Source organism: Phaenicophaeus curvirostris, chromosome 5 (assembly GCF_032191515.1).
Source record: "Phaenicophaeus curvirostris isolate KB17595 chromosome 5, BPBGC_Pcur_1.0, whole genome shotgun sequence".
Taxonomy (NCBI): Eukaryota; Metazoa; Chordata; class Aves; order Cuculiformes; family Cuculidae; genus Phaenicophaeus; species Phaenicophaeus curvirostris.
In genome coordinates, this window is record NC_091396.1 from 25775873 (window position 1) to 25920051 (window position 144179).

A 144179-nucleotide genomic window follows, 5' to 3' on the forward strand; every position below is an offset into this window, starting at 1 on the left:
CCAATGACCCTTTCTGTGAATTTTTTTTCCTAAAGTTCAGCCTAAACCTCCCCCGGCAGAGCTTGAGGCCATTTCCTCTCATCCTGTCCCCTGTCACTTGGGAGAAGAGGCCAGCACCCTCCTCTCCACAACCTCCTTTCAGGTAGTTGTAGAGAGCAATGAGGTCTCCCCTCAGCCTCCTCTTCTCCAGGCTAAACAACCCCAGCTCTCTCAGCCGCTCCTCATAAGGCCTGTTCTCCAACCCCTCCACCAGCTTCTTTTCTCTTCTCTGGACTCGCTCCAGAGCCTCAACATCCTTCTTGTGGTGAGGGGCCCAGAAATGAACACAGTATTCGAGGAGCAGTCTCACCAGCACCGAGTACAGAGGGAGAATAACCTCCCTGGACCTGCTGGCCACACCGTTTCTGATACAAGCCAAGATGCCATTGCCCTTCTTGGCCATCTGGGCACACTGCTGGCTCATGTTCAGTTGGCTGCCAACCAACACCCCCAGGTCCTTCTCCTCCAGGCAGCTTTCTAGACAGACTTCTCCTAGTCTGTAGCACTGCATAGGGTTGTTGTGCCCCAAGTGCAGGACCCAGCATTTGGCCTTGTTAAACCTCATGCCATTGGTCTCAGCCCAGCGGTCCAGCCTGTTCAGATCCCTTTGCAGAGCCTCCCTACCCTCCAGCAGATCGACACTTCCACCCAGCTTAGTGTCATCCGCAAACTTGCTAAGGGTGCACTCAATGCCTTCATCCAGGTCATTGATAAAGACATTGAACAGGGCTGGACCCCGCACTGAGCCCTGGGGAACCCCACTTGTAACTGGCCTCCAGCTGGATTTAACACCATTTAGCATCACCCTCTGGGCCCGGCCATCCAACCAGTTTTCCACATGTACAGGCAGGTTTTCCATATCACTTCCTTTTTAAAATATGCTTAAAACCCACAAAGATTTAACACAACTCAACAAAGTGAATGCAAAAGAAGTTGGAAGAAGCTTCATGTAAGAGGCTATAAAACTGAAATGACTAAGACTTCATGAGACAGGGGACATCCTCGTTTGTCAACAGTATTAAAACATTGACTTTATTCAGGAATATAGAATACATTTTTGAAAATTTCCAGTTTACAAAAATTTAAGACATGGTTGGGTTTCAACATACAACTTCCCTTAAAGCTCTTAGGAAACATCTCAATTTCAAGTTGACAAAACCCCTTAAATCAGAAAAAATGGAAAAATGAAGGCCACAGTCCTGTACTAGAATGCATTCAAGTAGAATCCAGCACAGTATTGAAATTCTTTCTGCAGTCACATATGTCAGTCCACAGGTGGAACACAGTCTTGTGTTAAAAAAATTATTTCATATCTAGTATGAACTGCAAGAAGAGCACTTGTCTTACCATTTCAGTTCCAGGCATTATATGCAAAGTAGCTTCCAGTGAGCATCAGCTAAGAACAGTACTTGCCATCTGATCATCACATTCAAAATACAGCGTTAAAGTCTTCCTTCACTCATACAATATTAAATATTTGTTAAAAATTAAATTCTGAATCAGTGTCCCTCTATCCTTTTCATTGCTAATGTTTCTTTTTATTTGCTATAACTATTTTTTCTTTCTTAAGATGTCTAAAAAGTAAATCACACAAGATTAACAAGCTGCAGCACTAATTAAAATGAGTCATCACCTCTTTCCTCCAACAATCTTCTAAAGGACCCTATTAGCTGTATCAAAGTGAAGCAGTGTAAATAGAACTGATCTGAAGAGGAATGAATAGTTATTTAAAGCTCACAATGCAGTCAGTGTTGTCTTGTATGTCGCTGTAAACAAGAGCCAAGAAAATTATTCACAGGCTCTTTTTTAAAAACATTACTGCCAATTTTCCATTAGCACAATACCAGAGAGGTAAAGTGCAATTTGCCTTACGAGGAACTTCATATTATTATCAAATGGACTCACTAATGGCCTAATTTTAAATACACAGCACTGACTTCAGGTGAGCTTTCAGACTGTAAAAATCACCTGAAATTTATTTGTTTATTTTTAACTAACTGAAATCTTATTTTCCAACCGGCTAATCCACATGCCTTCACTTACCTCAGGTAGTCATTTCTTCAAATTGTTTTGCTGGAATCAAATATATTAATACCTGCATTGAGGAGAACTACTCATTACAGTGGTCACCATTTCAATACAGATATGGAAACAGAATTTGGCTCTGGAAGGAAACTAACTGGTGTTACTTTTGTAAGAATAGGTCTTTGAAATAACATACAATTGTTTAAACATTAAGGATAAAGAAAAGCTTCCAGAGGAATAACCTTAAACTAAAAAGTTAAAAGTAATTGCAAACAACAGAACGATTAATTCCAACTACTGGCTACTGAAAAGAAATCCTACCAAATGGTATTTCACGAGCATTTAATTTCAGCCTTACAAGCTGCAGGATTTTCAATGAAATACTCAATTTCATCAGCGTGGTTGCTGCTACCATGCTTTTCCAAAGATTCCACTGAATTATGCAGTATAATGCTACATTAACACTACTAGAAGCGATATGTTATAAGCAATTTTGTGTGACACTACAGCAATTTCCAAAGAAATCAGCTAGCAAATCTGTTCTACAAACCAGAAAAGTGGAGTAAGATGAAACCGCCCCTTAAAATTTTACCCTGTCTTTTTGGAACAAGATACTGAACTTTGGTACTCCTCAAAGTTCAGTGGTGCCCATAAGAAACAAGAAAGAGGAAGACAGGACATCTTTCTTTTTTTTGGATCTCTAGAGAATGATATGTAACAACACCCTGAAATATAGTTAACAGCCTCCCAAATCAATATTCAATCAAAAAGGCACAATCTCCTTTTGTAATCTGTGATAGAATGTTTTGGTTTTTCCTTCTTTTTTTTTAAAAAAAAAGTCCAATGGATTATCTCAATGCAAAAGTTCCAAGAATATATACAACCTGAAAAGTATCTCTTTTAATATATGTATATGTACACATATGACTGTGACTGACAAAAGGCAGAAGAAGTGGGCTATGCCCACTTTTTTCCTACTTCTTAGCAATGCAAGACAATGCTTTTCAGATGGCATAGGCAAATAGTATTTGGGTTGTACAAACCCTAGTTACATGAGACACGATGATTTATTTTCACTAATACAGCCTTAGGCAACTTTGAAATTAAAAAGATGTCTAATTCTAACGAAACTACTGCAAACTCTTCAATAGTATATTATAAAGTCCAATATAATGTTTTAAAAACTGTAACAGAAAAACATTAAGGCTAATTCTGATATAGCATTACATAGCTCTCTTACAGAGGCTGAGCAGAACCTTAACAAAAGGCAAGAGAGACAGCACGTCCCAGTACTCACAGGAGACACCCCCACACCCACTTTTACTATTACCTCGGCTATGTATCAGAGTTTAAACTACCTGCAAAATAAAGAATAACTGTCTGATATGTGACAACAGACTATCAGATGGAGTCATTAATTAGGCAAGCCCTGCTTTGTGAAGGACAGCATAATTACATTGCTTGAGCTCCCAGCAAGGACAAAATTTTAACCAATCACATACACTGTTTTACAAGGACCTAGGAGCAACTTCACTAATGCACTTCTAGATAGGCTGCCGAAGCCTTTAATGAATTCATCTGCTTAAAAGGCAGTCAAGCCCATAAGCATTATATTTCTCCAGTGCTCTCCACTGTGTCCTCTCAGTCCTGGAATGACCTCTGCTTGTAAATCCATCTGGCCTCTGCCTTTTACATACCATAACAGTAGACTCCAGAGCTGGAAATGACAAAAAAAATATCAACATATAACTTTTGAGCAAAAGAAGTTACCTTAGAAGGATGAGAAGGAAGAAAGCAGAACATGTGGGCAGGCAGCTTCCTTCATTTCCATTAAACAACAAAGTCTGTTTATTGACAGTGTTCATTACACAGAAGAAGGTGCGTGCGATGGGTCCAATAAGACAAAAGCAAATAATTGTTGAAGTTCAATTTCCTTCTGGACAAAAGGAAGACACTGCATTGCCTTCTGTATACTGAGCACAAGCACAGCACTGCAGTGGCATTTAAATTCACAGTTTATCTTCCTTCTTGCCACTCTGAATACTTTTACCTCTGAGATGCTTTCACACAGGTGATTCAATGCTGTGCACTGAAACACACTTCACAGGAGACCACTTCAAGATTTAAGACAAAACAGACACAAATAATTCTGTTTTTCTGTAGAAGCTAGAATGTCAACCAGATGAACACAAATAATGGCAAACTCTGTAAAAACCAATGAGAATTTCATTAGTGAAACTTTGACATTTTAGAATTCTACTGCTGCAGTAGAACTAAACCTATGCAATACACTACTTATATACATACACATAGTATTAAATGTGAATCCATGCATGTACATATACACATAGTGAGGGCCAACAAGCCCAACAACGTTCACTTCATGAACTGCTTTCAGTTGTTTTACAAATGTATCAAACTAGTCATTCAGGCTAAAGCTTTCCATAATGTATTTGCCTCCAGCTGGTTTTGGTGTTCAAAATGTAACTGAAAACAGTTTGGTGGGGGGGGTTGAGGTTGTTTTCTGTTTGGCTTTGTTGTTTGGGTTTTTTTTAGAATAAACACATCAAGTAATGTTGTTTTTCCACACTTGAAAAGAAGTCTTGTGCTGGTTTGTTGAGAAGCTTCAGTGCCTCTGTACTCAGCCTTGAAGTCTGACAGATAAGTCAACCTTTTCAATGTTCCTAAGAAAACTCACGCAAATTTGGCCTAGATATTAGCACCTGGGAACCATACCCTCACTTGCTCAGTTAGAGAGTTGTTGCATCCTCAACAAGCTCGAACTTTGAAGGGTCAAGTAGGACATTTTCTGCAATTTGAGCACTGCCAGTGGGCTAGCACTGGGCAGTAAGACTGCCTCTTATGTGCTTCAGTGACCAGCAGTTGGCATGAGGCAGTAAGAAGAAACAGCTCAACATGTCATCAGGATGGGAGGCAGTCTGAAAAGACAAGAGTCCTTCTGGCACAGTTTCTGTATCTAACGTCTCTATTGTATACACACATAAATACACTCATATACAGTAAATAGTCCAAGAAACACATCATATCAGATCTTTGACATAGCACTGATGTTCCTTTAACTAGTCTGAAGCAGAAGTTGCCCACAGAAATGTTGTGAAGAGCTGATGTGACTCCAGGTTTAGCTCTCACAGCTGTCTTTTATTAGCCCAAAATGCTAAATTCAAATATTAACTTAGTGCAGATTCAAATCCAGTCATCATTCAGGCATATTGCTCCTGAAACCTATTAGCCAGAGCAGATTAACCCATACAGACTTGAAAAAGCAAATGCCTTCCTACCCATCCCAAATACTGGAGCAGCTACACGTCTCTTTCAGCAATACAGTTGACTGGAGAACAGCTTTGATCTGATGTCCTCTCAAAAAGATTTCTGTGGCCCTCCACGCTGTCATGGATGTCTCTTGGCCAACTGCTGGCTGTGCCCAGATGGTTTCCTGCCACGAGGGCATCTGTGCTCACCAAGCTTCCCATTCGAGATCGGTATGGAGGAAGATCAGGCTGATTAGAGGATTCAGATTCAGAACGATAAGGTGGTGGAGGAAGGTCAAACCAAGGTGGTCTGCTGTAAGGTACACAAGATAGCAAAAGTTATTAAAAATGGTGGTGTGGAAGAAAGCACATAGTTTTCCAATTATGAAAAAAACAAACACCACTATTTCTTTGCTTTTCCATGATGACACCTATCAGGAGTTCTCAAACAGATCTGCCTACATTATTCAGATCATTCCAAAATGTCCACACCACCACTGGGTAACAAGGCTCCTGACCATGATGCAACACAGCTAACTATATCCTGCTTTAACACTCTACACACTGATTTTTGTGGGTATGCACTTTCAACAGATCTCTAATTACTCTTGAAGACAGCTGCAAGAGGTAAGAATTTTTCCTATGCAACATTTACACAACCTAAGAAAGCAGTTTATAAGAAATAAGGTAAGTAGTGGATTTACACCTATAGATAATGATGTGAACACAAGAAAGCTCTGAGGAAACCTCCATTAAGTGACAGAGATTAATGGCTTACAGTCTACAAATAAATTATGAACTGAATTCTCCACAAGACAAATTAATTCTGCTGTCATGATATCACATGCAGAGCAAGTGCTAAGTAGGCACAGACAAAATAAATACTGGACTCAGGAAAACTTTTTCTTTGGTTCTGATAGTAAACAAGTAAAGGGACTGAAGGGTTTAGCAGATCGATAACAGGTCCTGGCAGCAATTAGCTCTGAAATTTCTGGGATTTTTTTATTGGCCCAGGTGAAAAGTGATTACAATCTGGACAGCTGCTCATTTAGTTGTACTTACTATTGAAAAGATATCATTATTATGAATGTCAACATTACGACAAGGGAACTGCTGCCAAATACAGCAGAGAATAGGAATGTAAGTGATTATACTTTCATTCTTAGATCCTAGAGTGCATACTAAAAATTATCAACAGGATGACAGTGAACAATCTGGATCATTAAAGTTCATACCATGCCCTTTTTATGTACAGAGGATGCCAGTCTAGGAGTTTTATTTGGAAAAACTTCGCAGACAGAGGTTAAAACAAAGGTTAATTAACCACAAATAAAACCAATATCGTAACTACAAAAACATCATAACCCAAATCACACTCAACCCAAAAACTTCAAAGCACTTTCACTTATTTAAAATGAGAACAGCACTTCCCATTTCAGAGTCCTGTTCTTTAATTCTATTGGTAAAAGGAAAATAGTGCAGAGCAGAGGGACCATACCATTTCTTTACACAAGAAATGAAGACACATTACCTTTATATACTGATCACACATAAGCAGGGTAATTTTTTTTAAGTAGCATGACCTACAACCTAGCGGGTTTTTTTGGCAAAACTCCACATTCAGTTTTCATGTTTTGATTCCACAGTCACAGGGCACCACTACTAGATAAGTGACACATTTCCTTGCATTTTCCTGCCATTCTCAAAATCTTTACTACCAACAACAAATGCTGAGAAAGCATAACTTAAGTTTGTCTTTAATCCTTTTAATATCAGTAACAGTAAAGGGACTCAAGTACCGTGAATTTATCATATGCAGGAGGAGCTCAAATACGCCCAAATTTGGCCCTATATATATGGCAGAAATGCAATGCTGTACTTCTATCAAAAGCAGTACTAAGGATAAATGGGGAGCAGGAGCAGAGATTAACAGAACTGCAACCAGTAGAGTGAAGATTTGGTGAGCACAGAATTAGCTCCTGTACATACCGTTGGTCAAGCACAGCCTCTGAATAGGATGGCGGAGAGTCCAGGTCCACTGGCCTCTGGTAGGCCTGGTTGGACATGTACTGGATCCCATTGTTGATGTTGTAGGTGATGCTGCAGTGGTGCGGGTGATCAAGGACCACCAGCCGGGACAGCAGGACTGGGTGCTGCAGTCGATGCACTGGCAGGGTCATGAGATTGTTGCGTTTCCGCTGGTGATGCAGAACTAAGGCAAGAAAGGCCACCACAAGTACAAAAATGACAGAGCTGCCAATGATAGCATAGGTAATACTAGGGTAGTAAAGCAGCTGATTTTCCGAGGTCACATAATCTTGGCCGCTGCCTGCATCTGCAAGATAAATGGAAAAGGAAGCTTAAGATTTGTTTCAATACAAAACCACTCTTAACGTATGCTGTGTTTTCCACTAATGCACTGTGTGTTAAAAGAAAATTTTCTGTTTTCCTTTGGACTGTGGAAAATTAGCTTATTAAAGACATATTCATATAAATCAGATTGGCTAACTTATTACTCAGTCCATCTTTATGTGCAACAAATGCCAGCAGGTAAACTGCTAGGGAGAGACAAACCGAAAAAGAGGAAAATACACACCATAGCAGGAAGCATGTGCACTATCATTAATGGACATCTCTACCTATCAGTCATTACTTCTTGTTTCCAGAGATGAGACACCCAGTTCTGAGGTGTAAGCACAGTACTTCAACTGTACTCGGCAAAGCACACTAGAATCAGAGATGTAAAAGTCCCAATCTTCACTTTTAATGATAACTTGCAGTGCAGTCAAAGTTTACACATTTATAAAGAAAGGCAGGAATTACAACCTGTGCTCCACAAATCTAACAGTTCAAATAATACGTAGAAATTAATAATAATACGTAGGAGAAAATATAGATAGCTGCTCAGTGAAGGGTGGTTATTTGGATGTTTGTGATCAGACCTACTGCAGAAAAAAATTTTGAAGAATAAAATGGTGATGGAACAGCAAAGACAGCAATGTAAGTCTGGCAGATGTGATACCAGTAAGAGATGTGAAAGTCTAACAGCAAATTGCGCAGTGAAAAGAAGTGAATGGTAAAACCAAACCAAACCAAAATCCACAAGCCAAACAAATAAACAGGTTAGGATAGACAAGATGAGGAAAACAAAAACATGAGCTGGGGTAAGGCCATGCAAGGTCACACAAGTGAGCTTCAAATTGAGATGGAAATGGTGAATAGAATGGTTGGAAATGGCAATTCAGTGCCAGGGAGCAGAAGCAGAAGCATGACCCTAAACAGCAGTCTTATAGGGGTGATGAGAAGAGATGAGAAGACTAGATCAGAAGTAGCACTTCAGAGAGCATATACTATATGTTTTATTTGCAGGAGACACTGAGGAACTGACAAAATTACCAAGACTCATAAGAGGAGTTACAGTCGGATTTTTTCAGAGTCATGATAAAGGAGAAGTAATTCCTATCTAGTTTCTGTTTCCAGAGAAACAAAAGGTAATGCGATAATGACTTTAGACAACATCTAAATGGAACTTGAACTGCATGCAAATCTTATGAGGAAACACACCAAAAGGTAACAAAATGCAAAGGAGAAAAGAGGTTCAGAGAAGCAAAATAGAATAAACACACTGGTGCAACTCCGCCACACTGGAGGCCAGTGCCACCATCACAGAACTGCTCTCCCCTGACTCCATTTCAGCCCTCTGTTCACAAGGTCATACAACCTCTGAGTACTGTTTTCTTTTTGGGGGAGAATTTTATTTCTGTGCAGGCTGTAATTCCTCACAGTATCAAAAAGAAAAATACTATTTTGATGAGAGGCTGAGAAAAAAAACAAAGAAAGCATTAGATCTCCAAAATCCACACAGTTATATCCATCCAAATTCTTAATTTCCTACTGCAGAAGGCAGGAACAGTAAATCTTAAAGATTTTCCTTTCTTTTGCCTATCAACTAAAACTGTTTTTTGATCACTCGAGTTGCCACTTACAAATTTCTCTAGGAACGAAATAATGAAATATTTACTATGTCCAGCATAATAGAAGAGCCTTCCTCATGCACCAACTGCTCTGCATCAATATGCTTTGAGTATTTTTCTAAATATTTGATTTTGGTAGTTCAGCTCCACGTTTAAGCATCAAACCACAGTTTGTGCACACTGTAATAGGGAAAAGATGAGATAAGAACACCTGAAAAATCTCAGCCGGACATGCACGACTTCTTTAGAAAGAAAAACCCACCACTTCTAAGCTCTGCTCTAGTGATCTTCAGCAAATGTTTACAGATCATAGAAGTCACTGAACTGAATTTCCTGGTAATTCAGCCATCTTCTCCCAAAAGAAGCAGATATTACCCAGGCAGGTTTCAAAAGTTCTATCCGCTCTGCTACTAAACACAAATTCACAAAAAAAAGCGAGTGGGTCAGCTAATTTAAATTCAGTTCATGGTGTAGTTATTCTTTCGTGCTTCCCCCCCCTAAAGATCAATGTTTTCTAATCATGCCACATATAAACACTTTATCAATGGCACTTATGCCTATTAAGACTTATTATTAGGGAAATGCAGGGAAATTTGTAGATTAGAGTTTTTTGGAGAGTAAAAAGCTTTGTGAATAATTCAGGAAAAGACTGGTAAAGGAAACATAATGGATTGTGCTCAGAGGACTATCTTAAAGACTGTGGACAAATTTGCTGTCTCAAAGTTTTAAAAATATCTGAGAGAAAATGTATTAAGTCTGCCGGACACAGGGATGAGAGGCTATTATTTTATCTTTTGTGATACTCTGCTTAAGCCTGGCTTTTCACAGTTTATCAGAGAAAAAGCTTCTGAAATACCTAATCTGAGCCTTAATGAGCACAAGTCACGGTCCACCTCCAACAAAGACATTACCGTAACAATACATCTAAATACCAACTGTTTATAAAGAACAGAGCTGCATCTTGTAAGGTTAAAGACAATTAAAAAAATCAAATACAGACAGGCAGAACTTTTGCATATTATGTACTTTTTTGCTAGGAGTTCCTAGGGCATCCTGCTACGTCTCCAAAAGCTCTTAAACTTCTCATCCTTGAGAATTTTATGTCCCATTAGTCTTATGTAGATTTTGTACACTGGACTTTGAGAATATTCTTTATTCTAGCAATTTCCTTTCTAACTCAAGTCTTTCTTCCCTACTGCCCTTCTCCAAGCTACAAATAAGATACGGCCCAGACAGCACAGCCCCTTGCCTTTGTGGAGTTTCATGCCCTGTTAGCATTTGTTCCCCTCCTTAAGTAGCTTAATATTTCCCTTAGATTCCCAAGACAAAGATTTGTTTTCAATTGCATTCAAAGCTTTGGCTTACTCCATTTCAGGTACAAAAGAGAGATTTGTTAATAGAGGTGTTACACATACTAAACAGACCTCATCTATGGGAATTGGCCAAATACAGTATGATTACATCTTTGCTTACCAGGTACCTGGATAAGATTTCTGGGAAAGAGCAAAATGAACCCCCAAGCTCCTTCCAGATATGTCTACAAGAGTGATGGCTTCACATCCAGACAACACTGGTGCACACAGATGACCTGGCTTGAAACAGCACCAGGTTATTCTATGTTTCACCCTGTGCTAATCACAACTGTCCCTAATACCCACAGACCTGAACCACAGCAACCAGCACAGCCCTAGAGCTAATAAGTTGGAGGAGAGAGTGGCTCTATTCCCATCTCTTGAAGTGGCCCATCAAATAATTTTCTCCATCTCTCTTTGGTTCCCTGCCCTGCTATTTCCCACCTGAAAACTTGATAATGATGTTCCTGAGACCTAAGGACATTCTACCAAGCTCCTATGTACTGGCAACCCTCTGCTGGGTAGAAAACTTAAATCCAGTTGGAGGCCAGTCACAAGTTGTGTCCCTCAGGGCTCAGTACTGGGTCCAGTTCTGTTCAATATCTTTATCAATGACCTGGATGAGGGGACTGAAACTTCCCTTAGTAAGTTTGCAGATGACACTAAGCTGGGAGGAATTGTTGATCTCCCTGAGGGTAGGAGGGCTTTGAACAGGCTGGATCAATGGGCTGAGACCAACAGGATGAGATTTAACAAGGCCAAGTGCCAAGTCCTGCACTTGGGACATAACACCCATGCAGCACTACAGCCTTGGGGATGGGTGGCTGGAAAGCTGCCTGGCAGAGAAGAACTTGGAGGTATTGGTTTACAGCTGGCCGAATATGAGTCAGCAGTGGCCCAGATGGCCAAGAAGTCCAATAGTATCTTGGCTTGTATCAGAAACAGCATGGCCAGAAGGATCAGGGAAGTGACTCTGGCCCTGTCCTCAGCATTGGTGAGGCCACATCTTCAATACTTTGTTCCGTTTTGGGCTCCTCATTACAAGAAAGACATTGAGGTCCCAGAGCATGTCCGAGAAAGGCAACAAAGCTGGTGAAGAGGCTAGAGAACAAGTCTTACGAGGAGCAGCTGAGGGAACTGGGGTTGTTTAGCTTGGAGAGGAGGAGGCTGAGAGGAAACCTTATCACTGTCTACAACTACCTGAAAGAAGGTTGTAACAAGGTGGGTATTAGTCTCTTCTCCCAAATGAGAGTTTAGTAGTGGACAGGTACAGTTATCTCAAAAGTCTTTTCCAACCAAGTGATTCTATGTCTCTACGACAAGAACTACCTTTTTCTCAAAAGCGTATATGTTTCAAATGTTAATCAGAAGTCTAAATACCATTGGGTGCTCTGTCTGTTCTTTCAGATGACTGAAAAGACATTCATGACCTTGCCTGCATACACAAAGCAGGACATCTTGATAGGGAAAACTTTTTATTCATACATGCATTTAATTTTTTTTAATCACTATTGGTATTAGTGCAGCATCTTGGAGCCCCAGCTACAAAATACGATTTTGCTGTATAATACGCTGTAAAAGCTCTGAGCAAGACAATATCTAATGTTCCAAAGAGATTAAAGCTAAGCGTAAGACTGGGGACTATATATAGTTTTAAGTCTATACAACTAGCCCACAAGTCACAGATAAACCTCAAGACAGTATTAGTCGGCAGAATTTGCAGCAGTCAGCACATCTCATTTAGGGCATCAGAATGCATCCATTACCCATGCCTTCCTCCTCAAGACTTAAATCCCTCATTGTGTCCACACATTAAAGAGCAGTGCTTTCAAGTCTTGGCAGCTGCTGAAAGAGCATCTGAGTCATCAGACTGAAGATCAAGAGCCTCACCTCTTGCATGCCCTCCTTTTTATCTTTTACAGCACAGAATAATTATTCCACGCACTTCACACATGGCAGTTTAAATGTGGACCAAGCTTCTAAAATAAAGCAAGAACATGCTTCAAAGAAAGAAAAACTCTACTGTCTTCATAGCATAAATGTGCTTTTGCAAAGACCTACAACAACTAGCAACATCCTAGGCTCTATCCTAAGTGCAAGTACTGTGCCTAAGTTGGAGCTAACAGCTGCTAATATTATACCATGTCCTGCTCCTTCCCCCTAATCTCCTAAGAGGTATTCCAGTCTCACCTTGTTAAAGTCACATACAGCTCTGTTATTCCAATTAACCTTTGCAGAAGACAGGATGGTGCACTTGTGTGTACATTTGCCAGCGTTCCCAAGAGTATTTGGTAGAAAGTAGGCTTTTTATGGCACCTCAACTGCAGGAAAAGTCCAGATTTTGGGTCTCTGATGTATGATCCATTGTGTACAATTAATGAGTAGCATTGTATCGTCTTGAAAGTGAAAACAAAAGCATGTTTTAATGGAAAAGTTAACAGAACAGTGAAATTCAACCGGCAAGACAAAAGAGGACTCTCAGTCTCCAGCACCAGCTTTATTTTCACTTCTTTAACTAGTGCCATAAAAAGCCTACTTTCTCCTAAATACTCTTGGGAACGCTGGCAAATTTACACACAAGTGCACCATCCTGTCTTCTGCAAAGGTTAATTGGAATAACAGAGCTCTGAGTTCAGCAATAACATGCATGCTGTATCAGCTCCCTGTTCTCTGCCAGCACAGAAGCATGCTCTACCTTAATCAACTTTGAAAGGTCTTAAGCAGTTTCAAGTCAAAAGTATGAAGGAAAACAGATTTGTCAAAGGCCATGGATGGCTTTGCCTTCCCTATTCCAGCCTGACCCCAAGAGTTTAGAATTCAAGTCTGCATGACATGCTCCATGAACATTTCTTGGAATCATCTGAATATCTAGCAGGAAAGAAACTAACTCAAAACAAAAAGTAAACTAATTAAAATGAAATTCAGTGTATGAAATGCTCGTGTTTTTATCATCTATCAATCCTGAAACTAAATTACACCACATTGCAAAACTGTTGCCAAGTTATTCTGGGTGATATACATGCCTCCAAAAAAGCATGTTATATCAATAGAATGTCTGAGAAAAGCTGAACATGGGATGCTGTACAGGAGAAAAAGATGAATTGCATTTTTACAGCACTTATTCTGGAGAGGTATATACCATTCAGCTAGAATGTGCACATTAACTTTTTCCTAGATGCTGCATTAGTGGTACAGACAGCTGGTGCATAAGAAGTATAATAAGGCTAAAAGAGATGTGGTGCAGGGTTTACGGAACCTGCAAAGTCAGCAATACTTCACAAAAAATGCTTCTTAAATGTTATTTAGATACACTGTAGAGTAAGTTTTTAATCAGCTTTAAATTTTAGTCTTATCATTCAACGACTGTATTTCAATGGCTCTGCTTTTTGAAAAGGTTTTAGCACAAATTCCATGTCCTGTCTTACATATTATTATCAATCCTATTTTTTTTCTAGAATTGTGAGGAAGAGATGCTGTCAGACACACAAGCCACATTGCTCTACTTGAACAAGATAGCATCCTAATGATTTAGAAACCATTAGCAGGTTACGATCTTGAGTAAAGAAATAATCAAACCAGAAAGCAGAGGCAAGATCTGCTAGGTCACTAATTCCTTTCTCAGGGTCACATTTCACATCATTCATCCATACCTACTCAATGCCCCTTCACCAACTGCTTCTGGGATGCATTACAAGAAACAGGTGAGCCCTGCAGGCTGCCCTGGCTGCCTCTAGGAAGCAGAAGGAGACTGGAGGAAAGCAAGATGATGATGACAGACTGGGTTTGGGTAGATGCACAGTTCAAACCTAGTTACTTTGCTTCTTAATGTTGTCCTGATTTTGCATTACAATTATCTGACATACAAACTAATGTTTCATTCCAGCTACAAGCTCTGTAAACTCCGTGTAAACAGCAAGAAAGTCTTGACAAACAGTGGCCTCAGTAACTTTACTGTGTTCAGATCATACCTTCAGGATGGTCTTAACAAACATCATAAGTGGTTGCAAAACAAACTCTAAATATTTTCTTTAATATTAAAAAAAAAAAGAAATGAAGCATAAAACAATAGCAAGATGACAACAAAAACTTGTGAAAGAAGCTATTGCAGAGCCTTGTTTGGTCCTCCTGATCACAAGACAGACTATCAAATGCCAAAATGAGAGAGGAAGGGAGGGGGGAAAAAAAGCAAAGCAAGCAAAGGATGAAAAGAAAAGAGATGCAAGTGAAATAAAGAGGGAGGAAAAAAGGAAAATAGCTGCATTTGAAAGCTAGAACACAAATGGGACGTCAAGCATCTGGAAGGCACTAACACCAGGAAGAAGATAAACTTGTGGTTTTTATCCTCTGCTAACAATTTCACTTGACCAGAAAATACAACATTGAAAGCAGGGAGTGGGAGGAAACCACTCAAAGTCTGTGGCAGCCAGGGCTCTGCTCTGAATCTGATACTATTCAATAACTACCTAAATGGCAAAGCAGAGAGAATATGCTTGTTCAGCTTGCTGTTAGGCAATCCAAGCACCCTGCTAGACAAGAATAAAATTGTAATGATCAGAAAACAGCAGAAATGGTTAGGATCACATGTAGTTAGGTGCCAGCAGAGAACAGGGCATCAACTGGCAGTGAAAAAAGCAACCCCAACCGTAACCAGTCCTGGCAAGGTGTCTACTTATCCAGTTGAGGACATCATACTTACAACCAAAGACAAATCAGAGCTTGGTGACAAACAACATGAATTATCCAATGTCCATAAGACACTACCAAGAAAGGTTGTAAGACTTAGGTTTGTTTAGGCTGAAGAAAATATTGCAAGGAAACTTTTAATATTTTTAAATAGGTAAGTTTGAAATGAAAGAGAACCAAAACAATGCCTGCTCCAACTAAAAAAATTAACTGAGAGCTTTCAAAAGCTGCAGAAAACTGTCCAAATGACTAAAATGAGAGACCACAGCTTTATTTCATACGTCTAATTGATTAGAGTGGCTGCCTTTGTGAGTGAATGGTAGTAGCACCTCATGCCTCCATGCCTTTAGATTTCCAGTTACCCTGATTGCTGTGGTGGTTTTATTGTGAGGACTATCATCCCTTTAAGTCCTCAGAAGAGTTTCCCAAAGGTTTTCTGTAGAATATAAAAAATTATACAATTTTAAAGAAACTACAAGCCAGGTTGAATCGGAAACACTCCCAAAGGCAAAGCACCACAACAACTTACTATCAACTTCCTAAGTCACATAGTAGCTCTTGTGTCAGACACAACTTGCTAAGTGGCAAGCACAATGAAACACCAGAAACAAGGTATGAGCCAACAATGGTCTAGATGCCACTTTGGAGGTAACCTGAGATCTTGGATAGTTCTGAATGTATATCCTGGCCTACCCTCCACCTCTGCCAATCAAATAACCCAGAACACATGATAAATCCCATATTTGAATTATTTCTCCAAGTGAGCTGACAAACCTGCATTACTTTCACCAAGCCTGTCTTCAGATTAACGGAAAAAAGTCTGAAAACACTCTCTTAACAATGAAGATGGATGTACTCTTCTAGAGAGTTTTAACTCACTTATTGAATGAGCCCATCCTGCCAAGTTCAGCAGAAGTTTCTACTTCATTGACAAATCTATAAATTCTAAAAGCCTTAGATACTAAGCATGCATTCATAAAGGAAGAAGGACCTCATCTCTTACTTTAAGGTGTGAAAGGTACTTGTATAGCTTTCCACTGTGGATGGACTCAGCATAACATTTCAGACAGTAAGTCAAGATACTATAGTGCCTGGGACTTTATCTAGAACCTTCATTCCTCTTTTTGAAATATGTATTATAAAAATTTTGGTCTCACTTCAGCAAATTTTTGTATAAACAAATGAAGCAAAAAATAGCTTTCATTACAGAAGGAAGAAAATTACTGCACTTGATGAAAGGGTGTTTATTCAGCACTGACAAATCTAACGAATGTGAGAGTGCCATATTTTATTTTCATTGAAGATGTTGTCTTGCTTTTCATTTCCACAGAGGTTGTGGAAGCATTTATTTTCCTCTTTGACTTTGGCTGACTGACTGAACTAGTCATATTGAATTGTGCAATTCTTGATATGGAAGGCATGTGTACAACACAAGAAACAAAAATGTAGTTTAAAATTTGTATTAAGAGGCAGGAATCACAATTATTAATCACTATGTCAAGATAATTATCATATGCAAAGACAAATGAAGAGATTTTTGATAGCACACTTACAGTTCACATTCTGCACAGAAAGACTGGAGTCAAATAATAATGATTGGTACAGCTAAGTATAGTTTAAAAGGCAGTGAATTAACTAGTGTGTCACATGACAACGAACCTTTATTGACAGAATCTTGGTCTAATACCATAGCAGTGGTAAAGAAGGTTAATAATAAAATGGATTATCACAAGTGATATTAAACATATTGGTTTATGATTCTACAAACACCTAGTGAAGCCACATTTGAATGCTGGCATCCTATTTTGGCCAGCTTATTTGAAGACAGAATTAGATCAGTTAAAGTGCAGCATGTGAAACAAAGATGATGAATGGGGAAACAGGGCTTAAATATCAAGGAAAAAAAGGTAAGATTTATTTAGTCTTGAAAAAAAGAGGAGACGTGATTGAAGCATATCATATATATAAATGAGTTACAAAAATTAAGCCCAGTGAGTAATTTTTAGTTTGCAGGGCATACCAGAACTAAAAGCAACAAGGGTGAAAGGAATAGATGCAAGACAAATTTGATGACACACATCAGAGAAAATAGAGAAAATATGTGAAATGATGTTCTCTGGCTATTTAAACAAACGCTGGGTGATTGTACAGAATATGTGCTGGAGAATAACCACATAAAGTGGGAAAAGCTTCTAGGGAGCATCGCTTATAATAGCTGAGACACGTTTCCCTACATATACACACATTAAGAACATCTGCAGCATTTTTTTTAAAAAAAATCATTCTTAAAACAGAAAAGAGTTTGCCTAATTTCAAACAGGAAGAACCAAAGACATTTACTATTACTCTTCTATAGTACTGATGCAAATAAACTAACTATACTATTTCTTTTATAGTACTTTTCCTTCACTTATTTACAGACAAATCATAGAAATTTTAGAATAATCCAACAAAGTCAGGTAAACACATTCCTTAACTAGAAAACAAGGCTTCAATTAATAAAATCTTTCATCTAAAGTTGCAAAGCTAAAAACAGTCATCAAGAATCAGAAACTGGAGTTCTTGGCATCCATCAGCCACACCCTGCTCTACACACAAACACATATACACTTTACTGGATTATTTTATTTATTCTTTGCTATCATGAAGGAGGTAACTTTATTGCTTTACTCGTAAGGTGCACTTAATTATTCTTGAGCAACTCAGTACCGTCCTCCCCAGCACTCTATTGTATTTTAACAAGCTATCTACGGATTCTTCTTTCCCTGTCCAACGGGCTCACTGTCCTGGGCCTGCTGCTATTGAGCGGGGAGGATGTTCAGCAGCAGGCACCTGACTGTCTGGGAGCCCCCAGACCTTCTGGAAAGAGGTTCTGCGCGTGCACGGCAAGACCACCCCTCACATGCTAATGGAGCATGGATTTGCCTTATAAATAGAACTTGCAATACCACCCTGGAAGAACTAGCAGACCACATGGCCCTGAAGAATTGCTGCTGGAGTTGGTGCTGGATGGACCACGCGTCCCAGAGAAACTGCTGTGGCCCACTTGAGTGATGAACCTTTTTTCTTCTTTGCTGGCATTGTGGTGTGTCTGATCAGATTGGAATTGTGTTTTGTGACCTTGGCTGCGTTCAAGGTATCGGATTGTAATCTGACCAGATTGACATCTATTTTTGCAACTTTCAGAAGTCGCCTCTTGGAGTTGAAGAAAGAGATTATTTGTTATAAGTTACTATCCTACTATAGGTTTGAATATTATGTATAGTTTTTTGTGATTTCAGAACTAAAATACGGCATTAGCATGGACAATAACTTTTAGCTAGCCTGCGCCTGGATACTTCTGCTCACATAAGGAATTTTAACAAGGCTGCAGTTAGAACAAATGGGAAAGAACATGACTGTATCTAATTAAGCCAGATAACAAGGACTAGTGCAATGATAAGAGGAAGAAAAATCAGCTAGGACCAGATGCAACCTTGAAGAGTCTAAGAGCATGCACAAGAAGGAAAGTTGAAAAGTTCACTGTGAAGAAGACTGTGAGCCTTCCTCCAGAAGCCCCCAGCGCAAGACCCCCAACAGAGCAAAGCACGTTTGCCAAGGGGAGGAAATTCCAGGAACCGATTATAATAGACACATCTGTTCCAGGAAAAGTGATAAATATGTATGCTTTGACTGCATATAGCCTTTGTAAATTGTGCTAGAAGCTGCACGCACATTAGGTGGAGCTATCCCCTGCATGCCAGACATCACATAAAAGGATACCTTACTTAATAATCAAATTGGCATTGATTATCGAGTTTGGATTTTCACAGCATCAGAGTGCACCTGAGTATCTGGTTTGTTATTTTGGGTGCATTTTATTTTACCCCGAGAGACTTGTGGGTCTCTGAGTTGCCATGCAGATATCAAACATCTTTGACCGTGCAGGTCAGAGTACGCCTGAACACCTCTGTTGTCTTGGGAGCAGGTCCTGACACCTACATATTATCAGCTTAAAAACCTGAGTAAACACAAACTGGGAAAGAAAATTTAAAAAGTAACAAAATCACACTGGATTCAATACTAAGTGGAACATACCAAATATCTTGAAAATACTGAATAAAATCCCAAAACAAATCACATACACTTGTTCCTTATGACCCCTTGCTCCATTTACAACTTATTTTTCTTTACTTTTTCAGCTAGTTTCTGTTGATAAGGACCCCATAAAAAAGGCCTCTAGAAACTAAGAGCCTGACTCTCATCTTAACACCACTATGTACAGGATTCACTCATGCTCACCTGTTCAACACTACGTCCTTCTCTACGAATGTTTTAAATGCACAAACAATAAAAGGTGCAATTAACTTTCACTGGGCTGTTCACAAAATTTTGAAGAGCTGAAAAATCAGAACTTAATAGTTACCTACAAGTCATGAAGTGATAGATGAGCTGGGAGACCTCTACATAAGAAAAATTGATCCTAAAATGTAATTTTCACACTCTGGGTTGTAACTACCCTGTCCTGGGAGTTACACAGCATTTCTGAAGAGATTAAAACAAAGAACAGCCTTCATAACTAAGTCAGCAAAAAGTTTAATTAAATATAATTGCTTCCTGTGCTTCTCTTTCCCAAACAGCCTCATGAATATTCATCACTAATTACAGCAGTAAAAAACTTCACAACTAATTATGTCAAACTTGTCTCGTATATGCCTTGATTTATTTTTACATAATTACTACTGAAACTAATTGCAAGTTAGTTAATTTTGCACTTTGTCCTTTCAAGCTTAATTGAAAATTAAAATTTTTCAAACCCAAGTCATTCTTGTAAGGCTGGTGCTTTTACCTAAGATAGTGCCATATGCCAAAATGTTCCTTTTAGTTGCTTTTAGTAATGTAGCATAGAAGAACATTGTAAATTTTATCATTTAAAATGAGAGACCTGCCCTAATGCATATTTACTATATGCTTGTTAGTTCTACACTCTTCAAAGAACATTCAGCCTGCCCACTGCCACTTGGCATTTCATGAAGCACATTAGCACATCACCCCGAGACACTGGCTACTCCATCAATGCCAGAGTTAGCTTTAGCCAACATCAAACCTGGAATTTTCTTCAACTGGGGTTCAAACATCGTGCCTAATATTTCAAGGGTGATTAACGATTTTGGATGTCCAGCTCTATAATGGATTTTGAAAAAAGTAACAATTCTTCCCTTGAGAGGAGCTGGAAGGAGAAGAATCAAATAGGAAAGCCAATTTTTGACTCTGCCTATAAAAGAAATTGTCTGAAAAATTCAGACTTAGCCCGTAAAATAATTGCCCAGGAGTACATGCTGTGCCATGCAAACTTTTAAATCAACAGGCCAAACTCTTTTAAAGCTATAAGCATTTAATAGGGTCTTCTCATTTGCTGGGGTAGTATCACGTTTAATAGGTATGGCTCCAGCCAGTGACTGAGGGATGCTCTGCTGCCTAGTCATGGGGCTCAAGATGGACTCCTTTGCTTTCTAAGCTTCCCCTCAGAGAGAAGCCTAGTTGCAGCTAGATCTGTCTCTAGTTCCAGACTTGGTCAACAATTTATGACTAGAGGATAATGTGATATGTATATATGTGCTGGCCACCAGTCAGAATTAATGTAAACAGTAGGTAATTTATTTTAAGCAACAGATAAAAACAAGCTCAGGATTGTCATTCATTTGCAGTGTTAGCGCTAGGTGATTATAACCAGCAGTTAACAAGGAGATGTATGATATTTATAATGAAGTAACAATTTAAACTTGAGTTAATAGCTATTTTCCTAGGGGAACATCTAACAAAGTCAGGAGGTGTGTGATTATTACAAAAAACGTGTACCTTCTTGGGGGTGAGGGGGCACAAAAGAAGAGAGGCGATCCGTCTGTTGGGTAAGGTTGTTATTTTTCCTCCCCCCACAAAAGAGTCTTCAGGTGCCAACTTTATACTTTTTGACAACTCTTTGGTACCTGATGGCAACGTCGGTCTAAGTCAATTATTATGTGCTGATTAGCTCTTGGCTAGGCTGGTTGTGTTGTCAGAAACTGGGACTGAGATTTGCCATGCCTTTGAGGTAGAGATAAGTACCTGCTTTAAGGGGTTTTTCTGTTCTTAACTGAACCAACATGAGGCTGCGAGGCCTCTGCCTCTCCTCAGGCATCATTCAGCTGATTTGAGATACCACCACTCAATCTATCTGTCTTGCAAGAAAAAATTGTTCATTGTTCAAGCAGAACCACTCCCTCTGGCAAAGTTTGGTACTTGCAATCAACAAGGCCTAGCAAGTCTGTTAGACCACAGGCAGTTCACTTCAATTGTACATGCCGGTTTTTTATTGATTTGGGATATGTCTTTTGTGAAGGATAGTACAATGTAAAATCTTGCTGTCTGAAGCACCTGAAATCCATGCAGTGACAGCAGACACAAAATGCAGAAGCCCAGGCGAGAGGCCTCAGTGATTTCCACAATACAACTGGTACTCAAACAGGAACAGTAACATGTCTCAGCAAACCAGAGGACATTTCAGAGGCCCATACCACACATTTAAATCAATCAATTAAGTGTTTAAATCAATCAATTAAGGGTATTTTCACTTGAATGCATGACCTTAGTACCTTATAATAATGACTATATAACTTCTTGGTCCATGAAAATAATTTGTTACTGTGCAAACAAAAAAAAAAGCAAAGTAAACTCATCTATATTTCAAACACCTTTTCAATCTTAACTCCAAACCTTCAATCTTGCTGGGTTTAATCAAATTTCAGTTTTTTAATCTGTTAACAAATCTTGCAAATGTCTGAGCAGCTAGCAGATTTTCAGAAAGACAAGAGAATTTTGCGAAGAGTATACTTATTCCTTACCCCTCTACAGCCATCTTACCTAACTTAATGGTTAAACCTTATAATCTTTTCAAGGCTTCACTACAAGAACTACAGTGAGTGAGCTGCATCAGAGTTAAAGCTGTCTTGGACTGCATCTACTGTAAGAGATGGAAGGGGACTTTCATCAGGTCAGGAGGAGGTGTACATCCTAATCACCAGAGTAGCTATTACAAGGCAGGTAGAAACTTAACAGTCAAGAGTAATTCCTCATTTCAAAACTCCCGAGTGAAAAGCCAATAGAGAATTCTTGGGGTAGATGAGTAGGGATAAAAAGGTAATTAAAAAGAAAAAGCATTGGAAGTCCAGAACCAAAGAATACAAAAAAGCACTTTTAGTAAGTGTTGTAAAGACCTATGATTACTGATCCCTTACCAGTAAAGGAAATTAATACAGTATTTTTCTCTGTCTCAGAGCTCAGTCTAAGAGCTGTTGAACCTGTGAACCACAAGTGTATTATTAACTAGGAGGTTCTGAACAAACTAGACTGGTACACTGTCAGAAAGTAAGGATTTCTGTTTTACAGTTAAACTGCAATTCAATGGAGGAATATCCCCACTTGTTTACTGTCTCCAATTTAAAAAGTGAAGCAAAACAAATTCAGCTGCATGCATTAATAGACTGACTATAGTAAATACTTATAGTCATGCAAAATTGCAAAGCTCATTGTAAACACGTCTAAAATTTTCTCAACCAAAGAATATTTTTTTCTTCTTTCTGCTAATGGCTAGCAATAGTATTACACAACTACATACACAAAAATACAATAAATAGTTTCTTGTGAAATTCTTTGAGTTTTTATGTACTCTGCATCTTTCATCTGATTCAAAACTTAGAAAATACCTGCCAGGAACATTCCAGCCTAGTAAATATTTCCTAAGGATTTCTCCATGCATACTACATACTATACTACAAAACACTATTAAAACCTAAAAAGAAAAAAAACCCCAAACCTGATTATATCAGTCTTGCAAATGCTGACTGTAATTTATCTCAACTACCCCACTGCAATACTTCTGCTTTAATTAAATATCATATTCATCACATAAGCATGCAGATTTAATCTGCAGTTTAAAATGAGTTATTTCCCCTTGAAACCAGAGAAGGTTATCGGGATGACCTCGGTCTAAAGGAAAATCCTCAGACTGGCAAGACACCAGGCACAGGAACTTGTCCCTTTTTAAAATACCCTTCTCAGTAGTACAATGCAAACAAAGAAGTACTGTTTTAATACGATTAATCTAAACATACCTGGGGTCTATGGCAGTCAAATATTTGATAGAAATAAATTAAATGAAGCACTATAGGGAATGGCCTATTCTGACAATATTGTCAGGTCAGTAAAAGTGAACTCGATATCAGATGTCCCTAAAGATCTCCAGTTTTGGTTGATATTTCTTTCCTCTGACTCATTCTCACTGACCATTTCATCCAGCCACCTTGGTACAGGAGCCAAGGGTCAGGTCACTTTAAATTAAATGATCAGAGCTCTCAGAGTGGGTGGTGTAGGAAAGGGAGATAGAAAAGAGGAAACTCAGGAAACAACTTTAAGCCAGCAGTGAGAATGGAGTTGACTGAGGGGGGCCAGAAGAGTTTTTTAGGCCAGACAGCATCAGTACAAAGGCTTAATAATCAAATAGTGAGAATGAAAATTGTCACCTTGAACAGTGTCTCTCCCTGTTCACATCAAGAGTTTGGAAGAGACTAAGAACACGCAACATGATGACAGTAAAATTTCTGTTCTCTCCTGAGGTATGTCCTAAAGAGACTATTGCAAAAGAGTGTGCACTGCTCTGAATACCCTGATAGTAATCAGTAAAAGACTAACATTAGTTTTTATTAAACAGAATAGTAGAACTTGTACTAAGTAAAAGATCAAAGTACTCAATCTGATGTAAGGAATGTCTTGGACATCTGGATCAAAGGAGGATGTATTAAATCAGGCCTTATTCTCTGCCAATTCTCTGGCAATAAAGGGAAAATGTCCTTAGACAAACTATCATTATACACTCACGTACATACAAAACCAAGAAAAGACTACCCATCTTCAAGAGCAGATCCCGACTCACTGAATATGTGCAGTAGAAAACTCTTATGTTCCAACCATGTATGACTTTATTATAATCATATGCGAATCACTAGCCAATCATTTATAGAGGAAAGTACTTGGCATGTACTCACTTTTCTAATAAATTGAGCATAGAAGCTCCGTTTGAGCGTGCTTGATTTGTGGAAAGCCACTGAGCACTCAGACTTGCACAACTCTGAAATAAAATCAAGGTCTCAACTTTGTGTGTGAGATTAGCTATTTGTGCGCTGGGTAACACATCCAACTTTTTGGGCAACAGGACTTCAAGACTTCTAGGCTAGTTGTTGGCAACCTGAAATGCACCTCACCAATGTCTCTGTGAAAAAAACCCTAGTTATGTCTCCATTCTTTTCCTGCTCTAAGATTTTGGACCAAGAATCTCAAAAGGCTACATGTCAGAGGGGGACAGTGACTCTGGTTCTGTGCAAAACCCGAGCAATGAAAGCAATTACTTGCTTAATGATGCCAGAGCAGCTGATCAGAGCTCAAAGCTGTTTAGTAAGAAGAAACTGCAGGCACTTGGCTGAGAGAGCCTGAGTTGTTTAGCCTGGAGAAGAGGAGGCTGAGGGGAGACCTCATTGCTCTCTTCGACTACCTAAAAGGAAGTTGTGGAGAGGAGGGTGCTGGCCTCTTCTCCCAAGTGACAGGGGACAGGACAAGAGGGAATGGCCTCAAACTTCACCAGGGGAGGTTTAGGCTGAACATTAGGAAAAAATTTTTCACAGAGAGGGTCATTGGGCATTGGAACAGGCTGCCCAGGGAGGTAGTTGAGTCACCTTCCCTGGAGGTGTTTAAGGGACAGGTGGACGAGGTGCTGAGGGGCATGGCTTAGTATTTGATAGGAATGGTTGGACTCGATGATCCAATGGCTCTTTGCCAACCCGGTGATTCTATGATTCTATGATTCTATTCCAAGAATATAAGTATTCGGTAAAAGCATCTGGCAGTTGAGAAGGTACTGAGTAATACAGTCCAATTGCACTTTAAAACTGCAGGTGTTTCTGAGTATCTTTGTAACCCTACTCTAATACTCTATCAAGACAAAAACCTCATAGAACATATAACATACGACACTTTCTACATTGTGTGAGGATTAATCAACAGATCAGTTTTGTAGATTCAGAAAAATTGCATCCTTTTGAAAGTTACTTGCCAAATTTCACTACAGGAAAGGTCTTCTACCCTTAGTAATAAAACTATGATGCTTTAAGGATGAGTAACAAGAGCCCATACCAACAAAAATAATTAAACCAGTATTGAAGTAATAGAATTTGTAGATATAGGATAAAACAATGACAATTTATGCGCTGCACACCCTCTTTTCAATGCTGCATCTTACACAAAGACTCCAAACTTGACACTCATTGCACAGAATATGTATGTTCTTCATTGCATACTAATTCCATAACAGAACTGCAGCATTATGACATTTAACGCTAAAGCAATATTCTTCCATTCTTCTCCTTCACTAGCATCTGATAGCAAAGGAAATTTGGGTTGTGTGAACCTACTTGGTCAAGGGAGTTCAAATCCACGTTCTTTTTTTCTCCTCAAAGTTACTGAATCTACCTAGGCTGCAGGTTGTGGTCTAACAATTACAGTTCACATGGGAAACAGGAGATGGCAATTCTGATCTCTTGTTCAAGGAATTCCATTCTCATCCTTAAGTATGGCTTATGTATTTGTATGTTGCACTTTATAGAAAAGTAGGAGGAGAATGGAATACAGACCTGCCTCCTCCAATGCCATTTTTGCAGCATCCTTCCTCTTTCTCCCCCTTACCAGCTCAAGGACTCAAATCCTCTCCTGCAAAGGAAAAAACAGAAGAAAAAGCGTGTTTCCACCCAAATAGCTTGAAGATGTATAGTTTAAGGCTCTCTTTTAAGCTTTTTTGTTCTTAAAAAACTTAGGATGAGGGCAGCAAGGTGTTCCACACCCCTGGACAAAGATTTAACTATGATAGTGGATGAAAGGGAAAAGCAGCTTATCCCAGGTCCTTCTGAGCTAAGTGCTAGAGTTCTAGTAGAATTAGATCCTGTCTGTGCATGTGAGACACCTTGGGAGTCTTTGGTGAATGAACGTGTGTTGGGATCAGATACCAATGTGAAAACTGATCAGATACCAATGTGAAAACCAAAGCCAAACTGCACTGCCTTGCCCAAGTGGAAGCAAAGACAGAACACTTCAACTGCATTAGTCTAGGGTCTACATTTTTTACCAACTGCTTGCCACACCACAAAAGCATAGATCTTTCAAATATACATCCTTCTTATTCTGTGGTCTCCACCATTGCCATCAGTGTAGCTCTAAATTATGGGGGGCAAATAATGGAGACAAATAAGGGGGACATTTTCTTTCCGATTTTGTCTTTGGCATAGTTCCTTTGCTGAAACTCTATAATTACTAATTTGACTACTGGCTGCTCGCTGTTTCACTGCTAACTGGATATAAAGCATTTTAGTTAATGCAGTATGTATCCTTATGTAACAATTCTTTATATTGCACTGCACTTTAATAATGGGATGATTGAAAAAAATACACTGCATTACATCACCCAAGGCCAATACTTCCTTAAATAAGAGAAATTTCCCTTAATCAGATAAACGTAATCTATTCTACTTACTTATATTCAGTGAATGCATGCCACAAAGCACAGGCATTTGCTTAGGCAATACATTCAGTGCTAGGGCTTCTGGTGCATGACAAATATTTTAAATACTATATGAAAATTCCTTCTTTTCTAGCATGCATCCATTGTATACTATGCATTTTTAACATTCCAATGGGTCACTTCAATAAACCCTAACTCAGACTGAACTGTATACAAACACACCAAGGCTCTGACTCTCTCCTGTAACTAAAGACACTTTCTCCAAAACCACAGAGAACGTGTTCCTTACTGTTGTTCTCAGTATCTTACAGCAAAAGAGATACCTTAGAATTCTCCTTTCACCTCTTCCTGCTTCACGGAGAAATTAATTAATTTCTTTGTACTGGATCAGAAGCTTCTCACCCTCTAAGTGTAACTCCTCATCATTAGAACATCCTAAAAAGATGCAAGCAAATGCTTTTACATGTCTAGAAAAATATTCTGACGTAGGTTGAAATGCAGGAAATAGAAGATACAGACCTATACTTTTCAACCCGCAACTTGTCCATGGATGAAGCCTGCTGTTCATTACTGAAAGCATTTTGGCAGGAAGAAAACATGCCAGGTAACCTATTATTCAAAGAAAAATAAATGCAATTCCCCCTCATCTGTCAGCCAGCTGGACTGCAACCTGAATGCAAGGAACACAGAACAATAAAGCAAGAAAATCAGACAGAATCAGACTTCACAAAGAACAATAAAAATGCAAGCCAATTGCACCAATACTAGGCAGGAAGATTTGAGATTTTTAACATCTACTTCTTAACAAATACAGAGTTTTACCATGTACTCTGGTTTCAGGTTTATCTTTCCAAGTAGGTATTAGCAGACAATTTTTAAATACTCTCCCTAAAGGGAAGCTCTTCAAGTGTACTATACAGTGCTCTTGATTATGAGAGCTTGCACATCAAGGCACACAGAAAAATCATGTTAGCAAATGTGGGAAAGAACAAATTTAAAAGTTTGCATAGCAGGACTGGCCATAGCAATTTCTCCCCAGCCCCTGATGACACAGCCACATCAGAGGCCTCCAATTAGCCGCTAATCTGGTATTGATTTTAATCTCATTTACACTAGATTAATTATTACAATACTAGATTACTTACTACCCATTAACAATGGAGTGTGTCATACTGAGATCAGGTCATTAACATTTTGAAAATCCTAATATTGATTCCTCTAGGGATACTAATCTTGCAGAGTTCACTACAGTAACATGTACAAAGCAATTTAAATTACTTAGGCATTCTTTTTTTTTTTTTAAACAACAAGAAAAATCTCAAGACTGGTAGACAAGTTCTCTTGACAAATACTGTCACACTGATCAGTACTTGGTAACAGTCTGATGCCCAAGATTAGCATTGAACTTCAAGCACTTGCCAAAGCTTGAAATGACAGCAGCATTTCAGAGACATTTTCAGACAGATGCAAAGGTAAGTTTATTCATATATCAAAATAAAACAGCTTTCATCTGAATATGAAGCCAATCTTGTACACTAGAGACTAGCTATTACTTTCCAGTTAGGATGTGGTGATGAGAATAGAGTCTTTTGGCAGAAATCAATCTAGATAATGGAAGAGAAGCAGCCTCTTCCCCTCCTGCTGAGATCAAGTGACCCAAGAGCTGTCAAGTGAATATTTAAGTTGAGTATACGTGTATGGCTGAGTCAAACTTAGCATGTCAGTAGCAATGCATTATTGAGCATGTCTTCACACACGCTAGCCTACATAACTCCATTTTCCTTCACCTCTGTGTTCCATTTGCAACACTCAATACTTATGTCTATCTTAAGATGAACAGTATTTGATTTCAGAAAAATAAGGAAAAAACCCAGCCAGTTCTTCCCTACACTATATATAAAGTTCACCTGGCTCATGAGAGGAGTGATTGCAAGAGGAGTAACATCAAGAACCTTCCTCTTAGCACATTTCCTCTCAAAACACAGGGACTGCTACCATGAGTTTCTTGTAATTGGGTTAAAAGGAAATGAAAATCAGTGGGTAATGACATGCATTGCAGATCTACTTAGAAAGAAGATGATGCAAGACCTGGCATTTGTGAAATTTTTAATAAATTATTTTTTGCACTGTTTCTTCTTCTTCCCTCCCACCCACACTTCCACAGACATGAAATAAAACTAATTTATGCAAATCTCAACATTTCTCTTGGTAAAGAACTTTTAATAATGCACTATCTTTTAAGGAAAAGGGCAATTCTGAGAGCACACAACACAGAGGAGCTCACGATGGCATCCACCAGCAACCCATCCAGGTAAGTAAAAAACAGCAACAGATCTTCTCCTTGGAGTTGATTACTGCATTGCTCCAATTTTTGCTTAGCTTAGTATTGCAGAACTATATATTGAAACTCTGTGGTAAATCATATTCATTTGAAAGTGTGTCCACCAAGAGGAAATGCAGTAATAGATAACTGCTTTATTGTTCACTGACTACTATAAATTTTAATCATTGTTCCAGCCTCTATTCTTCTGACTTGGCCTTTTATATATAAAAAAATCATACTCTTCATTGATGTTTTTACCTAACACAATGTCCTGAACTAATTCGCTGTATTTTCAACTTGACTGGTCTTTTCTCTGAACAGATAATTTAAAGTAGTAGAGACTTTATTTCCACCACACCTACCCATGAAATAATTACTGGTGCCCCAAACAAGCATAAATTCTGAAGAACACCACTGTGAAAACACTCCTAACTAATTGTGTTGGTTTGTCTAACAGGTATTTTTCTCTTTCAAACGAGTAGCAGATTTTTTTAATAAAGGCAGTTTTTCAAAGAACTAAAATCTGCCTAATACAAACCAAGCTTAATTTAAAAACAAACAAAAAACAATAATAAAATCAGAAAGACTTCATTTGAAGCATAAAGTAACATAACTAGATTCATACGAAGTATATGCCAAGACTAGAAAAACAGCCTAAGCCCTTTATCCTCTCAGACAATGAATTCTTTAACTGTGAAAGCAAAAACGAACCAAACAAACAAATAAAAAAACCCATACAAACAGAAAAAAGACAACTGAGACAACTGATAAGCTTATTATTTACTTGTGCAGCAGAAGCAAAAAAATGATTATATTCTGATATGCTGTGAAATGGTGATTTGTAAATGGTGGGATGGAATATCAACTATAATGTGTTAGAAACAAGATAACCACTAAGATAACTATAACAACCCTTATCTTCTTGTCACCCAGAGTCGTTGAGATTGACCACTCAGATATGGCCACACCTTAACGACTCTGAGCTGCTTTGATTTCGTTCCCCCTGGATATGCAATGAGATTCCAGGAATAAAGTATGCTTGTCATTTCAGGAAAAAATACAAATTTGAAAACAATCTTGTGTATAAATTTTCTGTGAAATCACTGCTTGGCAGAAGCATTCTGAAGACAAATCCCGAGTCTGCTCCAGAGCTGAATAAAGCGCATCTGTCTTAATGGTCGCATTAAACTGTTAAGGGTAAGTTTCTTTGTTTCAGCTGATAATTACATTTACCAGTTGCTGGACTTGATTTAAAATGAAAATTTGTACATATGAAAAGGGATAAGTAAGCGTATGCTCTCATATTTTGCCAAATAAGAATACAAGAAACGTTTGATAGAGAGCTTCAGAGGTCAGAGGAAGTATTTTGAGATCAGAACGTAAATGCTTATTTTGCAAGTATTCTCTTGTCACCACATTATTTTTTCTCATACAATTCTGAAGTGCTAGCCTCCAGGAGTTCAGAGGTGAAATTGGTCTTCTGTATTAAACTGTCTTCTTACTGCCCAAGAGGATTAATGAGGGATAAGAGCATCATGCTAAAAAAACAAAGATAAAAAGTCTAAACTCAGACTGTTTATTGATCAGAAGGGGAACTACATTTTTTTTGTTATACTTTAAATTGCTGAGTGGTACAAGCATTTTCCACACACAGAAAGATGCCCATTTTACCCATGCACAGGTCAGATTGCAGTTCTGCTAGCAATCTGGGTCATGAAGTTTTGATTTCTTTCAGGAAATTCCACGTATACAAACTCCATGTTCCTAGTAAAATAATCTACTAGGAGAAACACAATTTTAATCAAACCACAAAACATTCAGGATCACCTTAAGTGCCCTGGGGAAGTGCATGAATTAACTCTTAACCTTTCCAAGGCTACATCCAAATGAGAAATGGATTCCAATCTCCTGCATTTGTACAGTGTTTTCAAGTGGACTTATAACAGTATGTCTCTGCCCTGTTGGATATTCAGACGGTTAATCCAATAAATTCCTCTGAAGACTACCAACACAAACAAATTCATATCTCCCCAGTACTACTCCATTCACCTAAAAAAATAAATTAAATGTATTTTTTTGCATTTCCTAGAAGTCTTTCCCTGTCTAGTTAATAATTTTGTGCTTTGCTGCTCTTGTGGGTAGTATAACACATCCTGTTCAGAGCAGACAGAGATATAACCTTTCAGCAAATGGGTAACCTACTGCAAGTTCTGAATACCACATTAAGAACCCATGATCAGATGATTATGGTGTGTGTTTATCACCTAAAATTCTCTGACAATTTGGACAGTAGTGAAAGTAGTCCCCAAACTTGGCCCCGCTTCTTTAGAGCACGCAGATGTTACATACATGTAAAACATCACCACGGCCATAGTCTTCTGAAGATCAAGTATGCTGAAAACAAGCATTACATAAAATCTGTCAACCTTGAGAGCAAAGCTCTCCTAAAGAAAGAGAGAACAAACCACCAGAATGCTGTAGTGGTAATGGCTGATTTTTCTAGTGATGTAAACCATAAGTGCTTATGTTCCTGCAGCAGCACAAGGGCTTCCCACAGCAGAACATAAATGAGCATTAGTACAGATTGCAGTTTGTGTCATACTTGCATGCTTTACCATTTAAGAGCTACGAACGCACAAGACACTTTCAGAAACACAACTCTCCTTTGCCTCTTCAGACTTTTCTTAGAAAAGGCTCTGGTTGATTGGCAGGTCTGTGCTTTGCCTCTATCTCTCTGGGGACAAGGAAAGGCTGTCCTTTGTTTTTGCTGACTTCCATCACTGGATAAATACTGAACAAGCATGGTGGCACAAGGACTAAAAGACACTAATTAAATCTGGTGCATGTAGACTAACCTTTCTCCAACAAACAGAGAAAAAAAAAAAAAAGAGAAAAAGCAAACATGAGTGAACCTCAGGACATACTCTTATCAGTGTTTTAGCTTAATGTTAAAAAAAATCTTGTTTTTTCAACTTTTGTGACTTTCATCAGCTAAGACAGTCTTAAGAAAGCTTAGGAGATAAGTAAGAACTAATGCTATTCTGAAAACTGGAGGAAAAAATCATCAAGGCAGCAACTTGCTGTAAGTCACGTAGTTGGGTCACAGATGATCAAGGAACTGCATTCAATCTCCCAGTTCTTTCATTAGGATCACCCAAGTGGCAAGGACATTTTCTTTGATCTTTACCTTTATGATCTATTGTGACAATTAAGAGTATGTCAGGAAGACTACAGACAGATCATCACCATATTTATATTCTATCTACAATAGAAGAAAAGTATTTTTAAAAATATAAAAGACATCATCTTTGACTTGCAAAATCACACAGATCTTAGCAACACTGAGAAATTCAACAGAAAGGAACACCCCTACAGGCTGCCCATGGAGGTTGTGGAGTTTCCTTCTCTGGAGATATTCAAAACCTGCATGGACACACACCAGTGCAACCTGCTCTAGGTGAATCTGCTTTAGCAGAGGGGTTGGACTAGAAGATTTCCAAAGGCCACTCCCAACATCTAATGTTCGGTGATGTTCAGGAAGTAAGTACTCCCAGTCACTCTGTCAAATGCCTGACTAAACTTGAAACTCCCTCTAGCAGGCTCTCTTCCTTCTTTGTAGGATGCATTCATAAAGCTAAGCTCCACAAACACTCCTAGAGCAAATGCTCATTCCCTAGTAAGAGGCTCTATTATAGAGGAATCATCAGAATAATTATAATAACAATACACTAGCAGATGAAGAACACAAGATCGATACCCTGCCCCCAAGTTTGTCAATGGGCCATGCTTGTAGAACCAGATGGGATGTTATAATTTACTTTGCAATTGGCCTATACCACAAACCACCCATAATGGACTGGAGAATTCAGGATAAAGAAATTACATTTTACAAAAAATCCTTCTTTACATCTTTGAAGAAAATAGAGCTCTTGCTCTTGGTTGAAAAGGTATTTCAGCTCAGGATAGTAGTAAATGAAGCATACAATGAGTATCTTCTCACCTATTGGGCTTCAGCACACCTCCTAGATTAGGAGCATCCTGTTGAACCACAGCATCCCTAGCAGAAGTCCTGGGACCACAGAGTGCAATCTGGAATCAAAAATACCTGGGCCATATTATGCAAAGTGCTAGTTTGTGATAAAAAGATTATTATAACAAGTGAATATGCCTCAAGACTTCGTGCTGGATAGGTATCACCTGTCCTCCTTCAGCTGACCTAAACAGTGTTGCAGTTAACAACAAAAATATTGGTCAAATCTGTACTGCTGGCTGATAGAACAGCACTCATCTCCAGAATGAATGACTTTGGAATTACAGTCTCAAACTGATTCTGTACTCTGACAAGGCAGTTTGAAGGAAGACAGTATTGATCATCCATGCCTTATCTGTGGGCATACAATTTTATTCTTTGGGGTTGAAAAACAGGAGGTTTGTTTGTATGGGTGTTTTAGGGTTTTTTTTTTACAGCTACTGACTACTTTCAGAAACTCTACTACAGCTGAGACGCAATATCCCCTTCCATCAGGGAACAAAAGAAACAGAGGGTATAGAAGTAATCAGAGCCACATGATTTGCACAGTTATCTCGAAATATGCAAAAAAATCATAGTGTCAAAGGAAGCAGACATAATCAATGTTAACCTGATGTGATGCCAAAAAAAAAAAAAAATAAACTGAGAAGAAAATATTTGACAGTACATTCTTTGGATCATTAACAATGTATAAAAATGTTCTTGGTCAGCAGCTTTCCTTGATACAAGTGATTAATTCAGAAAGGCAAACCTAAGTGTCAATTTATGATTTACCTTAAACACTTGTATTTGGCGTGCTGGCCTCCCCCAACATGCCTGCAGCTGGGCTGACAGGGCTCCTTGGGCTGACAGTGCTGGACCAACCCAAGGATTTGTGCCTTGTGTATAGACAAAAAGTGCTGAATCACTCACACAAAGGGTTCAAGCAGCAGCTGTTCTGGCTAGGGCAACTGATCCTTAAAACCCTCAGGCCCCCTTCTGGAACCTTTCACGAGAGACTACTACACATGCTCCACTTTGAGAACTTTCTGAGCAGAAATACTGCACAAGTTTGGCAAGACCTCTAATCTGCACACTTGTATGCTAACAGGAGCAGAACTCTGTCTATAAATAACCCATGCCAAAAAGCCCACCCACACCCTCTGCCTCATGGACCACATTTTCTGCTGAGTTGTTTACTGAATCCTTTGGGGTGAAGATTAATTTTCTGTTATATTCCCCCTTTTCTAATACTTTTCTTCTTTTTCTTTCTTTGCCTTTAGTCCCTCCCCAAACCTACCTCCTCTCAGCACTTGTGAGTGACTCTACTTGGGCTGCTGCTATTTGTACAAACCAGCCTGTTGCATTGTCTGTTCCTGTTTTATGAGGACTGACCTTTTCCCAAGCTGCATTGTCTATGAGTACTTTTGAACTGTCGCTGTTTCATAAGGGACTGACCTTTTGCTAAGTTCTTGTTGTGAATTGTGACTTTGATGGAGCTCAAAGTTAAGATTGGAATTTTGAGTCAACCCCTAGAGTGATTGTCCTCTCTTTTGTACATGTGCACAAACAATTAAAAGATCACCTCCCCCAAATCTCCTGCTGAGCAAGATTGGGGCATGAGAGCAAGTCAACACCCCAAAATCTTGATCAATAAAAAAATCCACAATACAGAAACATCTTCCGTATCATGTGGCAAGTTCAACAGCCAGTGCTTTGAACACCTGACTAAGCATCGTAGTAAGGTAATCAACAATTAAAGTAGTAGAAAGTTATGGAGAGACATGAAGGCGAAGCACAGAAGACAGAAGTTTGAAAGACTAGCACTCAAGCTTCAGGTTACAGGGCCTCTCATAAGCAGCTGATTCATACAGCTGTCCTGAAAACTCATGGAAAATACCTACTTCCTTTGGAAGAAGGCATGCAAGAATCAATCACATAATTACAAGTTAATAGAAGCAGAATGCTGAGTGCATCTAATTACATTAATGGGAACCAGAAGGGAAAACACTATCTTCTGGAGGCGATAAGTTATTCTCATAGCAAATCAAACATATTATTCCAGAGCTTTCTAAAGGATGCTCTAATAATTTTAAACACAAACCAAACTCAGCATTTACATGATACCATTAAAAGCAAAATAGAAATTATGAATGTAACTAGCATAACCCTGACATGGCACAAATATATGAAAGGCTGATAATTCCCAAAGAGTGACTGTAACGCATCAGAAAAGCTTGGCCACAACACTACCCAGAGCTGACTTCGTTATCTATAACACAGGAGCAAAGAAGCTCAAGAACTTCCTGGAGACATTTCACTCTCCCGTGACAGAGGGCATGTGGTTGTCATCACAGCAAATTATACACAACTCTGACACTCACGTGTGAAGTTTCTAATTTTTTACGGTTCATCTTGAGAAAGATATAACTTAATTTTATACAGGAAAGTATATGAAGTGGCTCATTTTCAAGTCATAAAAATATGATGAAACAGGTACATCTGCAGTTCTAGGGCAAAATAAAAGAAGTACCTGAAACACTAGTTCAACTTGCAAAGCAATTTCTGTATTAGACCAGGAGGAAAAAACATTTTGAATGTTAAAACCCACACCAGTGAGTTCCATGATCAAGAGGAGGCGGTTAGAGACTTACTTGCCCAGCTAGACACCCACAAGTCTATGGGGCCAGATGGGATCCACCCAACGGTATTGAAGGAGCTGGGGGATGTGCTGGCCAAACCCCTTTCCATCATCTTCCAACAGTCCTGGAAGACTGGGGAAGTTCCACTGGACTGGAGGCTGGCTGATGTTGTGCCCATCTACAAGAAGGGTCGCAGGGAAGATCCAGGGAACTACAAGCCTGTCAGTCTGACCTCAGTGCCAGGGAAAGTCATGGAAAGCTGATCTTGAGTGCTATCATGAAGCACATGCAAGAGAACCAGGTGATCAGGCCCAGTCAACATGTGTTCACAAAAGGCAGGTCTTGCCAAACAAACTTGATCGCCTTCTATGATAAAGTGACTTGACTACTGGATGAGGGAAAGGCTGTGGATGTGGTCTTCCTGGACTTCAGTAAAGCCTTTGACACAGTTTCTCACAGCATTCTGCTTGAGAACCTATCAGCCTCTGGCCTGGACAGGTGTGCACTCTCCTGAGTGGAAAACTGGTTGGATGGCCGGGCCCAGAGAGTGGTGGGAAATGGCATTAAATCCAGCTGGAGGCCAGTGACAAGTGGGGTTCCCCAGGGCTCAGTGTGGGGTCCAGCCCTGTTCAATGTCTTCATCAATGACCTGGATGAAGGCATTGAGTGCACCCTTAGCAAGTTTGCAGATGACACTAAGCTGGGTGGAAGTGTCGATCTGCTGGAGGGTCGGGAGGCTCTGCAAAGGGATCTGAACAGGCTGGACTGCTGGGCTGAGACCAATGACAAAAGATGTAACAAGGCCAAATGCCGGGTCCTGCACTTGGGGCACAACCCTGCGCAGTGCTACAGACTAGAAGTCTGGCTGGAGAGCTGCCTGGAGGAGAGGGACCTGGGGGTGTTGGTTGATAGCCGACTGAACATGAGCCAGCAGTGTGCCCAGGTGGCAAAAAAGGCCAATGGCATCTTGGCTTGTATCAGAAACGGCGTGGCCAGCAGGGCCAGGGAGGTTAGTCTCCCTCTGTACTCGGCACTGGTGAGACCGCTCCTTGAATACTGTGTTCATTTCTGGGCCCCTCACCACAAGAAGGATGTTCAGGCTCTGGAGCGAGTCCAGAGAAGAGAAAAGAAGCTGGTGAAGGGGCTGGAGAACAAGCCTTATGAGGAACAGCTGAGAGATCTGGGGTTGTTTAGCCTGGAGAGGAGAAGGCTGAGGGGAGACCTCATTGCTCTCTACAACTACCTGAAAGGACGTTGTAGAGAGGAGGGTGCTGGCCTCTTCTCTCAAGTGACAGGGACAAGAGGGAATGGCCTCAAGCTCCGCCAGGGGAGGTTTAGGCTGAACATTAGGAAAAAAATTTTCACAGAAAGGGTCATTGGGCACTGGAACAGGCTGCCCAGGGAGGTGGTTGAGTCACCTTCCCTGGAGGTGTTTAAGGCAGGGGTGGACGAGGCACTGAGGGGCATGGTTTAGTATTTGATAGGAATGCTTGGACTCGATGATCCGGTGGTTCTTTTCCAACCTGGTGATTCTATGACTCTATATCCATGAATCAAAATGGGGAAAACAAAACCCCCACTAGCGAGATGCTCTGGATATGCTGATCCACAGAATGCTACATCATGCTCATTGCAGAAGATCGAAGGCATTAACACTCATGCTGCAGCTAACAAGGCTCTCCTGACAGTGACATGGCAGTTGGTGAAACGCCTGCAATGGTTTGTTTCTTCAGAATGAACCATTATCTTCATCAGTATATGGCTGCGAAGGCCAGAACAAAGGGGAACTCATTCACATTGCTGGTGTGAGGATGAAAAGAAGGTGAAGCATTAGTGGAAGAATCCACTGCAGGATTGGCACTAGCAGCACAGCATCCAAACCAAACTGTGCGCTAAAGACACTACAGAGACTATAGTTAGCAATTAAGTTACAGCATTTCACTCTAAACTTAAAGCCACAGGAAAATGAACAGATTTCCATATTTTAAAAAAAAAATCAATACTCACCTCTAGCTACATATATTGCTTATTAGGTGTTCTGTGACAACCAAACTACAAATCCAGTAGTAGTAAGTAGCCCCATTCTCTATGTTCTTGGCATAACAGAAACCCAGAGAGAAAAGTTCTTTGCCAAACAAAATTCTGTAACAGGTGAACCTCACCTTCCATCCTGAGAAGTGACCCCAGCTAAGGGTATGTTGTTTTGTTTTAGAAATGACAAGACTGGTAAAATAACACCACCCATTGCAAGCTTCAAAGTCAGAATTCATGGACTAACACACATTTATGGCTATAGACACATTAACCAATGCACCCTGACTAGTGACTGTGAACCACCTGCCTATTCAATCCCCTTCCCCGCCACTAAAAAGGTAGAAGGAATTTATTTTCACAGGATTGGAGAAGCTTGTGTAAATTAATTCCAAAAGCATTCAACAGTGTTCACAAAACGTAATTCCAGACCAAATACCATAGATTGCAGCTTCATAGAAGTTCACTGCTCTCCCAGTGCAAATAAGCCCTTCCATGCCCACCAATTGTCCCCACCAGCTCCTGCCTGTACACTTTAACAAAGCTTTGGTAGATGAACTACCTGATGTGGGAACTAACACTGCTGCCCTCTAGACAGGAGAGCTTCCAGCAGTGGGTTGCTCCACAGGATATTCTCTTTCCCCTTACGTTGGATCAGACATGTAATCATCAGGCCTCCAGAAGCAGTAATAATAAGGTTTTATCAAATATCACCCCTCTGCAACAAACACATCCTGCGTTGTGCTAGATAAAATTAGGAATCCAATCCTAATCCCTCCCCTCCCGCCAACCAGAAGTGCTTGTTCTTAAAGCATATTCCATATTTTCAACAGGAGCATGGCCTCACACACACACACACACACTACCTTTTCTTCAGGAAAGCCAGCAATTACACAGCAGTAATCCACCAAGCCTCAATATGATGCACACAATGCAATGCGGGACACTGTTTCATCTGGCTACCACTGCTGTCAGTCAGGTTTGTTTGCTTTATACTGTCAAAATCCTTTAGAGTCTTAAAGATTAATTATAAATCAAAGCAACATTACTCTTAACAGAACAGATAGTTCTTTCTAGTTTTTGCATGCAGCACTCTAGACAGACGCTTATTCATGTGGCAACTGATCACGCTAAAAAAGCTACATTTACATAATGAGATTGTGAGATAAAACTCCTGGAACCAAAATTTTGAAGTTAACAGTTGACCCTTTTGTCAGTGCTAATGGAATGCATAATTGTGCACCTGTGAGTGGGCAACAATCATCTGCAAAATGAAAAAACTGCATTAGCAATAAATTTTGAATTTTCTGTCTTCCTTGGGTTGCAGATTTTATTGCTTTTTAATACAGGCTTCTTGTCTGTTTTCTGAAAAGCGAAAAAATAGAATTAGGAAAAACATCCACAGAACTTTTATTGCTTTAGCCAAGTCAGTATTTTTAAGCTGTTTTAATGTTTTAGAAGCTTTGTCTCAAGTAATCAAAATGCCACTTTAAGGATATTTATGAACGCAATTGCTACAGCAATTTCTTCTCAAGCTATTAGCTCATTTGATCTCATGAGTCAAACACAGGATTAGGGTAAATGAGTTTCCCAAGATGCTTGTGACAGTGCGAAGAGAAGAAGAAAGGGAAGAAAAAAGCTACTCCAAACCATAGAAATACAAATTCAGAAACGGTGCTGCACCACCATGCTAGAAGATTCCAAAATATTCAAGGCCTCATCTCAGATGAAAACACATGGTCCCGACTGAAATGCAGTTCTGTATTCCAAGTTTCAATACCTGATTTGCAGTTTACCCGTCTATTTTTCACAGGACTTAAATCGCAGCATATTTTAGTCTGTGCCCCACCACCTTCAGTGCAATTCCCCTGGAAAGGTACCTAAAGTGATGGGGGACAGGACAAGAGGGAGTGGCCTCAAGCCCCGCCAGGGGAGATTTAGGCTGGACATTAGGAAAAAATTCTTCACAGAAAGGGTCATTGGGCACTGGAACAGGCTGCCCAGGGAGGTGGTTGAGTCACCTTCCCTGGAGGTGCTAAGGGGCATAGTTTAGCATTTGATAGGAATGGTTGGACTCGATGATTCGGTAGGTCTCTTCCAACCTGGTTATTCTATGATTCTATGATTCTAAAACTAGAAGAACTACCACCACCACATCAAGTGTTCATAGAGAACACAGAGAGCAAAGCAGTTTCTCTGTGACATCTCTTAGGACTTCTAGTTTACTCTGCCTTCTGGACTTCTCTGAACGTGTCTCTCCTGAGCAAGCTGGTGCAATTCATTTGGCATGTAACAGAACATCAACTGAATTACCTGAGCTCTGGAGGCCTACATGAAGCATTTTAAAAACGTGTATTTGCATGCAACATGGAAAAAGACACAGTGATAGGCTGTATGAACTGATGGTGAGTCTGTAGAGTGAGAAGTAGGAACAAGCGCTACCTTAACACTAACGATTGCTGCTGCGGTGACAGCTCTCCCTCAATGAACCAGAGCTTTGTTTAAAGAGAGCTCGAGCAGAGCACAGGAAGCATGAGAACTTGTAATAGTAAAAAGAGTAAAACAGGAAATAGAAGTTTCATCTTTGCAAGGAATGGATGTTCATAATCTTAGCTAAGCATGAGAAAGAAGAAAAGGCAGCAGCTTTCTACAGGGCTGACAGAACATATGATTAAAATGCAGCATGAAATGGAAAAAACAGTTGACTCTTCTGAAAACACATTCACCAGCAGTTTGCAGACATTCCTCACTCACACTTTCCTGGCACAGGACAGCCACTTAGACTGCACAGTGGTAAAGCGCCTCATCTTCCACTCACTTTTCCATTTATCCCACTACAGCTTCTCAACCTACAGAGCTAAAACCACATTAGATAAACAACAGTTTTACCCACAGATCATTTAACACCACAGGTGGCAAACCACCCTGGAGAAGGGTAACACCAAATCACCAAACTCGCAGCTGGTCATGTCAGCAAGACATGCTGTTCAACAGGCAGCTCCCCTTCAGACTCAGTAGAAGTTTCTGCCTGATGTTCCAACAGATTCTTCCAGCAATGGCTTTTAATGAAGATAAACATGCCAGCTGCACAGAGACGGAAAAAAATGGTGTAGAGAACTGAGGGCTGAAGGCGGCAGGCACAGCACCCCTGGCTGAGCTCTTGACGGGGCTTGTACTGCCTGTGTCTATCCTATAACCTCTAGGCAGATTATGTTTTTTTTCTTTGTGCCATGTACAAGAGGAACACACACAGAATGTCAACATGTTCCACACGACTAAAGTATATACATTTTCATTTTCCCATCAAGCCTTCTCCCTCCCTCTTCCTATAAAAGGCTTGGTGATGTGGCACCAACTCTTCTCAACATTTTCTAACCTGGCTTATGGGCCTATCTGCAAAAACCTTGACTTATCTGATGAGATGTCCTGAAAGCAAAAAATGTCAGCAGGCAGCTCACACAGTTCTGAAGAACATGACAGTCATAGTCAAAGGAATTGCATAAGCGTCACTTTAAAGTCTCATAATAGAAAATATTTTTAAAATATATTAAAGCATGAAAAAGCCCAGAACATTTTCCAAGGTAATTAAGATACTTAACTTTGTTCTTAAGCAGGATAAATATTTTGAAAGTGCACATAAACGACTCTGCAAAAGTAACTGCCAGAGAAAGCAGTATACATAACACTCTGAAGAACAAGTTCTCTCAGGCTGTATTACTCATTTTCTACACTCATATTTATAAAATTACGTTAATTATATCCAGGTTTGAAACAGAAACAAACAAGTCAGTAGGTAGACAGACTGAAGTATGTGATAAGCTGTGAGAGGTGCTGTTTCAAAGAAGTAAAATAGACCCAACTGCTATATTTCCCTTCTCCTTGTAACTCCCAAGGAAGGTCTCCTCCTAACTAGATCTGTTTTCTGGACATTGCATGCAATACTTGGCAAGTGAAACGTGTCTCTCCTTTCTGAAGTAATTTTCATGTGGCTTGAAAGTGCATAAGAAAACAATGCTGTTGAGCATTTGCTGAGGCTGCAGCAGAACTGCCTTTCACCCACAGCAGCAGGATACTAGGCACATTTCCCCACAGCAGAGGGGCCTGACCACTCCCTGGGTCAGGCTGGGGACAAGGGCCTGGCCCCTGTTCCTCAGGGCATCTCTATGGTGGCCACCAGGAACCAGATCCTACTCAAGAGACAAAAGAGGAAGGGAGAAACCCATAAGCATTCTCCCACCCCCAGCCCGCAAGATACACTTTCAGCCTGAAACACTGTTTGTAAACAATGTACGGCAGAAGAAGGCTTTACAAACTGAGATGAACAAAATCTCAAGGAGTATGAACTCGGGGAGAACGTGAGGATATGGGAGATGTGGTTGCCTAGGATATCAAGCAGGCTGAGGTACTCAAGGACTTTTTTGCCTTAGTCTTCACTGACAGGAGCTCAAGCCACTCCACCCAAGTCACAGAAGACTGGCAGATCAAAGAACTGCCTGCTGTAGGAGAAGATCAGGTGTCAGATTGTCTAAGGAACCTGAATCATAGAATTACTGTGTTGGAAGAGACCTTTGAGATCAAGACCAACTGTACCTGTCCACTACTAAACCATATCCCTAAGCACTTAATCTATCCCTCTTTTAAATACTTCCAAGGATGGTGACTCAACCATCACCCTGGGCAGCCTGTTTCGATGCCCAAGAACTATGTGGGTGAAGAAATTTTTCCTAATGACCAATCTGAACCTCCCCTGGTGCAACTTAAGGCTATTTCCTCTTTTCCTATTGCCTGTCAGTAGGGAGAAGAGACCAACACCCACCTCTCAACAACCTCCTTTCAGGTAGTTGTAAACACTGATAAGGTCTTCCCTCAGCCTTCTTTTCTCTAGGCTAAACAATCCCAGTTACCTCAGTCATCTCTCACAAGGTCTGTTCTTCAGCCCCTTCACCAGCTTTGTCGCCCTTCTCTGGACACAATCCAGCACCTCAATGTCTTTCTTGTAATGAGGGGCCCAAAACTGAACACAGTATTCGAGGTGTGACCACACCAATGCCAAGGATAGGGGGCACAATCACTTCCCTGGTCCTGCTGGCCACCCTGTTTCTGATACAAGCCAAGATGCTATTGGCCTTCTTGGCCACTTGGGCACACTCATGTTCAGTCACCTGTCAATCAACAACACGCAAGTCCCAGGTGCAGGACTTGGCACCTGGCCTTATTAAACCTCATACTGCTGGTCGCAGCCCAGAAACTTGGCAAGGAACATAGTACTTCAAAAGTTTTACTTGGGTTTAGAGCAGAGATGAAGTTAGAACAGGAAAACTTGTTGTAAGAACTGCAGCTACAATAAGCCCCAAGAAACAGTAGTGAAATCTTTATGACTTGAGACCTGCAGACTTACACTGAACAAAGCATGACAGGGCAAACTAAATTGTCAAGAAGCAGAGAACCCCTCTGAAGGACAGGAAGTGGAAACAAAGTCTGTGCGATATCTGCAAGTCAGTGTTCTTGCAAGTGGGAAGAACTTTTGCTTGCATTAAGGTTTCTTCGGTGCTTCATTATTTACCTCCTTAAAAAAAAAGTTGACTTTACATTAAAAAGATTCAAACATTCCTAAGAGTACAGAACCTACTAAAAGCTGACCTTACTTGGGCATTTAAACAGACACATTGGGAAAAAAACCCAACATCATAGTTTTTTGCTTTCTTGTTGGGAAATAGCCATAGCATACACAAGTGACATTCCTTTCTCAATGTGAAAAGGGCAGAGATGCGCAGCCCTCTCTTCATTTCCCTGGCTCTCTCACTGCATAGTAAAAGTAGAAGGAAAAAGGGTATGGAAAAGAAAAGAGATAAAACAAAAAAAGCTAAAGAATCTCCTTCTAACTACCATAAGAAGACAGAGAATACATTGTGATTGCAATTCCAGAGGAATTGCTGTAGAAGTAATATAACAGTTTTGGAGAGGCAGACCTGTAGTCCCTGAAAAGAAAGGAACTGAAAAGGTTTCATTAGTTTTCTTTTCCCCTTCCCCTCTCTCCTCAGTTGGTTCCCACAACTGAAAATCTTGGGGTGGAGCACTGCAGGGAACTCTACCCCGGCAAAGGTCGAGGACTTGTGGTTGAAAAGTATCAAAAACTCAAGGAAGATTTTACTACAAAGCACTGCTATTCATGGATCTCCCAGCAGTGAGGGATGCTTCAAGACAACTGCTGGCAGCTGCCTGCCCTCAACCCAGCTGCAAAAGGTTCCTCTCCCTCCTCCCCTTTAATATATTGAGCGGGCAACTTCAGTGCTGTTCCTGCTCTGCACACCACCTACCACAATGCTGCATTTGCTGCCATGTGCTGCATGTGGCAAGGGGCTGGCCAGATGATTTCTCCTAGTTTACACTCCACAAGTGGACTGTTAACCAAGTTCCTGTGGAAACTTCTTCCTCTAGCAGGTGTTTAAGGCAGTGACTTCAAGACCTCCATTTCCATTGCAACAGCTTGGTTCTGGTGTCCAGTGAGAATGCACTGTGGCCAAGGCAAACATCTCATATCAAAAGCATCAAGAGATCGCTCCGACCTAGCAAACCACAGGCAGGGAACTGCTAGTAGCATTAGAGAAACTTGTGACATACACTATAAATCAAGGCCATAAAATATAAGCAGTACAAATTATGTGGTAAATTAGGTGGAAAGGAAATTCCTGCTCTAACAGCTTTAACACAGATGGAACAGAAATTACTCCTTTTTTCACCTGATTGTGACTTGGAGACATCATTAAACTTGTAATATTAAATCTCTGCTGAAGCTATAATCAAGAAACACACATTTGCTATGAATACTGCCAGTTGTCAATGTTCTCATAGAGGGCCACTGTCTGGTATGTCCATCAGAGAAGAGAAATGTGGTCCATCTCAGTGAGCCGGATGAAACAGAGAGGAATGCATGTCCGGTCTTATCAGGGAGATGTGTGATTTCCCCCACATGTGGTTTTTGGGTTTTTTTTGTATTTGTTTGTGCATTTTACGCCTACCACTTCCTGCCCCTCCAGGGTGACACCACAATATGAGAACTATGACTGAGTAGGAAAGATTTACCCGACTACAGAACCTTGTAGTATTTTAACTGTAGATAGTGGATTGAAGTCTGAGTATGGCTTAATGTATAGTTCCTCATTTGATACCTCCAGGAAAGCCAAAACCAAACATGTGAAGAGCAAGCATGATAAAAAAAAAGCTGAACAGAGAAAGAAATTGGAAAGCAAATAATAGAAAAGGCTCCTTATAGCTTACAGGAAAGAAGGCAATGAAAAAACAACAACAAAAGCCGGAGAAAATATAAATTTCATACAATAGTTTGGGTTGGAAGGGACCGTAGAGATCATCTAGTTCCACCCCCACTGCCATGGACAGGGATACCTCCCACTAGATCAGGCTGCTCAAGGCCCCTGATTTGACTTAATTTCTTTACAAACAAAAACTTAAACTGTTTGAAGAGTTTTCCCAACAAGAAAGTAGAGAATATGGTGAGGGTGAAACAATGAACGGAAGAGCACAGGAGTAGGTTCAATATGTTTTCTCTGTTTTATATTTACACTAGGGTTTCTGGAAAGACTGCCTTATGTACTGATAAGAAAGGCACAGACCATAACCATTCCTGTACCTTACTGGGAAATTCATTATTTGAAGGTCGACTCATTTCACAGTGTTTTTCCACGTTGCTTGGTTTCTACCTCAGATGGCTACATGGGCCATCTAGTTTGCACAAGCATCACGCTGCAATCTCTCTCCAATATGCAAGCTCACAATACCACTTTTGCATGGTTCCTTAGGCACCTCCAGCCAGACACGTATGGAGTCTTTAATTACATCCAGCTTGGCCAATAAGGTACTCTCTGGATATTTTATTGCAATTATCAGTCATAACTAGAATCTGATCTCACTATGGCTGCCAACTAATCATCAACTTTCTGGGATTTATACATCAAAAGATGGTGGAAAAAGCAGTCTGGAAAACAAGGACGAGATCAGCTGTGGTTTCTGTAAACATTCAGTGATTCAATCACACTTGTGTTGAGAGTTCAATGGAAAAAGCAAGAACTTGGGTTCAGGAATGCAAAACTTGGCAGCTGATTCCTAAAAAAACCTGTTTGTGTGTGCATAAGAGCAGAAGGTTATCACCATCTCAGCTGGTTCCCGCACAGCAGCAAGTGACAAGACTATGGCCAAGTGATCCTTTCATAAAACAAACTAAAAAAAAAATTTAAAAATAAAGTAGGAGCATGGCCTTAGAGGATGTAATTCAGCACCAGTGCTCAGACCACACAGTGACTTGTTGGTGCACTTCAGGTGACACATGACATTCATAAATTATTCACAACGTTTATTTTTTTCAAATGACTTCATAATCTCTCATAAGGCTTTCAAAAGTTAGAATTCTGGTATTTTCCACCAGTCAAATGAATATCAGGCATTTGACAGGTATTAACACAAAATGCCCAAGGTCATTTACTGCAGCAACAGCAGGAAGCATCAGGTGGCTCTAGCTGCTGCCATCTCTACTCTTTGGACACATGAATGGGCGCTTCCACTGTCTCAGCCTTCAGTCATGTCAATGAAAATACTAATTAACTAATACAGCATAAGTATGAACAGGACATCTGCAGCTGATGTGACTCACTCACCATACTGCCACCTCTCTTAACAGCCAATGGCTACTTTGACATCTGATCTGAATTTGAATAGAAATACTGAAAGTACTTTATGGTACTGTACACTATGCACTCCTCTCCCTGCTTGTTCTCTAGGTTTTAGTGTTAGCATAGACTCTCTATTACAGAAAATCAATTATTCAGCTTATAATTCCCATTGTATGTTGATGCTTATGTTTTACATAGTTGTTTTCTGTTTTAAACGTCCTTCATAAATATGTATTTTTAACACAATCCTTCATAACGCATTAGCACAGAATATCTGATAACGTGAGATAGGAGCATGAGTTAGTTTGTTAAGCTCAGGGAACAGCATAAAGACTGGCATGATGTCTCTCACCACTTCTCAATTTTCAGCGGGCAAAAGAAAATCCACCGCAGTGCCCAGCTTTCCCAGGACATGTTGAGCAGATGTCAGTAAGACTTTTCAGCAGACCTTGTGTCACCTTGGTAGCCCTGTTCCAGGGGACTGCCTACACTGAAAACACATTGCTTTAGGTCAATTACATAACTGATTATGTACTAAATGGTTACAGCATCTGAATAGAGAAACTTCTACACCTGGTCATGTTGGCTTTGCTTGTGGCACTACATTTGAGTAAGAACACACTAATGAGCTTTGACAGAGCTCAAACGTCACAAATAATTCCCAGATATAACTGAAGCTGTGAAAAGTTACAGATTTTAACATTACGCAATACTAGCTTCAGCTGGGAAAAGAGTTGAGCCTGACATTTTAAGAGCTACATCTTGCAACTTTACTGCTGGCAGTTGCCGGGGGTAAAAACAAAAAAATAAAAAATCTACCCTAAATTCTGACACACAGGATGCTGGGATCTTTTTCTCCTCCTCACACAGGCCTGAGTAGCAAAACCGGTTTTCTATTCAATTCCACTGCTAAACAAGAAGAACAGCCCAACTCCTGAAGAGCAAGAAAGGACAACTTTTGTGCTCTCTGCCCAAGTCCCTCTGAAACTGCTGAATGTAGCAAGCTTCCTCATAGAATCATAGAATAACCAGGTTGGAAGAGACCCACCGGATTATCGAGTCCAAACACTCCTATCAAACACTAAACCATGCCCCTTAGCACCTCGTCCATCCGTGCCTTAAACACCTTCAGGGAAGGTGAATCAACCCCCTCCCTGGGCAGCCTGTTCCAGTGCCCAATGACCCTTTCTGTGAAATATTTTTTCCTAATGTCCAGTCTAAACCTTCCCTGGAGGAGCTTGAGGCCTTCTATGACAAAGTGACCCGGCTACTGGATGAGGGAAAGGCTGTGGATGTGGTCTTCCTGGACTTCAGCAAAGCCTTTGACACAGTTTCTCACAGCGTTCTGCTTGAGAAACTGTCAGCCTCTGGGCTGGACAGGCGCACACTCTCCTGGGTGGAAAACTGGTTGGATGGCCGGGCCCAGAGAGTGGTGGTAAACGGTGTGAAATCCAGCTGGAGGCCAGTGACAAGTGGGGTTCCCCAGGGCTCAGTGCTGGGTCCAGCCCTGTTCAATGTCTTCATCAATGACCTGGACGAAGGCATCGAGTGCACCCTTAGCAAGTTTGCGGACGACACTAAGCTGGGTGGAAGTGTCGATCTGCTGGAGGGTCGGGAGGCTCTGCAAAGGGATCTGAACAGGCTGGACCGCTGGGCTGAGACCAATGGCATGAGGTTTAACAAGGCCAAATGCCGGGTCCTGCATTTGGGGCACAACAACCCTATGCAGTGCTACAGACTGGGAGAAGTCTGTCTAGAAAGCTGCCTGGAGGAGAGGGACCTGGGGGTGTTGGTTGACAGCCGACTGAACATGAGCCAGCAGTGTGCCCAGGTGGCCAAGAAGGCCAATGGCATCTTGGCTTGTATCAGAAACGGTGTGACCAGCAGGTCCAGGGAGGTTATCCTCCCTCTGTACTCGGCACTGGTGAGACCGCTCCTCGAATACTGTGTTCATTTCTGGGCCCCTCACCACAAGAAGGATGTTGAGGCTCTGGAGAGAGTCCAGAGAAGAGCAACAAAGCTGGTGAAAGGGCTGGAGAACAGGCCTTATGAGGAGCGGCTGAGAGAGCTGGGGTTGTTTAGCCTGGAGAAGAGGAGGCTGAGGGGTGACCTCATTGCTCTCTACAACTACCTGAAAGGACGTTGTAGAGAGGAGGGTGCTGGCCTCTTCTCCCAAGTGACAGGGAACAGGACAAGAGGGAATGGCCTCAAGCTCCGCCAGGGGAGGTTTAGGCTAGACGTTAGGAAAAAATTCTTCACAGAAAGGGTCATTGGGCACTGGAACAGGCTGCCCAGGGAGGTGGTTGAGTCACCTTCCCTGGAGATGTTTAAGGCACGGGTGGACGAGGTGCTGAGGGATATGGTTTAGTGTTTGGTAGGAACGGTTGGACTCGGTGATCCGGTGGGTCTCTTCCAACCTGGTTATTCTGTGATTCTGTGATTCTGTGATTCATTCCCTCTTGTCCTGTCCCCAGTCACTTGGGAGAAGAGGCCAGCACCCTCCTCTCCACAACCTCCTTTTAGGTAGCTGTAGAGAGCAATGAGGTCTCCCCTCAGCCTCCTCTTCTCCAGGCTAAACAACCCCAGCTCTCTCAGCTGTTCCTCATAAGGCCTGTTCTCCAACCCCTTCACCAGCTTCATTGCTCTTCTCTGGACTTGCTCCAGAGCCTCAACATCCTTCTTGTGGTGAGGGGCCCAGAAATGAACACAGCATTCAAGGAGCAGTCGCACCAGTGCTGAGTACAGGGGGAGAATAACCTCCCTGGACCTGCTGGCCACACCGGTTCTGATACAAGCCAAGATGCCATTGGCCTTTTTGGCCACCTGGGCACACTGCTGGCTCATGTTCAGTCAGCTGTCAACCAACAGCCCCAGGTCTTTCTCCTCCAGGCAGCTTTCTAGACAGCTTTTCTAGACAGTAGTTCACCACGGGAAAAGATTTCTCAATAGTGGTTACAGGCATGACAATACCAGACCAAGATATGCAAAGGCACTGAAGCACAAATTAACCTCAGACTTTTTTGCTCCCCTGGTTAATGTGTGCAGGTCTCAAAGCCAGATTTAGGTTTAAGCATTATCACTCAGCTAAGATTAATGTTAATAATAAGGCTAAAGAACAAGGTTTGTCACTTGACAAACTGCAGGGCTGACAGGCCAGACCTGGTGGGAGAGCCATGCAGACCAGCTCCCAGCTGGGCATGGAAGCAGAATTACAGGTTGGAGCAGGCTGGTCTGATGAATGACAGTTAGGACTAGAAACAGAAGAGACAGTCAAGCTAACTTGCACTCTGCTAGAGCTTCTTTTCAGTACTTAACCCACAAAACCTTTGCTGTGCCTCCTCCCTGACAAACATTTGTTATGACAACTACCGTTTTCCAACAAAAAAACCTGGTTGTTCCAATACTGAAACCACGCTAACAAAAACTAAAGTTTAATTTTAAATACAAACAGTCTAATCCTTTTCTATAGTAACTGTAGAAAAAGCACCCGGTCAACATTCCCTGGAACGTAGTTTGTTTTAGAGCAAGTAAAAGATTAACGCCTGTGCCTTCTATTTGGATTTCCTCCATTGACTGCAAAAAGACTGCAGGCTGCATCCTGTGGTTCACCAATAGAAGCCTTCTGCACAATTAAATGACAGTGACATTTATGAAAAGTTAATGCAATTCAGCAGCCAGGACATGGCATGGCATGACATGCCAAAACATATGGTATAGTTCCAACACTTACATATTGTTAAAACTTGTGGAAAATGTATTGGAAAGGAATTGATTTTTACTAATGAGAGCTCAAGAAAGAATTTAACAAATGGGAAAAAGAGCATCCTTTATTTTAAACTTGTCTTCCTCTAGCGTGACATTTTATCACCCTTTTTTTAAGTTCTCGAGCATGTGCAAGAAACTAGATATACATGTTATCACCTTTTTCTGGGACTATTAGGCATAAATGTCAGTGTGAAAGCAAAAATATCTGGACACAATTGTGTCATATTGCTCATATATCATTTCTGCATAGGTTAGAAAAAACCACATGCCATTCACAGTCTCAACTCCCAGCACCCCCCATCAGCACCTGATTGAAAGGGAAGTAGCTGATACATGGTTACTACCTGCAGGTGTTGTTTCTGTAATTAGCTTAACAACTGCAATTTCAGCCTCAGCAAACAAAAAGGGAAAAAAAAAATCACAGGATTACAGCAAGAGTGCAGTAAGGCACTTATAAAATCATAGAATCACCAGGTTGGAAGAGACCCACCGGATCACCGAGTCCAACCGTTCCTACCAAACACTACACCATGCCCCTCAGCACCTCGTCCACCCGTGCCTTAAACATCTCCAGGGAAGGTGACACAACCACCTCCCTGGGCAGCCTGTTCCCAGTGCCCAATGACCCTTTCTGTGAATTTTTTTTTCCCTAATGTTCAGCCTAAACCTCCTGGCGGAGCTTGAGGCCATTTTTTTTTTTTTAATTTCTTTAAAAAATTCTAGGAGCTTCCTCCTGTCTGACACAGAGGAGGGAGGGAGGGAGGGAGGGAGGGAGAATCTGGTGCTGGAAATGGTTCGGTTCTCCCCTGCTCAGCTCGTTAGCTTTCACTCGATGTGAGAGTTGCTGTGAAGGCAGAGGTGGCGACACATCCAGCTGTCCCAGAGCCACGTGCCAGGGCAGATCCATGTGCCTGCGTTGCTGAGCTGTGCTGGGACTGGGGGGATCACAGCCTGCCAAGGACAAGGTCTTCTAGTGAAAGGACGATCGGTTGAGTCTCCATATATTAGTTATTCACGCATACGCAGGGAGGTGGCTCATCCTCGGCTTCGTGTATATCTGTACATAAACTGTACATTGCCCTGCACATATTTTATATATCATATATATATCACATATATATATATGAAATTATGAAAACCCTCTGAAAACCTAAGCTAGGAAATCTCAGATCCCCAGGAGGGCTGTCCTCTCGCACCTGTCCAAAGATGAGGAGAGGGGCCTCAGACTGAGTCTATAAACAGTTGTGTTACCCTCCCTCTCACTGCATCTCTGCCTGTTGTGCAGTGGGTTCAGTCAGCGCCCTGCGTGCCTTCCTCAGTCCCACTCTGCCCCAGCGCTCCTATGCTCAGTTCTCCTGGGTTCTCCGCAGGATCCGTGCTGTGTGTCGGCTTTCCTGAGTGCAGGCAATCCTCAGCCAGGTGCTGCTCTGCTGGGGCAGCTCCCATTGCCACCTCAGAGCCGTCTCGAGATGGGTCCTTCAAAGGTTCCAAGAGGTCTGTGTCTGCGCAGGGCACATGGGTGCGCAGGTCCTGCACCTTCTTGTTGAGGTCGTTGTGCTCTGTTTGCAGGGCTTGGCACAGTTTCTCCGAGCGCTGGATTTTCACCTGAAGCCCTTCTAACTCTTTGTCCCGAAGGGTTTTCTCCTCAGCCATTTCCAGGAGAGCCTTGTTGCTGCTCTCCCAGCGGAAGCGGTACATGGCGGTCTCTTTCTCCAGCTTCTTGATTTTCTTCATCATCATCTCCATCTCCTGTTTAAACGTTGTGAACACTTCACTGCTTTTGGAAAGGGTGTTCTGGAATTCTTCAAACTTCTCCATGTAGAGCGCCAGCTGCTGCTTGAGATGGGTCTTTTGCTGCTTCATCAGCTCACACATCCTCTGCGATTCCACAGCTTCTTTCAACAGAAAGTCCTTCTCCCACTGATGTCTCTCCTCTGCCTCCTTCAGCATTCCTGCGCCTGCTGGAGCTTGGCATCCACCAGCTGTTGCTGCAGGTCCTTGTGTTTGAAAACCTTATCGATGTGCTCCTCTCGCAGCTCGTACTGCTCAATGAGCTTCTTGAGCCTCTCTACCAGCTCCGTGTTCTCCTGGTGCAGCTTGGAGTTCTTCTCATTGTGCTGCTCCATCTGGAGCTGGATGTCATTCAGCATCACCTGGAAGTGGGATGTCACCTCCTTCTGCTCCTCCCCCTCCTCCCGTGCATGCTGGACACCCTCTTCCTTGAGGGTATGGTTGTGCCTCTGGAGCTCACGGCACAAGCTCTCCAGCTTGCTGTGGGCCAGGGTAGCCTTGCTGTGCTCACTCTGCAGGTGATCCTTCTCTTACACCAGCTGTGTCTGCTTCTTCTGCAAGATCTTCATCTGTTTCTGGGAGTTACAGCGCTCTTTCAGCAGCTCAGCATATTTCTTGCACAGCGCTGCTAGTTTCTCCTTTGGCATGCTCAGGGTGTTCAGTGTCTGCATCAGCAAAGTGATTTCTTTGCATAGGCCCTTGGCTTTCTTCTCTTCCTGAGCCTTCTTCTGATCCCGCTCCCCACACTCCTCGCTGGGTCAGAACTCTTCTGTCTCCTTTGTGCTTTCCTTCTCTCTGTTCATCTCCAGGCTGCCCATTTCCTGGTCACTGTTCCTCGGGGACTCGCTGCGACACTTCTCAGCTTCCTCTGGCCCTGCGGGCTCACTCTGGCCACCGTCCTCGCCTGGACCCTCCTGGCTGGCATCCACACAGTACGTGTTCAAGATATCCCCAAGCTGCCTGCTTAGCTCTTCAGAGATGTCGTGCACGGCAGGGCATGAGGACTTGGTGTCCTCCTGCGCCAGAGGAGCTTCCAGGGGTGCTGCTGCCTCCGGTGAGTCGCCCTCATCCAGCACTAACTCACTGTTCAGTTTGGAGTTGCTGGTGGGCCGCAGGGCCGCTTTGGTCTCTCTGCCTTGGTTCTTCATCACAACTTTTTTCCCTGTTGTCTCCACAACCCCCCCGTGACATCAGCTCAAGCTCTCTGATGCAAGGGCTCCCCACTCTTCTCCAGCCACGGGGCGGGCAGAGCGGGACGGGCAGGCCCACAGCCCCCCAAGTGCTGAGGGAAGTGGCTCCAGCGAGGGAAGTGGCTCCGGCCAGGGCCTTGCGGCGCCGCACATTGCACATCACTTGTGTCATGGGAGTAAGCTGTGCCTTTAGGGAAGGCTACAATCAACATCCTGAAGTACAAAATACATCCTGAAGTCTACATAATACAAGTTGGAAACAAAGTCAGTTCCCAGTCCTTACTATTTTCAAGGAATTTTCAGGGCAAAATGATTGTTGCCAGATCCTCTTTTTCTACTTTTTAACCTTGCTAGAGCTGTTAAACATGGTGAGCTCCCAATGATACCACATCTTCTCTAAGATTTGATCTAGGCCATAAAATTAATTTTTACAGTAGCCAGGTCATAATGAGTTGATAACTGGTTTGAGCTTCAAACCATCAAAGGTGGGCTGAACAGATCAGGTGAAGAGGCTGGATACCTCCCAGATCTACAAACATGCTTTTAAGTAAGTTTTTTGTCCATTTGAAGATCTGGACACATATTACAGTTCCTTTTACAGAACAGTTGTTCTCCCAGCACTGATACCCTAACATTTTGGTAGCTTGTCTATCATTTTTCTACCAAAATGCCAGGCCAAAGTGCCTGCAGGAGCAACATGCTAATCCACAAGACCACCTTTCCTCAGGTTCCTATGCCTGTGTTGTTAAATGCTGTTAAGCACTGCAAGTGTTGGTAAAATTTGGAATAAAACCTTAGAAAGAGCAATTCTATGCCTGTTCTGCAACAAAACCCTGGCATCTTCGCAAGTTGAGGGAGTGTAAGACATATCGATTAAAATCTACTTGTACCAGCTGCCTGGACCTCTCTCAATGCCCATTCACGGCTTGAATTGGAAAGCTCCCATCTCAGTGAAGTAATCAGTCCCACTCAGAAGTTACTGTGCTTCTGAATGAGACTAGGACTATCTACAATAATGCCCGTCTTACTAATTGTTGTTCAAATGAAGTGTTCAATAATAAGTTTTACAAATGACAGGCTGGCCTGAGAGGCAGCATTGATCATGGAGTCCACATGCTGTTGAAATAAGTGAAGAGCTGATCTTACCTGTTATCAAAATATCAGTACCAACTAATATGAACCTCTGCCTACTGTAGCTCACCTTAGTTTCTATGGAGATGGAACAATTATTTCTTGACAAGAACCCTCTCAAATAATCTTATGAGGAGAGAAAAAGGGAAAGAAGAAGCAGCCAGACTTAATTAGGGAATGGAGCAATAAAGGAAAGAAGGAATTCACAGCTGACAAAAACATTTCCATCCAGCAAGTGTTATAAAACAGGGATACTAGAGCACTAAGTATGTGCAGGCAAAGCCTTTGTTTAATAAAACATTCATTGATATTTAACTTGGATCCTTCCTGAAGTTTCTGTTTCTATTTAGTCTGCTGCAGGTTGAATCTGGCCTAAACTGAAACAAAATAATTGCAAATTGAGCTTCAGTTTACAGACTGAGTCAATAAAGAGTCAATGAGACACGATAAAATGAAACTTATGCATCCAGGATCAGGCTACAAAGGTTTAGGATGTCTAAGTGATACCACAGCATTTGGGAAATTCATAATTTCAATTTGCCACAAATAAAGGGCTGGTTACAAGCTCCACATGGAGCAGGATTTTCTGGAAGCTATTTGTGTGTCATAAATTAGATTTTGTGGTATTTCACTGAAATTTAGAGTGTGTCTCTTCCACTTGGCTGTCAGTTTTAGTATCTACCTTGCATGGCAACTAAATCATGCAAACACCAGCAATGGGCCATAGCGTTTACCACTGCAGCCAGTTCTCTTCCAACTTTGTCTCATCTGTACTGAAATCCACACAAAATATCATTACAAAATTTAAATTATCCCTTAAAATTTAATTTTAACAAGTCAAGCTTTTGAACTGCTTTCCACTTGTTTGACGCATTGTCAGATTTTTCAGTTTTAACATGCTACAAATTTTCATACAAGCAATTTATACATGTCACAGAGGAAACAACAGAGACTTTTGCAACTGTGTATGATTTTAATTCTGTTTTAGAATATTGGGGTGTATCAAAACCCTAATGCAAATTCAGTGAGAATACATATAAAAATAAAATAAGGAGATATCCACACGTGCAACAATGGACATTACCCAGCGCAGTGCAGGAAAACAGTGCGGGAATTAACTTCTGGACACTTGCGACACATTTGGTTTATAGCTTGACCACAATGGTACTGTTTAATAAATGGCAGAGCTAGAAATGTATAAACATTACTAAATCCAAGAGCCTCTCTCTCTAAAGCATCAGAGTGAATATAGACTCACAGCAACAAACCCCACTTTTCCTAGGCAACGGGGTTAAAGTTAATAAAGGTATTCAGTAAATATCGAAGGAAAGAAAAAGAAGAGCCACAAAAGGAAAAGGAGTTTGAATTAAAATATGCAGCATGCTTTTGTTGGTGTTAAAGCTTTCTAGACTAAAATACAACATGGAGGAGAAACTAAATGAAGAAGCATTGTGAAGACACATTCAGATAAAATGCAATTAAGAGAATAAATTAAATACAGTCCTAGAACCAAACAAATTTACTTGGTTGTTGAAAATTGTTAAAGAGGAGTAATTCTCTTCCAAATGAGTGGATGCCTGTTGCAGAGCAGGAAATCCCCCCAGCAACACACAGGCCCCAGTAGTACACCCAGAGCAGCTAATGTGAATAATTAGCACTGTCAGCTAATTCAAGGCATAGGGAGAGATCTTGTAGTAATAAGAGTAAATTGGAGAGGAAATTTCCTGGATTAAGATAATTAACTATAGAACAGGAACAGAAATTTCCAAATGCTGCAAGTGTTGTTAAAACTGGTATAAAATCTTGGAAAGAGCAATTAATATATGCGATTCATGTGGATAACCCAAGCAATTACATTCTCCAATACACCACATTTCAGACTAAGGAAAAAGTCCACCCTTATTACTTCCATGCTGGAAACCAAAGTATAGCTGGGGTGGAATTAAAGGAACAGCTCTGAAGTCTACCATGGCGGCTACAGGAACAACAAATATCTACTGTTGGGAATGATAACAGAATTGCTTGATTTGCTGCTAAATTGTCATGGTTTAAGCTTTTAAACTGACACTTTCCCCACTACATACAAACTTCTGTAAGATATGTAACATGCAGTTACAAGTGGTAAGGAGAAAGGAACGTGGGAACTTGTTCTCAAAAATTCCTCCCATTTTCACAGATAAATCCTGGGGCTCCTGTCTCCCTTCCCTCAAATTAATCCATCCCTGCTTATGACGTATCTTTATAAACCTATAGCTTCTGGGTCACATCGAATTCCAGCATGCTAGCAAAGCTATTATCCATCAAGGACAGCGCATCTTGAAGTGTTCCATGTCAAAGCTGGTTCAATACTTTTTTCAGTAGGGGGTCACATTCCTGGTCACAGGGTCACAGCCTGCAGAGCAACCCTTCTTGACTAAAAAGATCTTTATGCATGGGGGAGTATCTGACAGAAACCAAACCGATATTGCACTGGAGCTTTCCAATAATGACAGCAAGATAAAGGAGGCCTTTGAAGTTCCTGTAGGAGTAGGAAGAGGTGTTAATTTAAAAAGCTTGTCAGTATACCCAAGAGTAAAAGGAAAGCTAAGTATAAATAAAACACACTTCTATTCCACTTGTTATCAAAGTATCTCAAAATGGTTTGCAAACATTGATTAAGTCTCACAACACCACCCTGAAGCAGAGAAGCATGGATAAAGCTTTACTATCAGTAATTCTGGGAGCATTTAGTTTACCCGATCTATGCCCTCTCTTCCCCATCTGTTAAATGTACACGATGACACTATCATACAGTGGTTCAGAAGCTTAGTGATTTCTGTATCAATACATTTTTAGATAGAAAAATAGCACACAAGGGCAATCTCATAGGTCAGACCACTAAATTACAATGAACTACAGCTATCACGTTTGACATAACATAGCTAGTGGGAAGAAAACCGTCTATCTTCATTTTATAATACTCTATAGTTTGGGTACTTAGGCACAGAGCAAAGCAAGAGTGCTTGAGTTCTAGTTAGGATTCTTGGGTACTGTGTTAACATGAAACCTACTGTAATTACAATAATTAGATCTCCTGTAGAAAGAATTGTATCCACAGTACCCTCCATATCTCAATTAACACAAAGTAGTTGCTGTGTTCAGAAGCCATGACAGATAAACCTGTCAATGCAAACTCCAGAGGGAATAGTCTTGCACATTCAGATGGGAAGCCAAGCACATTGAACAGTATAATCCTCACTTTGAAAGACAGGTACACGAGCATTGTCTACTTACAGACAGCAAAATTGCAGTTCAGGGAGGCTCTGAACTGCCAAAGGGTAAAGACAATCACATACATTCCACATAATCAGCATTTCACTTTGGAAACTCCTTATCCCCAACCCTGTACTTGGGCTTTTTTTTTTTTTTCCAAAATAAAAAAGCCCACAAACCATAGCTGTTCTGATGAGAAAGACTTCCTTCTTCTTTGTTTTGGCATCTTTCATGCATAGAATCAGACACAATTACATTACTTAACCCTATTACTAATCTGACTTTTCCAGAAGGACAAAGATAAAGACAAAGTAATAGCTTCATGAAATACAGCTCTCTTCTGCTGAGCCTGACAGTCACTTCCAAAAGCAGACAGTCATGACAACAACCTGGAGGCAATCCAGCCAATTAATCTGCAGAGGAAGCAATCATCCCAACTGCTGCTTTAAGCCGTAGAAGAAAAAACAAACAAACAAACAAACAAAAACAAACCACCAAACAAAGAAAAATCACCAACAAGAAGAAACCTTACCACCCACTTATTGAGCTGCCTTAGGCCTGTAGTGAAAAACAACCCAGCCCCCGGCACAGGGACAACAGCATTGCTGCTCTGGTAATACACGTGCACCAGCCCCTCACCAGCCCTTTCCTCCCCTCCCAGATGGCAGGGGCAGGCCAGACCCCTCTCGCGGAGGTTCTGATCTGAGCAGAGCTATGTTCCCAGGCTGCAATGTAGCCCAGCTAGCAGGCAGGTTACCAGGATGACCTCTATAGCCCTTACACATGAAGCCAAAGGAAAGAGCCCATAGGTCATACAGAGGAATGGCACAGAAGATTGTCACATACTACTGCCATAAACCTTGTTTTTTGGCACTGTTGTTGTGTGTTTTCCCTCTCCCCCTGTGAGCTGTTGCAAATATTTAGCACCATATTAAGCTCAGAATTACTTTCTCTTCCACAAAGGACTAAATCATAAGTGCACGTAGATATTAAATTCATTCTCCTCTAACTTCCCTAATTTCTCCTTCCCTCATATCCAGCTTCATGTCTCTTCATGTTTCCTGCTTTCTATGGGCCCAAGCACATTACACCTTCCCTGCAAACATCCATCTCCCATTTTTTTGCCTACTCTGATCTCTCAGTAGCAACTCCAAGAGCTGATGCCCAATACACATCATTGGTTAACCTCCAGTCATTCATACATACTTCATGTTTTATAAAATAAAAAGTCACAGAAAATAAAACTGAAGAGCATTAGACTTTTAGCATGAATTAAAAAAAAAAAAAAGTCAGACTGTGTTTTGAGATTCTCACAAGACTCAAAACACAACAAACAAATTTTCTTCCTTGTCCTCATCCTTTTTTCTAAATACAGAAACAAGGAAACCACAGCTCCAGTCAACAGTAGGCAAGCCAAAGAACTGTATTTTCTACTGAGCCTGTTCTATGTTAATTTGAGTTGGTATAATACTGCAGAATAAAATAAAACCCCTGTGCCTACCTTGAGGGCTTTCACAACTTTCTTCATCACTGTTATCTTGACAGTTATTTTGACTGTCGCACACGAAGCTTTTATCGATGCAAAGACCATTTTTACAGTGGAATCGGGCAGTAGAGCAAAGCAAGGGATTTGCTGCTGTGAAGAGAGGAAGGGAGATCTTTCATTAGAAATTCTCTTACCCAGGCAGTGAAATAGCCATTAAGCAATCAGCAACAACATGTCACAACTCCACAGTTGGTCAGTTTGCTGAATATGTGGGAGTAACTTGGCAATCAAAGCGATTTTGTCTCTCTAAGCAGAGAGCGCGGAATTTCCAATTCATGAAAGATTCATTACAGTTAGCAGAAATTTAGTCCACCCACAGTTGTAATAAGATTTCTGTTCATTTGCATAACAGCTCCTATCACAATCACTGTTTGCCGATCAGCATTTGGTCATATTGAAGATGTGGCACTGTCTACCATACACACTGCCTATTGCTTCCCATTACAACAAACTCAGTTTAGCTCAAGTTTCATACTATAAGTCAACAACCACGACTGAGAACTGCCAGGCAGTGGTTTATTTACCTCTGCTTCCGTGTTTTTCCACCTTCCCAATTTTCCTCACTATTTTGACAGGGTACAATGGCAATGCTGACATTTCTCAACTTCTCAGTGTTTGAATTTCAATTCCATTTTAAAAGTAACATGCAAGTTACAGTAGCACCCAGAAAATCCTTTCATGTGAGGCCCAGTGTTGCACACAGAGCAAAACCAGAATAGGATTTAAGCAGACTCAGGCAGGGCAGTCTTCTCACATATGCCAAACCCAATAGTAAATACTCGGTAAGATGCTATGTACGGTTTCATTTAAAACTTAAGGCAGTGCAGTTTTCACCACTTCTAGTAGATTCACCACAACCTAGTAGATTACATCACAACTTCAACAGGTCTCACTGCCAAGGAAGTTTCCTTGACATTCAACTTAGTTGTCTCTTATCTAATTTCATCCCTCCACTCTTAGCCATACAGCGGCACACATAACTACATAATGTCTCCTCAAACAGTGTTTGCACCCTTCATATACAGGATATATAGCCTTATCTTCCAACACAGTCATCACCTAGCTGAGATATGCATAATTTAGCAATTTTTAATACCTCCTTATAAATCAATCTCTCAATCTGTTAATAATTTTTGGTGCTCCTCTTTGAGCTGCTGCCAGATTTTGGTAATAAAGTGACTGAAACTGAGTGCAACTTTTCCAATTCAAAAAAAGCTGTTTAGATGCCTTGTCTGCTTTAAAGTGCTTCTCTATTACAATAACAAATGGGATTACATTTCCCAAATACTAACTGGCTTCCTATTTTTTATTCTTTGAAGTAAGAGCTGCCTTCATAGAGTCTTTAAAAAAAATAATCATAAAACTGTGCATATAACCTGCAGTACATATAACAAAGATTCCCAATTTCCCCAGCTCCCCGGAAGTATGTTTGTCATGTTCATGCTAAATCTCCTTTGGTCTGAAACTGTTGCACACTTGTACAGCACACTAATTTTCCAGGTTACTTTAGGGCCTACAGTGTTCTTCCTCAACATAAGCAAAGCAGTAACTAAACTGTAAGGTCCCGTTGGATGTACACACTACAAGCTCATGGGTAATTATGTCATTCATAACCAGCTCCACAAGCTGGTACATTTTCTGTTGAGACCTGCCACTTGTTACTCTAAGAATACCCTAAAGGATATTCAAAGCACTTTTGTTAGAATTTCTTTCTAGTCTGCTTGTTTAAGCATAATCCAAAGTTATTTCACTAGCCTTCAATCTTCTTTCTGTAGCTTCACTTGCTCCACAGAGGTCTTATCTCCCTGCCACAGTCCCCTCAAGGCCAGACTCAACAACAGATGGCACCTTAAGAGATGTTCATGCTGTGGGGTAAAGCACAGGAACAAGAAAGGCAAGAAGCAGACAGTGACAGATCACTGTAAAGACTGCACCTTTTGTTATCTTTGAAAGCTGGTGTCTGTTGTCCTCCTCCTGACCTTTCAATGTCATTAAAAGGAAAAACTCTGGCATGCTCCAGCAAGAGAATGAGCAAGTATTGGCTGTAAGCTTCCACCTACAGATCCATGCTTTTAGAAGCTCCTGATGACAGCAACAGAACAGCTGGCTTGAACATAAACTTTCTTTACTGCTATGACATATCCCTGCTAGATTTACAGATACAAATGGATCTATGCAGCCACACACAGAGGCTTTAGCCCCAAGTCAAGTAGTACTTCAGATTATCTTTCAGCTTTGACTTCACTGCAAGCTGCTGAACAGCAGATCAAGCTAGTGCATTTGCAGGCACGTCTGACTTGAGAACCTCCTTCTCCTTCCAAAAACTTGTTTGACTAAGTAACCCTTTATTTGCTTGTTTGATGTTTGAGAACATGTAAAAACAGAGAAATGTGCTGATGAACAAATAGGTCATATTTTTCATTGACAAGAAACAGGCAAATAAAAATTTAACCATTTAAAGCCATATTTTATGTTGTCCAATTTGAGTTACATTTGAGTACAGAGAACTTGTTCAAAGCAAACATACAGCTTAAATCTCAGTTCAAAGTAACAAAAGGGACTTGAAGTACCATACAGGCATTATAAACAAAACAAGTCTGAGCTGTACCTTAGGGGTAAAAAAAATAAAGACAGTCATTTACAAAGTGTGAAAAGCACCAGCATCATATAGGTTGTAAATGACAAGGAGAATATTTGACTTAGAAACTAAAGCCTAGTGAATGCTTACTTTCTAAGTACTGTTAATTACTTGAAAGAAAAAGAAGCACCATCATGGGCAAGCAGACTCATACTTACTGCAGTTTTCTTCATCGCTGCCATCAGGACAGTCCTCAAAGCCGTTGCACCGGAAGCGGCCAATGATGCAGTGGATCCCACTGGCACAGGGGAAGAACGTGGCACCACATTTGGATTTGGCTTTTGCTGGAAGATATAGACAGAAGGGGGCAAAGACAAGGGAAACAATTTACAAAGGCTAGAGATACTTCTGTAGCAGTACAGGTTTGGATGCTCTAGGCAGCACTGGTGGCACCAATGTTAGGCACCTTCCAAGCTCCCTGCTTGGAAGTTATGGCCTGCTTTCAACTGCTTCAAGTTTTTTTGTGAGAATTCACTTGCTTGGACTGACTTTTTCCCAGTTTGTATCATTTCCAGAATGATCGAAACATTAAAACAAAAGAAGTCAAATGACCTCTCAAAACAAATTTACACTGCTCAATGCTTTGGTGTACAGGTTTGTAAAATCAGCAAGCAGGTACTCTTAACTATCCCTTAAAGACCCACATGAATCTGAGTAATTTAGAAGCATTGGTCATACTTCACCAAGAACAAGAACAACCATCTCTTTGCACTGAAGTCTGCTGTAAATGTCAGTGCCCCAGATATAAGTCTAGGGCAGAGATATCTAAGCAGGTCCTCAAGTGGCAAACAACCCTCAAAGGCAAAGGCCTAGCTGGACTGGTCATAGCCCATGCCCAACCTGTGGCTATGTGTCATTGTAAGTCCAAAAAAACACTAAATAGCAGCAAAAGGCAGGATTTTGAACGCCACTAAGCTTCCCTTGCTTGCTCAGAGAAGCCAAACTGCGAAGAGACCACTGCAGACAGAGATAATTGGCATGGCAGCAAGTTCAGAGAATCTGGATGCAAACTTAGGCTAAGACTAACATAGAAAGAACAAGGAAACAAGTGGAGAAAGAAAGGAGGAACACAGAGATATCAAGTTAGTGTCTTTGTAAGAACAAGAAACACAAGAGACCTTCATTAAAAGTATTTTTCAGGCTGCAAAAGTTAAACTCAAGAAAGAAAATGCTATAATTAACACTGCCTTTATTCAGCACAATTCACATAAAATTGGGTGCAAAAGAAACATGAGTTATATAAATTGCATGCCTTGCCGCACTCCTCTCCATCATGCATTGTACAGTTCTTCAAGATAGAAAATATATCTATTTTATAGTACCAGCACAGCTATTCATATAACACGAAATACTAACAATAGCATCAAAATGTGTTTAACAAATTACTACAGAATCTCTTTATAATCTCAAGTACTTCACATTTTTTACTTCACTGCACAGAAACTCTTAACAGAAAGAGAACACTGCCCTCAGCTAGAGGGATGCAGATGTCTTGTGGTATAAGCAGCCTAGAACTAAAAAAAAAAAAAAAATTAACGAGACATGGTAAGATTATTTTTGTCCCTTTGCTTTTCCAAATCAGCTTTTTCAACTAGCACATAATACAATAGACAATATCACAGGATGCTGAACTCTTCAAAAAGTCCATTTTAAAGCCAAGCCAGTCAGTGTGGAAAAAGCATGCTGGTAACTGCAGGAAGGTATGTATGGTGCAATGTGAACACGTGGTAATACCACACATGGACCATTAATGGGAGAGCACCATAAAAGAAGCCAGCTTCATAATGTGCAGGCGTTTTGAGTAAATGTTTCCTACTCCTACACCAAATCTACAAGAAGTATTTACAGTTCCCAGGTTTTGAGTTGAGATAGATCTGGAGATCACAGTGACAGGCAGTCTTTTTATGCTTGGACAGTCAAAGGCACTCCCCTGAAAATGACTGATGCTGGTGACTGAGAAATACCTGGGTCTGCAAATTGACCCATGGACAGGAACATGGCCAGAGTTAAAAGGGAAAATTACAGAAAGAATAGATCGTATTGATAAGGCACCTTTAAAACCATTTCAGAAAGTTGACATCATGAAACAATATGCAATTACCTGACGAATTTACTTGGCTGACCAAGCAGATGTGAAAGCCAAGTACCTTGAAACCTTTGACTTGAAAATAAGATATGCTGTCAAGGGTTGGCTCCATCTTCCTTTAAGTACCTGTAATGCCATCCCATATTCCAGCACTCAGGATGGCAGGCTGGGCATTGTTAGATTATCAGCGCTAATTCCCAGGATACAAGCCTGAAGACTGCATTGTATTGCACAATCTTTGGATGATTGATTAAGGATTTTTTAAGAAAAGAGGGTATTGATAAAGAATATGTGAAACTACAGGTGACAGCTGGTGGCGATAAAATAAAGATTCCATCTACCTGGGACCCGAGATCTACAATGGTAATTTCAGAGATATCAGGTGAGGATAAGCCAATCTCAAAATGGGAAACGTCTGCTTCTAAAACCATCTTTCCAAGACCTTGTAACTGGAGAAGAAGGGAATTCATAAATTGGACTAGGGTGTTTTCTCAGCGCCTAGGCATTAACATTTTTGAGAATGATAAGGTCAGTAACAACTGGATTATGTATTATAGGGGCATTCCTCACAGAAAACTCTATGAGTTTCTACAGCTCTACAATTATAGGCAAATGTCTACCCCACAAAATTGTTTTTACCTAGGGGTGAACAGGAAACCAATGTAAAATCTTGTAGTCACTGCCTGGCTGAGACAGAGTCCTGCAACCATTTAATAGGATATTGTCCTCTGGCAGAGGACACAAAGATTAAAAGACAATTTAATTTGTGAGATCTTAGGTAAAGAAGCCAAAAAGAAAAATTGGATAGTGAAATGGTGATTTGTAAATGGTGGGATGGAACATCAACTGTTAGAAACAAGATTAACAACTAAGATAACTGTAACAACCCTTCTTGCCACCCAGAGTCGTTGAGATTGACCGCTCAGATATGGCCACACCTTAACGACTCTGAGCTGCTTTGATTTCACTCCCCCTGGATACACAATGAGGCTCCAGGAATAAAATATGCTTGTCATTTTGGGAAAAAATATGAATTTGAAAACAATTCCATGTATAAATTTTCTGTGAAATCACTGCTTGGCAGAAGCACTCTGAGGACAAATCCGGAGTCTTCTCTAGCGCTGAATAAAGTGTACCTGCTTTAATGGTTAAATTAAACTGTTAAGAGTAAGTTTCTTTGTTTCAATAGTATTTGCAGAACCATTTACAGGAGACAGTAAGAAAGAATTGTATAAACTGGACTCGATAATAGTTAAAGGACATGCCACAATTGTTATAGATGTAACCATCAGATATGAGAGTGAATTAACATCTTTAAAGGAAGCGGTTATTGAAAAAATTTAAGAATATGAACATTTAAAAGAACAAATCTGTGAATTAATAAACACATCATCTATACATTTGTTGGCTTCCCCCTAGGTGCACATGGAAAATGACACAAAGATAAATTTCAAGGTATTACTGTAAATGGGACTCTCCAATCCCAACGAGAAAAAAATTGCTAAACATTTATCATTACGGCATTGTACTCACCAGTTGATATCATTCACATTTTTGCAGGTAAATCACACGCGTCATGTGAATAATTGTTTTCCTCCCACCAATTTGTTATTCATTTAGGTTAAGTTGGATCAGGCCTTGGGCAGCCTGATCTAGTGGGACGTCCCTGCCCATGGCAGGGGGGTTGGACCTAGATGATCTTTAAGGTCTCTTCCAACCCTAACTATTCTATTATTCATGTTAATTCAATAAAGTTAATTCAGTTTTAATTTGGACAGAATGGTAAACAGTAATGGAATCTTTACAAAACGTGTCATCTTTGCACTGGACGAGCCGCCTTTACTTAATTCAGAAAAGGAGCAAATACTTGTATGTGTTCAATAACTAACCATAAGGCACATCAATACGCTAATCTGCACAGTTTTTAAGGCCAGGACACGGTCAGGGACAACCAGAGTACCGACCAAAAAAGTATATCCAACAGGGACAAACAGCTTCAGCATTTGTTTGAAGGGATCTTTTCTTCCAAATTAAGTGGAGCTGGAGCAAAGCCTTCTTCCATCACTCAGCAGAGTGCATATAAACTGTTTTAAACCACAGCTACAGTAACTCTTCCTTGATTTAGTGTCCTCCAAAAGGAAATTCCTGCAGTTTCTCTCTTACATGTTTTTCTTTATTACACCAGTAGTTTTCAGTTAGAATTATGAAGTGTAAAGTGAGTTTATCACTGAATTTCACATATTCAACTACCACTTTTTCTGAAGAGTATCCAAGGCCCATTTGGAGGGGGGAGTGAACCCTTACTTTGTGGAAAAAGAGGTGGTAAATTACCCTGAAGCAGCTGCCTTACTTTTATACTTAACACTAAGGGCAATGGAAAACTCTCAGCCAAGACATCCAAGTCCCTATGATTCTCCGCATAACTTCAAAGAGCAACTTCTGTGTCATTTTTAAGATAGAATAATCTCAGCTAATTAACTAACTCAATAATCACAAGTTTTGCAGCAATACCATACCCCAGTCTTAAAGAGGTGTCAGTGAACCACTAGGCACTGGAGAAGCCTCCTCTGACTCCATTAGCCATGGGAAGAAATTGCTCTTCTCTAAACTACTATTCTAATCTCTTAAAAAGAAAAAAAAATCAAATGTGAAGCAAGTGGTAAAGATAGTAGCAGAGAACTGCTCGCCACAGTATTCCCCCCAGGCTGGTTTGCTTAAGTTGAAGAAAACCACCCTGGCAGTTGTACGCGCAAGTGTAAGTATGTCCTTATGCCAAGCAGAAACCAATCCTCCCAGCCTCTTTTTTTCAAGGCTCTAAGAAACAGTAACTCCCATCAGGACCAGTTGTACATTCCACTGAAGACATGACAGTTTGCAGCATTAACAGAAAACCTTTTTACTATCTTTAGCCAACTGTGAAACTGCACTGTTTTTCAAAAAGCGCAATCCATTTTATTATTTCACATCAAACATGAACAAATGCAGTGGGAAAAAAATCAGATTTGGCATATACTGTGTAAAACCTTATAGTGTATAGATATCCCCTTGTATAAAAGTTATTCTGACACTCCTGACTTGGCTACAAGTACAAGGTACACCCCCTTCAGGTATTGGAAGGTCACTATAAGGTCTCCTCAGAGCCTTCTCTTCTTCAGGCTGAACAACCCCAACTATCTCAAAGCCTGTCCACTTATGTGAGGTGCTCCAGCCCTCTGATCATCTTTGTAGCCCTCCTCTGGATCTGTTCCAACAGCTCCATATTGTTCTTATGTTGAGGATTCCAGAACTCGACACCATACTCCAGATGAGGTCTCACAAGAGAGGAATAGAAGGGCAGAATCACCTCCCTTGACCTGCTGGCCATGCCTCTTTTGATGCAGCCCAGAATATGGTTGGCCTTCTGGCCTACGAGCACACATTGCTGGCTCATATCAAGTTTCTCATCAACCAGCAAACCCCAAGTCCCTGTCCACAAGGCTGCTCTCCATCACAGCATCCCTCAATCCTGTATTTAAACCGCGGATTGCTCCCGATCCAGGTGTAGGATCTTGCACTTGGCCTTATTGAACCTCATGAGGTTCACACAGGCCCACTTCTCCAGCTTGTCCAGGTCTCTTTGGATGACATCCCGTGGCAACTGCAGCACTCAGCTTCGTGTCATCTGCAAAATTGCTGAGGGTGCATTCAATCTCACTGTCTATATCATTGATGAAGATGTTAAACAGCACTGGTCCCAGTATAGACCCCTGAGGGACATCACTTGTCACAGATCTCCATATGGACATTGAGCCACTGACCACTACTCTCTGAAGGTGAACATCCAACCAAGTCCTTACCCAACAAATAATCCACCCATCAAATCCATCTCTCTCCAATTTAGAGAGAAGGCTGTTGTGAGGGACCATGTGGGGGCTTTGCAGAAGTCCAGACAGATCACATCTGTCAGTTTTCCACATGTCCACTGCTGTGATTACCCCATCATAGAAAGCCACTAAGCTGCTCATACAGCCCTCCGTGAAGCCATGCTACTAATTACCTCCCTATCCTCTATATGCTTCAGCACACCTTCTAAGAGGATCTGTTCCATGACCTTCCCAGGCACACAGGTGAGGCTGACAGGTCAGTAGTTCCCCATGTTGTCTTTTCTGCCCTTTTTAAAAATGGGCACAATGTTCTTCTTCCAGTCACCAGGCTCTTCTCCCAATTGCCATACCTTTTAAAATAATATGGAGAATGGCTTGGCTACCACATCGGTCAATTCCCTCAGGACTCTGGGATGCATCTCATCAGGTCCCATATTTGTTCAGGTTCCTCAGGTGGCCATGAACCTGATTCTCTCCTACAGTGGGAGGTGTTTTATACCCTGGTCCCCATCTTGTTGTCCCATGACCCAGGAGGGGCAAGGAGAGCAGTTACCAATGAAGACTGAGGCAAAAAAAGTTGAGTACCTAAGCCTTCTCCTTATCTGTTGAAACAAGGTCAACGTTTTCATCCATCAGTAGGGGTACGTTTTCTTTAATCTTCCTTTTCTCACTGACATACCTGTCTGTAGAAGCCCTTCTTGTTAGTCTTCACTTACCTTGCCAAGTTCAACTCCAGCTGCACCTTGGCCTTCCTGACCCTATCCCTACACAACCAGACAGCATCCCTATACTCTTCCCAGGTTCCCTGTCCCGCTTGTACTGCCTGTGAAGTTGCCTCTTGTTCTTCAGTTTAGCAGGTCTTGACTCAACCACAACGGTCTCTTCCCTTCTCTGCCTGAATTGCTACATCGGGGGACTGAGCACTCTTGCACTTTATGGAAAGCATCCTTAAGTATTTACCAGCTCTGTTCTGCTCCCCTGTCCCCAAGGACCACATCCCAAGGGTCCTACTGAGTAACTCCCTGAAGATCTGGAAGTCTGCTTTAGATATCCCAGTAAAATTTTACCACTATACTGGTAGATTGCTTAAAGAAAAGACATTATACATTTACAACAGGTTGAGTTTCTCTTAGAGAAGTCAGTACACAGACTTGCTTCTTCTTCAGGGAAGAAGCTTTCTGACCAAATCTTACAGCTGAGCCAGCTAGTCCATACCTCCAACATTTCACACCTACTGGCAGTGAACAAGGCACTGCTTATCGCATGCAACAGGTGCAACAAGCACCCCACACAATGCAGCTAATAGGACAAGCCCATTCCCTTCTTTTAACTCTACAAACATTTTTATTCTAAAATATTTCTCAATTATTTTCCATTTTGGAATGAAGGTAATGGGATGTAGCAGATCCAACAGCAGACATCTTGTGACAACCTGCAGCTAGAAGTAAGCTGCACAGTATTTTAGCATCAGTATCTTTGAACTCAAATTTTTGCCTCAAAATCCCTCCAGGCAACAATCATGCGAAGTAACTTTATGCTGCTTCACATCCACAAATTTCAGTCCAACACTTATTGTCACAGTGGTGTTCCCCAGGGCTCAGTACTGGTTCCAGTTCTGTTCAATATCTTTATCAATGATATGGATTAAAGGACTGAAAGTACCATTAGTAAATTTGCAGATGACATGAAACTGGGAGGAAATGTCGATCTGCTCAAGGGTAGAGAGCCACTACAGAGGGATCTGAACAGGCTGGATCAATGGACTGAGACCAACAGGATGAAGTTTAACAATAGTTCAACACTTGGAACGCAACAACCCCATGCAGTGCTACAGGCTTGGGGAAGAGTGGCTAGAAAGCTGCCTGGCAGAGAAGCACCTATTAGTGTTAGCTGACAGATGGCTGTATATGAGTCAGCGGTGTGCTCAGGTGGCCAAGAAGGCCGATACCATCTGGGCATCTATCAGGCCACAGAGTGGCCAGAAAGACCGGGGAACTGATTGTGTCCCTATACTCATCATTGGTGAGGTCACACCTTGAATACTGTGTTCAGTTTTGGGCCCTTCACTACAAGACGTTGAGGTCCTGGAACGTGTCCAGAGAAGAACAATGAAGCTGTTGAAGGGGCTGGAGAACAGACCTCACGGGAGATGATTAGGGAACTGGGATTGTTTAGCCTAGAGAAAAGGAGGCTGAGAGGTAACCTTATCACTTTCCTGCCCAGGGAGGTGGTTGAGTCACCATCCCTGGAAGTATTTAAAAGACAGGTAGATTAAGTGCTTACGGGTACTGTTTAGTAGTGGACAGGCACAGTTGGACTCAATGATCTTAAAGGTCTTTTCCAACCTAGTGATTCTATGATTCTATGAACAACAGATGATGATATATCAATCTAATCAAAATGCAATTATTTGCATGCTACAAGAGAATCTCTCCAGACAAAATGTTGTGTGCAGATTCTGCATTACTGCAGAACCACAGGTATCTTCATGACTTTGACAGTGAACCATCTTAAACTTCTCTGCTGTTGTTAATTTATGTTGAGGGATGCCACAGCCATATCAGACAGCATTGTAAATCCAGTCTCTCTTGATGCATGCAAGGTGAGATGCAACATTTCAGTAAAGACCCTACAAAAGAAGTTATAGGTAACCATCTTTTAAACTTGTTCCTACCCTTTGAAAACATAGACTCTGATTCTAAGCTCTCCAATCCAGCTATTTACTGACCCCCATATCTAGAGGAAACCATCAAGAGAGATTGAATAATTAGCACCACGAAACCTTTTATGTCCCTGCATAGAACTATACTAAACAGCTATTCCAATTGCTCTTACACATATAAATTCCTGAAACTGAGATTCAAATGAAACATTCATCATGGTCACTTCATTATAAACCTTATTATAACTACTAAGTATTTGGTTGGTTAATCGTGAGTGAAAACAAGAGTTAAACTTAGACTATCAAGCTGGAATTAAGAGCCATCTGAGTAAGTGACAAAAAAAAAAATCAGCAGCTGGCTTGCAGTACCTTCATGACTAACGCAGATGCTCATTTATGCATACTTAGCTTTAAGAAATCTGATGTTTGTCACCTACCTGCAACAGATGCCAGGTCAACCAGGAGATAACAGGACACAGCAAGAAAACCAGAAGGAAACTTAAAAGCACTCAGCAATCATAAGCTGTGAATAGAAGTCCAGAAGCCTTCCATGGGCATACATACTACTATCATAATACTTAAAACTATTTTTATAGAGGAATTCCTAGCTTTCTGCTGTATATTCTAGTTCTTTAGAAAAAGTGTTAACTTCATTGCCTTTTACACAAATTATTACTGGATTATAAATAAGAACAGGACTACTAAAGTGTTTTTGTACGGTTTTGTAAGATTGTAACACCTGGCAGCCTACCACATGACAATGCTTACTCCATTAACATAAATACACAAAATCTACTTTGACTGTAGCTCTTAATTGCCATCATCTTTCCTGGGTGCAACCTTTGGCAGAATGCTTCTCTCTTTCTTAGATTTAGCCCTACTGTGAAATTTTTCTCCTTCCATATATTAACACAGAATCACTAGGTTAGAAAAGACCTCCAGGATCATCCAGTCCAACGGTTCCTAACAAGCACTAAACCATATCCCCGAGTACCTCATCCACCCATCTTTTTAATACCTCCAGGGATAGTGACTCCGCTTACCACCAGTCTCTGGGCCCGGCCATCCAACCAGTTTTTCCACCCAGGAGAACATGCGCCTGTCCAGGCCAGAGGCTGACAGTTTCTCAAGCAGAATGCTGTGAGAAACTGTGTCAAAGGCTTTACTGAAGTCCAAGACGACTACATCCACAGCCTTTCCTTCATCCAGTAGGTGGGTCACTTGGTCATAGATCAGGTTAGTTTGGCAAGACCTGCCTTTTGTGAACCTGTGTTGACTGGGCCTGATCACCCAGTTCTCTTGCACGTGCTTTATGATAGCACTCAAGATCACCTGTTCCATGACTTTCCCCAGCACAGAGGTCAGACTGACAGGCCTGTAGTTTCCTGGATCTTCCCTCCAACCCTTCTTGTAGATGGGCACAACATCAGCCAGCCTCCAGTCCAGTGGAACTTCGCCAGTCAGCCAGGACTGCTAGAAGATGATGGAAAGGGGTTTGGCAAGCACATCTGCCAACTCACTCAATACTCTTGGGTGGATCCTATTCAGTCTCATAGACTTGTTAGTGTCCAATTAACCCCACATACACTGTAAGTAGTCAGTAAAAAAAGAAATCCCTACTTATCAGCTTCCTTACAGACTTACGCTTTCTCCATAGACCCTTAAAATGCACTAGATGTAGTGTAAGGTTGGGCACCACAAAGACAAGACTGTTAGTCCTGTTTTTGAATTCCCTGATTGTACTCTCAAAAAAACCATAAGCCCCATGCTTCCACCATTTCAGAGATTTTTGCAGGAACACAGAATTTTAAAGTACTCAAGTTGCTGTAATTACACTAGTTCTTTTAATATATTGCTTTTATATTTATCTCTATGCTTTTATTTTGTGTCAGTCAATATTTGATGGCTAGCTCAGTTATTTGTGTCAATTATTCAGCTGTCTTTGGACATATCCATTTGCAGCAGAGGCTTGTCACCATCTCCAAAACTGCACATAGTGACCAAAGTTCACAGCCACCTTAGCCTCTGGTGAGTACCATGAGCCACGTCACAGCCACTCTACACACACTTCCTGAAGTAGAGGATATAGATTTGATGAACTAAAGAATACAAGCCTAGCTCTAATACTTTTGAATGGTGCCAGACTCATAAGATAAAATCCTCAAAGTGACAAAGTGATTTTGATGCTAGAGATCCTTTTTTTATGTTGGTTTTTGTTTTTTTAAATGACAGATTACTAAAACACTTCCTTGCAAGTATTCATTATTTGCCTATTTATCTTTTCCAAAATGTGGTAAGCTTTTGATACAACACACACTTCACAGCTACAATTCACACCACTATAAGCTGTTAGCTAGCAATAGAGAATCCAAACTTACCAGAAACCAGCCTTAGAAAATTCTCAAGGCCGAAAGTGCACCAGGCTAGCAGCAACAGACTGCAGCAGATGAGGTGACTCCTGGTATGCAACCAGAACAGATAGCTCCTAAGCTATGCAAACAATACCTATGAACTTCACAGGTAAGTCCTGTTGGTAAAGATTCTACATTTGACAAGAGGAGATTCAGCTTTGATTATAACTCATTTACGCAGCTAAAAAGCAGCAGCACTAGTAGTAGTAGTTAAGAGGCCACTAACATTTAAAAGAAACCTGCATGACTGACATCGGAAAGAACTGTGTCAGACAACAGGACTCATTTAAAAAACAGTCCTACCAAGGGCCAAAGATAATGGCATCATATTCCCTATCATGCACTAACCTCACGGAAAATTGAGCAATACAATGGACTACTAAAACTACCCTAAAAGCACTGGGGTGTGGCACGTTCAAAATTTGGGAGAAGCCAGCTGGCTAGTTAACATCAGGGGATCTATTAATTGACCTGGTCCTGCTCAATCAGACCACTTACATACAGTACAAGAGGATAAAGTCCCTGTGGTGCACAAAAGGAATTTGTTGGGGAAAACTGGGTTTCTCCCTGTTTTGGGCAAAGGCAAACCCATTTGACTGGCTGCTTTTGCTCAAGGGCCTGGATGCAGTGGGTAATACTTTAGTATGATGAAGTTCCACATTTATACCAAGGAAACTTAACTCTGGGTGAAAATGCTCAGTCTTAAACTGCATAATGTTAATTGCTACATAATACTAAGAGTGTTTAGTAAGTGTCTATAAGGATAATAATCTAGCTTAACTGCATAGTATCCAACAATCTCCTCGAGGTTGACATCTCTAACCTGCAGCCTATAGGCATGACAACGAATCCTCACACCATTCCTTGTGTCTTGAGAGAGTGTTATAACAGATGGAGATCTACAACCATGAACTTAAACTTTTGTGTAGATAAAACATGGATTAGTAATTTACATATATATTTTTTGAAGATACAAGCAATAATGACCTGAGCATGATGTAAATGGTATGGAATGAGGGGTGGCATGTTCTGGTTTGAGCTAAAGTAGAATTGATTTTCTAAGTTTTCAGCTAAGCCTCAAAGTAACTTCACTTTCTGAAAAGTTACTACATGTTTTTCAAACAGTGTCCATCTCCAGAAGTGGTAACTGCAGAAATGATTTATGATTATCAAAGTAATGGGGCATCGGTATGCAGAAAGTCCATTACTTATACCTATTTCTACAGATACCGAGGTTACTTTTCAGTTGGTAAAATGCCATAAGTCAGAGGCAAAAAAGGGTCACACTTGCACGGAGGAGTGGACAGGACAGGTGACCCAAAACTGATCACAGTATTCCATTCCATTTCTATCAGACTCAGTATAAACTGAGGGATCACAAGGGTCAGGCTCTTTTCTTCGATAGTTCACATGAAAACTCTGTTTGCCCTTTTGCCTCTGATCCTGGATCCACGCATTCCTGAATCCAGTTCCTGAGTATGGCTCCTGTCTGCTGCTGAATCCAGTCCAGGATCTTTCCCTGTGCCTGCTCTGCAGAATCAGTGGTGACACAGAGTCAGCAGGGTAGTTGATTTTGTATATATTTTATTGTTTTCTTACTATTTATTTTCCTTTTTATTATTTTTGTTTCATTAAAGCTGCTTTAAGTTCTAGTTTCCAATCCACAAGTCTTTCTCTCACGCATGCAACTTCCTCTAGTGGGCATATCAAAGTACACTATACTTGCCTTCACAGAAATACCAGTACACAATACCAATGAACCCTATAACTAAACTTGTATTCACCTACAAACACGTCAAAGCAAGGTTGAAAGGCTTTCCATGTGAACTAGGTAGTCGATAAGGCATCACAGACAGAGCAACTTAAAGCAAGTGTTGGAACAGGTGCCCAGTGGGACTATGGACTCTTGAAATGGTGATTTGTGAGATGGAAAGTCAACTGCAATGTGTTAAAACAAAATTAACAACTAAGATAACAATAAAGGATTCTTATCTTCTTGTCACCCAGACTTCTTGAGACGAACTGCTCAGATATGGCCAAGCTTTAGTGACTCTGGATGGGGTTAATTTTAACTCCCGGGTTCGCAATGAAATTCCAGGAATAGAATCAGAATCACTAGGTTGGAAAGGACCCACAGGATTATCGAATCCAACCATTCCTATCAAACACTAAACCATGCCCCTCAACACCTCATCCACCTGTCTTTTAAATACCTCAAGGGGTGGTGACTCAACCACATCCCTGGGCAGCCTGTTCCAGTGCCCAATGACCCTCCCCATGAAAAACTTTTTTTTGATGTCCAGCCTGAACCTCCCCTGACAGAGCTTGAGGCCATTTCCTCTTGTCCTGTCACCTGTCACTTGGGAGAAGAGGTCAGCACCCTCCTCTCCACAACCTCCTTTCAGATAGTTACAGAGGGCAATGAGGTCTCCCCTCAGCCTCCTCTTCTCCAGGCTAAACAACCCCAGCTCTCTCAGCTGCTCCTCGTAAGACCTGTTCTCCAGCCCCTTCACCAGCTTCATCGCTCTTCTCTGGACACGCTCCAGAGCCTCAACATCCTTCTTGTAGTGACGGGCCCAGAACTGAACACAGCATTCAAGAAGCAGTCTAACCAGTGCTGTGTACAGAGGGAGAATAACCTCCCTGGACCTGCTGGTCACACCGTTTCTGATACAAGCCAAGATGCTATTGGCCTTCTTGGCCACCTGGGCACACTGCGAGCTCATGTTCAGATGGCTGTCAACCAACACCCCCAGGTCCCTCTCCTCTGGGCAGCTTTCTAGCCAGTCTTCTCCTAGTCTGTAGCACTGCACAGGGTTGTTGTGCCCCAAGTGCAGGACCCGGCATTTGGCCTTGTTAAACCTCATGCCATTGGTCTCAGCCCAGCGGTCCAGCCTGTTCAGATCCCTTTGGAAAGCCTTCCTACCCTCCACAGCAGATCGACACTTCCACCCAGCTTAGTGTCATCTGCAGACTTGCTAAGGGTGCACTCAATGCCTTCATCCAGGTCATTGATAAAGACATGGAACAGGGCTGGACCCAGCACTGAGCCCTGGGGAACCCCACTTATAACTGGCCTCCAGCTGGAGTTAACTCCCTTTACTACCACTCTCTGTGCCTGGCCATCCAACTAGTTTTCCACCCAGGAGGGTGTGCACCTGTCCAATGAGGAGGCTGGCAGTTTAATTATAAGGTGTGCTTGTCATTTCATAGACAAACTATGAATATGAAGACACCTCTGGGTATATACAGTTCTCTGAAATCACTGTGCCACCGTCAGGGAAGGAGGTGGAGAATTCAGGAGTTGAGGAAGAGGGTGGTGGTGGGAATGTGTTTTTTGGGGGATTTACTTTTGTTTCTCAGTATCACCTATAGTTTGATTGGTAATAAATTAGATGGACTTTTCATCAAGTCTGTTCAGCCAGTGGCAATAACTGGTGAATGAACCCTCCCTGACCTTAACTCAAATCTTTGTTTCTTTTCATTCTCTCTCCTAATAGGACTCAGAAGGGGGAGGGGTGAGTAAGCAGTTACTTGGTTATTTGCTGCCCACTGGGGCTAGGGGCCATGTGGCTCTTTGCTGTCAGCTGTGGGGGGGCTCAAAAGCCAATCAAGTGTGCTGAAAGTATTTAAATAAAAAACAACAGACAGTTCTGCAGAAACTTAAATTCATAGTTGCAGTATAGCCTAGATCAGTGAGGTTTGAGTCTGTTGTGACAAGAACAGCTTTTATAAGCTGTCATTTTATAGCCATTTATATTTTATTGTCAGTTAGTATGTTCATTACTGTCTGCAACTCACTAGATCCAACTGATTTTGGAAAGGAAACTTTTGAACAGAGTCACAAAGCATATTTTCCTGTTTCTGATTCACAGGTAACATCCCAGTCCAGCCTTCACTAAAAAAAAATCTTCATTAAGATTTTCTAACTGTACCCGGTGAAACAAAATCCATGCAAGGCAGAGGATTGTGGAGACATTTTACAGAGAAGAAGGCCTGGATGCTGTGGGACTGATTAATACTGAGCAATTCTAACAAGGCCTTGAAACAGAGAAAGGAAAGAAAAACAAAGGCCAGTTAGGTGAGCACAAGAGACAGCCCTCTGATAAACAAAGGCCAGCTGAAAGGAATACAAGAGCTAGTTCGGTGGGAACCAGTAGCAACTGAAAGGAAAACAATGGAAGAGAACTACTAACATAGTTAATTTTAGTGTAATTTGGTTTTCTAGCACGCACTAAAAAATAATAGCCAATAATATGTTAGCAATAGCTTTATGGACACTTACCTTTAGCCAATAATACACTGTAGATACCCTCGTGGGCACCCAGTTATGTAACTAAAAAGGGTATATAAAGAAACAGCTGACTCAATAAAATGCCTTCGATCCATCAGATTGAAGTACGTGCTTTAATCCCCTCAGAGGATGACAGCATTCTTAAGAGACAGAAAACCTCCTCGTTTGTATCCTATAAATACAGAGGAGTGCTATCATTCAGCTTCTTTTCAGAAGCAGTAAGAGCACACTGAAAGTCATACCAGCAGCATATTCAGAGGCCAGGCAAAGAGGAACCTGAGAGTCACACAGCTGTTGTCACCTCAGGAACATCTCAATAAAAGGCAAATGCTGAACTTTGGACATTTTTTTATTCTTGCCAAAGCTCCCACTAATATAAATTCTGGTAAGGCTTAAACAGACAAGCACAATCAAACCTTACAACAGATCCACTCTTTCCTAAGATATGAATATCTAAGTAAAAAAAAAAAATTAATTTGTCTTCAATGTTGCAACACAAGCCTGATGCTTTATAAAGACTGCATAGTATCAGGTATTTTATATAGCTACTTGTAATGCCTTAGAAAGAGAAAAAGCTCCCGGGCTTAAAGCCAAACTATGAATGGAGATTTTCACAGCAAAGTTTTAGAGTAAGGAGGCTTTAACAAGGGATGGATAACTACAGTTAAAGAAGAGGCATAAAGTCAAAGTAAGAGCATTTAACAAAACATGGTATTTCTAGTCAGTTAATTCGGAAAACGCTATTCGTTATTCCTTCTGTTTCATAAGCAAAATTAATTATGTCTTGGAAAGGTAAGCTTCTTATAACTCAGTTTAAGTTCAGTGAAAACCTCCACAAACTATATATGCAAAGGAGCAACATTTATTTTATGAAAAGCAGTAACTTACTTCTCAGAAATTTCTCAGTCACTCTAGAACCACATGAAATTTGAGGGGTTTCTTTTTCACTCCCAACAGGATTTCACAACATACTATTATGATAACCTCGCTGTCTGGGTAAATGTGTGTAGGCTAGAAAGTTTCATGCTAACTAATGGATGAGTAACATTAACGAAAGTCTAACTGATGTTAAGAAAAACATTAAATCACAGGAGAACAAATCGGACTTTTTTCAGCTCTCTATAACTGGAAGTTCCGTAGAGAAGATTAAAACTAGTAAACATTATTAGACAATTCATTTGGTCCATTTTACAGAAAGTTAGTTTTAAGTTTCAAAGAGTTAAGAAGTACATTTTTACAGAAAGAACAAAAATAACAGGATAGAGTCAACAATTTTGAACTGAAAGTAACTAGTCTTGATGGTAGCAGGTCAACATATAAAACCAGGCCACTGTGCTGAAGCAGTATATGCAGGATCTCTAAAAATTACACAGCATAATTCTTCCACTGGAAGAATCATAACTTGAGCCTGTCTCAATTTATCCATCTGTGAGTAGGGTTCAGTTACCTGCTACCAAATACTGTACTAAAATTGGACAATCTGAAGAACCCTGAGGTTCTTCATACCTGAGATAATAAGAGATGTACACTGTTCCAAGCAATAGGTAAATTAAGAAATTGGCAGTAGCTTTGTTACTTACCTAATCTACACTACAGAACACAGAAGTAACACTACCTAGCCAAGTCTTGTGATATTAAGCACATTAACATCATAGCAATCATCACTTACAGCATTCTTTCTCATCACTCTTATCAAAACAGTCCGGCAGCCCATCACACTGCCAAGCCCCTGGGATACAGTGCCCGTTACTGCACATGAAGTTTCCAGGAATGTTGCATTCATTTGTGAAGTTATTCCCAGGCAACAATTGGCTCTCTACGACAAAGGAAAAAGGGGAAAGTTTACAGGGGATTTTTGAAAAGGCATCAAAAGCAGACACAGAACAAGCTTTTTATTTGTGGTTAAATGAAGATGAGATAAATAATCTTGATCCTGGTATTTTGTCCCAAGTACAGTACTTGTTAGCACTTTCCTTTTCCAAAATTATCATTTTACCTGTTCTCCATTCAAACTACTCACTTTTGAGATTTTGTTCATACTGTTTTCACAGAATCACAAGGTTGGAAAGGACCCACAGGATCACCAAGTCCAACCATTCCCGTCAATCACTAAACCATGCCCCTCAAAACCTCATCCACTTGTCTTTTAAATACCTCAAGGGGTGGTGACTCAACCACATCCCTGGACAGCCTGTTCCAGTGCCCAATGACCCTCCCTGTGAAAAAATATTTTCTTATGTCCAGCCTGAATCTCCCTTGGCACAGCTTGAAGGCCATTCCCCCTTGTCCTGTCCCCAGTCACTTGGGAGAAGAGGCCAGCACCTTCCTCTCCACAACTTCCTTTCAGGTAGTTGTAGAGAGCAATGAGGTCTCCCCTCAGCCTCCTCTTCTCCAGGCTAAACAACCCCAGCTCTCTCAGCTGTTCCTCATAAGGCCTGTTCTCCAGCCCCCTCACCAGCTTTGTTGCTCTTCTCTGTACACGCTCCAGAGCCTCAACATCCTTCTTGTAGTGACAGGCCCAGAACTGAACACAGCATTCAAGGAGCGGTCTAACCAGTGCTGAGTACAGAGGGAGAATAACCTCCCTGGACCTGCTGGTCACACCGTTTCTGATACAAGCCAAGATGCCATTGGCCTTCTTGGCCACCTGGGCCACTGCTGGCTCATGTTCAGTCGGCTGTCAACCAACACCCCCAGGTCCTTCTCCTCTGGGCAGCTTTCTAGCCAGTCTTCTCCTAGTCTGTAGCACTGCACAGGGTTGTTGTGCCCCAAGTGCAAGACCCGGCATTTGGTCTTGTTAAATCTTATGCCATTGGTCTCAGCCCAGCACTCCAGCCTATTCAGATCTCTTTGAAGAGCCTCCTTACCCTCCACAGCAGATCCACACTTCCACCCAGCTTAGCGTCATCCACAAACATACTAAGGGTGCACTCAATGCCTTCATCCAGGTCATTGATAAAGACATGGAACAGGGCTGGATCAAGCACTGAGCCCTGGGGCACACCACTTGTAACCGGCCTCCAGCTAGAGTTAACTCCATTTGGGCCCGGCCACCCAACCTATTTTTAATTTTATTTCTAGGAACATACAAGCAGATTTCTATGTATCCTCAGCTCAAAGCAAAGTCTGTTAAAAAAAAAAATTATCTCCATCACAAAGCCAGTCTAAACACAAATAAAACAGATGAGGCTACAAGAACTCAGCTCCATACTTCCATGCTTCTGTCAGATCAACCCTTAGCTGGCGGAATATTTTGTTGCAATTACCCAAGGACTAGGAACTAGCAACACACTGAGTAATTCACATTAGATGTTCAATTAAGTTTTAAACATAGCGCTGCTGATCAAAGTTGCAACTGAGCATACATCTGTCCACAGGCTAGTAAGGCAGCCGGCACACTAGGAGTCTGCCACGTGGAAGGGGTTTAGTAGCAGGATACTGGAGTTCAAGAGAAAAGTTCAAGAGGGAAACCTAGAGATTTGCCTTCAAGGTTAAACACAGCTCTAGTCAATCACTTCAATTTACTGTGTTCACACTTTGTATAATGTTTTTGGAATGCATATAACACAAACGTTAGTGAAGGAAGATAATAACACTTAATGGTTTAAATAAGCACCAAAATGACATGCCAAGTTTTTAAGCTGAGGGGAAGCTGTAAAACAAAGCAGAGGCTGAGAGAAGGAATATCCTTCCCCCGTTGGTCAGAGGACCAAGTGAAGTAACAGGTGATTTGTATTGCATTGCTATGTGTACTGTTCAATCTGTAACTTTTCACATTACTATTATCAGTAGAATTGTGTTGTGCTATTTCTTAATACATAAGACTGTGAGAAAGTATTTCATTACCAGTAAAATTGTGCTGTGTGACAAAGTATTTCATGGCTGGGATTATCAGCAGAATTGGGCTGTGCCACCTGAATTGTATTTTCACTAGTACACAGGTCAAGAAAAGAAAATTATCAACACCTTGGCTGATCAGTCAGCATGAGCATGAATGCTGTGAGAAGAAGAGAGGAGCTGTGCAGGAATGCTGCATCTCCACAGCCCCTTAAAGATAAGAGGGTGAAACTGTCGAAAGTTCCACAACCTCCTATTAGCAAACAACTCCCAGAGTGCTAATAACACCTCTGCCTGTAACCAGAGAAAACGTACTGCAGTATTACAAAATCACAGCACGCCATCACCAGATCAAGATATGGAAGAGATGAGATACCTCAGTATTATTCACAATGTAAAGGCACAGCCTGTTTTCAAATTTGTTACAAAGCGTCCAAGCACTTTGACAGCAGAACCTAACTCCTTTCTCCACACTCCCCTCAAAAAATAGATTTCAAGTCAGTACAGTACCACTGGAAGACTTTCCAGATAGTTGCCATAACTTTTATTAGAAAGAATTTACAAATTCTCAAATATTACAAAAATCAAATGTCCTGGCCAAGAATAAATCTCTTATTTATCTGAATGAATTCTCTTGACAAGAGAACTGAGAATTACCGAGGCTTTTCCTGTCTTATAACCTAAGCACCTAACCTAGACAGTACATTTAGGCAGCAACATCAAAAAGGTGCCATTCTCATGGCATGTCCCTGTTGCTCTGCACTACTGCCTTGTCCAACTTCTTACCTACATCTCTTATCCAACCTGCTCCAATGCCATATGGAAAGCGCACCTATTCAAAACAAAAAATTCTACTGTCAACACTTAAGTGAGATCTCATCAGTCTTGGGCAAGCTGCTAGTTAAGAATTAACACTAGGTATCACAGGTACCTGCACTAACTACAGTACTGTCTTCTACCCTCCAAGTATCACAGTATTCCTTAGGAAACATGATAACTGGATGCATTTCAAGCACGGTAACACCTTCTGTGCAGCATACCTGAAGTTCAGCTCCTGTAAGATCTACTACTGCTATCTTGCCTGGAAAGCTTTAGCTATGACCTCCACACTTTAATGAAAAAACACAGACCAAGCCAAATCATTTTTAGAGTTTCTAAAAGCAAAAAAACCCACAAACCAAGAAACACCCCTACCCATCCCATCCTGAAAAAGATATACTGAGCTCTGTTGCTTTTAACAAGCCTTTAAATACATATTACACTTCTACACTACTGTAGGACAGGATTTGGCTGGCTTCAAGAAAGCCCCCAGTACAGACCAGTTGATAAAACAGAACGTGCTGAAACTTGTCAGTCGGAGACCCTGGGAGGAGTGAGACAAAACTTGTTTAGAAAGGAACAGAGAGTACTGGCTCCGTGCGGATGAGCACGGGTGTCTGTGGTTGCGAAACAGTGGCCTTGATGAGAGGAACTGCTGCTGTTACTAAAGCAAGTAGATGCTTAAAAAAGGCTCATTTGTATTAACCAATCTGTGATTGCTTAGTTTAGTGTAAGAAGCAATCGGTTTGAAACACGCTTCTTGTAACTAGTATAAAAATGTGCTTTAAACACAATAAATCTGACATCTTGCTTGCATCAAGCTGAATCCCATCTCTTAATTGCGGCAAATTGGCGACCCCGAAGTGATACAGACGAGATTACCAAAGGGTCAGAGAACCACCTATCTGAGTGGCATGCTGCGAGTCCCACGGAATATTGAATAAATTGCTGAAACGAAGCAGGATTGAATAAATTGCTGAAACAAAGCAGGACTGAATAAGTTGCTGAAATGAAGCAGGAACCGACCGGTCAAAAATCCCTCTGGAGCACAGAGGTGAGCTATGAGAAACGGAAAGATGGGGAATCAGGTTTCCTCCCCTGAAAGAGATGTATATGAATTTAGGAAAGCCCTCCTTCAAAAGCAAGGGAAAAATATCTCTGGGCATGATCTTAAAGTAATACTTAAATGGGTACAGGCGAAAATACCCACCGTAACTGCGTCCACTATCTTTATGCGGGAACTCTGGGATGATGTGGGGGTGAAACTGTGGGATGCTACGATAGAGGAAAAAAAAGGAGCAAAAAAGCTGAGGGCTCCCTGGCAGAAAGTTTTTGAAGCGTTAAAGGCGCATGTCGGCTTAAAAAAGCAGAGCAATAATTTCGAGCCGAGTGCAGGATCGTCAACAACTGTACTAACCCCTCACCCCCCTAAACTGGCTGTGCTTGCCTCTGCGCCCCCCGACAGGAAGGCCGACTATCCCTTTGATCCAGGTTCGATAGACAATGACAAGGAGCCCGATCCACCCCCTCACTGTCCCTCAGACCAACGGGTGCAAGTCAGGAGGGAGGCACAGCAGCAGGGAGAAGTTGAAATATTGCAAGCTTTGATCCGTGCATGGCACAGTGGTCCATGCTGGGAACTAATTAGTGATGAAGAGATAAAGGAGATTCCAAAAAACTGTAAAAAGAGAACCAAGCCGCCCAGCCAAGGGCCTCTGCCCTGGGCTGGGGGGCGGGGGCCACCTGCTGCTGCCGCAAAACCCAAGCAGTTTCAGCATTGCAGAAGGGCCTGTTAACAGATACGATAAGAAATGGCTCAATTACCTACAACAACAGCTGGGATCATTTACCTATCAAGCAGAGCATTTTAAAAGTGACTGCCACACACAACGCCAGGAGAGAGGGCCTAAAATCTGCCCTCAGTGTGGAAAGGGCAAACATTTTACCAGTTGGTGTAAATTAAAATGGGATAAGAACAGGACAGTATTGTCAGAAAACCAGGAGCAAAGCATGGTTCAGAGGCATGTACCAGCACAGACGCCTCCGCAGCAAGCAGCAGCTCTCACCTCAGAGCAAGAACCAGAGGCATCACCACCATCGCAGTGGTGCTGCAATCGCCTGCACTTCACACAATACCACGGAATGTAAAAGGACCATTGGAGGGTGGCTTTACTAAGCTGTAATTAGAATGATTATCAATAATTTGGTTGGGAATAGGCATATGGGCATATGGGGAGACAGAGGCTGTCTCAAAAAAGAAAAAAAAAAAACAACCAACTACTGTAAGTGAAATATTTGTTAGACAATCGATATAAGCCTTATTAGATAATGCATCTACGTATTTTACGTATTGTATGTTCCCGGTACTGTGTGTAGTTTAAATATCCGTAACATGGAAAAATTGTCAATCCAATAGTGATAACCAACATTATACGAGTGTATTCGGCTAGCTGAGAAATGAGTGGTTGTGTGTGTTTGTGTGTTTGAAGTACTTCAAACGTTTGTAAGACTTACAAATCGGTTTTGATTAATCTTAGAAATACATCTCTGGGACCTTTCAAACATGCAGCTGTATGTGTGTGAGTGCCCCCCCTTCTCCTTCTTTTCTAAGTTTTTTTTTTCTTTCAGCTTTGAAGAAGACCAGAGGAGTCACCAGTGTTATCTCTCTAGGGGAATGTTGTGAGAACACTCTGCATTCCAATGTCACTCTTCAGGAACTGCTGGGTCCTAGTGCAGACAACCTTTAGGGATAATTGAGGCAATGATAGAGGAAAATTCAAAAGCTTCCTTACGAATTATTGAGTGGATATTTTACCACGCTAACCCCAAAAAACATACTCACTAAATTTGAAATGATTACAATGATAATCACTGAGGGAAGAAAAGAAGTGTTCAGTTATTAGGCCAAGGCTCAACAATCATTTATATCCCAACGACAAAAGCATATGCTAAGTGGTGCATGGCAAATATTTTGAATTTACAAGTAGATCTAATAGATTATCCAGAAAGTATTGATATCCATTTACCAAGTCATGTCATTATTGAACGTACCTATCAAGTAGTAAAAACATTGTTAGCAAAATAGAAAAGGGGGGAATCAGGAGAGACACCAAGGAGCAATATGTAATGTATTTTTTTGCGATTAGCAGGAGATGATCAAATTTTGCCTTCTACCAGTCCTTGGAATTCACCTATTTTTTGTTATCAAAAACCAGTCTGGCAAATGGCGCTTGCTCCATGATCTTAGAAAAATTAATGACGCTATGGAAGACATGGGGGCCCTACAACCCGGCCTTCCGTCCCCTACTATGATACCTTGGGATTGGCATTTGACTGTTATCAATCTCAAAGATTGTTTTTTCAATATCCCCCTGCATCCAAATGACGCTCCTAAATTTGCTTTTTCCATTCCTAGCGTTAACATGCAAGCTCCGTTGCAAAGATATCAGTGGGTTGTGCTACCACAAGGTATGAAGAATAGCCCTACAATCTGTCAATGGTATGTGGCTAAAGTGCTTAGCCCTGTCAGGGCCGCTGTGCCCAGTGCTTTACTGTATCATTACATGGATGATATCCTAGTGGCTGCACAACACCACGAAGTCATGGAGGAAGCCATAGCCCTTGTCATGACCGCCATCAATTCGGCAGGCCTTTATATTGCGCCGGAAAAAAATTCAAAAAACACCACCATGGAAATATTTGGGCTGGCGTATAAAGGCTCAATTCGTAATTCCGCAACCTTTACAGATACAAACAGACGTAAAGAATTTACATGATGTACAGAGACTATTAGGCACAATCAATTGGGTCCGGCCGCTGTTGGGAATTTCTAACACGGACTTAGGCCCCTTGTTCAAACTGCTCAAGGGAGACACTGACTTGTGTTCCCATCGCAGTCTTGGCCCTGAGGCCATTAACTCTTTACAAAAGGTTGCTATGGCAATCAGCTTTAAACAAGCACATCGGTGGGCTCCTGAATTACCTTTTTACCTGATCATTTTAAATCCTGCTGGACAGCCTCATGCCCTGATATTTCAATGGGATTTCGAAAAATCAGACCCACTGTTAATTATTGAATGGATTTTTTTGCCGAATCAATCGTCAAAAACTATTTTGACTCAGCATGAAATGTTTGCCTGTTTGATAATTAAGGCCAGGCAACGTTTGCTAGCATTATCAGGAGTAGATTTTACTTGTATTTGCTTACCTGTAACAAATATGTATTTACAGTGGCTTTATCAACAATCAGATGCCTTTGTTATGGCACTATCCAACTATGCAGGTCAACTTACATCCCATCCACCTTCACATAAGTTACTTAATGCAGATTTTCGTTTAATGCCTAAGCCAAAAAGGAGTGATCAGCCATTACAGGCCCTTACCGTATTTACGGATGGGTCTGGAAAAACGCATATGTCAGTTATTTTATGGTGGGATGACCAACATGAATGATGGAACTCAGACATAGACACCGTTCTTGGATCCCCTCAAATAGTAGAACTGACTGTGGTAGTTTGAGTTTTCCGAAGGTGGACCACACCACTTAATCTTGTTACTGACTCTGCTTATGTTGCAGGGATTGTAGAGAGAGCCGAAGCATCTTTATTGCGTGACCTTTCACATCCTAACTTATTTGCCTTGTTACGGGAGCTTATTTTTCTTTTGGACTCTCACCCTCACCCCTATTTTGTTATGCGTGTTAGGTCACACACTTCTCTACCTGGCTTTATTGCAGAAGGGAATCGACGGGCCGATTTATTGACATTACCAGTACAGGTATTGCCCGATCGCATAGCACAGGCTAGACTTAGCCATTCCTTTTTTCACCAGAATGCTGGAGGTGTCAAACGACAGTTTGGCCTCACCTCTCAGCAAGCATCTAATATCGTTGCTGTATGCCCTGACTGCCAAAGACATTCTTTTCCGTCGATAGCAGGAGGAGTTAATCCCAGAGGACTACAAAGTTTACAGCTATGGCAAACAGATGTAACTCACTTTCCGGAGTTTGGTAAACTGAAGTATATTCACTCTCCTATAGACACCTTTTCTGGCACCTTGTTTGCTTCTTGCCACACAGGAGAAAAAGCACGTGACGTCCGTAAACATTTGATGCGTGCCTTTGCCACTTTGGGTATACCCTCTCAAATAAAAATGGATAATGGCCCTGCATATATCTCAACCGCAATGAAAGCGTTCTTTGACTCTTGGGGCATAACCCATATTACAGGTATCCCTCATTCCCCCACAGGTCAATCTTTGATTGAGTGTTCTCACCAATCACTGAAACGTCTGATGCAACAACAAAAAGGGGGAATAGGAACAGTCACTCCGGAGGAGCGTTTACAGAAAGCCTTGTATGTTTTTAATTTTTTAAATTGTTCTTTGATAGATAACAACCCTCCAATTGTTCGACATTTTAATACAGCTGTGTCACTCAAGGCGCGAGTCAAAGTCCCGGTATTGGTTCGCGACCCAGAAACAGGTAAGGTCATGGGACCATATCCTCTTGTTACATGGGGCAGAGGTTATGCTTGTGTCTCCACAGAGAAAGGTCCCCGATGGATCCCGGCAAAGAATGTGCGGCCCTTCTGTGAATCCTTACAACAATCATCTGGTGAAAACCTCAATCACCCTCAGAACCAGTCTCCTGGACAACAATTTGGTGAATTTACCAAGGAAGATCGGGATAACAGGGACTGAACGCGAAAAAATTGCATGAACCAGGGCAGAGAAACACTTGTCATTGGAATCACTTGTGCTTTATGTAAATCTTGTGAACCTTGGGTTTTGTGCAAATTTTATATGTGTGAAAAGGAGTGGTGGCGCCGAGCAACTCTCGTCAGGCGATGGTGTGAAGACTGTTTGGAAAAAGAGATTGATGTGGTAAAACTTTTGCTTGTTACAGGGCATGAATCATTAGGGAATGACCGATATCTATGTGAGTATATAAATTGGGCTAATCTAGTGGGAAAGAGGGCACGAGAGGCTGTAATCTGTAATTTAGAGTGTAGCAGGACAAACCTAGTACCCGCCATATGGGCCGTCCTTAAATAGGACTGGAATCAAACAAAAGAAAGATGCAAAAGACGGTTTGCTTGGAAGCTAGAAAGGGGCAAAAAGTTGTTCCTCAAGTAGTAGTTTTTATCATGATTATGTCGGGGAGCACGCAGAGTTACCCATTCCTGCCTGCACTACCCAAGGTCAATATATGGGTGACACTAGCAAATCTCACAGGACAAGATACGTAGCGCCTTGCCACTGCCTCTCCTAGTAATCCATTTTCTACGTGTCTTGTGGGTTTGCCGCTAGATGAGTGGCCAATACCCAGGAATCTCCTGGGAACCCTTTTTCAAAATAGCAGATCCAGGAATGTTACCGATTGCTGGGACTTGTAGACTCCATATCTCCCACTCACCACCCTAGAGCCACAGGAGATTGAACTCCTCAGATAATTATACAGCAACAAATTTGTCCAAGTCTAGCAATACTCCCCTTTTATTACCGCCAGGAATATTTTTTATTTGTGGAGACAGAGCATGGCCCATGATCCCCTCTCATATAAAAGGAGGACCATGTAGTCTTGGACGTCTGTCTGTTTTAACCCCAAATACGTCCACGATTTTACAACATCGCCTTTCTCACAGGGCTAGATGAGGTATCCATGCATATACCCCCGAGTGTGATGATAATGCTGAGTTTTGGTCTTTTGGCCAACGCTTTACCGCTTCTCTTTTGATACCCAGGGGTGCAGCTGCAAAAGCATTAGCAACCCTAGATAAACTTGGCTGCTGGCTTGCAAAACAAACAAACACTACTAGCAGTGCTCTTTCTGGACTTTCATTAGATGTAGATAGTGTACGACATGCTACCTTGCAAAATAGAGCTGCAATAGATTTTTTGCTTTTGGCACAGGGACATGGTTGTGAAGATTTTGAAGGCATGTGTTGTATGAATCTTTCCGATCACTCGGAATCTATTCATACAAGCATTCAACAGCTCAAGGAGGGAGTCTCTAAACTTCGACAAAGTGGTAGTTGGGACTGGTTAGATAAGCTTTTTGCAGGATGGGGACTATCAGGATGGTTAAGAAGTCTTATAAAAATGATCGTTTATGTTTTAGTGGTTTTTATTCTTTTATTGTTATTTTTACCACGTTTGTTGCAATGCTGACAAGGATTAATAACACGTTCTGTGAAGAAAATTTTTATTGTGCAACAGGAAGGGGGAGATGTAGGACAGGATTTGGCTGGCTTCAAGAAAGCCCCCAGTACAGACCAGTTGATAAAACAGAACGTGCTGAAACTTGTCAGTCGGAGACCCTGGGAGGAGTGAGATAAGACTTTTGTTTAGAAAGGAATAGAGAGTACTGGCTCCGTGCGGATGAGCACGGGTGTCTGTGGTTGCGAAACAGTGGCCTTGATGAGAGGAACTGCTGCTGTTACTAAAGCAAGTAGATGCTTAAAAAAGGCTCATTTGTATTAACCAATCTGTGATTGCTTAGTTTAGTGTAAGAACCAGTTTGAAACACGCTTCTTGTAACTAGTATAAAAATGTGCTTTAAACACAATAAATCTGACACCTTGCTTGCATCGAGCTGAGTCCCGTCTCTTAATCGCGGCACACTACTAAATTGAAGCAACATTTCACGAATAGATACTAAATCTGTTACCCAATAAGTTGTTTGTTTATAGGATTTCCTTTGGCATACAACACATTTATCCTCAATGTTCTTTTAAAGCAGGGATGTATTACTAACCTTTCGCCAAACATGAAACAAAAGATACTTGCAGATCAAGCTACTTTCCAACAGCCCTGTGCAAGCTTTGCAACGGAATGGGAACACAGAACTCTGACTCAATACAACTTCAAAGCAACAGATATTTCTCTTTAGATATGACCTTCATCAGCTGCTAGAAGAGAGTTGCAAGTTGCAGGCAGCAATTTGAGAGTCATGATCAATGCATACAGAAACTTGTTAGGTGCATTACTCCATCTCCATTGGTGGATAAAGAACTGTTAAAGCAATTGCACATGTGGAAGCATTTTAAATCGTATTGCTCCTTTTGCTTCCTTCATTTTACAAGTCTCCTCTATTGGATGTAAAAACTCTCAAAGAAATTGTCGGTACAGTCATCACCTCCTAATAAGATGTTCCTGCCTACTCAGCCCACAGCCTACTACATGACCCTGAGGGCCCTGTGCACACACACAAGGAGCAGTGATATAGACATGCAGACATGGAAAGGACCAAACTAGATTATCTTGCTCATTTTCCTAATATCAGATGTCGGGTTTTGTACAGACAACTTGGCATACCATCTATAGGCAGGGGCAGAAATTCCTTCAATCTCGCAGAGCTGGCTTTCCAATAATTGACATATTTGCCCTGCAGCCTCTTTGACTAATTGAATTTGAATTCAACTCAAATTTGAGCTACATGGACACGTTCATTTAAATAAAGGAGGAAGGGAAGAAGGGGAAAGAAGTGGTCCATTTTCACTGCAACACATTGCTCACTTCAAGAAGTATACCATCTGGGCTGAATAAATAAAGAAACTCATGTTTCACTATGAAGGGGACTGAGCAAGGAAAGTTAATCTGTTTTAGCAGCCACTTCAAAAAATGTTAGCATCTAAGTATTTAATACTCACTGAAAAGGAATCAGGGAAAAATAAAAGGACATAGTCATACTGAGCTCTTCATCATGCTTTCCTTATTAACTTCAGTTCAATATGTGCATGCATAAACTTCCTTACAGAAGTGGCAGAGGTAAATATATCTTATTCTTAACAACTTTGAGGGATGCATTGCTGTAACACCACCCTGAGGGCAACACTGTTTTTGTCTCCACAAAAAGACTAAACGATTTAGGCACAGTAGTGCAGAAAATCTACAACAGACTTTGGGACAAAATTTAGATTTCATCATGCCAGTCTTTGATTTAGCAATATAATTAGAGGAGTCAAACACCAGTGTTTGTATCAAACAGTGGTACCTAAGGGAAACCAAATAGGGCGTAGGAGTGAAGGAGGAGATAACAAGCTTCTGTGTCTTATAACACTACTCGAGTCTCCAGATGATGTGGCCAAACTGACATTGCGCCTGGAAAATATGGAAATCATGCCTGACATCAGCGAGACTGTATCCAACTCATTCACTTAGGAATTTAGGCATTTAATTCCAAGAACTGCATATGCTGTTCCAGACAAGAACAAAGGAATGGTGGAGTTGAACCCTTTTTATTCCCTGGTGAATAACATTTTTGATTTACAAGGTAATGGAGTCATCACACGACTACCTTTTTCCCTAGTTTTTATTAGTGGAAACTTCTGGATACTCATGGAACCACAGAACTCCTTGGAAAAGACCTTTGAGATCATTGAACCCAACTGTACCTGTCCACTACTACACCGTATCACTAAGTACTTCATCTATCCATCTTTTAAATACCTCCAAGGATGGTGACTCAACCATCTCCCTGGGCAGCCTCTTCCAAAGCTGGATAACCCCTTCAGTGAAGAAATTTTTCCTAATGTCTCACCTGAAGCTCCCCTGGCGCAACTTGAAGCCATTCCCTCTAGTCCTATTGCCTATCACTACCTGGGAGACAATACCTCACTACAGTCTCCTTCCAGGTAGTTGCAGACAGCAATAAGGTCTCCCCTCAGTCTCCTTTTCTCCAAGCTAAACAATCCCAGTTCCCTCAGCTGCTCCTCATAAGACCTGTTCTCCACAGCCCCTTCACCAGCTTCTTTGCTCTTCTCTGGACACACTCCAGCACCTCAATGCCTTTCTTGTAGTGAGGTGCCCAAAACTGAACACAGTATTCAAGGTGCGGCCTCACCAATGCTGAGTATGGGGACAGAATCACTACCCTAGTCCTGTTGGATGCACTGTTTCTGATACAGGCCAAGACGCTGTTGGCCTCTTTGGCCAACTGGGCTCACTGCTGGCTCATGTTCAGTCACCTGTTAACCAACACCCCCAAGTCTTCTTCTGCCAGGCAGCTTTCCAGCCACTCTTTCCCAAGCCTGTAGCGCTTCATGGGGTTGTCGTGTCCCAAGCACAGGACTCAGCAGTTGGCCTTGTTGAACCATCATACCACTGGTCTCAGTCCATCGATCCAGCCTGTTCAGATCCCTCTGTAAAGCCTCCCTACCCTCAGACAGATCAACACTTCCTCCCAGCTTCATGTCACCTGCAAACTTACTAAGGGTACATTCATCCCTTCATCCAGATCATCAATAAAGATACTGAACAGAACTGGACCCAGCACTGAGCCCCAGGGCACACCACTAGTGACTGGCCTCCAACTGAACTTAACTCCATTTACCACCACTCTTCAGGCTCAGCCATCCAGCCAGTGTTTGACTCAGCAGAGCGTGCACCTGTCCAGGCCAGTGGCAGTCAGTTTCTCAAGCAGAATACCGTGAGAAACAGTGTCAAAGGCTTTACTGAAGTCCAAGTACACTACACCCATAGGCTTTCCCTCATCCATGAGCCAAGTAACCTTGTCATAGAAGGAGATGATCATGGCAAAAGCGGCCACTATATGACCAGCAACTTCTTTCTTTTGAGTCTAATGGTCACATGAGTATATGGTTATCTCCCAGGATATCTAATAGCAGAAGATAACTAACGAGTGATTCATCCACACAGACCCTACAGCAAGATCAATACTCGTTTATCCTAGACTCCCTTCCACTTCTTTCTCCCACAGTGATTTTAAGCAAACTATGAAAATATTACCGTGCAATGAATTAGAGCATGCACTTATACAGAATCCTCTAATAACTAACATCCGCTGGAATAGATACATTTTCCCTAATTATGTGTTCCTTATACTCCCAGAAGAGCTTAGCTATTATTTCTGGGCATTAAACAGAAAGTTAACACAGTCTAGAATAAAAATGTGAAATACAAAGAACATATTCCACTAACCGTCACTATCAAGTTATTGAGTAGTGACTCTAATAATTTCATCATAGCCACAGGTTATTATTGTCTTTCTGACCTTCCAGAAGAGCAGAAGACAGTGTCAAAAAGAAAATCCCACAGTAGTGCAACTGAACCAAAGAAGGCAAACCTTCCACCACACTGATCACCTGGAAACATTGAGCCCAGAGGGAACCTACTCTTTGACAGAGGAAAGCTGACCAGTTACTGCCTGCACATCAGCTCCACAGTTAGGTTCTTATTAATTTTAACTTCTGTGCAGCTTAAAGTCAGGTATACATTCATACATATTGGTAAGCAGAATGAAGAGAGAAACAAAAAGTCTACAGGTCTTCAATTTACTGAAGTAACATGCACAGTTAGCAAAGAATAGACCAGTAGACTTTGAGGGACTCTTAGTTTCTGCTGCATCAGGAGAAGCTCATATTTTGAATTTCAGTATGGCAGTGAGCACAGTTATTTACAGACCATTAAGACTTTCAAACAGCAGTCAGTGACGACCATCAAGTTCTAGGTTTCAGTCTTCAGAAGACATTTCCTTTAGCACACTGCTTTGAGTCAGAGGGCAGTGGCATTCTTCCCTTGAAAGCACTCCTATCAACTCTACTCCAAACATCAGCACATTGCCAGGACCACTTGCCTTTCCATGTCACAGTTGAAGGCAGTGCTTCTGAAGGCACAGTTCTGCATTCAGACAGATTATTTGGAAGTTCATCTTCAGAATCAGAAAAGAGTCATCTTTACAGGCTGTGTGACAGACCTGTTGGTGAGTTTTCTGGATCTCCTGTCCCAACGAGTGCCAACACTTTGGCTTAGTCTTCTAAGAGTACCACAGTGCTGTTTCCTGAGAGACATTCTTTCATGATACTTTGCTCTGACTGCAATCAGGTAAGTGTCTCATGTATAATCCTTTTACAGATGTTCCCTGCCTAGCAAGCATACTCTCTCAATTTAACTTCAAGTTTTAATTTGATGGAAGAACACAAGAATGCTGGTGGCAAAAAAAGACAAGCAACATAAATACACATCCAAAATTGCAACTGAGCATCCTGATGGGGGAAAGCAGCAAAAAGAGCAAGAAAGAACAAAAAAATAAAGATGTGATTTCTGTGTCCAAACATGCTAAAAGCAAAGCAAATCGTATTCATTGTATACCTCTGTATTCAGTAACTTTCAACATACTCAATAAAAAACAGAACCTATGTGAAATACGAAGATAATCCAACTTATTCATGAACCACATATGCAATACATTTATCATTATACACTGTCTACCCTACAAAGGGCAACAGTAAGTCCTCTCAGAGATCACATTATAGACACATATAGAGGACAGAAAAGTTATTTGTTTTAGCATCTAAGAACAGAGTATTTTATCTTGTTTTACTCAGCTTCTCTACCTTTGAGGAAAGTTTTCTCTACAGCATCCTTATGATACAGTTAAGTATCCTCCTCTTGGACAGATTCAGACCATGCTTTGAATATACAGTAAATCAAGCTAGTTATACCATGACTAGTGTCAAACGAAAAAAAAATGCAAGTACCTGAAACACTGAAAAAACCCTCAGATTAGTCTGCCAGTTATACCTCAAAAACTTGGATTCCAAAAAAGTAAAAGAGATCTAACTTTGCCTTGGTAATCTTTATGATCAACAGAGCATCACCAGTCCTCCCACCGACAGCACTGCTGCATCTCACCAGACTGAACAGATACGCTGCCTGCATCAACCCTACACTATCTGGTTCTTTGGTATTGGTCACCCTGAAAACACAACCTAAATTGTTCTCAACAGGGTATGGACATAAAGAGAGTAAATAGAGAGCAAGTAATCACAGCCAATTTTCTCTCATCACCCAAACTACCATCAATATCAAATCCTTATAACCAAACTCCCTCGCCACCCCTACCCATGAATAATTGCAGAAAATCTCGGATTTGTAGACCTCATGCCCAAATTTACAACCCATCATAATTTTGGAAAATAAAAAAACCCACTTGATTTCCATAGCTTTTAAACAACAGCTCAGAACAGAGATACCTGAAATACTTTCTAACAAAACAGGACTGTTGGGAGTTGCATCATCAGCTCTGGCTGCTGGTCTGACCCACCACAGGAATCAAATCCATCTTTTATCAGGGCAGTCACATAGAGATGACTGGAAAGTTAAGTGATGTGAATGTCAGCCAGGGAGATGTTTACATTCCTCTGTCTAGAACAACTCTTAATGCTGAAACTCTTCTACCACCAGTCTCATCTCACTGCTTACTCTATTGATAAGACAGGGTAAAAGAAACGTACTCAAAGCCAACATCCACCTAGTGACAACATTTCCAAGATGAATCTTATCTTCTTTCTTCAACAGCAGCATCTGTAGAAGCATCACTGTCTAACATCTTCCTTAGCAAAAGGATAGTTTTCAATAGCACTTTCCAGTATAAATCATAAGTTTGTGTAAACTACTAAGGACAAATGGCAGAACTGGACAGCAAATCCTGTACAAAGTGAACACCAAAATTAAAGAAGAAAGATATGAAGGGCAAGGAAAAAATCCTATGAACAGCAATTGTTAACTGTTAGGCAGAAAAATGTTTCACTCAGTAAGAAAACAAAACAAGGAAAACAACCTCTGTACCTCCAAAGATCTTGGAGTCCAAATACTTAAGATGATGACAGTACAGAATGGAATTATTGGTCAGTGGCAAAAGCACTACACATAGAACTAACCATAGCTGGTTTTTGTACATAGCTGTGATTAGCTAAAGGTGCCCCTCTTTAACAGCTTAAGCTGATATAAATCAGAACTAATAGCTCCATCTTTCTCTAACCCCAGCTATAAGTTCCTGTTTTCCCTTTTACTATCCAGTTGCATTAACTCCTCCACAGGTGGAGAGCAAGCCTTAAAAAGTTAACCTAAAAGCCTTTAGTTCTCAGTACTGTCTGAATCAACCCACCACCCAAGTTTCAAGCGCACCTGTCATCACAGAAGAGAGGGAGAAGAACACTCATCCTGGAAGGAGTGTCAGCTCAAACAACTTAAACTGCTGTGGAAGCACACCCCTAGCTAGGAGAAAGACAAGGACTTTCAACTCAACATTACTTAGTCTAATAAAGTGGCTTGTCTTTAGCCACTATGCCACAACTCCCTCTTCAAGCAGTGAAGGAAGGTTTTGAAGAGCAATCATTGTCTTGGCAGCTGCGTATCAAAGTCTTCCCCAGTAAGGAAAGCTGCATGTCAGAACCAGCCAGGCCATGCTATGTCCCAGCAAGCATGCAGGTGGTGGTGAAGGTTTGTATCACATGCTTGCATCATACTAGCAAATGAAAATTTGACAGGTGTGCTAGAGACAGGACATGCAGGGCTCTGAAAGCAAACTCACTGTGTAAGCATCATTGAGAAAGAAAACCAAGAAGGAAGTTATGATAATTGTATCCTTTTGATGATATCAGGAGAGTAATGTATGCGTTTAGGATCTGACTGCATGTCAGTACAACACACTAGGAGGGAAAGTAAGCTGTGGCATTGGTAAAAAGGGGAGAACTCAATCTGTGTGACTGCATAAAAAGGCCACACCTCAGAAAAAGCCTGCAAAACTCCATTGGGATGTGAGGCTCCAGACAGGGGCCAAGTTCAAGAAAGGTCACGATGTAGGCCGGAGTAACAAAACCCAAAACATCAACAATGTCTTTCACAATAAAGAAGAAACCTCATAACCTCTCACTCAACAACACTAAGCTTATTTCCAAGCGTGAGGAGACTGACAACATATAACCACAATTTTAATGTAGATCCATCTGTAGACTTCCCTACTGTAGGAAGGCAACTCAGCTCCTGCTTTGAAGCCTTGCCCTAAAAACAGAAAACAAGGAGACCAGACACCTCTCTCCTGAGGCTCCTAAAAAATATGAAAGAGGAACAAGAATGTTTTTCCAAACAATACATTGAAAAAACAGTTAAGGTTTGGAAAAGAATTAGCAAGAGACAGAGTTAAGGAAAGGTAAGAGTTTAACAGGAGGAAGGTGACTGTACTAGGTGCTAGTGACATCACTTGGCCAGTGAAGATAGAGTACTGTTCTTAAACAGAAGCACTACCTGGAAATAGATACTAACCTCTTCACAAATAGTAATGCAAATCCAACAAAGAGATAAGAGTTATACTGAAAAGAGGACACACATGAAGTCCACAAGAGCCGGGTTGCAAAACATGGTGCAAAGTGAACTTAGAACACCCCTGAATCTTCAAGCGGAGAGGCAACTCACTCCTTTCTGTTGGAAACCTCGGCTGGTCCGAGGAGTTAGAGTGTGTGAACTTAACCATTGGCCTTGAATAGATGCCCGTGAATCCTTGGAGAAGCTGGAAGGTGCCAAGAAAAGCCGAGTAAACATGATTAGGAAGCTGCCAGGCTGCAGGTGGAATCACCCGATTATGAAGTTACAACTGAGAAGAAGTTGTCCAATTATGAACTGTTGGTCTTTAGCTAAACCAATCGTGCATGGACGTACAGCTCGGGAAGGGGTATAAAAAGTCTTGTAAAATCAATAAAGATGATCTTTTGGCCCACAACTTCTATGTGTCGTGGATTGCCCCGACTGCAACATCTGGCGACCATCGACGTGATCGCGGCACTTGGACCGGAGACAGTGGACCGGAGACCTGTGAGGACTTGGACAACAGATCTGCAGAGCCATGAGTACCCAGAGAAGCTGAGTGGTGGAGGAGTGGGGCTCCGGAGCTGCAAGCTGAGCGGCGAAGGAGACAGTTTCCAACACTGCTGGCTGACCAGTGGGAGAGGGAGTCTCCACAGCTGCCAGCTGACCAGTGGAGGAGTGGGGCTCCAGAGCTGCAAGCTGAGTGGTGAAGGAAAAGCATTTCTAACGCTGCCAGCTGACCAGTGTGGGAGAGAGTCTCCAAAGCTGTTTGCAGAAGAAAGCACCTGGATTGAGGTGAGCTGCTGGGAAATATGGGTACTTCCTTAAGTAAGGAGGAGACAACGATCATTTCCATGTGGAAAACGATCCTGCAAAAACGGGGAGTTGTTAGAAGAGTTGGACTTGTGAAAAATGCTCCTATGGAGTAAAGAACAGCGATATGAAGCAACTACCGTAACTTCCTTTAATGCCTCTATCTGGAAGGAGGTGGGTGATAAACTGGTTGACTCTGCTACGTGGGGGGATAAAGACGCAGCAGCACTTTTACCAACATGGCATCTTCTTTACGAGACCCTGAATGACTTCAAGCTGCAGCGGGACCAGGCGGAGGGCATTGCTCCTGCTTTTGATACCGTACAGCATTTTGCGCCTCCTGTGTCGCTCCTTGTAGAAGAACCAGTTCCAGGATATAGGCTAGATTCCACAGCACGTCCTAGAATTCATGACCTGCAGCGGAGAGGGGAGCATTGGGATGATTCTGATGATGGGATGTGCACAAGACACCCTTTCACAGTAAAACTATTAGAATACCTGTAGAGCTGCCAGACAATCTGGGATCATTGCCATCTGATACCGATAGTATAGTTCTGGTAGAGCCGTCGGCCCCACCACTTTCTCTGTTAGACGAAGGAGGACATCAGCACCGCGTAAATTTGTCAAGGTGCGCCCCACTCCCAGAAGAAAGGCCTGATGAATGGGACGATGAGATGTTTGGGGGTGGGGAGAAAGAGACCAAGCAAAGACACAGAGTAGAACAGCAGTCAGAAAAACCTCTTGGGGGTCCCTCTTGCAGAGGAATTAGGGAATTTGCCTCCCACGTGTGTTACTATCCGTGCATACAATCCTCTGTCTTTTTGGCAGAAGTTAAAAGCACAGGCTTTACGAGAGGGGGATTGGAAGCTGTTTGAGATGATAGATATCCTGTTAGTAGAGCTGATCCTTCTGCAGCACTGGCATTTCCTGTTGTGAGGGAGGATCCAGCGAAGGGGGCAATGGATGAGCACATACCATACTTATGGAAAGTGATTCAAAATTTGCAGAAAACTGTGGCACAATATGGTCCAAATTCTCCAGCAACTATGCAGTTACTCAGGCTGTTGTCTATGGAAGAAATGACACCTTTTGATTTTATTATGCTAGCGCAGATAATGTTTCAACCAGTACAGTGCGCTGTTTTTAGATCAATATGGGCACAGAAGGCTGAGGCTCAGGCACTTCAGAATTTACAGCTTCCACAAGACGATGTGCGTTTTGGTAATGGCGTGGACGTACTAACAGGGACAGGACAGTTTTCTAACCCGCAGCATCAGGCACAGTGGCATCCGCTGGTTTTAGAGCAGGTCAAGGCTGTGGGTCTGGAAGCACTAATACGTATGGCCGAATTAGCTGAACCTAAAGCAAAATACACCACAATTCGGCAGAGGACTACAGAACCATTTTTACAGTGTTTTGTTGAAAAACTGCAAGCTGCAGTGGAAAGGCAAGTGTTTGATGTGAATCTAAGAACTATGCTACTAACTCAGCTTGCAAAGGACAATGTAAATGATGATTGCCTGAAGATAACTGAAGGGTTGCCAGGGGACCCCACCTTGGACGCCATGCTTGTGCCAAGGTGGGATCCATAAGGCATACAGTAATAGCCCTAGCTGCGGCCTTGGCTGATGCGAAAACAAGGGATGTAAGATGTTTTGATTGTGGCCAGGTAGGGCATTTTAAACGAGCATGCCCAAAAAAGAACAAGAGAGATAATGCAGCTGAAGCAGCGGGGGCAACAGGGATTACATCTTATGTGTGGGAAAAGCGGCCACTTTGCAACACAGTGTTGGTTCAAAGGTTATCTAAATAACCAGCCCTCGCTGCAGTGAAACAGCAAGAAGAGCGCGAGGAGGTGCGCGCAGACAAAAATGCCTGCCACATCAGCAAACAATCCATCCCACAGCCATCCTCAAACACAGGCCTATGCGACCGGCTGTCAGGGAAAACCAAGGCATCAGCCGGCATGGATGTATCCACCACCGACACAGTAACTCTAACAACACAAGGGGTGCATAAGGTTCCCCCGGATGCTTGGGGACCCATGGGAAATGGACTAAGTGCATTACTAATTGGATGATCAAGTGCTACTATACAAGGACTTACGGTACATGCGGGACTCATTGATGCTGACTATGAGGGACAAATTTATGCTATGGTTTCCACATCCACTCCACCTGTTACAGTGGAAAAAGGCACTCGCATTGCTCAACTTGTACCTTTTATGAGTTGTGTCCCTAGGACTGAACAGGTCACCCAAGGCACTGGAGCGTTTGGATCCACCAGACAAACACAAGTGCTTTGGATGCAAACGCTGTCTCACAGTCGACCACAAATGGTGTGTACATTACCCATGGATCAGGCATCGCCAAAATTGTTGAAGGTAAATGGACTATTAGATACAGGTGCAGATGTCACTGTTATTTCTCAACAAGATTGGCCTTCCTCTTGGGCTGTGATCTCTACCACTCAAGGCATCGTGGGCCTGGGGGGAGTCACCAACAGTTTCATGGCAGCGAAACTAGTACTCATCACCAACACAGAAGGACAAAAGGCTACTGTTCGACCTTATGTGACTGTGGCCCCTTTGAACTTAAGGGGAAGAGACTGTCACAATGGGGGGTTCAGATAACCACGGATTTTCATTAGGGGTCACTGTGTTGCAGGGCGTGAAGAGACCTACACTAGCTTTGAAATGGTTAACAGAGAAGCCGGTTTGGGTGGATCAGTGGCCCCTCAATTGTGAAAAACTTATAGCCCTGCGGACTTTGGTAGCAGAACAACTAGCTGCAGGTCATATTGAACCATTCCATAGCCCGTGGAATACCCCAGTGTTTGTGATTAAGAAAAAATCAGGAAAATGGCGATTATTACATGATTTACGTCGGATCAAAGAGGTGATGGCAACAATGGGAGCTCTGCAACTGGGATTGCCCTCACCTACAATGATCCCCATGCAGTGGGAAATTGTTGTGATAGACTTAAAAGATTGTTTCTTTACCATTCCATTAGATGTAAATGATATGGAAAAGTTTGCTTTTACAGTTCCATCAATCAACCATGCTGAACCATCGCAGAGGATATGCAGGAGCCACCTATGGTTTGCCACTGTGAATTCCTATGTAGCATAACCACTGTTTCCCCTGGTGTTAAGGTCAAGGTGAAAGACCTGCAAAGTGGACAATGGTCACCTCTGTGTGATTTATTAACCTGGGGAAGAGGGTACGCTTCTGTTTCCACAGATAGTGGCCCTCAGTGGGTTCCTGCTCGCTGCATTTGGCCTGTTGTGGATGGTCCGCGCAAGTGAAGAACGAATGGTCCCACAACCGAAGCAGATACACCTCCTCTAATATGTCACGCTCTTTTCTGTTCTAGTTGGTTTTGCTTGTAGGGATCTTTCTAGTTTGTGGGGATAAAGCATGGGGGGTGGAATTATTTTGAAACTTAAGGATGGGCCATGTAGTTTTATGGAGCTTATGTCACTAACATCCAACCTTATTACAAAAATTATAGCAGCCTCAGCATTGGCACCTGGGGTTGCTACGGCGGCCGCCTTAAAAAGCTAATGAATTTGGAATGTGGGCTAGGTAAGCCAACCAATGCTACATTGATTTCACTGAGTGGTTTGTTAACTGACGTTGATAGTGTTAGGTATGCTGTATCAAAATAGAACCATAATAGATTCTAGTTATTAGTTTAAGGACATGAATTTGAAGGCTTTGAGGGAATGTGTTGTATCAGATAAGGAGTCGATGGGTGGTATTAGTTGAATGGCTTGCTTAAAGGATGGGGACTGTCAAGGTAGTTGTTATCTTTGGTAAGATCTAGAATGTTGATTTTGTTCGTTGTTGCGTTTGTGTTATTAATGTTGCCATGTCTTGTGTCACTGTTGCAAGGGCCCTGCAGAAGAAGGCATGGGCAATTTTTGTAGCACAAATACAAAAACGGGGAATTATGGGAAACCTCAGCTGGTCCGAGGAGTTAGAGTGTGTGAACTTAAACACTGGCCTTGAATATATGCCTGTGCTTTACACGCTGAACACAGTTTCCCCATGAGACCACTTAGAAGGGGCAGTTGTAGTCAGCACACCAGGAACTCTGGATTCAACCTCAGTTAGGGCAATATCCTGCCAGTGATCAGAACTGCTTTCTGTATTTTCAGATTTCATTTGACTCAGCTAACTAGTCATCAAGCTCCAGTAAGGTGGAATTTATCTACAGATAACACAAGGATAATACAATTGCAAAGTAAGCCACCTGAGGCTGCCCTGAGACTTAATCAAATAATAAGAGCTCCAACTAAACCAATTCATCAGAAAACCTATATATTCCAGTGGCAGTTTTTCAAGATCCCGTTAGAAATTTTAAGGATACCCAATCTGATTAGATAAAGTCCAACTCACATAGAAGCCATTAATAAGTAGAAAACCTATGACATTGAAAGCCTGAAAGTTATCAAAGCAGCTGCAGGAAGAGGCACTGGGCATTTCTGCTGTAGCTAATATCACAGAATCACAGAATCACCAGGTTGGAAAAGACCCACCGGATCATTGAGTCCAACCATTCCCATGCCCCTCAGCACCTCATCCACCCATCCCTTAAATCCCTTCAGGGAAGGTATGGCTAGTTTTGCATAAGAACGGCAAAATCTTTCAACACTATATTTGAAAAGTGAGACTGATTAAAAGCTGTAACTGAACAAACCAGCATCATCAAGTTCGTATTACTTTTAGCTGGACTCTGTTGATGTAATAATAGGCAAAATACTTTTATGTGTTACCTCAAAAGAATCTACATCCAGAAAATCTGAATCAGGAGTACTCTGTTAAATGTCTACTAATATCTCAGTTGTTGAAAAGAACAGGCATTTCAAAACAAAAATCACTTGAAGTTGCAGCATAAGTAGGAAATTATGCTGTAATACATTTTGTTTCTACATTTTATTAAACCTGAAAGAAGGAAGAAAAATGGCTATTGCTCTTGTGGGAATTAGTTGATAAGTTCTGCTGCAGCTGGTGTGCATGTTTAATTATCTTGCCATATAAATCTGTCATGTATCAAGAAATAATATGTAGACGATATCCAGACATGATGCTTAGCTGTCTAACAAGATATAGTTGGCAACGATAACCTGATGGGAGTCTCCAGACATGGCTGAATAAGTCAAAAAAAAATATAATGAGCAACCTTGAAGAGATTTATATTCTTTGTTTAAAACTAGTATATATACTCGCTGTTTTTTGTAGGATCTTATGCATTTTTTAGAAGGGCATCCAATTCAGCGCTGTTATTATCTTTGCTTCGAAGACTTTGTCCTTTTTAATATTTTACCAGTGAATGAGTGTTTCTCACACTCTTACACTGGACACATAATTCAGGTATGAAATTAGGTCACTGAAACTAGGCTGGACTCTTTATGGAAGAGAAAGGTTCCAATGAAAAAAATGCTTCAAAAAATGGTGATGCTGTTATCAGTTCAAGGCAGAGGGGAAGAGAAGCTGCCTATGCTTTACCTCAGATTTGTAATTTAGAAGCTAATACTCCTCATGGAAGATTTTTAGGGCACTGCCAATTTGTATTGTTTAGAAGTACTCATAGGAATTCTAACATCAACATATTTTTATCTTCCAGGTACTCTGATGTTCTAGCCCAATCACTGTGACCTTTGGTCAGAAAGACTCTCCTGCTTTGTTCATTGCACATGGATCAAAAAAGAATTGGTTCCCAAAAATCATTTGCAGATGGAAACCCTCCATGTGACCATGTAAGTTTGACTTAGGGTTCACAGGCCAAAATATTGCAGGGTTTCACTTTTCTCTTACCTTCACAACTGCTGATATTCAGAGCCAGAACATTCATAAGATTGAAAATGCCTAACAAGTAGAGGTAGATCTCACCTTTAAAGAAAGGGCAAGCAAACAAAAACGTCTTAAAGAATGTAAAACAGAATTCCAAAAGAACTTGATAAAAGGAAAGTTTAACAAGCAGAACCTTGTTTACATAGTAAAGTGAATGTTCTGTACATTTACAAGTTTGCATTGTTTTGGGTTTGGTTTTTTTTCAGTTGGTTGGTTTGGAGATTTGGGGGTTTTTGTTTGTTTGCTTTGTTTGGGGGTGGCTGTTTGGGTTTTGGGCTGCTTTGTTTGGGGTTTTTTATTGTGTTTATTTGGGTTAGTTGTTTTGCTGTTGGCTTGGTTTTGGGTTTGGTTATTTTTAAAATCTACCCATAACTCCATGCAGTCTTTTATTTCACTCACAACCAGGTATTTGAAATTCAGCCAGTGCTTTATTAAGAGATGTAACTAATACCAGCCACATGGATTTTTCTTAGTTTTGAAATGGTGATTTCTAAATGGTGGGATGGAACATCAACTGTAATGTGTTAGAAGCAAGATTAACTAAAATAGCCTTAATGACCCTTATCCTTTGTCAAGCAGAGTCGTTGAGATTGACCACTCAGATATGGCCACACCTTAACGACTCTGAGCTGATCTGAGGTTCCTGTTACAAGTATAATTGTCACTTTGAATTTGAAAACAATTCTGTGTATAAATTTTCTGTGAAACCACTGCTCGGCACAAGCACTCTGAGGACAAATCCCGAGTCTTCTCCAGCCCTGAATAAAGTGTACCTGCCTTAATGGTTAAATTAAACTGTTAAGCCTAAATTTCTTTGTTTCAGTTTGAATAGGCAACAATTGCCACACAGCTGCTGTTTGTAGCTAATTTCGAATTATACCTAATTAGTTTCATGACTTATTCTTAAAACTGTACAGTTCCTCCAGACAGCAGGATTTCACAAGCGCGGTTTGCATGCTGCCAGCCTAAGCAGATCTTAATCTCCACATCTCTATTTTGTCTTCCTAGTTACCCAAAGAAGCAAAGGTGCAGATTGTTTTACTTGATGCCAAGTCCTTGATAAGACATGTTTCTTACTGTTGTTCAGATCATGGAAGATTTAGTCCCCCACCCCCAAGATCACCTATCCAAGATCAGCAGAGCCCCAACTCTTCTGGTAGACAGCCATTCTACTCAAGACAAAATACATGCACTTCCGGTTTCAGTTAGACCAATCATTCATTTTAGTAGTGTGCCATTCTAGTCAGCTTTTAAGATTGCATAGTCTTGGTCCTACCCACAAAAGCAACTTGTGCTATTGACAGGAGACTGGTTAGCAAGTTAGAGGAATTATTTTGCACCTTTTAAGTTCATTAACTGCAATGTGTTTCCTTTGGTAGGCATTCGTGCTGACTCTATCAATTTACCTGCTCTGGAAGAACTAATGTTCTTCGGCAGGTGAAGCAAAGTATTTATCTACATATTTAACAACACAAGGAACTGCTCTAGTATTTTTTGTAACAGCCTTCCTAACAGTGCCCACAAATTATTTAGCCATTTATATACGCATAACTAGGCACAAAAGATGCATAATTCGCTTGTAAAATTGTATAAAAAACCTACATGGTTCTGGCTCTAACCAAAAACCACTTTCCAAACTCAGCTACAGCAGGCATTCCACATAGCCCAAACCTGGACATTAAGACACAACACAGCTAAGCAATGCATACAGGGAATGAGTGCTAGAACAAGTCCAGCAGTATAAGATTATCCTATGCATCAAAGTTTCCCATATCTGTGATTTTGTATTCCATTGAATGAAAGATCCAAATCAAGGAGGATGATTAAGAGAACCACAAAGAACAGGAGGGGCACTCTCACTACAGAGCAGTGCTACAAACAGGGATGCTACACTGCAGCCAAAGAAAGGTGAGAAAATGGTGCAGAGCACTTGTGACAGACAGAGGCAAGGGAAAGATGACAATTCCTAGCTGCAAATTTGGCCCACAGAAGCATATAAACCTAGCATGTAGATATAGGTATAATAAGTATAGATGCCGGCTTCTTTCTTTTGTTGTGCACCAATGAGCACAATTTCAGGTGAGGTCATGAGGCACAAAGGACAAAAAAAAAGAAAAAAGAGGAAAGGATAGAGATGCAAGGAGGAGGGAGATAAGACAAACCAGTCATGGAAAGAAGCAAGTGAAGAGTAAGTCATCAGCATGTCTCTTCAGAACAAGAGAACAAGGATACAGGGGGGAAAAAAAAGTTTGAATTTGTCAGGAAATGGAGGGGAAAAGAGGGGGAAAAAGTGCAACTTGCCAAATACATGGATTTTCATAATTGTATCAATTTGTGTGTCTATACAGTGTTTCACATTTTTCTAAACCTAAAAATCCTCTGCTTGAAGAATGTTAATGACTTTACTGTAACAATAGCAAGTAGAAGATAAATGAAAAATATGAATATTTCAGAAAAAAATCATCATATCAAGAAAAAATCTACCTACCTTGCATCCAACCCCAACCAGTAAGAAGGCAAAGAGCTATTTTGAACTAAAATTAGGGTAGTACTAATAGCATAAAAGAAAGATGGGAAGAAAGAGTTGGTGTCCAGAATAACCCGATCAAACAGGTAAAAGGGAAGCAAATACAGTGGGGAAAGAAATAGATCTAGCCCAAAGTCATACTGTTGTTCAGTAAGACAATTTGGAGTATACCTTATAGCACTAAGACACTGAACAGCCTTCCCACCAGAGTACAAGTCTACATCTGACAAAGATTCAGTGGGCAACCACATTCTGTTTAGAGCTTTAAGCATCATTTGAGTTGTTAACAACTAAAGAGATGAATTTGTGCAAAAAAACCCATATAAAGCAAGAGAAAGAACTCCAAGGAATAAAGGAACCTGAACATGAAGTGATACTTAATAGCTAAAATTCAAATCAATGTTTAATAGGACTACAACCTACTTGCTACACTAGTATTACATCATTGTATCAAAACCAGAGATAAATCCCTACAGGAAAATGTTACTTAAAATTTAAATTCTTATCTAAATCCAGCTGTTTCCAAACAGACTGACATAGGCTATGTTATCTGATGGAACTGGTTTCCATCTAAAACCCTCAATAAAAGAATGCCAAACCAGGAATCTCCCCCCATTCACGTACCCGGAGATATCTGGAATAATAATCTCTGTAAGCAGATATAGGTAACATCCTGACACCAAAGACTCATAACAAGTCTTGGCACTTGGGGATTTTCCTTTAATTTAAAAAGAAAAAAAAAAATCAGGACCTCTACTAAAGAAAAAAAAAGACCAATACAAAATACAGAACTAAAAACTGAAAAATTGTATTTTGGACCTGATTAAAACAAGTTATTTTATAACACCACAGCACACTTCAACCACATTCAACTTATATGCGTCTCAGCCTTTATCAAGTTAAACCTCACAGACTGTCCAAGAGAAACCAAATACATTTTAAAACTGAAACCTCCAGGCTAAGAGGACACACTGGATCTGCTATGAGTTCATCAGCTCCTAATCCTAACTGATCCTACACAGTGGGTTAAAAGCTCATTCTTACAGTACAGAGATTGTTTTAGCTAAGTTTCACAGCTACATCACCTTCCACTCCTTACCTCAGCTCCCTGTTCACTGTGACATAGCAACTTAAACAACTGTTTACTTCTATGTACAAAGCAGCTTTGATACGTTTCAATTATGCCCAATTTCACAAATGTCCAGGCCACAGCAGGAAGAAGACTTAAGTCTTATAGAGGAGAAAGGTCTCACCACCTACCCTCCTACAAATTGCTTCCATTTTGATTTTTTTCATGAGGGCCCTTTTGATTAGCCACTCATGATTCCCCAGTCCTTCAACACCTTTCTCACACTAACAAGGACTACCTATTAGTTCTCTCAGACCGTCAAAGAGGTCATACTTCTAAGCCGCAGCTAAATTAGGTATCCAATTCACAAACTCTTTTGCAATCAAGACGTGGATATCTGTGCAAGCAGTTAAGATCAAGCAGAGGGACCAATGGCTCCATTTAGAAATCTCACTGCCTCGACCTTTCCCATATGCAAATTAAAACACATACACCCCCAAATCAATTAGCATTACACCATCTTCTCCCTTACAAAGGTTTTTCTGCCCCAATAGCCAATACTGCATGCAATATAAGGTTGGCTTCAACTGATTTTTGATCTTACAGTTTTACTAGTAAAAAGAGGCTATGTAAAAAAAAAATCACTTAAAACACATGACTAAGTTACTGCAGTTTAACAAGTTTCTACACGTCAAATAAGCAAGTATCTGGATACACGCTCAGTTCACAGCAAATGCAAACCTCCACTGATCATATGAGTCAGAATTTTTATCATTAGAGATACTAGTTTAGTTAAATGCTTTCTGCAGGGGTGTTTGCTGAGTTTTTTTTACTTATTAAGCTATTTGTTTAAATTTTTATCTTTGTTGTTGGGTTTTTTAAACATATATGAGCTGCCCCTCAAAAATTCTTCAGCAGAAAGTCTGATAAACTGGTTATGCTAATGGCTGACTATACTATCACCTCCAGCCATGATGTACTTACATTTCAGGCAAAGGGCAGGCTACCATTCAATGTTTCACTTTTGACAAACCTTAAGATACATAATTAAAACTGGTTTCACTTGAAATATTCCATTCTGCATCTCAGCATAACCTGTTAAAGCAAAACTGCTCTGACAAAGTCTTGTAAGACCTGAAAAGACAAAACCACCAAAAGAACAACTATTGAGAAATAAGATCTTTCTCTCTCCTCATCTTCAAAACCTACCTGCTGATAATGAAACTGTTTCCAAGTTCAAACCCCAAAAATGCCAGTTTAAATACTCATCAGTATACTGCAGTAGGTAGGACAACTGAACAGTGACAACATACAAGGCTTCACACCAATTCATAAAACTCATTATCTCCCAAAACAGACAAGATGCTAAAACACAGAGCACTGCTACCAGCACAGCAGATCTCACACTACAGATTTTTTCAGGCCTGTTCCATTACTGCATTTCTGCTTACACAGAGAGAGCAACTACAGGACAAAGTATATCACAAACTATTCTGAGATTTACCAGTTTGGGAAAATAAAATAAAATTTTTTAAAAAGTCCCACAAAATCTGACCCCTGGTGATAAACTAATTTTGTACTAGGCCTTCCTACACTACTGCTCCGAAACACAGAGATTCCTGAACTTCAGCTCACTTAATCCTTGGTGCCAAACAAATCGTCACTTCCTGTTACAATCTACCAGATTTAGAGCAAAGAGAGACATTTTATTCCTCATCTGGTAGATGTCACAATAAACATACTACAGTATTACCAGAAATTTTATTCATCCAAAGTAATATGGAGCTTGCTAGACTCTCAGTGTATCAGGCACTGCTGACTGACTGTAAGCTTGTAACATTTAATTTCACATTAGTACTAAAAGTACACATTTACTACCTATTTTACAGTGAACAGTTTCCACTTACTATTACAATATGTGACTGCAACATTGCAATCACGCTTTCACCCTCACAGTCCTTGGCAACTGCAGGCTACCATAACAGCAGTCACTCTAAGTGGAATGGGACAGCTGGAAGATCCTGGGCCCTGCAACTCCCCACAACCAAGGAGAAACAGGAACCTATGGAAATCTAGGCAGGGACACGTCCCTTTCCTCAACATTACTCAAAATACCTGAAGTTTACATGAAACTCAAAAATCATCATTTGCTTACTTCGGTCCCTGCATCAAAAACATACTTGCAAGAGTAAAGCCTGACAACCGCTTCAAACATCAAATGTCCAATAATCAGAAACTGATCTGAGAGAACCTGTCTGTAGGCGCTGTCTCCCATAATAAATTCCAAGCTTTCTCTCCAGCATGGATGTGATGCTTGGCACTAAGATTACTATTTCTGCCAACACTCATGATGAGAGCAGCTGAGACTTATACCTTCAACAAATATACATTGTTTGCTGTGTACTACTTATTTCTCCTGTTACTTTGCCAAGTTGGAAGTTTCCTGACTTGCCAATCTACTACAAGAATCCCTGTCCAGCTCTAATGCACTGACACGTCACACAAGCCCACAGCTGGCTTGTGTATGGAGAGAGATAAATACTGGTTATAGAGCATTAGATTCAGTTTAGGATTTAAGAGAATTGCATCAAGAATACAAAATAGATCTCCTGTATACACAGGACAGACATGAATGTCCAAGTAGAGTGGTTTTCTTGCAGTTTCTACTTACACAGCAGTAGAATGGACAATATTCAAGAGTGCTCTTCCCATGTAGTACATCAAGGTTTTCAGCAATACCTCTGAATGTCAGTACAAATTAAGACACATGTAAAGAAATGGGGTATTTCCTCAATAGCGTGTAGAAGTTTTAAGCTAGCAGACATTACAGATGGTAACAACATTAGTCTTCAAGAAGCTCCTATTCCTGCTTGATTTTGGATATGATCTGTTTTTCCAAGATTTTGCAAATTGCAACAAAAGCACATGTGTAGCCCTGCATGCTTCTGCTGCCTGTGGAACAGAGACACAATTCAACAGTATTAGACCAAAAGACTGGAGGTAACAAGACAAAAGCCTTCTTAATATAAAAGAAGTTTAAGAAGTATAATACCTACATTACATATTTGGCTTATGCATCAGAAAGGTCAGTGAACGGTGACATCTTGGGGACCATACTAAGGAATTCAAGCTGTCCACCACCTTCTGACTCTCCAGCCAGTTGAAGACTGACATTTTTAAGGTCTACTTAACACAACACTGGAAGGTTTGTAGCTGTAAAACCGAAGTAATCTTCCTTTCCCACTCACTTCATAACTGTACTTATAAAAGCAGTTCATTTAGCTGAATATTTGTGACTCCTGCCATCATTTCTCTCCTTAATGGACAATACACAGGTTGAAGAAAAAAATAATATAAATCCATGTTCAAAATGTATTCAGTAGACCTAGGTTTCTTTAAATTAAAAAAAAAAAATCTCTAGAAGATACAGCACAATTGTAGTCAGGATTACAAAGAGCTCATTTTTCTTTTAGGGACTGTTTATGTTTTATTGGTTTATTCAGCTATAATGTACTTACAAATGTCTGAAACAATCCTTCCCTAAACTCACTGTCATTATGTGTAGCTCCGCTTGCGTTATTTAAGCAATACAAAATGTGGAGGAAGATAAACATAGATGCCAGTTTTCTAACTAACAAACCTTCTTCTACATTAACTTAATTCATAGAATCATACAATCTCTAGGTTGGGAAAGACCTCTGAGATAATCAAGCCCAACCATACCTGTTCACTACTAAACAATATCCCTAAGCACTTCATCTACCCATCTATTAAATACCTCCAGGGACAGTGACCCAACCACCTTCCTAGGCAACCTGTACCAGTGCCTGATAACCCTTTCAGTGAAGAAGTTTTTCCTAATGTCCAATCTCAACCTCCCTTGGTGTGACTTGAGGCCATTCCCTCTCATCCTATCACCTATCACTTGGGTGAAGAGACCAACACCCACATTTCTGCAACCTCCTTTCAGGTAGCTGTGGACAGCGATAAGGTCTCCCCTCAGCCTCTTTTTCTCCAGGCTAAGCACCCACAGTTCCCTCAGCTGCTCCTCATAAGACTTTTTTCTGCAGCCCGTTCATCAGCTTCATTCCCCTTCTCTAGACACGATCCAGCACCTTGATGTCTTTCTTGTAGTAAGGCGACCAAAACTGAACACAGTATTCGATATGCGACCTCACCAGTGCTCAGTACAAGGGCAGAATCACTTCCTTGGTGCTGCGGGCCACCCTATGCATGATACAAGCCAGATGCCATTGGCCTTCTTGGCCATCTAGGCACACTGCTAGCTCATTTTCAGCTGGCTGCCAACTAAAACCCCCAAGTCCTTCTCTGCCAGGCGGATTTACAGCCACTGTTTCCCAACCCCATAGCGCTGCACAGAGTTGCTGGGTCCCAAGTGCAGGAATTGACATCGTTAAATCTCATCCCATTGGCTGCAGTCCATCAATTCAGCCTGTTCAGATCCCTCTGTAGAGTCTCCCGACCCCCGAGCAGATCAACACTTCTGCCCAGCTTAGCGTCACCCATTAACTTAATAACGGTACCTTCAATCCCCTCATCCAGGACATTGATAAAGATACTGAACAGAACAGGTCCCAGCACAGAGCTCTGGGGAACACCTCTTGTGACCAGCCTCCAACTGAATTTAACTCCATTTACCATGACTCTTCATGCCCAGCCATCCAGCCAGCTTTTTACCCAGCAGAGGGTGCGCCTGTCTAGGTCAGTGGCAGCCAGTTTCTCAAGCAGAATATTGTAAGAAATGGTGTCAAAGACTTTACTGAAGTCCAAGTACACTACACCCACAGCCTTTCCCTCATCCATTAAGTGGGTCGCCCTGTCATAGAAGGAGATCAGGTAAGTTTGGCAGGACCTGCCTTTCATAAACCCATGCTGACTGGGCCTGATCACCTGTCTGCCTTGTGTGCTGTGTGACAGCATTCAAGATGACCTGCTCCATGATCTTCCCCCAGCACTGAGCTGAGACTGACAGGTCTGTAGTTTTCTGGATCCTCCCTCATCCTTTCTTGTAAATCGGTGAAACATCCGCCAGCCTCCAGTCAAATGGAACTTCCCCAGTCAGCCAGGACTGCTGGCAGATTATGGCAATGGGTTCAGTGAGCACTTCCACCAGCTTCCTTAATACCCTCAGGTGGGTTCCATCTAGTGAACGTCTAATTGGCCAAGCAGATCTTTAACTAGTTCTTCTTGGATCATGGTAGCTTTGTTCTGCTCCCTATCCCTGTCTTCTGGCTCATGAGGCTGAATATCCTAAGTACATCTGATCTTATTATTAAAGGCTGAGACATAGAAGGCATTAAGTACCTCAGCCTTATCCTCATCCTTTGTCACTAATGGTCCCCATGTCCACTAAAGGATGGAACTTCTCCTTAGTTCTACTTTTGTTGCTGATATATTTGTAGAAACAGAATTCGCCAATTTAAGTTCTAGTTGGGCTTTAGCCCTTCTGATTTTCTCTCTACATAATCTCACTCCATCCCTGTAGTCCTCCTGAGATGCTTGCCCCTCCTTCCGAAGTTTGTATACTTTCCTCTTTTTTCGGAGACTCCTCTGCTCAGCCAAGCTGGTTTTCTCCCCTGCTGGTTCTTTTTCCAGCACATGGGGATAGCCTTCTCTTGTTCCACCAGAAGCTCTTGGGGTCCTTTGACCTTTATGACTGTCTCCTATGGAATTTTACTGACCAGCCTTCTGAACAGTCCAAAGTCTGCCCTCTGGAAGTCCAAGGCGGCCATTCTACTGACTTCCCACCTTGCTCCTCCTAGAACTGATAATCTTGTGATCACTATGCCCCAGTCATCCTCCAACCATCACATCTCCCACAAGACCTTCGCTGTTCACAAACAACAGGTCCAGTGGGGAACCTACCCTAGTTGGCTTACTCACCAGATGTGTCAGGAAGCTGTCTTCCACACACTCCAGGAACCTCCTAGACTGTTTCCTATCTGCTGTATTATACTTCCAGCAGATATCTGGCAGGTTGAAGTCTCCCGCAAGGACAAAGGATAGCGATTGTGTGACTTCTCCCAGTTGCTTGTAGAGTAACTCATCAGCCTCTTCTTCCTGGCTGGGTGGTCTATAGAAGACTCCCATGATGATATCTGCTTTGGTGCAGGTGCTCTGCTAATATTTACCCATAAGCATTCAACCCTATCATCACCATCATTAAGCTCTAGGATATCAAAACACTAACTTAGAGGGCTACTCCACCACCTCTCCTTCCTCACCTGTCCCGCCTGAAGAGTGTATAGCCAACCACAGCAGCACTCCAGTTATACAAGTGACCCTACCACATTTCTGTGATGGCAATTGTCTCCTAGTCTTCTTGCCCTACAATTACTTATAGTTCCTCAGTTGTTGCCCATGCTGCATGCTTTGGTTTAGATGCACTTCAGCTGGGCAGTTGATCCCGCTACACTCCTGAGGTGAGTAGTCTCAGTTCCTAAGCAATTCCAGGCTGCATTTTCTAACTCTTCAGTAATCTGTGCTGCCATTTGAAGTGCCATCCCCCACTTCCTCTGAGGGGGTGGACCAAAGGTCCTTGCTAGCACACCATTCCTCAGACACTGGAGTGGCATTCCCAGGTTTTTTTCTGTCAAGCCTGGTTTTGTCCCCCTCCCCTTTCACACCTGGTTTAGAGCCCTATTAATGAGCCCTGGTAGCTTCTTGGCAATTACCCCTTTGCCTCTTGCGGACAAGTGTACCCCATCCTTGGACAGCAAGCCTGGTGCTATGTAGGCCAACCCATGATCAAATTCAATAATGTTCTTACAGTCTAAGCTGGTAACTGGAATCCTCGCAGGACCTAACCTATATCTAGGAACTCCTGGGCTCATCCTGTGCTAAAGTCAAGTGCTGAGAACTGGCTCAGACCATGACACATGCAGGGCAGCAGGAAGAGATCAGAACTGAGCATGATCTGCTTATATTTGCAAGAGCATGGAGAGATGAAAGAGACTGGGCATGTATGTGCGTGCACGCGTCCAAAAGCTTGATGAGACTTGAAGTGAGGTGGGGACTGGAAAAGGAAAGCCAGGGAATAGGGGAACTCCTGTTCAGGGAACAGAGTTTAAAGCTTCAGATCAACAGCCTTTATGATCAACTATCAGCTGCAATTACAGACTGAAATTAAATCAGCCTGGTAGAAGTTCACACCACAATACAATAAAACTTCCTCATGCAGATAAGGGCCAAAAGCATTATTTGATCCAACTATAATATTAAGAACAAAGATGCAAATAAAAAGATCAAACTTCGCCTTGCAAATCTTCACTGACACAACCCAATTCAACAGTTACTTCTTACCACTACTAGAACTTTCGAGACATAGATATTACATAGTGTTTTGATTTTTCTGAAACACAAACCGATATTGATCCCCAGGGTCTCAAGGTTTCCCATCTATACCCAAAAGAGACTCAACAGAAAAGGAAATATTTTCAGTAGGTATCAGAACTAGAATTCAAAACAGAGTGAAGTCCACGCAGAGATAAACTAATTCTTCCTGTGGGAAACTTGCAGGGGTGCCAAAATATACAGAGAAAGTAACAAACAAACCCCCAGAGACCCCATATTTTAGTCTTCAAAGAAAAAACCAAACACATTAAAAAAAAAGTTTCAGAAAGCTCTTTGCATCTTCCTCAAAGTAAGCTAGAGCCTCTGGTTAAAAACCCACATGGTAACTGTTGCTTAAGAATGGGAGTTTGCAGTCAAAAAGTTTTAGTGACTTCAAACAAGAAACAGATCTTCTCGGTCATTGCTCCCAGCCAAGTTGGAGCAGGAATATGGTGTGTAGCTGCCTGGGAAATCTTCATATTTTATCTTTTAGCATGGAACCCTCAGTATTAATTCAAGGGTGATATTACAAACAAACTACAGTCAACATATGGGAACATATACTTTGCTATGAATAATTAGGTGACATTTTGGCAACATTACCGTAGTGAAATGTAAACTATTAAGGAAGGTAACACAATCCAGCTCAACAGAGCTGAGCTTTGCCTGAAGCTTTCCAAAAAAGGAACTACTGAAATAGTTTTGCAAAGATGCCCAAACCTCTACCAGGTTTATGAATGTTGCAGCTGAAGTTCACAGTTATGTAATCTTAAAGCAGTGCAAGCCCGATTTACACTTCTCCTCCTTCATACCCGTCTACACCAAACTCAAAACAAACTTCTATCTTGGAAGCTGTGAAAGTGCTCAATTCTTCATGACGACAAATGCTCTTCAAAAGAAAGGAAAAAAAAAAAAAAAGGAAATTGAACGCGATAATGTTTTTACCCACTGCGTGTCATCACCTCGTCGCCGAGGCGCGGTTCAGGCTCCTTACACACCGTACGGAAAAGCACCCGCTAAGATCGCATCGCAGAAACAATCCACACCTGCGGCAAAGCTGCCCAGAACACTACCAGCTCCTCGACTGTGACCGACACGCGGCGACAGCGACGGGGGAAAACAAATAAACAAACAAAAGTTTCTACAGAGACTAATATGAACCCCCCTTTAACTGCAAGCGAAGCCAGGCAGGGCCCGCGGCCCTGCCGCCCACCCCGCGCCGGGAGGCCTCGGGAGTAACAGAGCGGCCCGCGGGGTCGCGGCCGATCCACGCTTCCACCCGCCGGCGGCTTCGGCGCCCGTCCCCGCCGGAGCCTCCCGCCCGCCTCGGCGCCAACGACCCCGCCGGGCGCCCGCCCCAACCCGCCCCAGCACGACCGCAGAGGAGCCGGCGGCGACCCGGGCCTGGCGCGCGGGGAGGCCCCGGCGCCTCCTCTACCGCGCCCTCCCGGCCCCGGCCTCACTCACCAGCCGAGCCCAGCAGCAGCCACAGCAGCCACATGGCCCCGGCACGGGCCGCTCCGCGAAGTTCGGGCTGTTCCGATAGCCCGGCCCCCGCGAAGCCGGCGGCGCGGGGAGGGCCCGGGGGCGGTACCGGCGCCGCGGGGCGGGCGCGGGGCGCGGCCGCGGTAGGAGGCCCGGGTGCCCGGCCTCACCCCGAGAGCGCCCGGCGGGATCCCCGGGGAGGAGGGCGCTGCCGGCAGCCCCTGAGGGCCGTCCCGGGCTTGTAGAGCGGCGGCGCCGCCCCCGGCCGGGCGGCTCGGCTTAGCTGGGGGATCCCTGCGGCCGCAACCGCCGAGTCGACAGCCGCCTCATCTTCCTCGATTCTGTTGCCCGTCAGACCCCTACGGGCGGGTTGTGGCCGCATTAACGCCACAACAAACTCTCCGCTGGCCATGTGGCAGCAGTCTTTAGAGACACCTGGAAGAGTCTAGGTCGGAGCTGCAGCCCTGCGGATGGGCTGTACCTTCATGAGGCACGTAAATGCTCGTTCTGCCTCTTCTACAACAAGGGGTATGTTGCTCTTAAAAAGACTCCCTTTCCACTCTCTAACGCATGCTACTCTCATCTTCATTCCCTAATTAGAAAATGAGGCATTTTCATTACAACCAGTCAGTCAGAGCTAGCCTGTGGAATTTAATACCTGTATAGCTCTGAAAAACCACCGTTTGGGAAACCTAAGTTGCATTTTCAGCCTACGGGCTCAATCCTGGCCCTACGTGGCTTCAATGGGAGGAAGAGCAAGCCTTGTTTTAGGGAACATTATTTTTCAGTATATAATGACCAGGAATGCGTGAGCCATTCTGCTTTTATGGGAAAATAGCTGCCTGTTCTTTAAGTGGTACCTTTTGGTTGTAAATTATTCCCCTGTGTGTGTGTCAAGTACACAAGTAGATTTACATGTGCTTAAAATAAAGTTTAACTCTCTAAAAAGCTTTCAGCATGCATTTAATAGTTGAAGAGAAAGGCTGGGTGCTTATTTAGGGAATAATTAAAGCCAGTTGGTAATGGTAAAAAGTTACAAAATTATTTCTAAAACTGTGCATAGTAATCAGCCCAAAAATACTGTTTCAAGCAGAATTCTTACAATTTATACAGCCAGAGGAGCTTGAGGAGATGTCACATCATTTGGAAAGATCAATTTAATTTTCTGTTTAAAATAAGACTTTTATTTGAATATCTAGATTTAACTTCTGTTAATTCTTTAATAGTATTTTAACCCTTGCTAGCTAATTCCCACGTAGAAGTCAGATTGGGAACTAGTTTCTAGAAGGGTATTTGAGATGGAGGAGTGGTTTCTGATCCTTGAGGGCTGTGACTGTGGGAATTCCCTCTGCTTTCCAGGATGCTGATCCTCAACTGCTGCCCTTCCTGCCTGGGCTCTCAGTATGACAACACAGAGTGACCCAATGCACCAATCAGTGGACTTCAGCCAACTGGCCTTAACTACATGCAGGGTAGATCAGGGGTTAAGAGGCAGAGCAAGGTGTGCCTCAAAATGCAAGATCTTCTAATTTGCCAAGAGATTAAGTGAGAAGCTCTCAGGCTGTGAAAACATTTTATTCACCTCAGTTTTTTTGGTCAGCACTGGATAAAGGGTCCAGTGTGTTATCTTGTGGGTGTTGGGTTACACGATTAAAAGTATAATCCCTGTAAACACAAACATGCAAGGAGAGGAAAGACAGACAGAGAAGCCTCGGTAGCCTCATTAGGGAAAACAGCTGCTCCTAAGCACATCAAGGAAGACCATTAGACTGTTACCTGGTGTGATGCCTGCCAAGGTAAGTCAACCAATAAATTGTCTCCTAGATGCCTTGCAAACTAGAAATGGCTATTGCCTATGGTATAGGACGCATTAAGGGATGCAATAGGAACAGCATTTAGGGAACATATAAGACTTATTATACAGTGTTTAAGGCAAAGACCAAAGGAGAGAAGAGGAATGGAGGATTGAGGAGGGAAAACACGGGAAAATAAAGGGGAAAAGGGATGAAAGGGGTTTACCATGTTTGCTTATCACCACATCCTATCCTCTACTCTAATTAAACCCTGTTTCTAGCTTCCTTACATGTACGCGCACTGTTGATTTTGAGTGGTTGTATGTGAACGCTAGCAAACTTCAAACTCAATTAGCCAGCCAATAAAAGGTCTGAGTAACTGTAACTGGGTGGGGCCACAGACCTCAGGTCAACAATACGCAGTCTGATTTACTTCACCTTCGTATGAATTGCCTCCATATCACTAAGGTAGATTTCTTGTTTTGTACTTGCAAGAAGTCAGCTCTGTTGCAGACTTTGTGTGACCTTGAGCAAGTCACTTCTTGTCAACCCATGCCTTGACTCTTGATGAAACTACAGGCCATCGACTCCACAAAGATATTGCAAGGATAATAAATAGTTTCAGGTTGCTCAGAGTGTGGCTAGATTCTGAATGGCTACCAGTAATGCAGACTACCAGCTGATGAGCAGAACAAACAAGAAATATTCTCTGAAAAAAATATTATTTTTTTGTTTCTATTACCTTCATAGTAAATTATGCTAGAGAAATGAAGAGCTGTGCTTGGCCTGTGGTCTTGGCAGGATCCATTATGAGAAAGCCACTTATTGTAGATTTGTGTACAAGGGCTATGGGCTAGAAAGGGGAATTTTCTTCAGAGCCAAGTTTGTCAGAGGAAGGTCATTTATATTAGCACAATTGCTACTTGCTACAGTTTGTAGTGCTTCCTTCACTGCTCCTACATCTGACTTTGTCATAAAGTTCTTTCTCCGTGTTACAGTGCTGCCAGGGGGCAAGAATTTAATCTTCGTAACACATACCTGCCACCAGGATTGTGGGATTTAATCCCTTTTTGGTTACATACACTTTTGAGGTGCCCAGATGAAAGATAATCAATAACATAAACTGTTTCGTATGGAAAAAATTATCCAGAGATTTATTGAAACTAGTGTCTACCAATTATTAACCTAAAAAGGACTCTTTTTAGGTTATTGTAGACAATGGAGTGTCTTCAATGCATATTGGCAGACCTGCCTGTTCTTACTCAGGTAGACAAAGAATTGTTTGTAAATATATTGCAGAGGATCTTGCTCTCCAAGAGAACCTGAACTCTCTAGGAGGCACCAATGCTCAGTATGTTGTAAGCTGAAGCTTGGAATTTTCATTTCTTGTTTTTAAGCAGTTCACTACACAATTTGTATTTAATTTCACAATCATTCTTATGAGCTAGAAGTTGAATTATTTATGGCATTCACACTGGTTTGAGGCAAAAGAGCAAAACGCAGTGTCTCTAGATGCAATCTAAATTTGCTGATTTCAATCTGGAGATAGTGCTCTGAAAAAAATTAATTCTAGTCATTTATATGTGTTATGCCCAGTGACAGAGATTGATGATGGTAATGAAAAGTCAAGACACTGTTAATTAAGGATAAATATTTGTAATAATATGTTGCAATGTTTTGTATATGAGTGAAATGCCACTTAGCAACCCAGGGAGATTGGAGCTGTGCTTAGCAACAGCTTTTTGATATATTCAAAATAATAATCCCATTTTTAATATATTGCAGCAAAATGATAAATGTAGATCCAAATACATTTATAAATTTGTCAGCATCATTAACATTTGTCAAGGTGTAAAGCAGTCCTGACTGTTGCAATGTGTTCTTTAGAAAAAAGAGTCAGCACTCAGTTTTCAAAGGAGGAGTCATAATAGGCTTTCAGGTTCCTTCATATCACTTGTATGCTTCTCTTGTAGCATCGTAATGTGTAAAGGATTATTAACTATGCATTGATGTAGTCCATACCACAGTTGAAAACATAAGGATCAAAAGTAAGGAACAGTTCTCAGATGTGTGCAATTACATCGGCAGCCTTCTCAAGAAAAGCAAATTAAACTATGATGTAGCTCAAAGAGTAAATAAAAGAAGCCTTCCTTGTCCCCTGCATACCATGGACTCCAAAGCCTGCAGCGACAGGAACCACCTGGGCAAATTAATGTACCTTTTCTTGAGTTCCAGAAGTGCCAAGGTTGGATTCGGGCATCCACTCAGCCACCGTGGCCTTCCTCTGTGCTCCCAGGATCTCATTCCTCTCAGCTGCTGGAGGCACTCCAACAGTTAATATGAGGACATGTCTGCAGAGTGCAGCTACTCTATATTCTGTGTGCCAAAAGAGTTGTAATGAGCATCCACAGTGTGTTATGACAGAGGCAGTCTGGGATGTTCTACTAGTACAAATTAAGCTATCGTGTTAAATCCTTGTCTGCCTCTCCTACCAGGCTCAGCACATTAGAATATGTGCACGAACTGCTTGCTGCTGTCTTTTAGAGTCATAGAATCACCAGGTTGGAAAAGACCTCTTGGATCATGGAGTCCAACCATTTTCTGTCCTAGTGCTATAGAAGGGAAAGGCACTGAAGCTCTAGCCCATTTATTTTCATTTTTTCTTCACACAATCTGCTGCATAGCTCCTGTTTGGTCTAAACTGCAGCTGTAATAGCTTTCTCTGTTTCGGACTCAGAAACTGGAGATGGAAAAGGTTTGCAAGGTCAATTTGTCCATCCCCTAGGCAACATGAGACTGTTCTCCACTGCACAGTAAATCTTTATGTCCCCTACCTAGGTCCCTTGTACTGACCTGCAGTGAAGGGGCTGCCACATGATGTGCTGGGAGACCCCCCCCCCCATGCCTAGAATGTGTTTAGATCCCCATCCACTCTTTCTGGTTTGACTTCCTCCATCTAGCTCCTATCTACCCTTCGCTTGTGATTTTGGGACTGGGAAGGTAGGGGGCAAAAATCCTTCTCTTCCTCTTTCTTTTGTGACACAGGCACAATCTTAGGCTTCACAATTTCAGTCCCGTCTGCACGGTTCTGCAAAGTAGCATGTCTTATGCTATCTACATCTGTGTCAAATTTCTGAAAGCTCTCTGGCTCTTGTGTTGTAGAGCTGAGCAGTTTTTGAAGATCTTCATGTGATAGTTTTCCATCAGCATCTACAGTTGCTCTTTCAAACAAATTCTGAAGATCTTCCACATTGGAAACTCCTGTCCACTGCTCTCTGCGTTGTCACCAGCTGACCTTGAAGCCAGCCCTGAAAGGTCTGTGGGCTTTGCTGTAGTACTCGGACAACATTCTTTGATGTCTCAAGGGGTTGAGAACACTGATCATCTGAAGCTTCTCTCTTAGTTTTGATACCTGAGAATCTCTAGTTCATGTTTCCTTCAGTTCTTTATTTGCATGAGTTTCATTATCTAGTTGGTCTTCATTTTCCACTCTTAGTGAGGTAGTTGCATCATTTCCCAAATATGTAGACAAGTTCTCTCTTTTGTCCAGATTATTCACAGCAAGGGGGGAGTTTTCTAACAGCACAATTTTTTGGCTAAGTTTACCAATGGCAGAATGCACATTTAGAAGCTTGAGATCATTCAAATTCTGGTATGCCACTGCAGAATTATTTAGCTTGTCCAAAGCTGCATGCAGTGACTCGCTTTCCTTTTTGCAATTTTCTGTTTGATTTCTCTCAGTCCTTGGCACATTAGTGGAGGGAAGTGAAGGTATCTGTTTTAATATTATTCCCCCTTTTTGTTTTTTGACTAAAGCGTTCAAGTGGAGCACACGATTGACTTGACGTTGTATACACTGTAACACACGGGATAATTGTTAAAGCAATTAACACCATTAAAAATAACATTCCTCCTTTGATCAACAGTTTTCATACCCACCCTGTAATCCACACATTCTTTCAAGAATCGATCACCCAGGGACCTCCTTTAATTACCACCCATAGGATTAAGAACCTCCATAATGTTAACATCCTCCTCATTCTTGTCAACTGCTTTCGTGGTTGGGGCTTAACAGCTGTCACACAGCAAAGCAGGCTTGATCCACTTCGCTGGTGCCCAAACTGGTCCTGTATCTGTTAAAACACAAGCATAACCTCGTCCCCATGTTAATAGCTTATACGGACCTGTCCATTGCCCTTCTCTGTTTTTCAATAGCACTTCCATATTGTCTTGTACTTGCTCTAATTTTGACGATATGGTTTGCATATGCTTCAGCTTTGGCATAATTTGATCATCTCTCCTGCTAATCGCAAAAAATTCATTACATATTGCACCTTCATCAATCTGTTTTGCGGTTTCTCTCCTGATTCCTCCCTTTTTTGTTTTGCTAACAATGTTTTTACTACTTGATGGGTACATTCAATAACGGCATGACTGAGTAAATGGATATCAATACTTCCTGGATAATCTGTTAGATCTACTTGTAAATTCAAAATTTTTGCCATGCACCACTTAGCGTATTCTTTTGTCATTGGGAGATAAATGATTGTTGAGTCTTGGCCTAATAACTGAACACTTCTTTTTCTTCCCTTGGTGATTATCACTGTAATCGTTTCAAATCTAGTGACTACGTTCTTTTGTTTGTTTGTTTGTTTGTTTTTAAGGTTGATGTGGTAAAATATCCACTCAATAACTCGTAATGAATCTTTTGAATTTTCCTCTATCATTGGCTCAATTATCCCTAAAGGTTGTCTGCACTAGGGCCCAGCAGTTGCTGATGAGTGACACCAGAATGCAGAGTGTTCTCACAAATTGGCATTCCCCTAGAGAACACTCTTAACTCCTCTGGACTTCTTCAAAGCTGAAAGAAAAAAACTTAGAAAGGAAGGAGATGGGGGACACACATACACACATACAGCTGCAAGGTTAGGCTTTTTCCATTTTTTTCTTCTCTATCTTTCCTTTTTTTTTTATGTTTTGCTAGGTATTTTAAGATTTTTCCTTCTGAAACCTTTAATTCCAAAGATCCCCAGGTAAATCTACATGTTTGCCGGCTTAGTGGACATTTGAGATTGAAAGGTCCCAGAGATGTATTTCCAAGATTAATCAAAACCAATCTGTAAGTCTTACAAACATTTGAAGTAATTCAAACACACACGACCACTCATTTCAAAGCTAGCTGAATACATTCAATGTTGGTTATCACTATTGGATCCACAGTTTTTCCATGCTATGGATATTTAAACTACACACGGTACCGGGAACATACAATACTTAAAATATGTACATGCATTATCTAATAAGGCTTATATCGATTGTCTAAGAAATATTTCACTTATGGTAATATATTGTTCTTCTTTACTCTGTGAGTGCTGTACTTTGCAAGTTCATGATTTTTGTAGTTTCTGCGTTCATAGAATCACGAACTGGTTAGTTGAGCCAAAACCTCCGTCTCCCCGTATATAATTTCCCTTGCTTGAATTATTCCAATAAAGCCTGCATTTATAACAAAAAGTCTCTCTGTCCTGTGTACAGTCAGGGTGGCAGCCATCAGCTGTGCTTGATAGGTAAATGATCACAGCTGTTTTTGTAGGAGTTTTCAGACTGTACCATATCTTTCTGCATTCATCATTAGGATTTTTTGTCACTGATTGCAAAATTAAGGCTTCTGTAACTGCTCAGTTGTTTACCTGCTTGTCGAGCACATCCTTCGATCTACCTATAAACACCATATACGGGTCATGCCTGTTTCAACTTTCAACATCCAGTATCTTTAAAAGTGTTTGATAAACCAAAAATCCGCACCTGTTGTAAAATCGCATTATTTAAACTGTCTTGATTCTTGAACTGCTACCAACGTTGTTTAATCGAGCCATTTCTTATCGTATCTGTTAACAGTCCCTTCTGTAATGCCGAAGCTGCCTGGGTTTCGTGGCAGCAGCAGCGGTGGTGAGCGGCCCCCCTGCAGCCCAGGGCAGCGCCCCCAGCAGCGGTAGCAGAGCAGTTAGTACTTTCTCTACAGGTTTTCGAGTCTCTGGCCTCCCACGAACAAATCCCAGAAAAAGTTTGTAGCTGTTTAAGGTCACCACACCTCCGCAGACTAAAATAAATCAAAGTTCTCTCAGAGGCTGCTGGCCCCGGATCAAAGGGATTATCGGCAGGTGCTGGTGGTTGACCACGTAGCACAGTTTTGACTAAGTCCTGTGTGGTCCTGCATGTGGATGCAGACATTCCTTGAACTGAATTAGTCTGTCCTACTCCGAAAAAGGTAGCCAGTTTTCCTTGTCTTTTCTGGGGGGGGTTATCTGTGTGCAGTGCTGAGATTGCTGCTGCAGCGACCTTTCTCTCAGCTTTCATCTCTAACAAAGAGTTGATACTTGCCCTCCATAAAGTTCCAAAGTCTCTGGCTATCTTGCCATCCTTTCCCCCTTCGATTGTGGCCGCCCACAATTTGTCACCCACCTCACTCCATTCCTCTGGAGAATAAAGGAGAGACGCTTCTTGGCAACGGCCCCGATCTTGTGCCCATTTTACAAGGGCTTTAAAGTCTTTAGGTTCCTGAGCTTCCCCTCTCTTAGAGAGAATACCTGCCAGGAGCTTAATTGCCGCTTCGATGCCCTCCTCCGCTGACTCGTCTTCCCCACTCCCGTCACCGTTATCCAGACAATGTTTGGAGTTGATTAAAACAAGCTGTCCACACTTTCAAGGTTGCTTTTAATTGGTTATCATGTGATGTGCTGCAGTTAGAGTTTGCTCAGCCTGAGTAAGAGCAAAGACCTTGTGCTCATCAATTTGAAACAAGACAATGTCCAAGATAAGACTTAGCTGCGAAGCTGTGGTTAACCGTGTTTCAGCCTTGCAGTTTCACATCCTGCTCAGCTCCCTCCTTATCGCTTGCAATGTTTCTTGTACTATCCGTACAAGATTGATTCAAGGTTTCCACTGTGTGTTCTCAGCCACATATACCTACATTAAAGTTTTCATTACAAGGCCTGGATTGTTCATAGTCAACAATAGCCTTGATTATTCACAGTCAGCAAGTCATGTCCTCCCTGGACCAAGAAATCCTCCACAGGTTTTTCTAGTTTTCAGAAGAACTCACTGTTTATTGCAAGGACCTCTTAACGACATAGCATTTTGGGTGCATGGGGAAAATTTCAGTATTTGCCAGACTGCTAGTACAGTGGCTCCAGCAGCCTTGATTTGAGGAAAGTGCATCTCTCATTTTCTTGCCACAACTTCTGAACACTTTGAGGCTTCCTAACTGAGAAATTTGTTGGCTAAACCATGTCTAGTGTGTAAGATCATAGCACAAGCTTGTATGACCGGAGGTCTGATGCAGGGGACAGAAATACCGCATGTCTATTTCCTGGTGCCTAACAGAGGGAAAAGAGCAGCAGCTGAATGAATCTGGCCCAGAGGCTCAATTGTCTCAGCTGGACTATGCACGGTACAGACATAGATATAGTACGGATTTAACATATCGCTTCACATGTCTTTTTAGTATTTGCTCTTTTTTTGTTTATGACCAATGCAGGGAATAAGAAGGAAGAAGGAAGGGAATAAGACCCCAAGATGTAACATGGAGTTGTTCTTATTTTACACAAGAGAGAAATGGCGTATTGAAACACTCAGTTTGATGGTTTCCCTGGTCTGCAGGGAGTGCTTAGTAAAAGCTGTCTGCTATGTCTGGAACGATATAACTGGTATTGTTGGTCCCACATGAATTGAGCCAGGAAGTACTGCAGTACAGAGATGGTCCAGATAGGAAAGTAAATGTCACTGACAGACAAGATCTAATTTCATTGTTAGGCTAATGATGTGACTGATGCTGAGCCAGTAGGAAATTATTATGGCCTAGATTAGATTATGCATGCAATATCTTAAGAGCCCTTCTCTACCCCTGTGTGAAACCCTGCCCTTCCCTACCACACTCCAGAGAGCAGCTGGCCCCTGGTCTGTCTTCCATCACACTTTTGTTAATACAAGTAGGTTAGAAAGCTGTATAAGCGAATTACAAGCTCCATAATAATGCTCTATCAGCCACCTTCCTTCACTCTCTCCTAAAATCTTATTAAAGTAAAAAAGAGGAAACTTATCTGTGTGGAAATCCAAAATGACCTCTTTTATTCACACATTGGTATTTGTTTCACCTGCCAGAAGCACAGAGGTCTTTTCAGGTCCAGAGGCTGCTGAGAGCATTAGCAGGACCAACAGCAAAGTGAATGACTGTGCCACAAACCAGAAAGGGAATTTGAACTGCAGCAGTTATAGTCACACCTGAAACTCTCCAGCCAGCAGATCTCTGACCCATCATTTTCCAGCATGTCTGCCTCAGGAAAAAAAACCAACAAAACAACAGAACTCCTCTTTCTCTGTCCAACCTAAGAAGCAGGAAGGTGTTACAGTACAGGACAGCTCATGTTTGTAATATACCAGCCAGAGTTAACAGAGCACTGTGAAAAGCCACACATCCACACATGGTGGAATACCAAGAAGAAACTCACGTTACACAAGGGGATGATGAGGTATCAGGTAAAGGACTTGAAGAGACAAAGTACAGCCTTCATACATGTAGGGAAACATGGCAGAATCACTACTAAAGAAGCTATTTCTATCATGCAATTGAACCCCAGCACAAGCTAAATACATGAAAATGTAATTTATCTTTATTAACCCTCCTTTCAAAGCTTTATATTTGAGTCGATTAATTCTTTCCAGGTTTGACCTTATTAATGGCTGAATTGCAACTAGCCCTGAGATGCAGTAAGTCAGATTAAGCTGGCCTGAAAACAGTTGAGAGGTGTCATTTAAAAGATAGCTGTCCATACTCTCCACAAGACAAAAGCTCATGCTTATGAACACAATTGAGTAGAAGTTTCTGTCAGTCATGATTGCAAAGCATAGAAAATGGATGGGTAAAGAAAAACAAAATCAGGAAAATCCTAGGGCAAGCAGAGTTGGAGACTTCAAAAGAGCAAAACTAGTTGTAAAATTTTTTTTTTCAAGAATAAGAGGGATCCTGGCAATAGCATTAGTCCATCATGACAAATTTCCTGTCTTCATCACTGAGGCAGAAGAACACAATTTTCTTCTGTTCTGTAAAGAGGAAGAAGGAGTTAATGAATTGATACCATATCAGGTCTATTCAGATACTTTAAAGCAAATGATGAGTAAACAGGAAAGTAGGAAACTGGAATGCTAAGAAGCAGCTGTTAATATCAGGCAATCTAAAATCACCAGGTCAAGACAACTTCTATTTTCTGTTATAGACTGTTACCTTGCATCATTCCTGTCCCAAATAAAAGATAAAAAGTCGAACCAATGCTTAGGGTCTGGCACATGTTAGCTGGATACAGTATTTTGCTTATACATTAAAAAGGCCATGATGTGGGGTTGTTGCTTCCAAGCAGAACCATCCCGTGGCCCATTGGCTGCCCCCAGCACTGCCAGCATATCCTAATAACATGTCATGGGAGCAATGAAGTGCTCCCTTCCATGTCTGGGCAGCCTGAGGCTTCATCTTCCGAAGCAGCATATGCTGAGGAGAGTGGAAAAGTGGATGCAGAGGAAGTGCACTTCAAGTCCTTCTGGGCTCTATCATAGCATCGCCCCAGGCAGTGGGCAGGGAGGAGAAGCTAGTGGCAAGCACCAGACCTGCCTGCACTTTGTCGCAGAGGATATAATAGTCTTCTCAACTTGATGTGTCTATATACAAAGCATTGCTGGTCCTCCTGTAATAGACATTATGTCATTATAAGCATTTATCTAAGGCACCAGGGACTCAGGCACTCTAATTAGAGAGCAGTTAAGGTCAGACAAATGATTATTTAACAGTAGTTCTCTGACTTAGCTTATGTGCCTTGTTCATCTACACAAAATTATTAAGTTTGCTGACAGTCATGCAATTTCCTGCTAAGTAATCCTGAATATATAAGTGTTTGGCTATGAAATCTTTCCCAAAATTACCAGAAGCTGAAGGCTGAGTTACTGTCTTCCAGGAGAACGTTTTCCCCAGCTTGTCACCACCACGCTCAGTGTCTCAGTCTTCTCCCTTGCCGTCCTCTGGTGCACACACATGCAGCCTTTTGTGTAGCTCCTAAATTTCTACAAATCACTCAAGTCAATCAGAAGAACTAACTTTGTATTATTATTTTTAGACAGCTTCATTCTGCATGTATTTTGCTTTGACTTACAGATGCATGTTTATTCTACAGGCCTCACCCATGAGGGGGAATTTGCAATTTGTTTGTGTGGACTGAAATGTGCATAATAGTCCATGAGAAGGCAGGGCAATAGTGAGCTGGATTGCCTGAGCCCAGCTTCCTGCACAAGCATCACTCATTTGCTATGTCAGCCTGAGGATTTTACATTTGTCTTGACTATGTTAGGAGAACAATGTCTCCTTATGCCAGTACTATACTAGCAAACATAGATGCCCATAGCAGGAATGAAAAATATTGCCCTTGATTTTATATCCCATCCAAGATAATGATTTTCTTTTCATCTTAATGTCTATGTCTATCTTAATGTTTCTTTGTATCTCCTTTCTTTTGTCCTGTTAGCCTTTTCCAGTGAGCAATAGAATGCTTGCAAGATTAGCGGAGATGTATTTTTTTCTTTTCACTTTATGAAGGGTGACACATGGAATCATGACTCTATAACTTATGAAGTTATAAAGTAGGTATGTTTATTCAGAGCTGAGATGCACGGGAGAATTATTTCTCCAAAAAACTGTGCATGCCCACCATGGCAACTTATCTTGGCATTATACAGTAAAGCATTACATATTCATAAAATTAAAAAAACCGCCTATACATATTCATAACCTTTCACCACTTCTTATTATAATGGGTTCGAGAAGAGCCTCTACGTGTTTGTGCCTTTGCAGTGTCTTCACAGGGATAAGGCCAATTGTCTTAACTTTCTTTAACTTCAATCTGCGTGCATGTTCTCCGGATCCTTGGCATTCTTGTCACTGTTATTTTCCGCTCTCTTATCACAGTTTGTACTTACCTCGAGCTGCTAAACAATTGTTATCCTGTTAGACCTAAGTGTCATTAATTGTTAGTCCTCTTAGTCCCGTATCAAAGGGCGCATCAGCACATTAACTTACCAGACACGCGTGTATCTGCTCTGCACACTGCACCCACAGCACCAACAGCAGGAGCTCAACAGCCCCCAGCGACCCCAGCAAAGGCACTGCCCTCCACTTCCCAGGAGTAATACTCCAGAACATTAGCACAAAATCAAGATGATTGTTAGCAGACTTTTGAAATGGTGATTTGTAAATGGTGGGATGGAATGTCAACTGCAACGTGTAAGATAATGATAACGACCTTCTTGTCTGCCAGAGTCGTTGAGATTGACCACTCAGATATGGTCACACCTTAACGACTCTGGGTGGGTTTGATCTCATATCCCCCTGGATATGCAATGAGGTTCCAGGAATGAAGTGTGCTTGTCATTTCGGGGAAAATATGGATATGGAAACAATTCTGTGTCTATAAAGTTCTCTGAAATCATTGATCAGCAGAAGCACTCTGAGAACAAATCCCGAGTCTTCTCCAGCGCTGAATAAAGTGTACCTGCCTTAGTGGTTATGATTCAAAGGACGGCGTTTCCAAACCCCCTTGCTTTCTAGCAATCCTCACCAAAGTGGGAGGGTAGGTGCGGCTGGGCAAGGATTCTGATATAATAACTCAATAACAACTAGATAGTCGTTATTAAGCAGGTATTCTTTATCAGCAGCGCTGGATGTGTGGGGGAATAAATCCTCCAAAAGCACGCATGCCAAGCAAGGAAACGGTATTTTTATAGTACAGACCTATGCATTTTTCATCACCCCACCTCCAAACCAGGTATTCATTCCTTTCTGAAGAAGAGTCATATCTCCACACAGTGTTTATATGCACAGACAGTCCGTTGGGTGGTCTGAGGACCCCCTCCTGAGGTCCAAAGATGAAGAGAAAACCAGTCCTTTTCTGCTGGTGTGGTAGTGTGGATTTCAGGCTTCCTTATCTTACCTTGCAAGATGCCTGGGGTGCCTGTTCCTTTCACAGCTGGCCCACCTTTAGATAAACATCCCTCCAGACACTATCACTATGGGCTTAGACAATTGTTATAGATCAAGACACAAATTCAAGCATTTGCTATTCATCAGTCCCTCTTTAGGAAAGGAAACATTTTTCAAGACACATACCACTATGAGACACACTAACTTAAAATTTGCTACTCTTCAGTTAAATTATACTGTTAAATGTAAGTTTCTTTGTTTCAGATTTGGCACTCTAGATGGGACCCTCTCTGCCTGGCTGCAGAATCCATTGAGAATGGGACTTTCTTGGGTAACCCTGGGGATTTCTCTGGAGAGATTCCTCTTCTCAACTGGATCTCTGTGGGGACAGACCAGGACCATCAGATAAAAAGGTACGCTTTAATTTTTTAGTTTTTTTCGCTTTGGGGATGGGTCCATTTGGTTTGTCTCCTCATAACTCGTTACTGTATAGTGTAGAGTAAGCATATGCTGTACTGCTAGCATCTTCTAGGCATACATTGAAGTTGCTTAGGTATTAGTTGTAAGAGGAGAATATTTGGTTTCTGGCCTTTGTTCCTGCTGTGGGACTGTCCTTGTTTCAATTAGTTCCTGTTACACTATTTTTTATTGCAAGCTGGCCAAGATTTGATTCTTATTATTCTTATTATTGCTTAAGCTAATTCATTCCTTCCAGCGCTGAATAAAGTGTACCTGCCTTAATGGTTAAATTAAACTGTTAAGCCTAAATTTCTTTGTTTCACTTTCTAGCCTTAAATTCACAATGTTTCAAGTAAGTGAAACAATCCTTTTGCAGCTGAAAGGTTATCTTCACCTAATGCCAGCTAATGCCATTAAAAAGCAACCTAACACAGAGTGCTTGAATTATTACATGACTGATACTTCCGCTTTTGAAGAACTTGCCCCAAAACTACCCCCAAAAACATGTTAAAATATACTTAGAGTACCAAATACATTTATAGAGCTGCATTTGCTTCTTCTCCTTCTCATTACACTATGCTGCTTTTTTCTTGTATAAGCATATCATCTGCTGGTTGCATCAGATGAGTATCAAAGCCACCCCTGCTCTTTGGACGTAATTCTGGGGAATGAGCCAGGGCCCTACAGAGATCTACAGGAAACCACCACAGAAAAGTCATTGCATCCAAACAAAACTACATGTGTTTGCAGAGGACAGTCAGCCCTCCAGCCAGAAAAAAGCAATTGTAACAGCTAAATTAAGGGACCTGAAACCTTTCACTGCCTTGTAAATCCCAAGCACAGCAGCTGCTGGATATTGTCCTGGTGAGCAAAACTGATCAGTCTAATCACGTCACACTTCATTTGTGCCACAAATGTCAGGAAGATGGTCAAAACAAGGTTAATGAACCTGCATCACAGGCCGATAACCAGATTAAGCAGGTAGTTGTCCAATAACTGGCCACGATTATATTCACCCCATAATATTGCCTTTAACTATTTGTGACCTGGTTGACAATCTGGTATTGGAGGCAGAAAGAACAAGGCTAAGAACCATAGGGAAATTAGTTGTTGCTAGCGATTAAATGCGGCTCCCACAAGGTGCAAAACAAAAACTAACAGGAAAGATATAAAGATATTTGCATGTTCACATACTCTGGTTTTAATATTGTGAGGGGGCATTAATATGTGCACAATAATTTTTAAATGCATGTATTAACTTCAGCATCAAACTGTTAAGTAATTTATTAAAACTAAAACTGGGGAAAATGGATGGGGCCTTTTCCTATTATTTTATAGATTGTAATAAAGCAGGATTTTTCCTTAGGCACTTTCTTGGTTATTCAACTTGAAATGTGTTTTCCACAGATCTCAGATTTTATTGCTTCATCAATGTCTCAGTGAGGACAGAGCATAAAATATTTGATCTCAAAGTGGCTTCAGGTCAGGTTGCAAGACTGTGGAGAACTTACACACCTAGGAGACACAGGTCAGAGCATGCTAATGTCCCTGGCTGCCTGGCATCAGCCTAACTGCTAGGAGTTGATGTAGAGTTGTCATGGGAAGTAGCAATGTAGGAAATAAAAAGATCATAAAGCTCAGTGTTTAAAAACCTGTGCAATAAATAAAGACACAAACTCTCCTCCTCACCCTCTCTTCAGTCTTTAGGGAGAAAGAGTGTGAGGAGCCACAGGACTTTGCTGAAAACAGTGGGGTGAGTGCGGCAGGAGGGACCCAGCATGGTGGTGCCACTATTACAGCTTGTCTCCTGGCAGCAGTCAGAGCAGCTGCTGAGCACCTCCCTTGATATTTCTTAGGTGGATGAAATGGAGAGGCAAAAGAATCAGAGACAGCCACACACCTTGCATCCTGAAATACTTCCCTTTTTGCCAAAATATTGTTTTAAAGGAGAGTAAAAATGGTCCCAAGTTTGCACCGAAATATATAATTGATGACAAGGCCTCAGATAATTAGATTATTTTATTATTTTGGGATCCTGACTTTTCTGTACTGATATTAATGTTCTCTGGCTTGACATGTGTTCCTCTGTAAACTCACACACCTATTTCTGCTCTGTGATTCAGTTTTACTGTCTGTAAAGCGTATTTGATCCCATATGATCCCTAGCCTTACTAGGCAAACATCAAAGCAACTCTGAAATTCCCAAACAGGCTTTTGCACTCTGTGCCCAGGCCAGCAAGTAGCAGCTTTGCTCTGAGCCTTGCCCAAAGTTTGGGGTATTATATGGTGAGGCAAAAAACACTGCCAGAAATTATCTTAAGAGCAGAAGAGTTAAGGTACCCAGTCCTATTGGAAACAGCTGCAGCTGCTGGAGTATATGTTCCTGGGTGAAGTCAGGCCACAGGCACTTTGCATTTCAGGGCTATCAGCACATCCTTCGCTGTCACATTGCTCCATCTCTCCATCTGGCATACACCTGTGTCTTGTTCCTGGCTCTTGGCAGCGCACATGCCTGAATACAGAAGGAGCCTTTCATTCAGCGGGTTGGGAGAGAGGATATATTATTTCTCCTCTGACCTCCTGGTCAGAGCAACCCTTAATCCACTCCAGGCAAAATTACCTAGATTAGTTTAAACAACATTAGTAGATGGTCTGAGTTATTCTGGTTTGTTTTGTCTGGAGCAGGACAAGGAACACTCACACAAACCAGTTTGCCAGGAGAGCTGATGAACAGTGTTGGCGGGAGGAGGAGGTACCAGTTCCAGCTGGCACAGCTGGATCTCACACAGGACTTGTTGCCATGATCCTCTGACTGGAAGGAGAAAACTTGCTTCTTTTCCCTTTTTAATGCAGAAGGTAGGTTTTGTCCCTGGAGGTGTGGGGGAGAGACTCAGTAAATCTGCACAGTGAGTGAAGCATGGTCTCAGTGCAATGGATGCTTTAATGTGGCATGCAAAAGGAAGTGCAGCTGAATGCAAAACACGCCCTGAGATTCAGCATTGGCCAGGGAAGGTGGTATAGGCCTGTGGGGATTGTCTAGAGAGGAAGCGAATAACAGGAAAACTTTCAAAATTCAACCTTAATCTCTTGTGCTGCCAAGAACTAATCCCCACACTCGACATTAATCTTTTCAATAGAGATATAATGCCCTCATCTTCCATATTGCTCATTGAGCCAGGAAGTAGGGCCTATGGTCTTTATAGGCTGGATATGGAGCTGCGGAAATCCTTACACTGACATTGTCTTTCTGCCTGCTCTTCTTAAGATTTCAATATGGAATAGACTCAATGTAATGACAAACCACCTTTGGTCTTCAATAAGAAACATATCCACATGCAATCCTGATACAGCCCCTTCTCTTGAAATCTCGCTTGGCCCATTAAGGAAGAGGCCATTGGCGAGTAACTGTAACAACCTGTCACCCACTGCATCCCACTGCAGACTTGCAGCTAGCTGGCCAGCAGGTATGGTTCTGGTCTCTTCTGTGGTCTTGTATGGAGCGTCACCTGAGGGGTACTTGGAGTTTGGGTTAAAAACCATACTTGTATTACAAATGGTAGCAGACTGATTAACCTGGAGGCAAAAGCCTTGTTTTCCTCATTGGAGCAGAGGCCATACAGCTTGACCTACATGCAGCACTCAAGCCAAAGCCCACTGAATTTTCTGGCCTTCTGGACCAGGCCTGTAAGTTCACCCACATCTACCTCTTTCTGAATCACAGGGCTTCTGGAGATTTTTTTATTTCTACCTTTCCCCCACCTTTTGTTTTTTCGTTCGTACTTTTGCTTTTTTGAAGAGAGAGACTCTTAAGTGCACGCAACACCTTGCACAATCCCTTGCACTAACCAAAACAGCTATACTTACATCCTCATCCACTGTCTTTGTAAGACGCAAGGTAACATATTGGCTTCTATGGAACTAGAAAATGTTGAACTTCACTGTCTGAGATAAAACTCAAAGGGTATAACCCTTCATTCATCAACAACTATGCTATGATAGAGCAGCCCAGCTCCTTGGACTGCCTAATCTACAAATACAGTCAATCTCTTCAGGATTTCCAGATAACTCTAGGATTTTTGAATAACAATAACTAGAGCAGTAATCTAAGCGCTGATATATCATATATTGACTAAAGCACAAGGACTGCCCTTCAAGGATGAACTTTGCATCAGGAGGGAGGAGGTTCAAATTGGACATAAGGAAAAATTTCTTCACTGAAAGGGTTTTTTGGCACCAGAACTGGCTGCCCAGGGAGGTGGTTGATTCACCATTCCTAGAGGTATTTGAAAGACAAGTAGATTAAGTGCTTAGGGATATGGTTTAGTACTTGACAGGTACAGTTAGGCATGATGTTCTCAAAGGTCTTTTCCAACCAAAAGATTCTATGATTCTACCATATTAGTTGCTCTTGTATCAGAGCTTCCAGCTCTGCCAGTGGTGATTCAGAACATATGACTATGTTGTCATAGATAAAAAAAAAAAAAAAATCTGCATTTTCAGCCTTTCTACAGTGAAGAAAAAGCCCAGGAAGGATACATGTCTTACTTAGCCCCTTAGAACAGAAGACAAAAGCAAGTGACATACAGAATACCCCACAGATGGAAGGCATTTTGACAATGAAACCTTTGAAGTCAGTCTGGCAGCCTAACAAAAGGTCACACAACACTGGAGCCCTGTTAAGACTCCAATTTTTAAGACCCAGGAATTGGCAGGAATTCTTGGCAGGAATTCCAGCTGTGCGTGAGTTGCTGCTCGACTACACAGGGTGCAGGAGTGAAGTATGACAGGTTGACACCAGTATTTTCTTAGGGCAATAGATGCCCGTATTTGACATCACTTGATTAACAGAATCACAGAATGGCTGGGGCTGAAAGGGATCTCTGAGGATTATATAGTTTAACCTCCCCGGTAAAGCAGGGTCACCTAGAACAGGTCACACAGGAATACATCCAGATTGGTTTTGAATATCTCCAGAGAAGGAGACCCCACAACAGGGGCTCTGTCAGCCCTCACAGGAAAGTTTTAACTCATGATCAGGTAGAACTTTCTGAATTCCAGCTTATGGTCATTGCCCCTTGTCCTGCTGCTGTTCATCATTGAGAAAAGTCTAGCCCCATCCTCTTGACACTCACCCTTGAGATATTTACAAGCATTTGATAAGATCCCTTCTCGCACCTCTCTCTTCCAGGCTAAACAGACCCAGGTCTTTCAGCCTTTCCCTATAAGACAGATGCTCCTGTCCCCCAGTCATCCTCATGGCCCTCCACTGGACTCTCTCCAGCAGTTCCTTGTCTTGAGCTGGGAAGCCCAGGACTGGATGCAGTACTCCAGACGTGGCCTCAAATGGGCAGAGCAGAGGGAGAGGATAACTTCCCTCCACTTGCTTGCTACAGTCTTCCTAATGCACCCCAAGATACCATTGGCCTTCTTGGCCACAAAGGGACACATTACTAACTATCATTTACTTGCTGTCAACCAGGACTCCCACATCCTTCTCTGCTGAACTGCTTTCTAGCTGGTGAGCCTCTAACCTGTGCTGTGAATGGGATTATTTCTCCCTGGGTGCAGGACTCTACACTTGCCTTTGTTTATCCTAGTTAGGTTCCTCTCTGCCCAACTCTCTAACCTGTCCAGGTCTCGCTGAATGGTAGCACAGCCCTCAGGTGTATCAGCCACTCTTCCCAGTTTTGTGTCATCAGCAAACTTGCTGAAGATAGCCCTATCCCCACATCCAAGTCATTGATGAATATGTTGAACAAGGTTGGGCCCAGTACTGACCCCTGGGGAACACCGCTAGCTACCTGCTTCCAACTAGGCTCTACACCACCATTAGCAACCCTCTGAGCTCTGCCATCCAGCCAGTTCTCAACCTACTTCACTCTCCACTGAGGATGTTATCGGGGACAAAAAGCCTTGCTGAAACCGAAGCAGACAACATTCCTTCATTCACCCAACTAGTTATGCCATTATAGAAGGCTATCAGATAGGTCAAGCATGATTTCCCCTTGGTGTATCCATGTTGACCACTCCCAATAACCTTTTCCTTCAGATGCTTGGAGATGACTCTCACTTAAACACTGAAAGTAAATGATCCTATTTAAAATTTGTATAAGCAGGTGTGGGTTGCCCTTTGACAGTACTCAAACACACGGAAAGCACAATTAAAGAAAGAAAAAAAAATGTTTTTTGCCTTTGCAGTCCAAGCACAGGAGATCTGTGAAGCAGGGCGAAGAGCAGAAGGGGAGGAACAAGGAACAGCTTGTACTGGGCCAACACAGATGGGAGATATTCTGCTTTATCCTGAGCCACTTCTCACCAGTGCAAGAACCAGGAGCCTGAGCAGATCCTAGCAGACCCCAAAATGGCAAAAGTTTGTCCTGTGTATTTAATGGAAACAGAATTTTCTTCTAAGATATTTTCCAGTTGATTTTCTATAGAACAGAAAGAAAAGCCATTTTCCTGGTGAGGAGATTACTTGGCCTCATAAGAGCTTGTCTGTTTGCAGTGCTGCTCAGCCAACCTCAAATTAGTGTCTTATCCATCTATACCTGGGTAGCACTCAGGGGCCAAGTGAGCTGCCAGGGTCACACAAAAAAAGCTGCAGCCAAGACTGAAAGGTGTTTTGTTGAAATAAACACCAGGCAGACACCATTCTAGCTGTTATCTTCTCCCAGCACAGGGATGGCAGCACCACCTGTACAAGGAGGCCACCACAAGTGGTTTTGCCCCACAGTTAGATGGAGTCTGGTGCATCTTGTACTCAGTACTGCAATTGTGCCTTTAATATTGCCTTAAACACGTGTTGGCAATAACCCCCATGAAGATGACAGGGTGACCCTCCTGGTGTTGGTCATCTGCCCATCAAGCCGAGGACCTACCTCACCCCACCATTCTCTCGGTGCCTGCCCCTGCAGATGATCATAACCTGGCTAAGCTCCTGCCCAGCAAGCAGCATGCTGGAAAAAGCTGGCTGCCTTCTTCCAGCAGAGGAAATACCCTGTACCCACCTCAGAGAGACAGGAATTGTGAACTCACAAATGCATCCTGAAATCAATTGTAACTTCAGGCAAGAAATGTAAATGCAATGATCATACATGGGTAGAGAAAGGTACAGCATTAGCCCTAATGCCTGATTAAAAGAAGCAGTGCTTGGAGATTGTTTCTTCCTCTCTGTTACCTTCTTATTCCATCTCTGATTTAAGCATGATCCCTCAGCCACACAAATTATCCAAATGACATTTGCACATTTGGTCCCCATAAGAAGAGCCTCTTTTTCAGGTGGAAAAAGCACTGAGGAAAACTCAAATCTAAACCAAATCTTGAACTTCATTTTTTAAGTTCCCTTGGCTGGAGATATTCTGTGACTTTGGCAAGCTTCTCGCAGCACCACTGCCCCTGCCCAAAGGATGCAGCATGCACTGGACATGCAGTCACCGAGGGCAGGAGCAGCTGGGGATGTGCCAAAGTCTTGTTGCGTATTGCACCCTCAGCAAACAATGTGTGGGCACACCAATTTGGATGCACTTTCTGGGTCAACACAACATTTAAAATCTATACTTCTACTACTTTCTACCTCATATTTTTGACTGGTTAGCCTGTAAACCTGAAAGGACATTTTACAAATGCTTACAACCACCTTTGACCAACCTAATTTGGCCTAAGCACACTAAGTTATATTTTATGGGAGATGCATATAACAGCTGATCATCTTTCTAATTCTGATAGTTGGGGATCTTTTCTAACACACCATCACTTCACACTTCTTTTTAACAGGACTAACTCCAAAGGTGGTGGTGCTCTGGTTATGTACACTCAGTAAAAACGGTGAGGAGAAATTTATGGTCCTCCTATTTGGAAGCAAAGGTGTTAGAATAAAAATCTTGAATTGGACTGTGATTTTAGTGAGATAAATGGAAACACTGAGGGACTGAACTTCAGAGAACCCCAAAAGAGCACTGGAAGCCAAGGCAGCATTTAGCAGCACCACTGGGGACAAAAAGGACATACAGTGGCACCCAGCAAAGTGTTCAGGATCCTTGCAAAGCAGCAAAAGATTGGTTGTATGTTTGTCCAGCTGTGTCCTGCATTAGCAAAATTGGTATTGCCAAGAAATGGCAGCAGGGAAGCAGTGGTAAGGCTCTCTCCACAAAACCCACCATTCATGTCAGACTCCAGAGGCTCCAGACTTGCTCAATAAATCCTTCCTGCCTTCCACTGCCAATTCCACCTTTCTGTCAAGCTTCTGTGCATGTACATCCACAGAGGCAGGTTTTGAGATACCTGATGGCAGCACAGATCACATACAGTGCAATAGCAAGAGGCCAGAGCCACACATGCAAGTCAGGGAGGAGGTGTGTCCACTCTTGTTGTCTGTCGGGCTGACAGGCTCAAAAACACGCAGAACATTTAGGCTCAAGTGGTGGTTAATCCTGTGTCCAAATTGCCTGAAACATTGGACTGTGCAGCTGTACTCTTGTTGGTGACATTTGGACTGAGAAGCTGCCCATCTTGCCTCACCAAGGTCACCTGATCACTACTGAGTTCATTCCCACAGCTGTTGGGAAGTACCTGCCAAGGGATCTTACCATTTTCTCACTCACAGAGGAAGTGCAGCCATTGGGAATGTGCTGGTATCAGGACGTTTCCTTGTCACCAGCTTCTCAAGGCAAGCTGGGGCAAGGTGGCAGGACAAGGATCGACATGCAACTGTTTCATAACCTGCTGGCCAGAGAGCACAGCCAAATCAGAATGGCCTACGAGCTCAGGATAGGAACACACGCATTATACACAATTTACTTTCCAGCCTGCTGTGCTTCTTTGCTTTCCCTATTGCTGTTTTCATTCAGACAGCAGCAATATAAAGGGGAATAAGGTCAGCTCATGCTTGCTAACAAGAGCAATTCTGAGAAGCTGTCCTAAAATAGATATCAATGGACTGAATACCATGCAGCCAAGACACAGCCTAGCCTCAGGGGCTGAAGGGTGTGTATGCATATACACACAGTTACAGACTAACTCCACCTTCTGCCTTTCCTCCTTCAGTTTCTGGATTTGTCTCCCAAGCATCCTTTGCCTAAGCTGCTGAGTGAGGAAGCAATGCCTTTCTCTCCTGTGTATATGGTTATTCAATATGCAGTAAAGCCTAACAGAAAAACATAGCCTTGAGCCTTACTGTCAAGTCCCCAGAAGAGCCACCTACCCACCTGGTACAGGCATGGGCAACTGTAACTTTCTGCTTCTCCATCTTTCACAAGCTGCTGAGACATTTACAGCCTACAGGGTAAGTAAGTATACTGAAGATTATTTGGAGTATAAAGAAGGGACTTGATGGACCATCATGACCAGTTTCCTGTAACTACAGATGTATTTTATAACCTTCCTTCATAAACTTCCCATGTAAACTTACTATTATATACCTTTCAGAAGTGTCAGTATTCTTTCTTCGGGGATAAATACTGTTGCACATAAACCACAGGGTAAGGTGATTGTTTTCCTGTAAGCATTTTAGAAAATTTATGTGAAAAGATGACACTTCAAGCTGTTGCTCAAATCTAAGCGTTTTTCATCAACAGCCTCAACATCAGACAGAAACTAACAGAGCTATGTAGCTTCAGTTCCACTCTTGCCCTTGCTACCCATGAGAAGCCATGCCTGGTGGATGGAGATGTCCATGGTCCAAGTGATGCTCTTGATGCGAGCACAGGCAGGGCTGCCATCAATGGAGGGAGTGAAAGAAGCATGTAATAGTGCATATTGGACTGCGATGCACAAGCCGTATGGTTTAGTGTGACATGCAGACTTGATCCTGGAAGATTATGAAAACGCTAGTGTGCCCTCTGTAAATCCGGGCCATTGAACATTTGTGTGGTTCAGAACTTGACTCTGAAGAAGAAGCCTTGTCTACTCTTTTCTGTTTCCCAGGCAGTGAAGCAAGCCAGGAAGTTATGGGGAAATTCTCCTTTTCCTCTCTGTACAAAGGTCTTGTGTATTTTTCACTGCCACGCTGCACATGTTACCAATGTCAAAGAAAGATTAAATATTAGTGAATAGTAGCTCCATTCCTATTACAATGCCCTTTTGCAAATGCACAAGATGGCAGCACAAAGTGACAGGGGAAAAGCAGGTGAAGAAAAACTGTATCTGGACAAGCTGCAATATACAGCAAAGGAACATTTACTCTTGAAATTTTTTTTGCTGGATTTCAGATGAAGATGTAGGAAATATATTAAACATGACTGTCTTTCATTTGAATGTCTGTGCACATGCAGCATGCCTGGAAATAGAGAACATGCAAATAAGAAATCCTCACATGATACACAGAAAAGTGGTCAAGAAACTGAGATGCAACCACAGTGGCTCAGTGTGTGCTGTCGTGCCCTTTGTTCACCAGCTACTTTTGAGCAAATGCAGGAGACTATAAGGACTAAACACCAAATTGACCATGCAGGGCTCAGGGAACAGTGTGCTAGGCAGGGAGCAAGACATGGCCATGGTTACTCATGGTTACTGAGCAGAGGAGTGAAAGAAGTCAGGGGAGAGTCCTCTGTCTGGGAGATGTTGACAGGCAAAGGAGATGATGACCAAGCCAAGTGATACGGAAAGAGCCGTTGATTACAAACATGCGTATATAGGAAGAATAAGAGGAAAAAGAGAGAAAGACATTCATACAGACAGAAAATATTGGAAAAATATCTGTCCAGATTCACAGACTGAAAACTAATCTCATTTCCCTTGCTTTCTTTCCTCTTCTCATTTATGCACACTAGCAGTAGCAGATGTGTGGACGTGATAGCTGTCATATCAGAAACACTACTAGCTACCACAGGGAAGCTGCAGCAGTGCTGAGCTTAACAAGGCTCACAACTCTTGCAAAGTGAATTCCAAAAATGGATTATTTTTTCCCCTTAAGGCAGCAGGGATACAGTCTGCTCCAGATTTCTGATCACACCACACACCTGAAGGAGATAAGGATCTGAACAACAGAACCATAAACTGTATTAACGATAACTTCCAGACCCCAGAAACAATAGAAGACAGAGTTTTAATCAAACAGTTTGAAGATGGCACAGATAGAGAGATTTATGACCTGTTTTCTGTTTTCCAGAGGAATCGACCATCTGCAGCACTGGTTAAAGCCAGTGGGATTCATGGGAACACACTACCTGTGAAGATTAGGCCAAGTTTCTCTTGTCTGAAAGTTTATCTGAAAACATTGTTTATTTAAGAAAAAAGATTTTCTTAGAAGCTTTTTAAGCTCAAGTGATTTGCCAGTGTCTATGACCTCTCTATGTCTATAAAGAGCCAGCCAGTGGTAAATACAGATGCTAAAAACCTGATGGTATGTAGCATCTCCCTAAATATATATATATATTTTCTTGGGTAGCATAAGGCCTTTTGCTTACAGTGTATTTAATATACTTTACTGCTGACAAGGATATCCCTGCCCCCCAAAAAAGAAAGGAAATTATTCTCACTATTTACTTTATCTTCAAAAAGACTGAGAGACTGGTTACTGCTGGTCTCCCTCTTAGGAGAGGGAACACAATATTTACAGAGGTGCAGTGCTGATTAACATGCTACTCCTGACTATAAAACAAGTAGCACATCTTTCTTTTGAGCCCTGGCATACAAAGAATGCAGCTGTCAGACCCCTGCCAGAGAGGCCATCAAAGGCACCCTGGACCTGACAGACACTGGGCAGGAGCCGTCTGCCAGCATCCCTCTTCCCCACGCTCAAAGCCGCCCTCCAGCGGGATTTATGGCTTTGGGCTTTCACCCCTCTGACCCCCGCCCCCGGCCCTGTGACACCACGTACTGCAAACTAGAGTGACACTGCAGTTCCTGCCAGGAAAAAGCATCTGTGCCACCTCTTCTCCCTCCTCACTTCTTCTTAAAGTGGGAGAGACATTAACAGGAGCACAGAAACACAGGAAATGCAGACACATGACTCTGACACTTCCGATTACTTTACCTCACTGGGATAGCCTCTGCTCCACACTGTGGCTCTGTTGTGAAGGAAGAAATAAATCATTATGTTACAGGAATGAATTAGCTTAAGCAATAGTAAGAATAATAAGAATCAAATCTTGGCCAGCTTGCAGTAAAAAAGAATATAATTGTAATGGTAGTTTAGCTTGTTTACTGGTTGAAACAAGCAACAAATCAAGAATTGTAAAGAAAAATATCTCTGACTCATGCTCCAAGCGGAGGAAATTGCTGAAACAAAGAAACAAACCTCAGCTCACCAAGGGGACATGATAAGGAGAGATAAGATAAGATAAGATAAGATAAGATAAGATAAGAAAAGAAGCATGAGAGGATTCTGAAAACACAAAGAAACTGTGATGCACGTACAGAGGGGGTGATAAGATGTGATAGTGAGTTTTATGTATGTTATAACCAATGTAATAATGAGTTCTATATACGTTTAACCAATGTTTCTTGCAATCTAAATGTATATATATGTTTATCCAGTCTAAAAGTCCTGTAACCAGCCTCAATGGAGACACACATAAGCTGAAATAACTCCCTGTGTATCCGGCGTTGTTATTTATTCATTAAAACAATACCTGCTTAATAATCAAATTGGCATTGATTATTGAGTTTGGCCTTCCATGGCATCAATTTTGGCGACCCAGATGGGACAACCTCTGCTCGGCTCCATGATTCAGTGAGTACAAGGACCCCCTTGAGTACTCCCAGGATCTTTTCTCAGAAGGGCTCCTTCCTCTGACTGGATTGCTGTGGGAGCAAAGATCATCTCTTGAAAAGGTATTATTTAAGTTCTTGTTCTTGGGCCAGTAATGGGGAAGACTTTATAAGTCGTGGTGAGACATCCTGTGCAGAGTGCTGCATGACTGGTTGCAGTCCCGTTTGTGTATTTTTGTGATAGTTATGCACAATTGTACCTGGATTCTTGTGGAAGCCTAGGTTTTGATAACAGGGGTTAAAGTTCCCACTGTCTTGGTTTGGCATGGGGTGTCTGGGTCCCCACTGATAATTGGTATAGGAATTCTGTGCTGTTTTGGTTTTAGACTCGGAAAGTGTAATAAGGAACTGAATACTGATAACTGATTTTAACTTTGGTATGTTTCATAACTCTGTGTGTGTGTATGCCTGAGAAGTAGCGCAGCTACAAAGCGAGTGCAGAGTCCTGATTTGTGTTTCTGATACCCCATGAGGGATAAGGACGGAAATGGACAATGCAATTGTGATTTTGAACTAAAGTTGATGGGAGGAGAAAACTACTCAGAATAATAATTCCTCGGTTTGTTTGTGTCCACATTGTAAGCACTGTCATTTGTGTTTTGTTGTCAGGTGTCCATATTGTTGGCTAAATAATTTACCAAGCAAATTGAATTGAAGGGAAAGATTTAAATCCAACTGCCAGTATTGGGGGGAGACGGAGAGTATTAGTTTTGAAATCCCCCAGTAATAGTCCAGAGTGGTTTTGCAAGGAAGATAGGTCCTGTTTGTCATTTTATAGTGTTAAAAGACTAATTATTTGAAGCCAATAGGATATGATAGACAGTAGGATGGGAGGGGGTCAAGAGTAAAGAAGTCCCTAGGAAGAGTCCTTTAGGGTGCATACTAGCACATTGTAAAAATATAGAAGGACCACCGGGAGCAACCATGAATAACAGAGCACTGATAAAGTATTGTAACCAGCGGTGGCCTTTGTATAAACTGGATGATGGGGAGAAGTGGCCCTTTAATGGGATGTTAAATTATAACACTATATTATAGCTGGTGTTATTTTTAAGGAAGGAAGGAAAGTGGGACAAAGCAACATATGCAGATATGTTTT

The 144179-nt window shown here is 41.7% G+C and overlaps 1 protein-coding gene and 1 pseudogene across 3 annotated transcripts; both read right to left on the reverse strand.

Moving 5' to 3' along the window:
• Positions 1 to 1041: 1041 nt before the first annotated feature.
• On the reverse strand, positions 1042 to 116208 carry LDLRAD3 (low density lipoprotein receptor class A domain containing 3). Of its 3 annotated transcripts, none has more exons than XM_069858118.1 (6): positions 116087 to 116208; positions 78908 to 79054; positions 62081 to 62206; positions 59240 to 59371; positions 7323 to 7668; positions 1042 to 5643 (listed from the first exon to the last, which is right to left on the reverse strand). In XM_069858118.1, the coding sequence occupies exons 1-6, from the start codon at positions 116118 to 116120 to the stop codon at positions 5385 to 5387; spliced, it is 1044 nt and encodes a 347-aa protein (XP_069714219.1). In that variant the 5' UTR covers positions 116121 to 116208; the 3' UTR covers positions 1042 to 5384. The 3 variants fall into 3 exon arrangements, with proteins under 3 accessions (XP_069714219.1, XP_069714218.1, XP_069714216.1); XM_069858117.1 differs by having other exon boundaries at positions 59240 to 59374; XM_069858115.1 differs by having other exon boundaries at positions 1042 to 5646; positions 59240 to 59374.
• On the reverse strand, positions 51126 to 53406 carry LOC138720661 (alpha-taxilin-like; annotated as a pseudogene).
• Positions 116209 to 144179: the final 27971 nt, after the last annotated feature.

Excerpts from the sequence above, each read along its gene's own strand:
- LDLRAD3 (XM_069858115.1), bottom strand. The coding sequence starts at position 116,120 with ATGTGGCTGCTGTGGCTGCTGCTGGGCTCGGCTG. Across the intron at positions 59,375-62,080 it reads CAGCGATGAAGAAAACTGCA|CAGCAAATCCCTTGCTTTGC; the intron begins GTAAGTATGAGT and ends CTCTCTTCACAG. Across the intron at positions 7,669-59,239 it reads AAGTTGTGAAAGCCCTCAAG|ATGCAGGCAGCGGCCAAGAT; the intron begins GTAGGCACAGGG and ends TTTATCTTGCAG.